This window comes from Hyperoodon ampullatus (genome assembly GCF_949752795.1).
Source record: "Hyperoodon ampullatus genome assembly, chromosome: 11".
Taxonomy (NCBI): domain Eukaryota; kingdom Metazoa; phylum Chordata; class Mammalia; order Artiodactyla; family Ziphiidae; genus Hyperoodon; species Hyperoodon ampullatus.
The window spans coordinates 58,330,184-58,472,437 of NC_136924.1; the positions used below are offsets into that span (position 1 = coordinate 58,330,184).

General features: G+C 44.9%; 5 protein-coding genes and 2 pseudogenes across 30 annotated transcripts; 6 read left to right on the plus strand and 1 right to left on the minus strand.

Annotated features, from left to right (window-relative positions):
* Positions 1–26,672: 26,672 nt before the first annotated feature.
* SP1 (Sp1 transcription factor) lies at positions 26,673–65,913 on the plus strand (the record flags this gene model as incomplete). 2 transcript variants are annotated; one of them, XM_079715389.1, is made up of 5 exons in its annotated part: positions 26,673–26,825; positions 27,135–28,650; positions 60,866–61,034; positions 64,104–64,303; positions 65,600–65,913. In XM_079715389.1, exons 1-5 carry the CDS (start codon positions 26,682–26,684, stop codon positions 65,911–65,913), a joined length of 2,343 nt encoding a protein of 780 aa, XP_079571515.1. In that variant the 5' UTR covers positions 26,673–26,681. The 2 variants fall into 2 exon arrangements, with proteins under 2 accessions (XP_079571515.1, XP_079571516.1); XM_079715390.1 differs by having other exon boundaries at positions 27,279–28,650.
* Positions 64,420–65,479, plus strand: LOC307061009 (actin-related protein 2/3 complex subunit 3-like; annotated as a pseudogene). Its single transcript has one exon. The product of its transcript is annotated as an actin-related protein 2/3 complex subunit 3-like (transcript).
* An 11,527-nt stretch (positions 65,914–77,440) lies between the features above and the next one.
* AMHR2 (anti-Mullerian hormone receptor type 2) lies at positions 77,441–83,174 on the plus strand (the record flags this gene model as incomplete). Of its 3 annotated transcripts, XM_079714574.1 has the most annotated exons (11): positions 77,441–77,504; positions 77,807–77,989; positions 78,260–78,451; positions 78,737–78,811; positions 78,969–79,099; positions 79,215–79,445; positions 80,996–81,110; positions 81,253–81,425; positions 81,616–81,763; positions 81,931–82,067; positions 82,965–83,174. In XM_079714574.1, 11 exons carry the CDS (start codon positions 77,453–77,455, stop codon positions 83,172–83,174), a joined length of 1,647 nt encoding a protein of 548 aa, XP_079570700.1. The 3 variants fall into 3 exon arrangements, with proteins under 3 accessions (XP_079570700.1, XP_079570698.1, XP_079570699.1); XM_079714572.1 differs by lacking the exon at positions 82,965–83,174 and having other exon boundaries at positions 77,456–77,504; positions 81,935–82,071; XM_079714573.1 differs by lacking the exons at positions 81,616–81,763; positions 81,931–82,067 and having other exon boundaries at positions 77,456–77,504.
* A 7,280-nt stretch (positions 83,175–90,454) lies between these two features.
* LOC307060432 (3-hydroxyisobutyrate dehydrogenase, mitochondrial-like) lies at positions 90,455–91,755 on the plus strand (annotated as a pseudogene). The gene is made up of 2 exons: positions 90,455–90,823; positions 91,054–91,755. The product of its transcript is annotated as a 3-hydroxyisobutyrate dehydrogenase, mitochondrial-like (transcript).
* Positions 91,756–97,075: 5,320 nt separating this feature from the next.
* On the plus strand, positions 97,076–100,661 carry PRR13 (proline rich 13). Its single transcript, XM_079714719.1, has 4 exons — positions 97,076–97,148; positions 97,720–97,758; positions 98,119–98,483; positions 99,989–100,661. The coding sequence occupies exons 2-4, from the start codon at positions 97,740–97,742 to the stop codon at positions 100,031–100,033; spliced, it is 429 nt and encodes a 142-aa protein (XP_079570845.1). The 5' UTR covers positions 97,076–97,148; positions 97,720–97,739; the 3' UTR covers positions 100,034–100,661.
* An 8,821-nt stretch (positions 100,662–109,482) lies between these two features.
* Positions 109,483–129,265, plus strand: PCBP2 (poly(rC) binding protein 2; the record flags this gene model as incomplete). Of its 20 annotated transcripts, none has more annotated exons than XM_079714839.1 (14): positions 109,483–109,551; positions 110,113–110,136; positions 110,225–110,257; positions 111,141–111,257; positions 113,408–113,539; positions 114,550–114,678; positions 115,720–115,794; positions 117,635–117,727; positions 118,806–118,847; positions 120,097–120,169; positions 120,687–120,725; positions 121,660–121,715; positions 122,622–122,791; positions 128,805–129,265. In XM_079714839.1, 14 exons carry the CDS (start codon positions 109,483–109,485, stop codon positions 128,839–128,841), a joined length of 1,089 nt encoding a protein of 362 aa, XP_079570965.1. In that variant the 3' UTR covers positions 128,842–129,265. The 20 variants fall into 20 exon arrangements, with proteins under 20 accessions (XP_079570965.1, XP_079570966.1, XP_079570952.1 ...); XM_079714840.1 differs by having other exon boundaries at positions 121,663–121,715; XM_079714826.1 differs by having other exon boundaries at positions 114,550–114,677; positions 115,707–115,794.
* Positions 129,266–130,538: 1,273 nt separating this feature from the next.
* Positions 130,539–136,583, minus strand: MAP3K12 (mitogen-activated protein kinase kinase kinase 12; the record flags this gene model as incomplete). 2 transcript variants are annotated; one of them, XM_079715181.1, is made up of 14 exons in its annotated part: positions 130,539–130,637; positions 131,042–131,315; positions 131,407–131,477; positions 131,675–132,299; positions 132,495–132,632; positions 132,756–132,872; positions 132,996–133,105; positions 133,351–133,459; positions 134,198–134,356; positions 134,525–134,683; positions 134,965–135,156; positions 135,323–135,506; positions 136,108–136,316; positions 136,416–136,552. In XM_079715181.1, the coding sequence occupies 14 exons, from the start codon at positions 136,550–136,552 to the stop codon at positions 130,539–130,541; spliced, it is 2,583 nt and encodes an 860-aa protein (XP_079571307.1). The 2 variants fall into 2 exon arrangements, with proteins under 2 accessions (XP_079571307.1, XP_079571308.1); XM_079715182.1 differs by having other exon boundaries at positions 136,108–136,583.
* Positions 136,584–142,254: the final 5,671 nt, after the last annotated feature.

Sequence of the window (142,254 nt, forward strand, 5' to 3'; positions counted from 1 at the left end):
CCCCCCGCTGGATCCCAAAGCAATCACTGCTTGACTTTGTAGGCGGGGAGGTTTGAGGCCGGGCGAGCGGTAACGTTAAGGCAAGACTGGCGCTCTCAGACCTAGCTCCAGCTGTTGCGCGGATGGGTGCCCCGGGACCAGCGGATCGCGAGGTCTGGGACCTCTCCAGCCGCCTCACGCAGTCTGGGCTGGGCTCGGGGCGCCCGGAGACGTCGCCTCCCAGCCGTGCCTCAGTGTCCCCGCGCGCGGCCGGGAGGCGGAGGGGCGGGCCGGCCGGGGGCAGGGGGCGGGGCGCGGGCGGGGCCGGCCGGGCCGGGCGCCCGGGCAGGAGGCAGCTGCATATCTGCGGTCCCGACCACAATTGCTGGGAGTCGCGTCCCGGAGACTGGCGGCGCTGACTCTGCCCGCTGCGGCCGCCGCGCCGATTAGAGCCCGAGAGAGCGCGCCAACCGGGGGGAGGGGGGAGGAGGCGGCGGCGGGGAGCTGTGTGCCCCTTTCCTCTCCGCCCCAGCCTGTGCCCCCCAGCGGCCCCGCCCAGTCCTTTCTCCACCGCCTGAACCTAGGGTGGGAGTCCTGCCTCCCCAGCCCAGGAGTCCTCCTCTGGCTCCTGCAGGGCCCGAGGTCCCCAAGGCGCTAACATCCCGTTGACCCCAGGCTGCCAGCCTCTCGTGCTCTTTCTCTTCCTCATCCACCCAAAGAGGAGTCTGAATCTCAGGACTACCCCATTCCTCAACCCCCCGCTCCCCACAAGCACTCTCTAGGCAAAAGTAGTTCCAAGCAAAGAAGAGGACAGGCATTCAGGGACCAGAGCACCCCCTGCTGGCTGGCCCGAAGCCCCACGCCCCTCCCCCTCCAGCTGTGACCTCCAGCTGTGGTGGTTGGGAAGAGCTGGCCTCTTTGATCTAGGAGCGTGGCCACCCCCTCCAGGCGCCCCATTAACCTCCATTATCCCAATTAGGCAGCCCTCCTAGTCCTGGATCCAAGCTTCAAAGCCCCCTCAGTGAGGAGAAGGGGCTGAATCCTATGGCCCCTCCTCCCCCACCCCATCAAGCCACACCACTTTCAGACAAGACCCAGGTGTCCTGGTCCCCAGCTTGAGTACGTGCTAGCAGGGCCAGAAAAGGGATCTCCAAGGACCACCCAGATTCCAATCCTTAAACTTCACTAGAAAGAGACAAGAAAGGGAATCCTCTCGCGGGCTCTCAGTTTTCCTGCATTAAAGGATTTAGGTAGCAGCATCCAGGTTCCTGGCTGACCTGAGCTTCCCATCAGTTTATCCTGCTTTATCCAATGGAGAGGGGAGCCAAGAGCCACCCCCTCCTCCCTTAATCCTATCTCAACACTCTCCCCCTCCCTCCTGGAACAATTTCCGCTGGGGGAGCCTGAGCAGGGCCCAGCACAGTGGCCGCTTCCTGGAACATTTTCCTGTATCCGAAACCGCGGCTCCCTCCCCAGGGACCCGTTGATCAAGGCCAGATGGGACCAGGGATGGGGGAGGAGGAGAGGGAGCCAGGCTCTCACCATCACCCCCTCCCAGCACACATGCACACCACAGGGAGCCCCTGCCCTGACACACAAAGGCACACACCACATGCCACAGTCACACACCCATGGATATTCATGGCGACAGTGACAACCACGAGGGCCAGGTCTTAGAAGGAGACATACATTGAAGTCAAATAAGTACATTCAGCACACACGTGGATGATCACACTCTCTCTCTCCTCAGTTCCTTACTCCTTCAAAGTCTCCTTGGGCCTTGGGCTTTCCCTGCCAGCTAAGGAGACCTTAGGAATCCAAGAATACGGGGTAGGAGAGCAGGCAGGCCTTACTTAACAGAGGTGAGGGGACAGACCGAGACATCTAGGGCTGCCTGTGCCCTGCCAGGCAGCACCCACAACCCCATTTCTGGATGGTTCTCGGGCTTAACCCCTCTTTCCAGGGTCTTGAGAACTGGGGTAGAGGAAGACTGCAATGCTCCCTCTCAGTGCTACCCTCAGAGCACTTTCTAGCTACTTCCAAATTCCTGCAGAAGAAACATATGGTGTCCAGTGGACTCAGTCATGACAGTCAGGAGACAAAGGGAGGGCAAGAATGTGCAGCTCCAGGAGCCTGGGGCCCTGGGGATCTGTGGCTCATCGGTGACAGTCCACCCTCCACCCCCCACCTCTGCTCCCCCCTGATCCCTTCTATCTCAGCCAGATTGAGAAGAAGAGCATGGGAATTGTACCCCCAGCTCGGCTCTTTTATTTTTTCTTATTAAAGTATAGTTGATGTACAATATTATGGAAGTTACAGGTGTACAATATAGTGATACACAATTTTTAAAGGTTATATTCCATTTATAGTCATTATAAAATATTGGTTATATTCCCAATATATCCTTGTAGCGTATTTTATACATAATAGTTTGTACCTCTTAATCCCTTATGCCTATATTGCCCCTCCCCCCTTCCCTCTCCCCACCGGTAACCACTAGTGAGCCTGTTTCTTTTTTGTTATATTCAATTCAGCCTATTCCTTAGCCTTATCCTCTTCTGCCCACTGCCTTTCCAGTTCAGGGGCCTAATTCTTACATCCTGAGTGTTTGTCTTTTGCTGGGAAAGGTACAGATTTGGGCATGGATACAAAATAGGACAGAGCATTGAAAAAGCTGAGGATGGAGATACATAGTCTGCTGTTTTCTGGAACATCTCACTGGTTTAAGGGAAATATCTGAAGTTTTAAAGTTCTGAAAACTCTAGGATATAAGGTCACCGTGGAGGGATGAGGAAATGTGATAATCATACGAAGAAGCAAAGCTAATTAGCCTGGCCAAAAGTCATTATGTTCTTTCCACAGTCATGTAGACTAGTTAGAAGGCATATCCTCCTCTTTCTCAAGCTCACCTGAGGAGGGGATGCCTCAAGCCATCTTTATTCACTTGTTTAATGGTTTATGTCTCCACTATCTAGAAGTCCTCTTTTGGTATAAATACCATCTTCCATCTACCTTTTTAGCTTGCAACTTCTTTTTCTAGCTCCAGTATAAAAGCCTACTAATCAATTTAGTAATCAATAGGATTTACTGAGTGGACCCTTAGGTGAAATATTATACAGAAAATGCTACATAGGACCCTCAGTGCTTGCCCTTTAGCATCTTAACAACCTGGGTAGGGAAAAAAAAAAAACACCACAAGGACCATATTTGAAAGCATAGATGACCCACTTTACCTCTCATTGCGTCCGTTTCCTCATCTGAAAATAAACGAATTTGGCTACATCTAATTGAGAACCATTGACTTCAGTGAGTGCTAAGGTTCCTCTCTGATTCATCTCAGGACTGCTAGAATAGGTCTTTAATAATGGAAGTCATGAATAAAGAGCATGTTAATATGTTAAACAAGAAAAGTCACATCATCAATTTAATAGATGCTAAGAAGACATTTGACAAAATTCAAAATGGCAATTCTTGGGACTTCCCTGGTGGCGCAGTGGTTAAGAATCCGCCTGCCAATGCAGGGGACACGGGTTCAAGCCCTGGTCTGGGAAGATCCCACATGCCACGGAGCAGCCAAGCCCGTGTGCCACAACTACTGAGCCTGTGCTCTAGACCCTGCGAGCCACAGCTACTGAGTCCGCTAACCACAACTACTGAAGCCTGCGCACTCTAGGGCCCATGCTCCGCAACAAGAGAAGCCATCGCAGTGAGAAGCCCGAGCACCGCAATGAATAGCCCCCACTCGCTGCAACTAAATAAAGCCCGTGCAGCACAAAGACCCAATGCAGCCATAAATAAATAAATATTAAAAAAACAAAAAAAACCTGGCTACTCTTAATTTTTTATTTTATTTATTTATTTAGCCATGTGGCATGTGGGATCCTAGTTCCCAGATCAGGGGTCCAACCTGCACCCCCTGCAGTGGAAGCATGGAGTCTTAACCACTGGACCGCCAGGGAAGTCCCAAAATGGCTATTCTTGGGGGGTTTTTTATTATTATTTATTTATTTATTTATTGGTTGTGTTGGGTGTTAGTTGTGGCAGGCGGGCTCCTTAGTTGCAGCTCATAGCCTCCTTAGTTGCGGCACATGGGCTCCTTAGTTGTGGCATGTGAACTCTTAGTTGTGGCATGCATGTTGGATCTAATTCCCTGATCAGGGATCAAACTGGGGCCCTTGCATTGGGAGCACGGAGTCTTGTCCACTGTGCCACCAGGGAAGGCCCCAAAATGGCTATTCTTTTTTTTTTTTAATTTATTTATTTAATTTATTTATTTTTGGCTGTGTTGGGTCTTCATTGCTGCATGCGGGATTTCTCTAGCTGCGGCGAGAGGGGGCTACTCTTCATTGTGGCACGTGGGCTCAGTAGTTGTGGCTCACAGGCTTAGTTGCTCCGCGGCATGTGGGATCTTTCCGGACCAGGGATCGAACCCGTGTCCCCTGCATTGGCAGGCGGATTCTTAACCACTGCACCACGGGAAGTCCCCCAAAATGGCTATTCTTAAAAAAAGTTTTTTAAAATGATAAAAATAAAGATTCTCCAATAAAACTTTTTTAAAAAAGAAAAATGGTTATTCTTAATAAAACCCACTTTAAAAAAATAGTATTCAGCAAATGGTGGGGATTATTAGTATCTTGGTTCCTTCTAGCTCTAAAGTTCTAGGGTTTTGAGATCCCTTCTTGGAACTGAAATCAGGTTTCTTGGAGTGGGGAGGGAGGGTTCTGACTTGCAGAGAGAAAAACTAAAGATGCAAAGATAGGCAGGTAGGTATTAGGCACCCAGCAAGGCTGTGACAGGGACTTCCCTGGCAGTCCAGTGGTTAAGACTCCGTTCTTCCACTGCAGGGGGCACGGGTTTGATCCCTGGTCGGGGAATTAAGATCCTGCATGCTGAGCGTTGAGGCACACACACACACACACACAAAGGCTGTGACAAAGTAGAGATGGTCTCCCAAGGGTCCTGACAACAGGCCAGACAGGGATGCATTTCAGGTAAACACAACAAGCCAATCATTGATTGTTATCTCTTATTATCTCCCAGGTTCCACAGGGTCCCAGTGAAGACAAACATGTATAAAATACAATAACCCTCGCCCTCAAGTAGTTCATAGGCTTAAATTAGGAAGATTCTCTTTTCCAAAGGGGAGTCCACGGTGTGCTACCTTGGTACCCAGCAGTACCCAGCATTGCTTAGTACACAGGGCAGCAAAGCAGGGACACTAAAATAAACAGAAAATTTGATACAATTTGTTATTTCATATTAAAAAATAAAAGCATTAAAGTAGTCATCATAAGAGAAGTCAGTTTCGTGTCACATCGTTGCTTGCACTTAACCACTTTCAGTATTGTTTCTATCTTGAAGCCCTTATGCTAGAGATGAGCACCACAATCTTTTCGGAGCTTAGGATCTTTAAGGGTCTTAACTCCATCCAGCTCAGTTCAGTGTGTTCTGCAAATGGGAAGGGATTCCAGAGAACGAAAAACCCTTGGAGGGAAGGGCAGTGTGCAAACAACTTCTATTTTCAGACAAGACCTTCCCTAGATCCTCAGCTCTGAAAGAAGGGTGAGCAAGGCTGCTCGGTACCACCAGGTGGCAGGAGTGAGCTACCCAACGACTCCACCTATCACCCACTCTCCAGGGCTTGTTCCCGGGCCAGAGTGTTGGCACCTTTTGCAGGCGACAATGCAATGGCAGACCTGCCAGTGCTGAGGTAAGGGCTGGGGTGGGAAGAATCCTCAGAGGGTTATGGTACTGATTCTGTGCCTTCCCCCAGCCTTGACTCAGAGAAGGCATGACCCCTGTCAAAGGTGTAAAAGTGTCCAGACTCGTAGGCCAGAATTCAACAAGCAAGGGTCTATTTTCTGTCCCATCCACCAGCCTACCAGCCTTTTACGGACATTTCCTGAGCATCTACTGTGTGCCAGGTATGTATTAGAAGTGTCCATAATAGCATTTAACACGAAGTGTGCAATCTAGTGGAAGAAACCTGGTAAACAGCCATGCTCTTATGACATGGAGGCAGTTTGGAGTAGTAAAGTGCACTGTCTTGGAAGTCAGACAGACTAAGGTGTGAACTCAAGCTCCACCACTTGCCAGTTGTGCAAACTCTGTGAGCCTCAGTCTCCTTGTCTGTAAAATGGGGGTAAATTACTCTCATAGAAGACCAAAAAGATGTTAAGTAAAAATTCACTCCCAGGTGACTTCCCTGGTTACGCAGTGGTTAAGAATCCGCCTACCAATGCAGCAGACATGGGTTTGATCCCTGATCCAGGAAGATCCCACGTGACGTGGAGCAACTAAGCCCATGCGCTGCAACTACTGAGCCCACGTGCTGCAACTACTGAGCCCACGTGCTGCAACTACTGAAGCCCATGCTCCTAGAGCCTCTGCTCCACAACAAGAGAAGCCCCCACTTGCAGCAACTAGAGAAAGCCTGGGCACAGCAATGAAGACCCAACACAGCCAAAAATAAAATAAATAAATAAATTTACAAAAAAAGAAGTGGATTTATTTAGAGAGATACACATTCCATAGACAGAATGTGGTCTGTCTCAAAAGACGAGAATGGTCTTGGGAGGAACATACTCCACAGAGAGAGTGTGGGCCATCTCAGTAGGTGAGAAGCCTGGAAATATGGCCTGGTTAGTTTTTATGGACTGGGTAATTTCATAGGCTAATGAGTGGGAGGATTATTCCAACTATTTGGGTGAAGGGGCGTAGATTTCCAGGAACTGGGCCACGGCCCACTTTTGGCCTTTTATGGTTGGCCTCAGAACTGTCACGGCGTTGGTGGGTGTGCCATTTAGCATGCTAATGCATTACAATGAGCATATAATGAGGCTCGAGGTCTACTGGAAGTTGAATCTTCTGCCATCCTGGACCCAGTTTTTTGTCATGTCCTACGGCTATGTCATTCTTTTAAAGGTTGTGCCCTGCCCCCTTCCCTCCTGCTTCACTATGAACCAAAGACTCTGACTAACTTATTGACTCTTTGCACCTAGATTGAAAAAAAAATTCTATGTTACAGACTCTCATTTCCCCATTCAAAATCCTTCAAAAGTTCTCCATAATCTAGAAGATAAAGTCCAAGGCTCTCTGTCTAGAACTTATGTCCAGCAATACTTAGCTGTTTTACCTTTACTCCCTCTCTGGAATATCCTTATAAATCTGTGGTTTTCAACTCTAGTAAATATTGGAATGACTTTATGAGCTTTAAAAATGTATAGATGCAGAGAAAGACAAATACTGTATGTTTTCACTTATACATGGAATCTAAACAACAAAACAAGCAAATATAACAGAACAGAAACAGACTCACAGATAGAGAACAAACTAGTGGTTACCAGAGGTGAAGGAGACTAAGAGGTACAAACTCTCAGTTATGAAATAAATAAGTCATAGGATTTTAATGCACAGCCCAGAGAATATAGTATGTATATATGTCTGAGCCTCAATCAACCCCAGAAGTACTTGATTTAATTGGACTGGAGTGGGGCCATGTATGAGTGTTTTTTAAAAGATCTGCAGGTAGGGACTTCCCTGGTGGCACAGTGGTTAAGAATCCACCTGCCAATGTAGGGGACACGGGTTCGAGCCCTGGTCCGGGAAGATCCCACTTGCCGCGGAGCAACTAAGCTCATACACCACAACTACTGAGCCTGCGCTCTACAGCCCGCGAGCCACAACTACTGAAGCCCACACGCCTAGAGCCTGTGCTCCTCAACAAGAGAAGCCACCGTAATGAGAAGCCTGTGTACTGCAACAAAGAGTAGCCCCTGCTCGCCACAACGAGAGAAAGCCCGCATGCAACAATGAAAACCCAACGCAGCCACAAATCAAATAAACAAATAAATAAATTTTATAAAAAGAATAGAACTTCATTAAAAAAAAAAAAAGATCCACAGGTAGTTTAGGAATCATGATCTCCTGCTCAGTTCAGGCATTTCCAGGCTGGATTAGGGTCTCCTTATGTGTTTATTCTATCACTGTGCAATTTCTGTTGTCTGATTATCTGAACATTTCATCTCAGCCTAGTGGGACTGATTGAGCCTTTTATATTTTACTCTTCTGCTTCAAATCTTTTAATAGCTTCCATTACCCACAAGATAAAATCCAGACTTCTTAATGAATCCTACAATTCCTCCTACTCCTGGCTTACCTTTAATGCATTCATCCATTCAACCTTTATCAAGTGTCTATTATGAGCCAGGCACTCTAGTAGACAGTGGAGACAAGGAGGCAGATAAGAGCAGCATGGTCTTCTCTCTTGTGGAGCTTATAATCTGGGGGAAAGGCAAAAGTTGAATGAGTAATTACAGGGTTATACAGAACTTATGGCTGTTTCAGGAGTTGGGGAAGGAAGGTGTCCCAGAGGAGTTGAGTTAAACTGAGTCCAGAAAGGTGATTGGCAGTTAGGTGGGGGTGGAGGGAGACAGGAGTGCTCCAGGCAGATGGAACAGCATAAGGACAATGGCTTGGGGAAGATCATGGCATGCTGGAAGAACTGAAAACATATATGGACGAGAAGGAGGAAGTGGTGGCCAAACTTGAAGACCAGATGACTCAGAGCCTTATAAGCCAAGTTAAGGTTGGGGGACTTTATCCCAAGGGTGCCGTAAAGCCTTGAAAAGGTTTAAGCAGGGGAGTGTAATAAAATCAGATGAAAAATTTTTAAAAATATTTATTTATTTATTTTGGCTGCGCCGGGTCTTAGCTGCAGTACTTGGGATCTTCGTTGCAGCATGCGGGATTTTAGTTGCTGGCATGCGGACTTCTTAGTTGTGGCATGCATGTGGGATCTAGTTCCCTGACCAGGGATCAAACCCAGGCCCCCTGCATTGGAAGCGTGGAGTCTTACCCACTGGACCACCAGGGAAGTCCCTGAAATTTTTAAAGAAGGCTCTCAGTGGGTATACAGTGGACCAAAGACTGGAGTCAGGTGTTCCCAAATCTCATCAGCCTCTCCTTTGCAGATAATATTTTGGAGTCTTTTACTGATGGTTAAATTCATCTCCTGTGACTAGTTTGTGTTAACTAAATGATGGAAATGTGACTGTATTTACAAACTCCTGGGAATGGCAGTGGAATTCCCCACTGCTGTTGGATCATTCAGTAAACACTAAGTGACGGGCTATTTTGTGCCCGGCACAGGTCCAAGTGCTGGGGATATAAAGGTACAAAAAGAAAGATTTGATCTGTTAAAAAATAAGCTTTGACAGAGTTTTTCAAATATCAAATATAAGGTCTCCTTATGTGTTTATTCTATCACTGTGCAATTTCTGTTGTCTGATTATTTGAACATTACTCCCGTTGCGGAGCACAGGGTCTGGACGCGCAGGCTCAGCGGCCATGGCTCACGGGCCCAGCCGCTCCGCGGCATGTGGGATCTTCCCGGACCGGGGCATGAACCCATGTCCCCTGCATCGGCAGGTGGACTCTCAACCACTGCGCCACCAGGGAAGCCCACCTAAGAGACTTTTTTTTTTTTGCAGTACGCGGGCCTCTCACTGCTGTGGCCTCTCCCGTTGCGGAGCACAGGCTCCGGACGCGCAGGCTCAGCAGCCATGGCTCACGGGCCCAGCCACTCCGCGGCATGTGAAATCCTCCCAGACCGGGGCACGAACCCGTGTCCCCTGCATCGGCAGGCGGACTCTCAACCACTGCGCCACCAGGGAAGCCCCTAAGAGATTTTTAAAGTAAGGAATAATACAGAAAATATTGTTGTTATTTTTGATGAAGAAAATCAGTTTTGTATAGTTTATTTCAACCTAAATAAAATGTGAATTTTGTTAAAATTAAAAATGTTCTGATGCATAGATAACAATAACAAAGTTAAAAAGGCAACTGACAGAAGAAAATACTTCCAATACTTTTTAAAAAGGGTTAGTATCTAGTATTTATGTACATTTAAAAATAGGGTCTCCCCTCCTGGCACAGTGGTTGAGAATCCGCCTGCCAATGCAGGGGACACGGGTTCGAACTCCGGTCTGGGAAGATCCCACATGCCGTGGAGCAATTAAGCCTGTGTGCCATAACTACTGAGCCTGAGCTCTAGAGCCCACGAGCCATAATTACTGAAGCTCATGTGCCACAGCTACTGAAGGCTGCGTGCCTAGAGCTCTGCAACAAATGAAGCCACTGCAATGAGCAGTCCACGCACCGCAAGGAGGAGTAGCCCCCACTTGCCGCAACTAGACAAAGCCCGCACTCAGCAATGAAGACCCAACGTAGCCAATAAATAAATTAAATCAATCTATAAATAAAAATAAAATAGTACAGCAATTTTAGAAAACATTTTGGCAGTTTCTTATAAAGTTAAACATATATTTGCCATGATACTACTAAGTAATAATAGGGAATAAGCTACTGATATACCCAGCAGTGTGGAAGAATCTCAAAACCATTATGTTGAGGGAAAAAAGCTAGAGCAAAATAAAAAGTACATACCAAATACTGTATGATTATATTTCTGAAAACACAAATCTAATTCTTTTCCAGAATCAAATCTAGAATTCAGAAAACAGGTCAGGGACTTCCCTGTGGCACAGTGGTGAAGAATCCACCTGCCTACAGATGAACCTAGTGGCAGGGCAGGAATAAAGACGTAGACATAGAGAATGGACTTGAGGACACGATGTTGGGGGGGAGGTGAGGGGGAAGCTGGGGCGAAGTGAGAGTAGCATCGACATATATACACTACCAAATGTAGAATAGTCAGCTAGTGGGAAGCAGCAGCGTAGCACAGGGAGATCAGCTCCGTGCTTTGTGATGACCTAGAGGGGCGGGGTAGGGAGGGTGGGGGGGAGGCTCAAGAGGGAGGGGATATGGGGATATATTGTTGCATATGGCTGATTCACTTTGTTGTACAACAGAAACTAATACAGTATTGTGAAGCAATTATAATCCAATAAAGAGGTATTAAAAAAAAAAAAAGAATCCACCTGCCAATGCAGGGGACACGGGTTCGATCCCTGGTCCCGGAAGATCCCACATGCCTTGGAGCAACTAAGCTCGCGAGCCACAACTACTGAGCCCGTATGCCACAACTACTGAAGCTTGCGTGCCTAGATCCTGTGCTCCACAACAAGAGAAGCCACCACAATGAGAAGCACGTGCACCACAGTGAAGAGTAGGCCCCACTCGCCACAAGTAGAGAAAGCCTGGGTGCAGCAACCAAGACCCAAGGCAACCAAAAAAAAAACCCACAAAAAACTGGGTGCTGAGGTGGGGGAGGGGTTGGCATGGATTGTTTGAGGGGATGGGGCACAGGGAACTTTTTAGGGTAATGTTTTATATCTTTTTTTATTTTATTTAATTTATTTATTTATTTATTTTTGGCTGTGTTTGGTCTTCGTTGCTGCGTGCGGGTTTTCCCTAGTTGTGGCGAGCAGGGGCTACTTGTCCTTGCGGTGCGTGGGCTTCTCATTGTGGTGGCTTCTCTCGTTGTGGAGCACAGGATCTACGTGTGCGGGCTTCAGTAGTTGTGGCATGCAGGCTCAGTAGTTGTGGCTCACGGGCTCTAGAGCACAGGCTCAGTAGTTGTGGTGTACGGGCTTAGTTGCTCCACGGCAAATGGGATCTTCCCGGACCAGGGCTCGAATCCGTGTCCCCTGCATTGGCAGGAGGGTTCTTAACCACTGTGCCACCAGGGAAGTCCGTAATGTTTTATATCTTGATTGTTGTGATAGTTACACGTGTATATATATATTTGTCTAAACTCATCAAAATATACATTTAAAATGGGTACATTTTATTGTGCAAAAATTATACCTCACTAAAGTTGACTGCCTTTCATCTCAAAAACAAACAAAAAGACAATGGACAGGGAGAAAATGTTTGACATATTTTTAACAAAGAATTAATATCTAATACACATAAAGAGCTTAAGCCAAACGATTCAATAGAAAAATGGACAAAAGACATGAAAGGACAATTCATAGAGGACAAAATACAAATGGACACACTTGTCCTTGTAAATTTCAACCAACAAATTTCAATAATGGAATTGTTAGACTGAGAACAATTTTTTTTTTTTTAATTTTTTTGGCCTCACCGCATTCGGGATCTTAGTTCCCTGACCAGTGATCAAACCCGTGCCCCCTGCATTGGAAGCGCGGAGTGTTAACCACTGGACCACCAGAGAAGTCCCAAAAACAATTTTAAAAATTGGAGGGACTTCCCTGGTGGCACAGTCGTTAAGAATCCACCTGCCAATGTTGGGGACACGGGTTCAAGCCCTGGTCAGGGAAGATCCCACATGCTGCGGAGCAGCTGAGCCCGTGAGCCACAAATACTGAGCCTGCGTGCCACAACTACTGAAGCCCGCGTGCCCTAGAGCTGGTGCTCCTCAGAGCCGGTGCTCCTCAACAGGAGAGGCCACTGCAACGAGAAGCCCTCGCAAGGCAAGAAAGAGTGGTCCCCGCTCGCCGCAACTGGAGAAAGCCTGTGCACAGCAATGAAGACCCAACACAGCCAAAAATAAATTAATTAATTTTAAAAAAAATTGGAGAGAATTCAGGTAAACTATCACTTTCACAGTGTTGGTATTAGTGTAACTAGAGATATTTTTGGAAGATAATTTGGCAGTGTATCAAAATTTTAAATATGTATAATCTTGACTGCAATTCCACCTAAAAATCTATACTGATAATACTGATAAGTACTTAACCGTGTGTTGGGATTCCTACCATACCTCAACCATTCCATCCAGTAAATACTCTTATTTCCTCATTTTATAGATAAGGTAAGTAAGGAAAGGAGGTTAAGTGACTTGCCCAAGTTCATATAGCTAGTAGGTGACAAAGTCAGGATTTGCACCTGTCTCCAGAATCTGTGCTCTTAACCACCATGCTATACAGCTCTCCACTGTCTCTTAAATGCCATACATGGGCATAAATATATAAATACAAAGATGTTTGCTCCAGAAGAGTTTGAAAAATTAAGAAAGAATGAAATAAACTAATGAAATATCTTCAGCATATTTTGTTAAGTAAAAAAAAAAAAGCAAGTTATAGAATAATACTTACAATACTTAGTTACATAAAAAATACCAGCAAAAAAGAATATATGTGAATGTAGCAAGTAAGCTTAAAAGAGCAAACTTTTTTTCTATTTTGTTCACTGTTGTGTCTTTATTGTCACACCAGAACAGTCAGTGCCTTCCATACTCCAATATAAAATAAAATTTTTTTTTTAAAAAAAGAAAGACCTCTGACCTAAACCAACAACAACAGTGACAACAACAACAAAAGCAGAACAGTCAGTGCCTGGCACATAACAGACATTGAGTAAATATCTGTTGGATGTATATAAATATATGTAAATGCATAGAAAAGGGATTGAAAAACTGCAGACCAAACTATGAACTGGTGAAGGTGGTTCCCTACCTTGGAAGAAGAGAGAATGGTGTGTGTGGGGTAGGTTAATGATGGGAGATGCGCACATACTCACTAAACTTCTGACTGTTTCAAATCTTATACAAACACAGGATGTTCATGTGTTACTTGGGTAGTAAAAACAAAAACCAAGCAGATTAAAAGAAAAATCCCACAACAAAAGCAAAAAAGACTGACCACATTTCCATTTAATTTCTCTACAACTCTTCCAGGTGAGTAATAATATTTTCATTTTATAGATGAGGCAATTAAGGCTCAGAGAGATTAAGTAACTTGCTTCAAGTTGCACAGTTTCTAAGCCTGGATGTGAACTTTGACCTGTGGCTCCATGACCCAGGTTTACTTCTCTCCACTGTATTTATAAATGTGCAGGCAAGTAAGTGCAACAAAGTGTTGAAGGCTGCAAGATGGAAAACAGCAGAGGTTGTATCAGATTGCAACTGGGGGCACCATATGGAGAAGTGTGGCCAATTCTACAGAGAAGGGAATATTTCTGGAAAGGATTCCAGGGATGAAGCTTGATCTAAGACTTGAAAAGTGAGTTCTTTTTTTTTTTTTTTTGGCTGCACCGTGTGGCTTGTGGGATCTTAGTTCCCCGACCAGGGATTGAACCCAGGCCCTGGGCAATGAGAGCACAGAGTCATAACCACTGGACCGCCAGGGAATTCCTGAAAAGTGAGTTCTTGAACTACTACAGGGAAGGGCACCCCAGGCATTCACCTGTATGTGTATCAGTAGGATGTCATGGAGAAAAGCATCTGGTCTATGTCACGAGTGATAAGTAGTTGAGTGGGCATGGCTGGAGCTTTGCTCTCTAGGTGAAAGGTAAGCCTGGAAAGATTTGATTTGATTTGTACCAGATGATAAGCTATGTCTTATCAGTGAGATAAGACTCCCTGGGGCCTATTTTGAAGAGGGTCAACCTAGAGACAAGGAATGCATTGTTTACAGTAACAAGTAAACAATGTTGGGTTCACCTGTCTAAGGGATGAATCTGAAAGATGTTTGCAGAATAAGACTGATGGGACTCAATGACTGATTACTGCTGTGAGTGGGGAGGATAGGCGTCTAAGAGAGACAGTAAAATTTGTTGGGGAGAAAACTGGTCCCAAGGTCCCTTAAAAAGGGATCCCTTTGGGAATTCCCTGGCAGTCCAGTGGTTAGGACTCTGTGCTCTCACTGCCGAGGGCCCAGGTTCAATCCCTGGTAGGGGAAATAAGACCTCACAAGCTGCACAGCGAGGCCAAAAACAAAGGGGGGGGGATCCTTTGTGTATGTATCTCCTTCATTGCATGTAAGACAGGATATTATAATTAGCTGAGTATGAGTCAGCCTCCTCTACTAAGCCATGAGTTCCTTGTGGCAGGAGCGTGTCTCCTTTGTCTCATCTTCCCCAGTGCCTAGAGCCCTATCTTGCATAGAACATGTTCAACAATGAATACAAGTGCACAGCAGAGAGATTGGCTTTGGTCTGGGGTGGGGGATAAAAGTATTTTTTATTTTTTAATTTTTAGCCACATGGCTCACAGGATCCCCGACCAGGGATCAAATGTGGGCCCCCGGCAGTGAAAGTGGGGAGTCTTAACCAGTGGACATACCAGGAATTCCCTAGGGGGGGATAAATAATCACACAAGTTAGGAGGAAGGAAGTTCTCCAGCTTACTGCCTCCCTCCTCAGCCTTGGTCAGAAGCCTGCCCCAGGGGAGATTGCTCCCATTTCCCCTAAATCCTTTAACTTTTCTGAGTTAGCCACATGGTGTGATAGATGCTGACTAGCTCAGACATGGGTGGTGCAGTGTGGGGAAGAGTGTCTCCCCAAAATTCTACTACCACCACGCAGAAACGGATTCTAAAAGGGTGCCATACGAGAAGCCTCGTACTTCTACTCCCCTCCTCTAAATCACCAAACCTTGAGATGTACGGCAAGTGATGGCATGTCTTTGGCACTATGCCATAGGCTGATGTGGCAAGGGGAGAAGAGGAGAGAACAGCCAAGAAGGTGTAAACTCCAGCAGAAAGGAAAGGAGGCCATGGGCCTGAGACTCGAGACGTAAAGGGAGAAAAGAGCCAGTGGGAATTTTAATTATTATTATTTAATTTTTAAACTGTATTATTAAAAAATCATTTAGGGCTTCCCTGGTGGCGCAGTGGTTGAGAGTCCGCCTGCCGATGCAGGGGACACGGGTTCGTGCCCCGGTCTGGGAGGATCCCGCATGCCGCGGAGCGGCTTGGCCCATGAGCCATGGCCATTGAGCCTGCGTGTCCGGAGCCTGTGCTCCGCAACGGGAGAGGCCACAACAGTGAGAGGCCCACATACCGCAAAAAAAAAAAAAAAAAAAAAAAAAAAAAAAAAAAAAAAAAAAAAAAAAAAAAAAAATCATTTAAATCAGAATGGAGGACTTCCCTGGTGGCGCAGTGGTTAAGAATCCACCTGCCAGTGCAAGGGACATGGGTTCGAGCCCTGATCCCGGAAGATCCCACATGCCGTGGAGCAACTAAGCCCATGCGCCACAACTACTGAGCCTGTGCGCTAGAGCTTGCGAGCCACAACTACTGAGCCTGTGTGCCACAACTAGTGAAGCTCACGCACCTAGAGCCCGTGCTCCACAACAAGAGAGTCACCACAATGAGAAGCCCGTGCACTGCAGGGAAGAGTAGCCCCTGCTCGCCGCAACTAGAGAAACCCCATGCGCAGCAACAAAGACCCAACGCAGCCGAAGATAATAAATAAATAAATAAATAAAATTTAAAAAAAAAAAGAGTAGCCCTTGCTCACCGCAGCTAGAGAAAGCCCGTGCACAGCAACAAAGATCCCAAACAGCCAAAAATAAAAATAAATAAATTAATTTAAAAAAATCGGAATGGAGAGGAAAATGAATCTGATATAACTGTCATCTGGACTTAACAATTATTAATATTTGGAGTGTGGGGCCAAAAAACGATTATTGATATTTGCCACATTTAGGTCAGTTATTCATTCATTTATCTACTTATTTATTTACTTTTTGGCTGCACCGTGCAGCTTGTGGGATCCTAGTTCCCCAACCAGGGATCAAACCCAGGCCCCCGGCAGTGCAGGCATACAGTCCTAAGCACTGGAGAGCCAGGGCATTCCCCCAGCTATTCTTTCTTTAAGCATTTTAATATAATTTACAGACATTTTGAGTTAAACCCTTATGTATTTTAATATGCATTGCTAATAAAAACACATTCTAATACAATCCCAGTGCTATTATCATGCCTCCCAAATCAACAATCATTCCTTAATATCATCTAATACCCAGCCCATATTCAAATTTTCCCAGCTGTCCCCAAAAGGTCTTTTTACTGTTGTTGTTTTGTTCAAAATAGGATCTTGCTGCATGTGACTGTTTTGCCTCTTAAGTCTCCTTTAAGCAAGAGCAGCTCTTCCTCCTCCTTTTCCACGACATTGATGTGATCTTTTATTTTATTTTATTTTATTTTATTCATTTTTGGCTGCATTGAGTCTTCGTTGCTGTGCGTGGGCTTTCTCTAGTTGCAGCAAATGGGGGCAACTCTTCGTTTCGGTGTGCAGGCTTCTCATTGCAATGGCTTCTCTTGTTGCGGAGCATGGGCTCTAGGAGCACGGGCTTCAGTAGTTGTGGCACGTGGACTCAGTTGTTGTGGCTCACAGGCTATAGAGCGCAGGCTCAGTAGCTGTGGCACACGGGCTTAGTTGCTCCGCGGCATGTGGGATCTTCCCAGACCAGGGCTTGAACCCATGTCCCATGCATTGGCAGGCGAATTCTTTTTTTTTTAATTTATTTTTTTATACAGCAGGTTCTTATTAGTTATCCATTTTATACATATTAGTGTATATATGTCAATCCCAATCTCGCAATTCATCCCACCACCATCTCCCCCCCGCCACCGCCACTTTCCCCCATTGGTGTCCATATGTTTCTTCTCTACATCTGTGTCCCTATTTCTGGCAGGCAGATTCTTAACCACTGCACCACCAGGGAAGCCCTGACCTGTTCTTTTTTTTTGGCCATGCCTAGCATGTGGGATCTTAGTTCCCTGACCAGGGATCAAACCCTCGCCCCCTGCATTGCAAATGTAGAGTCTTCACCACTGGACTGCCAGGAAAGTCCTCCATTGACTTGTTGAAGAAATAGTCAGTTACCCTGTAGAATGACCTACATTTTGGATTTTTCTGATTAGTTTCTTTGTGCTTTGACTTACCTTGTTCCTCCAGTCCCCATATTTTCTGGAAACTGGAGATTAGATCTAAAGACTTCCTTAGATTCAGGTTCAGTATTCTTGGAAAGAATATCTGTTAGGTGATGCAGTCTTCTTCATATTGTCTTATAGCAGGGCCACATAATGCACATGTGTGCATATGTGCACATGGCTGGTGGTCTGGTGTCCTGTGTTTTTGAAGCTGCTGGAGGAAGCTAAGCCCGAGGGGATCTAGGCAGTTAACCACCTCTGGACCTGGAGGCTGAGCTCTGACTGGGCCCCAGCCTCTGTGGTTGCTGGCCTTAGCAGCACGGCGTGGGTTGAGGTCAGGGAGGAGGCACTCAGAGAAGCATCAGCTTGATGTTGGCAGCTTGGACTGGCTCAGTCCTTTGGCAGGATTGAGCAGAGGGTCCTGGGACAGAGATACCACACCGGCAGCAGTGCCTCCTTTCAGCCCTGCTGTGTGCACCTTGTAGGAATGAGGAGACTAACCAGGCAAAATTCCCCAGGACTGGGGGGAGACAAACCAATTCAAGACCTGTTCACCGTGTCCTGCACTCTCCACTGTGGAGACCAGGAAGCCTTCCTCTTCCAATCTGGGACCTTCGGCAGTTGGCCTGATGGTGGTGAGGCTCAGAGAAAATTCCTGACTCTGCTGGCTCAATTTTTCTTGTCCTCTGGTTTCCAGTTTCTGCCTTAAATACGCTTTGATTGATCTTAAACTTTAGAATGCCAGTGCTAGAAGAAGCCTGTGAGTCATCTGGACTAGCCCCTCACTGAAGAATCCTCATTCTCCCTCATCCGTCTTAGAAATAGCTGCATGTAACATGGTGAGATCAGGATGTTACCATGTATTTCCCCAGCTTCAGTCATTCACACTCCACCTTCTTTTTCTTTTTTTAAAATTTTTATTGAAGTCTAGTTAATTTACAATGTTGTGTTAGTTTCAAGTGTACAGCAAAGTGATTCTGTTATATATATATTCTTTTTCAGATTCTTTTCCATTATAGGTTATTAAAAGATATTGAGTATAGTTCCCTGTGCTATACAGTAGGTCCTTGTTATTTACCTATTTTATATATAGCAGTGTGTATATGTTAATCCCAAACTCCTAATTTATCCTCACCACCTCCACCCACCCACTATCCCCTTTGGTAACTGTAAGTTTGTTTTCTATGTCTGTGAGTCTATTTCTGTTTTGTAAATAAGTTCATTTGTATCATTTTTTTTAGATTCCACATATAAGTGATATTATATGATATTTGTCTTTCTCTGTTTGACTTATTCCACTTAATATAATAATTTCTGGGTCCATCCATCACACTCCACCTTCCTATTTTTACCACAATAAGGCTCCCCTTGTTCCATAATATACCATTACTTTTTTTTTTTTTTTTTAGTATTTATTTATTTGGCTGCACCGGGTCTTAGTTGCGGCATGTGGGATCTTTGTTGCCGAGTGTGGGATCTTCCTTGCGGCACGCAGGATCTATTTCCCTGACCAGGGATCACACCCAGACCACCTGCATTGGAAATGCAGAGTCTTAACCACTGGACCACCAGGGAGTTCCTATACCATTACTTTTTTCTTCACCCAAACAATAACACCTGTGAAATGATAGGTTTGGTATGTAGTTCAATTTCTTTCTAAAAATTTATTAGGGACTTCCCCTGGTGGCGCAATGGTTAAGAATCCACCTGCCAGTGCAGGGGACATGGGTTCGATTCCTGGTGTGGGAAGATCTCACATGCCACAGAACAACTAAGCCCGTGCACCACAACTACTGAGCCTGCATGCCACAACTACTGAAGTCTGGCGCCTGGAGCCCGTGCTCTGCAACAAGAGAAGCCACTGCAGTGAGAAGCCCGCGCACCACAACGAAGAGTAGCCCCAGCTCGCCGCAACTAGAGAAAGCCCGCGCACAGCAATGAAGACCTGCAGCCAAAAATAAATAAATAAATAAAATACAATAAATGTATAAAAAATAATAAAATAAAAATAAAAATTTATTAAAAGAACACATACAGAAATGTTCAATGCCACCACACTTTTGGAAATGCTGGAGTAGAATTGGCATCAGGGAGTCCCACCTACCTCTGCCTTGAGACCTTGGCTGGACACACTTCTCAAGTTCTAAATTTATTTCCCAATCAGTAAGAAAGAGACACTATACTATCTACAAGTATTAGTTACTAGTCTTGTGAGTGGCTGAAGGTAAGTTCTTCCTGGAAGACGCCCAGGGACTTTTGTCCAGGCACCTCTGATCACCTACAGTGGTGGGGGAGGGGAGGGCAGAGAGAAGGCAGGCCGCGGTAAGTGTTACCTCTAGGCTGGGCATCAGCCTCAGGGCAGCGGTGGGAAGACATCTCTTGGAGGCAAAAGCCTGTGAAGCGCCTGCCTTCTCCACCATCTCCCTGGGCACCTCAAGAAGGTATGAACATGGTGTTCCAGGGCCTTTCCCCCCGCAGGAACCACCCACTCTCCTGGGGGAACAGTGAAAACTTCCGGGAGAAGAGAGAAGTCAGGTGTCAGGCCTCTACGAACTTCAGCTGGCTTTTCGGGCTCAAGGGAGGGAGGGCAAAGCAGGAAGGAGGGATATGCGCTTGGGGAGAGCCAGCTGGTCCACCACTAGCCGGAAACTGGGGGTGGAGAGGCCCCGGCCCGGCCCACACCAGTGTCCCAGCTCCAGGCTGGGCCTGAGAGGCCGGCAAACCCCACCCCACTCCTCTGGGCACCTCGTGGCCCAGGCGGGTTTGTTTATGAATCCAGCTCCTTCCACCCCCAGCCCGGCCCTCTGCCCGCCCTCAGGGTGGCCCCAGTACCGTGGGAGGGGGAAACCGGGCCAGCCCCCGCCGGCGCCCCTCCGGTGCCCTCCCCTTTCCCCCTCCAGCCTCTGCTGTGGGTGCCCCGGCAGGGCAGGTCCTTTTTATAGACCTGCTGAACCAGTCGGGGCCATTCTCCTTTCTGGGAGTGGGAAGCTGGGGGTGGTGCCGCTCTCTTCTCAGCTCTGGACTCTGGAGGAGTCTCAGAGCTTCTTCCCCAGGAGAGGAAGGAGAAAAGAAAACTGCTTCAGTTTTGGTTAAAAGAGGAACTTTGGTTTTGTTTTGTTTTTAATGCTGAACTGCCAGGCAGTACCCCAGTCACCCTGGGGGTGCAGAGGTCCGGGTGGCGGTGGCGATGGGGGTGACTGGTGAGGGTAACTTGGCAGTAAGCACAGGCTTCCTTCCAGGTCTGGTGAGCTGAGGAGCCTGAGGGGGTTGGATATTTGAGGGAGGGAGCGAAATGTTTTGATTATGTGTTTGTTTTAAGCTGGAGTCCCTAGGGGTCAGATTTAAATGTTCAGTGAAGCTCTCTGCTTGTTCACTGTGGGGTCCAGGCTCCTCTCTGAGCCTCCCTGGTGACTCCAGCTTGCCTCCTCTAGCTGTCAAGAATGCAGATGGATCGTCTCTCAGCAGTTTCTATTCCTCTTTCCCCCCATGCCTGAAACCACCTCTGCTTTTATTTGCCAAAGGGTCTTCAAGGTGCAGGGACCATCAGCTGGGTTTACAGTCAGGCCTGTCTTCTTGCAGTCTTCTTCAGAAAAGAGAATATTCCAGAAGTTTGGGCCAGAGTTCAGCTCCAACAATAACTAGATTGTGTTCTTGACTATGCCTTCCAACTCTCAGACAAAAAACCCCTCCCCCGTTCCCCCAGCCTTTCTTCCTCGTCCAGGGCCTTCAAGACCACCAGAGCCACCGACTAGTTGCCAGAGTGGACGAAGGCCTTCCTAGTGCCAGGTAGAGTCTAGGCAGGGATGAACCGTGATGCATCTCAGGTAAGGAAACAAAGCCGGCAAAGATGCAGAATGAGTCATTTAAAATAATAATAATAATAATAGTAAAGAATATCTGTAGCCTGTCCTGGATTTTTCATCAACAGATTCTGGGCTTCTCAAACAGAAAGAAACCCCGTCTTGTTAGAGTTCTTTTCTTAGTTACTTGCCTTTGCAGGGTCCTGAAAAGACTGAAGGGCGTGTTGTGATGATCCATTTAGCTTCTCCAAGTCACCATTGCCTTGCAAATGACCTGAGCGTGCATAATATGAAATATCTAGGCTTGTTTTCCTGTTCAGAGAGCTAGAATGTAAAGGTTTATAAGACCGTTGAGACTTTATTTTCTTGTCAGGGACTATTTTTCTTTCCTACACTCCTTTATCCTAGAGAAGGTAGGACAGGTAAATGAAATTTTAGTCAGTGTGTTTTGTTCTTAATAGCTGTAGTTGAAAGCTTACTGAGAGGGAGGTTACAATGATGGTATAAAAGGAGAATTTTGAATCATTTGTGTATTTTAATTTGTAAAATGTTCCCGTTACCAGATTGCTAAGTGGGAAATTGCTAGAATCAAAGAGCAGCTTCAAAATCAGTTTTAACTTGTAAAAGGCAACCAACCGAAGGCTGAGAATCAATCCATGGCATTGTAATATCTGGAGACCTATTCAGGATTTTGGGGACTAGGCTTCCCCTTCCATTTATCAAGTATTTTCTGGGTGTCAACTGTATCCCAGGCCTTGAGGATACAAAGTGAAAAGGCATCATCCCCCCCCTCAGACTGCTTTGTCTGGTTGGAGGAGATGTGATATTTAGATACCTCTAATGGATGTATGTAAAAAGAGCATGGTGGACAGAGTGAGTGTTCAATAGCTGGGGGAGGTAGGACAGACTTCATTAGAATTCGTTCTTATCAAAGATAAGAGTTATGGGGACTTCTCTGGTGGCGCAGTGGTTAAGAATCCGCCTGCCAATGCAAGGGACACGGTTCGAGCCCTGGTCCGGGAAGATCCCACATGCCGCGGAGCAGCTAAGCCCATGCGCCACAGCTACTGAGCGTGCACTCTAGAGCCTGCGAGCCACGACTACTGAAGCCCGTGCGCCTAGACCCTGTGCTCCACAACAAGAGAAGCCACCACAATGAGAAGCCCATGCACTGCAACAAAGAGTAACCCCCGCTCGCTGCAACTAGAGAAAGCCTGCGCACAGCAACGAAGACCCAACGCAGCCAAAAATAAGTTAATTAATTAATTAATTAATTAAAAAGAAAAAAGAAAATTTGTTCAGGTTTTCACAGATGAATTGGACAAGATGGATCATGTCCATATGCTCTCAGGAACTATCAATAAACTTATGTCGAGGACACCCCTCACTAGCCAGGATCTGAATTCTGTCTTGTCCTGGAGAAGCAAGGAGAGAGTATTGTGAAAAGGATGGTGGCTCTTGAATTTCTGAGTCTAAATCTAGGCCTTTTTTCTCACTACGTGGAATAAAATCAAACCCTAGTCCCCATTTCAGGTTTAGACTAGCTTAGAATTGTTGGAAAAAACACAAGCGTTGGAACTAAACAAAACAGTCATAATTTAACTGAATTTGAGCCTCAGGTTTCTCATCTGTAGAAGAGGATGACAATTTCTTGAATTGGTTGATAGGATTAGACAAGCACGTGAAATGTTCAGAGGGCTGCTCCACCGTGTTAGTTCCTCCCCCCCCCCCCCCCCAGCAAGTTTGGGTGTGGTCTTTTGCTAAATACACTAAACAGCTGTTGGAATCTCCAGAGCTTGGTTTACAAAGATGAGTAATACAGCTTCTTCCCTCCAGGAAGTTTCTTTCCTTCTAGAAGTTTCTTCTCTCCAATTTCTTTCCTTAGTGTTACTTAAACTCTGATTTAGGGACTAATCACCTGAAAGAGCTATTTAAGAATGCATATTCTCATGACCCACCCCAGAGAATCTCATTTATTAGGTCTGAGATGGGGTCTAGGAATCCACCTTTTTAAAAAAGCAGTCCAGAGGATACGGATAAAGACTCTGATATTATATTTTGAGAAACTTTGACCTAGGGAGAGATGCTATTAATGGAAATGTGATGTTTTATAAGAGTATGATACCACTTGAGCTGTCCTGGAAGTATGGGCAGGATTTTTTTCAGGAGTTAGAAGGTAACAATAAAAAGCTTTTTTAAAACTAAATAAATTTGGGACTTCCCTGGCCATCCAGTGGTTACACCTTCCAATGCAGGGTGTGCATGTTCAACCTCTGGTCAGGGAACTAAGATCTCACGTGCAGTGGGGTGTGGCCAAAAATAAAAAAAGTATTTGTTTTATTAAGCCCATTTTTATAAATGGTTATATAAGGCATTGCTTTATTCACTTAAGAATTTATAGAAGACTTTGTGGGACTATTCTGGGTTGCAATCTGGCAGTACAACCCATTAGCTTTGTGATCTTGGGCAAGTTACTGCCCAGCCTCAATTTCTTCACTTATAAAATACATAATGCCTCTAATACTAATATCTTCCTTATGAGAATGACATAAGGAATGCAAGATGCCTAGCTGACCTAGGCACCTAACACTATAGGCTTTCACCTTCAGGCCTTGCCCAAAGCAGCAAGAGGTCTCAGTTTTGGGGGAATCCAGACTTCAAAACGTTGACACTATCAAGTGCTGAATTGCAGATAATGAAGTGCCAACATATAACATACAAGTGAGAAAGAGAATGACCTTGTCATGTTATTGACAAACCACCCAGGCTGCCTCCGCCAAAACTAGGATACAGGAGAGGCAGAACGGGAGACCAGAAATTCAGGTGTCTCAGGAAAAATCTCGTTTAACCTTTGTAGTTGCAAAAAGCAGGAACTCTATCTGGCTAGCTTGCTTTTTGCTTAGATTGTATTTTACAATTAAAGGGGGCGGGGGGGAAGTGGCTTATAGAATCTTGACACTGGGAAGTTCTCCAACATGCTTTAGTCTTCAAAGGGAAGCTCTTGAAAAGTTAACCCGCCTTAAGTTAAGTAGCTAGCACCTCTGTCTGGGGGGAATTTAATAAAATGGCGTTTGCTGCAGTCACAAAGACCGTTCAAATTGGTCAGCACATTATTAACTGAATGTGTGAACACCCTCGCCAGATCTCGTTGCGCTTGTATCTACAGGGCTTACACCACATTCAGAGGCATCCGCTTGCCTGTCCGCCCACCCGGGGGAGAGTGAGACTTGAGAAGTACTTTTAAGATTGGTTACATTAAGACTCAAACGAGCCCTGGTGTCAAGGCAGACCTACGTGCCGAGTAGCTCGGCCCTGACACTTGTTGAGCTGCACGGTTCCGCTGAAACGTTGCTACCTAATCACGGCGAAGACGTTCCCTGAGGAGGGCCAAAATGGCGACGGACTCCTCCTGGCACAGCCCTGTTCCCTCCCGGCTCTAGTAACGCCCATTGGTTAAGTTGGAGGCGGTGCCAGGCTTCCCCCGCCGCCTCATTGGACTGAATGACTGAGGGAGACGCCAATTCTCCTCTGCCCACTCCAGGTTCCTGCCCTCAGAGCTCACACGGCGTTCAATTGGCTTTTATTCACGTCAACTTGCGTCCTATCGTGTCTCTTTTCAGTGTTAATCCAATCATAACTTTCCTGGCTGCCCGCCTGATTTCTGACTGGTTTTGATCAGTTTCATCCTATCCCATTCCTGTCTACTTCTTACCTCCTCCCACCAGGACTTTGCCCAGGCACGTCCAGGGTTCTGGTTGGTTGGTGTTCTGTCATTCCAATGAAAGCTCTTCCTATCCCTACCTCTCAGGGAGCCCGCCTGGCAGTTGACTGGCTTCTTCTCAAGCCTATCACCTCTAGTTCCCGCCCACCTTCACTTCCTGCGTCTTTCATTGGCCTTTAAAACTGAGAGGGCGCCCTTTTTGGGCGGACACCTCGCACGCAACTTTGTCTTGCACGCCTTAAGAGTGCAAGCGAGTCTTACCATTGGGCAATCTACCCGTCTTTCTTCTGCAAGTCCCTCCTTTCTCCCTCCCTCATTGGGCGGGGCAGCAGTAAAGGGGCGGGGCCTAGGCCAGGCTTGTGGCGCGCTGCTCCCTCCTCCTTACCCCCCCCCTCCCTGTCCGGTCCGGGTTCGCTTGCCTCGTCAGCGTCCGCGTTTTTCCTGGCCCCCCCCAACCCCCCCGGACAGGACCCCCTTGAGCTCGTCCCTCGGCTGCCACCATGAGCGGTAAGGATGAGTCCACTCCAAGCTTAGGGGTGGGAGGGGAGTGAGGGGGCGCGCGCGAGGGCCGACCGGGCGGTCCCCGCCGTAGGGGGGACGGGCGGGAGGCGGCGGCGGCGGCCTTGGTCCCGCCCGGGGCGGAGGGAAGGGAGGGAGAAGGGGCAGTGGCGGGGCCTCCGCGGAGGAGGGGGATGGGCCACCCGCCCCGGGGGAGGGGGCAGCGTGGCCTCGCCCGCCCCCTGCCCGCCCCGGCCACGGGGGACGGGCCTTACCCCCCATTACTCGGCCGCCCGCCTGAGGCTCCTCCTGCCGGGGGCTGGAGCCGCGGGGGCGGCCCGAGCAGTGCAGGCCCCGCCCGGGCCAACCGCCTCCCTGGTCCGCCCTCTGGTCGCCGCCGGCCCCAAGGCCCTCCCCCACCCCCCGGTCGTAGATTACCCCTCCCCCCCTCAAATTACCCCTCCCCCTACCGTCCCGCCCTTTCCACGCCCCTCACCCCGAAACCGCCCTTTCACTCTAGGGCCCGCCCTGTAGCCGCCCCGAAATGCCTGATTTCTAACCCCTGGACCTCTTTAGCCCCTTACTAGTATTCACAGATGTTTCCCCACTCAAACTTTTTATCTGTTCTTTTCCCCTTTCTCTTCCTTTCCTCTTGTTACTTTTTATACTTGAATTTTTCTTTTTCCTTGTCTCCTTTGACCCTGCTTTTAGCAAGCTTTCCATCCACCCACATGTTGTTTTGTGCCTTACCTATCCTTTTTTCCCCCAGGATACTTTTAAACTTTTTCAACATGCCCACCGACCTTCACATTTCCTATATCAAAAACACCTTTTCAATGTTTTCTGAGTTTAATTTTGTGCAAGGGGGAGTTGAGGCCCAGTTTTGGCACCACCTAGCCTAGTTCACATCCTACTGGTCCTACAACTGTTCCTTCTCCCCCAATCCTTTTTTTTTTTTTCTTAATACTGGCGCCTTTCACCTTCCTGTTAGTCATTTCTGTTTCATCACAGCCTCCTTTACCCTTCCTCACTTTACCCTTTTCCTTTCTCCAACTTTAAGTTATTTTCAAATTCTTTTTAGACCAAGATCACTCCATGGATGAAATGACAGCTGTGGTGAAGATTGAAAAAGGAGTTGGTGGCAATAATGGGGGCAATGGTAATGGTGGTGGTGCCTTTTCTCAGGCTCGAAGCAGCAGCACAGGCAGTAGCAGCAGCAGTGGAGGAGGAGGAGGGCAGGTAAGTGATGATCTGGACAGAGTGGGGAAGGTGTTGAGAGGATGTGAATATTCGTAGATGATTGTCTTACTTTTCATAGGAAAATTTTTAAGAAAGGGCTGAACTTTTATAGATAGGGAAGTAAGCACAGAGAGATAAGTAGCTTGGAGATCCCCCAAAATGAGAATTTCAGCAGTATAGATAGGTCAGCTTTTTTTTTTTTTTTTTTTCTTTGCACTGTTTTGCTGTTTATATTTTGTGTACTACCCCCTGGGCTGGCAGATGGGTGTCACTAAAGTAACTCCTTTCCTCTCCTTTATTCCTGGCCAGGAATCCCAGCCATCCCCTTTGGCCCTGCTGGCAGCAACTTGCAGCAGAATTGAGTCACCCAATGAAAACAGCAACAACTCACAGGGCCCAAGCCAGTCAGGGGGCACAGGTGAGCTTGACCTCACAGCCACACAACTTTCCCAGGGTGCCAATGGCTGGCAGATCATCTCTTCCTCCTCTGGGGCTACCCCTACCTCGAAGGAACAGAGTGGCAGCAGTACCAATGGCAACAATGGCAGTGAGTCTTCCAAGAATCGCACGGTCTCTGGTGGGCAGTATGTTGTGGCTGCCACCTCCAACCTACAGAACCAGCAAGTCCTGACAGGACTGCCTGGGGTGATGCCTAATATTCAGTATCAAGTAATCCCACAGTTCCAGACCGTTGATGGGCAACAGCTGCAGTTTGCTGCCACTGGGGCCCAAGTGCAGCAGGATGGTTCAGGTCAGATACAGATCATACCAGGTGCAAACCAACAGATCATCACAAATCGAGGAAGTGGAGGCAACATCATTGCTGCTATGCCAAATCTACTCCAGCAGGCTGTCCCCCTCCAAGGCCTGGCTAATAATGTACTCTCAGGACAGACTCAGTATGTGACCAATGTACCAGTGGCTCTGAATGGGAATATTACCTTGCTACCTGTCAACAGCGTTTCTGCAGCTACTTTGACTCCTAGCTCTCAGGCAGTCACGATCAGCAGCTCTGGGTCCCAGGAGAGTGGCTCACAGCCTGTCACCTCAGGGACTGCCATCAGTTCTGCCAGTTTGGTATCATCACAAGCCAGTTCCAGCTCCTTTTTCACCAATGCCAATAGCTACTCAACAACTACTACCACCAGCAACATGGGAATTATGAACTTTACCACCAGCGGATCAGCAGGGACCAACTCTCAAAGCCAGACACCGCAGAGGGTCAGTGGGCTGCAGGGATCTGATGCTCTGAACATCCAGCAGAACCAGACATCTGGAGGCTCACTGCAAGCAAGTCAGCAAAAAGAGGGAGAGCAAAACCAGCAGACGCAGCAACAACAACAAATTCTCATCCAGCCTCAACTAGTTCAAGGGGGACAGGCCCTCCAGGCCCTCCAAGCAGCCCCACTGTCAGGGCAGACCTTTACAACTCAAGCTATCTCCCAGGAAACCCTCCAGAACCTTCAGCTTCAGGCTGTTCCAAACTCTGGCCCTATCATCATCCGGACACCAACAGTGGGGCCCAATGGACAGGTCAGTTGGCAGACTCTTCAGCTGCAGAACCTCCAAGTTCAGAACCCACAGGCCCAGACAATCACCTTGGCCCCAATGCAGGGTGTTTCCTTGGGGCAGACCAGCAGCAGCAGTACCACCCTTACACCTATTGCCTCAGCTGCTTCCATCCCTGCCGGCACAGTCACTGTGAATGCTGCTCAACTCTCCTCCATGCCTGGCCTCCAGACCATTAACCTCAGTGCATTGGGTGCTTCAGGAATCCAGGTGCACCAGCTTCCAAGCCTGCCCTTGGCTATAGCAAATGCCTCAGGTAAGGCTTGAAATCTTTTGTATTTATCTCCAGAGCTACCTAGCATCCCAGCTGAAACTATTGAGTCTAAAGAAGGGAGTAGAACCTTTTGAGGGTAACACTTTCTTGAGGGCAAGTCAATTAGAGAAATAGCAGTGATTCTAAGTCATTTGGAACTGACTTAATGGAACCTTTTTTTTTTTCCTCAGTTAATCTGGTGCGAAAGGAGCCCTTCTGAGCAGTGTCCCTGGGGTCTCTGTACTTTCAGTGCCTTTGGTGCTGCGGAACAAGGGTCGGCAAACTTTTTCTGTAAAGGGCCAGACAGTAAATATTTTAGGCCTTGTGGGCCACGTGTGGTTTCAGTTACATGTAATTTTTGTTTGGTTTTTGCAACACTTTAAAAATATAAAACCATTCTTACCTTGAGGGCTTTATTTGGCCTGAGGGCTTTATTTGGCCTGAGGGCTCACCCCTGCGGGATAGGAATTGATTATAAACTTAACCTATTTGTAGGACAGTTATTAAATCATCAGATACTTCTCATGAACTGTAAGCAAGGGAAAAGTGATGGATTCCAAAGGACCTTTCAACAAAATAAGTTCCCTGGTTAATCTTTAGTTAACCAGAAGAGCGTACCCTCTGAGCAAGCAATGTTTAATTTTTTCAACTCCTACTTACCTTGAAAGTACTTATGTGTATTTTTAATAAGCTTCATAGGTGATTCTTTTTTTTTAAAATTAATTTATTTTTTGTTTCTTAGGCTTCCTAGGTGATTCTGATACTTCCTAGATTAGAGAGCCACTTCCTAGTCTGCTTTGAAAGTAGTGTGTGGTTGAGAAGGGAGGGGCGAGAAGGGGAGTGGGGCCCAGAATGGAGTTGGGGAGGTGGAGCTGAGAGGAGTTGGGAATAAGGAGAACTTTGAAGGGGAAAGAGTCGTCAGGGAAGAGGTATATATTGGAATGTATGTTGAATCAGTTGATGCTACTATTCAGTCATTTATTTTGAACTATGTTCACTAGTATTGGTTAATTTGAAATTTAAAACATTTATTTTAAAAAGTGAAAGTTTATTTAGAATTTATCATTTTAAATTCCATGGTGATGGAGCTAATCTTTAATAAAGCACATTAGGATACATACACATTTTTATATTCTGGCATGATATATACAAGTTATGATGGGAAGTAGTTTAATACCACCGAACTTCTACTTCTGTTGGAATATGTGTGGGTTTATTAACTTTACTTTTATTATAGAGTTCTCATTCCGTTTAGACTGGTTCTTATGTAAGAGAGGACAACAAATAGGCAACCATATTTCCTGCCTCTTGCAGTTCAGGAAAATCTGTGCTGGGGAGGTCTGCTCAAGTTCCCTACTTTCTTACAGTCTTGTAGTGTGTTTAAAATTAGTACATTTTGAGCCTTAACAGACAGTAATTTTCTTAGTGAATTGGAGATCTTGGAATAGAAAGTTAGAGCTGGAAGGGACCTGAGAAAATCATCTCATACAACTGCCTTATTTTCTAGATGAGTACTTTGAGATACTGGGAAGCACTTAAGTGATGAGACTGCTTGCTGTTAGTTCTAGTCTGGGGCATTCATTACCTGTTAGTTTTAACTTGGAACATGAGAAATCCTTTAGACTGTTTAAAATGTTTCGGAAAAGATATTTTTGTTTCTTTGAAATTTAAGGCTCTAGAGCTGGCACGTGTTTTATAGGCTAAAAATTATGGGAGTAGAAATGGGAAAAGTTTAATAAAAACTGAACCCAACAGCCTGAAAAATTAGACACTTTCTGGGTAATCTGTGTGGTGTTTGTTTTCTCTTTGCTCTTAGGTTGTTGTATCCAGCAGTTTTGCTCTTCAAAGGAAAGCAAAACTGAGATTGTTCTAGTTAGTAATAATTTGGATCCTTGCAATTTTTAAACGGTTTATAACTTCAGCTCTAAGGAACAGTTCTGAGACACTTTCATTGCTAAATCATGCTCTGGGGAAGTCTGCCATTTACTATGTCATAAGATAGGGCTACTGACTTAGCTGTTATTGATGGTCTCTGAGCTCTAGAAAATGCATGCCTTTTTGTAAGGTAGCAGCAGTTTGACATTCACTAAGGAGAGAATGAGGCTCTTAAAGGCCATTTTGTGAGAGTTGAGATTGCTTTATTAATAGTGGTTTCTGAAGATACATGTTTCTTCCTTTCTGGTTAGTCATACTTGTGCAACATTTTTTTCCCCTTCAATTGATCTGACTTCAGCCTTAATGAAAGATAATAAAGTCATTTCCTGGAAGCTTAGTGCTCTTTAGCTGTTGTGTGGCTGCTACAAAGTGTCTCATATATAGTTATTCCTGATATATGGTTTTTCTGGTATATAGTTATTTTATTAGAAAAACTCAACCTCTTGGCAGTATGATGTAGTGGAAAGAGCTTTGGATATGAAATCATGTTGTAAGCTACAAGGTACAGAGAGGTAGGTAGATAGCACTCTGCAAAGTGAGACATTATTATTACATGGTTGTGGAAGACTGCAGCTTAGTATGTTTACTTTTCTTTTTTTTTTTTTGGCCACACTGCACGGCTTGTGGGATCCCTAGTTACCCAACCAGGGACCTAAGGAACCCCTCCCCCCTCCCACCCCCCACCCCCACCTCCCGCCCCCCAGCAGTGAAGGCAAGGAGTCCCAACCACTGGACTGCCAGGGAATTCCCACATTTATTATTTTTTAAAAGTAACGTTTAAAAATCTTCTAAGCTCTCATTTTGACTTTCACTGTGTTCGTTTGCTTGAATATACAGGCAAAGGCACAAACTTAGAATCAGAACCAAATAAGCCCACCGTCTCTGTATTCCTGTTTTTCACAGCTCTGCCCCTGGTGGGTGGTAGTGAAGAAGAGACCACCCAGTAAACTGAGTTTAGTTTCCAGACAGTGAAATGATCTATGGGCTCTTAGTTTTTGTTGTTTTTTAAGTTAGCAGCTTCTTTTTTTTTAAATCAACACCCCTTCCCCTTTATCAGCACCCTTTTCCCTTTCATTTTGTAGTCATACACTCATAGATCTTAGGGGTTTTTTTGTGTTTTTTTTTAAGCCTAAAGCTTCAGATTTTTTCTCAGCCACTGCTAAATCCAGAAAACTCTTCCTCCAGGTTGAGGAGGGGCCTGGTTTTGAAAGACTTAGTTTGGATGACTTTGTGGGAGTTCTGCCTAATAAAGAGTGCAGGGGTGGGCTTTGGCAAGAGAATAGAGCACATTTCCCTGATGGCTATAATTCACTCAAGAAGCAAATTTCAGGCACTAAAAATAAAAATTTCACATCTGCTCAGTTTTATCGGGGTCAGGAAAATGTCTCCTCTTAGAAGTTAAGTTGAATGCGATACCAGAGTTGGTTTGCCAAGTGTCGCTAAACTTGGGGTCAGATTGCTGAGACCTAATTTGTTAAGAGAGTTGTATTTTAGACTAGTTCATTTGAACATTAGTGATAAGTAGGTTTAGAGGATTTAAATGTGTTCAAAATTAACATTCTAGTGCAAAAGGTCATACAAGAGAATTTTCTATTTAAAAATAATATACTTTTATCAAATATAAAATGTTTCTGCATCATTTGTTGTATCTAATGTTATATTTGATTCTTAGTGTGATTTTTTAAGTGCTTTTTAAATGAGTTCAGTTTAAGTAGAAAAGGTCTCCTTTAAAACCTAGGTGCCTTGATTGATTCAATTGCTCCTATTTATTCATTCCAGTGGCTTTCTGTCAATGACGTCATTGTTAAATCCTGTTGCATTGTGTAATGTGGCCATTTTAGTTCTTAATTAAATAAGGAGCACAGGGGTGCCTAGTGTTTCAGAAAAATTTAGTATCTGTTCTCATATCTCCCTTTCCCTTTAATTGTTCTACTTTGTAAAGTAGCATATAAATGTTGGCACTAAAAATTTAGTTCTGCTCATTCCTTGCTTCTGATTGTTTTGTTTTCCCTCCTTGAAAATGTTTTAAATGTAAGATGAACATCTGTAGAAAAGCTTTATTACATAACGCTTTGTAAGTTATTGATTGGGTGTCTGTAAACATTAATAGATAATAATTAGTTGAAATTTTTCAATTTGCTGTTTAATTGAAAAACAGCCATATTTTTCATATTTCATACAGAAGGGATATCACAATAGTCCTATCCCTTTCTGTAACATTTAGCATTATTATACAGTGTTCTGAAGCATTGTTTAAAAGGTATATGCCACACTATGACTACATTCTTAATAACATTCTAGGTTTTAAGAATTGGGCCCCTTAAAAGACCCTGAAAAAGTTTCTGAAGAAAGTTTTTTTCTTCAGAGTTGGTTGCAAATCTGGGCTGTAATTTGAATTTATACTTTTCCTTCCAGTGTTTTTTAATTTTAATTAATTATTTATTTATTTTAAAAATATTCGTTTATTTATTTGGCTGCTCCCGGTCTTAGTTGCGGCACGGATCTCTGTGGTGGTGTGCAGGATCTTTAGTTGCAGCATGTACGCGGGATCTAGTTCCCTACAGAGTGATAGAGGTCTTCTGACTTCAGATCAGTATCGTTTCCACTACACTACTACTCTCTCTTTTTTTAAAATAAATTTATTTGTTTATTTTTGGCTGCGTTGGGTCTTTGTTGCTGCGTGCGGGCTTTTTCTAGTTACGGTGGGGGGGGGGCTACTCTTCGTTGTGGTGCATGTGCTTCTCATTGCAGTGGCTTCTCTTGTTGCAGAGCATGGGCTTTAGGCGCATGGGCTTCAGTAGTTGTGGCTCGTGGGCTGTAGAGCACAGGCTCAGTAGCTGTGGCACACAGGCTTAGTTGCTCCGCGGCATGTGGGATCTTCCCGGACCCGGGCTCGAACCCGTGTCCCCTGCAATGGCAGGAGGATTCTTAACTACTGCGCCACCAGGGAAGTCCAAATTTTAGCAAAATTTATTGAGCATTTATTATGTGTCAGATGTGTTAGGCTCTTGGAATTCATTGAAACAGATATGTTCCCGGGCCTTCTTGGAGCTCCAGTTGCTGTTGCATTATAGTTACCTACACTTAGTGCATTTCGGGGTTGGGGGGGACCAGTTTTCACACAACTAATCCTGAGAGTTGCAACAAAATATATTAAATAATAGGGTCCCACAGTATTTTGGATTTATATTATAGTCTTGTTGTACTGTGTTATATATTGTCAGGTTATTTATTTTTAATTAAAAATGCTGTCATGGACTTCCCTGGTGGCGCAGTGGTTAAGAATCCGCCTGCCAGTGCAGGGGTCACGGGTTCGAGCCCTGGTCCGGGAAGATCCCACATGCTGCGGAGCAACTAAGCCCATGCGCCACAACTACTGAGCCTGTGCACTAGAGCCCGCGAGACACAACTACTGAGCCTGCATGCCTAGAGCCCTTGCTCCACAACAAGAGAAGCCACCGCAATGAGAAGCCTGTGCACCGCAATGAAGAGTAGCCCCTGCTCACTGCAACTAGAGAAAAGCCCATGCACAGCAACAAAGACCCAACGCAGCCAAAAATAAAATAAATTTATTTTAAAAAATAAATAAATAAAAATGCTGTCATGTCCTTTAATACTTAATTGTTTTTACTTTTACTTATAAATTTGGCTCAAGTTTGTAAAAGATGATGCATGGAAAGAGGAAAGAGATTTGTATATATACTGTGATGTACTTAACGATATTTTTGCTTGGTTGCTGTTAAATCCCTAGCATTTATGTAGTTTTAGGAAAAATTGATTAACACGAAAAAATATGAAAAGTAATATAGATATTTTTAAATAATTATTTTTAATTGTGGTAAAAACCACATAACATAAAATGTACCATCTTAACCATTTTTTTTTTTTTTTTTTTTTTTTTTGCGGTACGCGGGCCTCTCACTGTCGTGGTCTCTCCCGTTGCGGAGCACAGGCTCCGGACGTGCAGGCCCAGCGGCCATGGCTCACGGGCCCAGCCGCTCCACGGCACGTGGGATCTTCCCAGACCGGGGCACGAACCCGTGTCCCCTGCATCGGCAGGCGGACTCCCAACAACTGCGCCACCAGGGAAGCCCTTAACCATTTTTAAGTGTACAGTTCAGTGATATTAAGTATATTCACATTGTTATGCAACAGATCTCCAAAACTTTTTCATCTTACAAAACTGAAACACTATCTATACCTATTAAAATCCTATTTCCCCCTCTTCCCAGCCCCTTGCAGCCATACAAAGTAGGTTCTACTTTGTATTTCTATGAATTTGACTACTTTAGATATCTCATGTAAGTGGCATCATAGCGTATTTGTCTTTTTGCGACAAGCTTATTTCATCTAGCTTAATGTCTTGTAAGCTCATGCATATTGTAGCATGTGACAGGATTTCCTTCCTTTTTAATGCTGAATAATATTCCATTGTATGTATATACTACATTTTCTTTATCCGTTCATCTGTGATGGCCATTTGGCTTTCTTCGACCTCTTGGCAATTGTGAATAGTGTGGCTGTGAACTTGGGTGTGCAAATATCTCTGAGATCCCGCTTTCAGTTCTTTTGGATATATACCCAGAAGTAGGATTGCTGGATCATATGGTAATTCTATTTTTTTTAATTTTTAATTTTTTCATTTATTTATTTATTTCTGGCCGTGCCATGTGGCTTGCGGGGATCTCGGTTCTGCGACCAGTGATTGAACCTGGGCCCTGGCAGTGAAAGCGCCAAGTCCTAACCAGTGGAACATCAGGGAACTCCCAAGTAATTCTGTTTTTAATTTTTTGAGGAAATATATTTTGTAGCTTTGCTTTTAGCTTCTATAAACAAAGATTTTTAAAAACTACATTTCCATACTATGTTTTCAGTTAGAACTACATTTTAAGCTTTTTTGTCTGATTATAAGATTATTTCCAGATAAGATTATTTCCAGATTTCCTATAAGATTATTTCCAGATTTCCTAATCTAATGGAGCAAGATCATTAATACACTATAGCTGATATCCAGCTGCTTTTACATTATTTAAATATGGATATTTGTAATGTAAGATGCTTGAAATGGAGCTCAAGGATTGAGATTTGAGACAGGAATTATTACCATTTAGGATTGCACATGAAAAATTGTCATGATAGGGAATTCCCTGGCGGTCCAGTGGTTAGGACTCCAAGCTTCCACTGCAGGGGGCGCGGGTTTGATTCCTGGTCAGGGAACTAATATTCTACAAGCTGTGCGGCATGGCAAAAAAAAAAGGAAAAAAAATTGTCATGATATACAATGTTTTTTTAAAATTCAATTTTATTATTTTAATTTTATTTTATTTTAATAAATTTATTTTATTTATTTATTTTTGGCTGCATTGGGTCTTTGTTGCTGTGCGCGGGCTTTCTCTAGTTGTGGCGAGAGCGGGCTACTCTTCATTGCAGTGCGCAAGCTTCTCATTGCAGTGGCTTCTCTTGTTGCGGAGCACAGGCTCTAGGTGCGCGGGCTTAGTAGTGGTGGCTCACGGGCCCTAGAGCACAGGCTCAATAGTTGTGGTGCACGGGTTTAGTTGTTCCGTGGCATGTGGGATCTTCCCAGACCAGGGATCGAACCCGTGTCCCCTGCATGGGCAGGTGGATTCTTAAGCACTGTGCCACCAGGGAAGTCCTGATTTTATTATTTTTTTTAATACAGCAGGTACAATGTTGGTTTTTTTTTTTTTAAAGGGAAATTGGGGCCGGATTGTGAAGGGTCTTTTATTATGCATTTCTTTTTGTTTTTTTTTTTTTTTTGCAGTACGCGGGCCTCTCACTGTTGCGGCCTCTCCCGTTGCGGAGCACAGGCTCCGCACGCGCAGGCCCAGCGGCCATGGCTCACGGGCGCAGCCGCTCCGCGGCATATGGGATCTTCCCGGACCGGGGCACGAACCCGTGTCCCCTGCATCGGCAGGTGGACTCTCAACCACTGCGCCACCAGGGAAGCCCCTGCATCGGCAGGTGGACTCTCAACCACTGCGCCACCAGGGAAGCCCCATATGCATTTCTTTTTTATATTTATTTTATTTATTTATTAATTTTGGCTGTGTTGGGTCTTCGCTGCTACACGCGAGCTTTCTCTAGTTGCCCGAGCGGGGGCTACTCTTCGTTGCGATGTGCAGGCTTCTCATTGCGGTGGCTTCTCTTGTTGCGGAGCACGGGCTTTAGGCATGTGAGCTTCAGTAGTTGTGGCACGCAGGCTCTAGAGCGCAGGCTCGGTAGTTGTAGCACATTGGCTTAGTTGCTCCGCGGCATGAGGGATCTTCCTGAACCAGGGCTTGAACCTGTGTCCCCTGCATTGGCAGGTGGATTCTCAACCACTGCGCCACCAGGGAAGTCCCCACATTGTACTATTTTTTTTTTTTTAATTTTTATTTATGGCTGTGTTGGGTCTTCGTTTCTGTGCGAGGGCTTTCTCTAGTTGCAGCGAGCGGGGGCCACTCTTCATCGTGGTGCGCGGGCCTCTCACTGTCGCGGCCTCTCTTGTTGCAGAGCACAAGCTCCAGACGCGCAGGCTCAGTAGTTGTGGCTCACGGGCCCAGTTGCTCCGCGGCATGTGGGATCTTCCCAGACCAGGGCTCGAACCCGTGTCCCCTGCATTGGCAGGCAGATTCTTAACCACTACGCCACCAGGGAGGCCCCACATTGTACTATTTTTAACTGAAATGTGAAATTCAGATGCATCCAGACTTAAATTACTGATGGTTCTTTGATTTATTTCTGAAAACATTCTGATGAATAATTGACTTAAGTCTTAAAATTTTATTGCAATAACCAGAATGGAGACATTATAAAATATTATCATATTATATTATCTAGATGGGTTTTACCATAAAAATTTAAGAAATAGGCATTTAAACTTTAAGAAATAGGCACATGTAATAGGGGTTATGTGAAATAGGCACTTTCATTTTCCGTACTTCTTTCTTAGTATTGAAAATTTTTACTCCATGGACTGTTTGGTTTTAATCATAGCTTTGCTTGCAAAGGAGTTTGATGCTGTTTAAAAGTGGTACCACCCAAGAAACTGGTCCCTTTCCAAAAAGCTAAGCATCAAACTTACAACAAACTTTTCATTTTGTTTAGCTCCATAAAGCCTCAGTATTATAGATAGTATTCTCCAGAATGATTCTCTTAATGAGAATGTTACTGAAGGACTACTAATGTTGCATCATCTGAAGACCCCCTCATAAAAGCAAGGTATCCCAGGACCACAGTAGAGTGGATGGTTTGGAGATACCTGGCATTGTGCTCAGCATGCTCTACAATATTGCACCTAGAGGAAACAAAAATATAAAGGTTATGTTTGGAAAACATGAACTGTTCAGAAGTCAAGTTCTGAGGCTTTTCTAGTTCTGGTTCAAAACGACCATCAGGCCCGTGCAGCTGCCTTCTGAAACCTGAAATGGAGGCTGAAAATGAAAGCTACTGCTGCACATGAATGGTTCTGTTTATAAATGAGTCATATTGTGTCATGTCTCCTGTTTTCTTATACCACCTCCACACCACCCGCATTTCTATTCCCAGCCTCCCGTGAGATGTTGGTACTATGAACAAACACAGGCACTCGCTAAAGAGTACTTTTTTTTTTTTTTTCCTGTTTGCTATGCTGCTGTTAGGAGGGAAAATGAAATGACTCTTTGAAAGTACAATATAAAAATCCACAAAATTGTTGGGAGATTGGGAACAGTTGTTGGGAAAAGTTTTTCTACTTGGTTAGTACTCTTCTGGATGGGAAGTTATAGATGACTGATTGTAAGTGGGATCTTAAAGCCAAAATACTGCGGTTTGTTTTTGTTTTAAAAACTGTTTTTGCAGATGAACAAGTCTCACATCCTGTGTAGTATAAGATTGAACAGTTTAGCTGGATGAAATAACTCCAGCTCTGAAACTAGCAGTAATTGAAAATCCTTTGTGAAAGAAAGAGAAAGTTTGTCCTGAATGAGATATTCAGTATGGACAGGGGAGTGATACACTAGGATCCAAATCATAACTTTGCTTCCTACTGGCTATGTGACTTAGGGGAAGTTCTTCATCCGCTATGAGCTGAGGTTTCTTTATCTGTAAAAGAGAGTTAGTTGGTATTAATATTTACCCCCGTGGGATTATTAGGATTAAATGAGGTAGAGAACATGTGAGAGCACATAATAGGTGCTCAACACATGTTAGTGCCCACCTCTCAATAAAAGTTCTGTCTTCCATCCATTTAAAAGTAGGATCTTAATTACTTAGTTGAAGGCAGCTCTTTCAAGTTGTTGTGTCTAGACCTTCACGTTCTTTCTCACCCATTATGTTTCTTGTCCATTGGTGTAGTCATTGAACTACCACAACTGCCAAAGGAAGTAAATTCCAACCAGTATGCTTTGTTCTTTCATAAACCATTCTAGTAAAAACAGTAGTTGACAGTAGGGGTTTTTAGGATTACCCGTGGATTTTCTGTTTCTTCATCTCTCGTTGGCCTGGTGATGAACTTGGTGTAGACTGTTTGCTAGAAAAACATTCTCCTTGATGAACACTTTGTTGACACTTCATATAATGATAATTAGGTTTCTCAATTTCTGTTTCAATGAATCATTTTTTCTATCCCTGTTTTCTTAAGAGTTGTTTGGCTTTCTGTACATTAAAACAATTTTATTTTTTCCTTTTACCTTTCTACAACTTGGTTTTACTCAATCACTGTTTTACTTCCTTTTGTAATCTCAGCTAATTCCTGTCTCACCTATCTCACCCCCACCCCCTGAGAAAAAACTCAACACTTCAAAAATGATTGTGAAATAATTTAAGACATCTAGGCAGGTGTAAAGGATAATACAATGGATATTCTTTTACCATATCCCAGGTCACAAAATGGTACATTATACATATTATTAAAGCTCACAAGATTTGTCTGCCCTCCTAAAATTTTTTTAAATTGCTGCTGAACTGTGTGTTTTATCAAGTAATGGTTGTGTGTGTAAAATCACTTGTTTTAATCTTCTATCGCAAAAGGAAAGTAAAAAATTGAGAAACTGGTTAGGCCTGAACCGACTTAATTTAGTGATTTTGGAATTTCTTGACTTTTGTTCATCTAAGAACAAGATGATTATAGCTGCTCAGTTCTTTCTGGTGATGTAAATTCATAGATGTACAAATACCTACAAACAAATATCTAAGACATTTGTTAGCTGCTCTTTGTACAATTTTAGGTATGTCAGTGTTTTAGGTCTTAAATGCCTGAAGGGCAGGAACCACCTCTGTTTTTCTTTATACAGAGTATATTTGGTACCATAAACATATGGGTGCAGAATAAATGATCTAAAGGGAGAACACTGGTTACTCACACTGCTATGTAAATTGCAGTTTCAGTGTGGGAAATGGGAAAATTCAAAGCATTCACTTTATAAAGATCTATAGAGCTAAAATTAGAAAACTTACCTTTGAGGATAGGAAAAAAAATTTTAATTTTTTTGACCATGCTGCGTGGCTTATGAGGTCTCAGTTCCCGAGGAATTGAACCCAGGCCAAGGCAGTGAAAGCCCAGAATCCTAACCACTAGGCCACCAGGTAACTCCCTAAATATATTTTTAAGTAACCTGTTTAAATGATATTGGTAAAAACATTAAACAATGCAAATAATACTGAAAGTAAAGTAAAAATTTATTGAACTTTAACTCTCCAAAGAAAATCACTGTTGAAATTTTGGTGATCATCCTTCCAGACATCTTTTTCTACCTTTGTGTACAATTTACAAAGAAGTCTGCATATTGTTTTATGACGTAGAATCATACTATTCACAATTCTCCATAATCTCATATTTACTGAATAGAATATCATAAACATTTTCCATAAGTAATAATAAATATACATCTACATCATCATTTTAAATGATTGTATGGGAATTCCATAGTATGTTTGTACTAGGCTATGCTTAACCCTACTGATATACTTTTTTTTCTAAAATTTCACTGTTATAAGTAATGCTCTGATGAATATTGTTGTTTATACTTTTTAGATTAAAATTTTGTAAGTGAGCAATTCTACTTCTAGGTATATTTCTAGGAGAAATGAAAACGTACATCCACACAGAAACTTGTACACAGATGTTTATAGCAGCACTATTCATAATAGCCAAAAGGTGGAAACAACCTAAATGTCCAATGGATAAACAAAAGTGGTATATCCATTTGATGAAATATTATTCAGCCATAAAAAGAAATGAAGTAGTGATACATGCTACAATGTGAGTGAACCTGGAAAACATTCTGCTAAGTGAAAGAAGCCAGACAAAAAAAGGTCACATATTGTATGATTCCATTTGTATGGAATATCTAGAATAGGAAAACCCATAGAGACAGTGGTTGCCAGAAGATGGGGTGAGGGGAGAATGGAGAGTGATTCCTTAATGGACAGAGGGGCTTTTCTAGGGTGATGAAAGTTTTGAAAATAGAGGGAGGTGGTAGTTGCACAACATCGTGAATGCACTAAATGCCACTGAATTGTACACTTTTATTTATTTATTTTTTTTTAAATTATTTATTTATTTATTTATGGCTGCATTGGGTCTCCGTTGCTGCACACAGGCTTTCTCTAGTTGCGGCATGCTGGGGCTTCTCATTGCGGTGGCTTCTCTTGTTGAGCACAGGCTCTAGGCATGTGGGCTTCACTAGTTGTGGCATGTGGGCTTCACTAGTTGTGGCATGTGGGCTTTAGAGTGCAGGCTCAGTAGTTGTGGCACGTGGGCTTAGTTGCTCCACAGTATGTGGAATCTTCCCGGACCAGGGCTCGAACCCGTGTCCCCTGCATTGGCAGGCGGATTCTTAACCACTGCGCCACCAGGGAAGTCCCTGAATTGTACACTTTTAAATAGGTAATTGTATGTGATGTTAATTTGACCTCAAAAAAATTTTTTTAAGCATTAGTGGGTCAAAGGTTTTATACATTTAATGTTTTGATGTTTACAGCTAAACTGAATTTCAGAAAACTAACAATTTATACTCCCATTGATGTCAATTTTTGCCAGTATGATGTGGGAAAAAAAGATTCTTGCTTTAATTAGTGTTGTCTGATTATTAGGGAGTTCAATATATTTTCATTTATTATTTACATTTGTTTTCTCTTGTGAGTTACCTGTTTTAATTTTATTATTTTTCTGACACTTTGTTTTAATAACTCTTCCTTTATGAAAGTTTTAATATTTTCCCTTATTACTACTTAAAATTTTTTTTCCTAATTAGTCTCTTATTCTTTCAGATGAATTGGACATATTTTGTCAGGTTCCCCTAATAAATTCTTTTGGAATTTTTATTTTGATTGACTCATACTATACTTCCATTATTTTCTTATTGATCCTACACATTTTTTGCTAAGTTTAAGCTTCGTATTGTATAGTTTTCGTTGCTATTGCAAATAGGATCTTTTCTTCCATTTTATTTCTAACTGGCTCTTATTTGTATATAGGAAACCTATTGACTTATTGTGTGTTAATTTTAAAATGGCTGTATTACAATCTTATTGCTTTCAATAATTTTTAGTGACTTTCTTTAGTGATTTTTAGTTATTTTCCAGGTATACTGTCATGTCATCTACAAATAATTTTACCTACTCCTTTTTAATATTTGTACCTCATTTCATTCTTGTCTTTTTAAATAAGAGTCACAATAGTAGGGATCCTTGTTTTATATTTCACTTTCAGAGAGGTGATTTTAAATTACTGTGTAATATTATATCAAGTTGTTTGCCACAGTTTCTCTTTTGTCAAATACTCAGGCAGTTTCAAGATTTCCTGTATTTTAAATATAGAATATAATAGAACATATCATTTTCTCATTTTATTTATTTATTTATTTATTTATGGCTGCATTGCATCTTCATTGCTGCGCGTGGGCTTTTCTCTAGTTGCAGCTAGCGGGGGCTACTCTTCACTGTGGTGCACAGGCTTCTCATTGCACTTCTCTTGTTGCGGAGCACGGGCTCTAGGCACACGGGCTTCAGTAGTTGTGGCACGCGGGCTCACCTGCTCTGCCGCATGTGGGATCTTCCAGGACCAGGGCTCAAAGCCGTGTCCCCTGCATTGGCAGGCGGATTCTTAACCACTGCCCCACCAGGGAAGTCCAGTTTTCTCATTTTAAATCATTTTCTTAGAATAAGTCCTCAAGAGTATGTTAGCTGATTCATTTATTACATAATTAGTATTAAAAGAACAGAACAGAAAACTCAGAATACGTTAAATAAAATGCATACATCTGAATTATTCATTGCCATACTAAGCAAAAGTCGAAGGAAACCAGTTTAGGAAAAGGGATTCACAAATGCATAGATGAACATCTGTATATTTTCATGGAGTAGCATTTCCATCTTTTATTCTTTTGTCATACTGTCATTGACAGTTTAAAGCTGTGATGTGTTTCTGTAACACTAGATATAAATAGAGTATCTGCTTAGTATTTATCTAGTAAACTGGACAAATTAAGACAAGGGGAAGTCTAGTTCTCATATTAAAAAGTTACCTTGGAGTTTATGCTTGGGAGGTTTAAAGTGTCAGCTGGGGGCTTCCCTGGTGGCGCAGTGGTTGGGAGTCTGCCTGCCAGTGCGGGGGACGCAGGTTCGAGCCCTGGTTTGGGAAGATCTCACATGCCGCGGAGCAAATAAGCCCGTGCACCACAACTACTGAGCCTGCACTCTAGAGCCCGTGAGCCACAACTACTGAGCCTGTGTGCCGCAACTACTGAAGCCCGTGCGCCTAGAGCCTGTACTCTGCAAGAAGAGAAGCCACCACAATGAGAAGCTGATGCACCGCAACGAGGAGTAGCCCACGCTCGCCGCAACTAGAGAAAGCCTGCATGCAGCAATGAAGACCCAACGCAGCCAAAAATAAATATACGTTAAGTAAGTAAATTTCAATAAATAAATAAAGGGTACCTTCCTGAAAAAAAATGTCAGCTGTACTGTATCAGATTATATGATTGCACTGTGGGCATAAATTTAGAGAGCCCTGTCATTAAAAGGTACCCAATATGTAAGTGCCTATTTACATTGTCACTTCAGGGATCTCAGGATGGTATGGATCTGAAGAGTTACTTTTTTTTTTTTTTCTTTTTGGCCCCGCTGAGTGGCATGTGGAATTTTAGTTCCCCAACCAGGGATCGAACCTGCACCCCTGCATTGGAAGCGCAGAGTCTTAACCCCTGGACCTCCAGGGAAGTCCCCTGAAGAGTTACTTCTTAATATTAATTCAGATTTTTATGCTTAATGTTACTGTATTATGATTATAAATATGTAAAGTTTATTTGTGCAAATAAATAATAATTGAGGGGAAGATGAAAAGGATAATAATAGTTAATTTGTTGTGATGGTAGAATTTGGGATATTTTCACCCCCTTTTTGGTTTCCATTACTGTTAATAGTACTATAAATATTTTTTAGTTCTGTTATTCAGAGAACATGATAGATGGCTACTATTATTCATTTTTCTTCAGGCCGTACTAGAGAAATTAATTTGGTCTTGTTAGCGAAAGCCTCTAGTATACTTGAGTTTGAGGTACTTATCTTTACTATGTACATCTCTACTTTGCTTCAGCATTCTTTCATGCTTTATCATCAAACAGCATCTCCTTGCTATATTTTATCTAGGAAATTTTCTGAAAACGTGAAATTTTATCCACAGTTTCTTTCTCCTTTCAGAAGTACACTGTGTATTCAGAACAGTTATTTCTGCATTACTAATCAACCCCAAGCTATTTTTTTTTTTTTTTTTGCTGTATGTGGGCCTCTCACTGTTGTGGCCTCTCCCGTTGTGGAGCACAGGCTCCGGACGCGCAGGCTCAGCGGCCATGGCTCACAGGCCCAGCCGCTCCGCGGCATGTGGGATCTTCCCGGACCGGGGCACGAACCCGTGTCCCCTGCATCGGCAGGCGGACTCTCAACCACTGCGCCACCAGGGAAGCCCCCCAAGCTATTTTTAATGGGAATTATGTATAATTTGAAGACTTCAATATGATTATCCTTTTTCAGTGGTAAATCCAGTGGTTAGAAACAAAATGTTAGATTACTGTGCATTTTATTCTTTGTGCATACACTGCACACCTTTCCCCTCTTTTTTTCTTCCTCCTAAACACTCTTCCCTGGGAGGGTGGGCTTTTAAAACACCTATCACTTAGTTACAGCGACACCTACTGGTGAGAGCCTTTGCAATCATAGTGCTAATTGCCCTGTACTTACGGAAAACTGCAGTTTCTGCAATGTGAAGAACCAATTTTTAAAAAACGCTGTAATGGAGATTGACATATGTACACTATTGATACTATGTATAAAATAGATAACTAATGAGAACTTACTGTATAGCACAAGGCACTCTATTTAGTGCTCTGCAGTGACCTAAATGGGAAGGAAATCCAAAAAAGAGGGGATATATGTATACGTATAGCTGATTCACTTTGCAGTACAGTAGAAACTAACACAATATTGTAAAGCAACTAAACTCCAATTTAAAAAAAAAAAGCAGTTCTACATTGATAGTTTCAGGTCCACTTGGAAAAAAAAAAAATAGGGACTTCCCTGGTGGTCCAGTGGCTAAGACTCCATGCTCCCAAAGCAGGGGCCCTGGGTTCAGTTCCTGGTCAGGGAACTAGGTCCCACATGCTGAAACTAAGAGTTCACATGCCGCAACTAAAAGATCCCGAATGTGGCAATGAAGATCCTGAATGCCGCAACTAAAGACCTGGCGCAGCCAAATATATTGGGGGAAAAAAAAAAAAAAAAAACACTGTAAAACACTGTTAATATACCAAAAAGTGGGGAGATGCATAGGTTGATTTTTGTTTTCACTGTGTAGGTGTTTTTAATGATAAAAGTTGTATAATTACACTATAGAAAATATGAGAAGGAGAAAGGGGAAAAACAAAACTAATAGCACTTCCCATTACAGTCACCAATTTGATGTTTGCTCTACTTTATATAAATTTTAATGTATGTATTGGGTTGGCCACAAAGTTCGTTCTGGTTTTTCTGTAACATCCTATGGAAAAACCCAAACGAACTTTGTGGCCAACCCAGTGTTTCTTTAGCATAGCTTTTTTTCTTAGTATGCATATAATGTGTTTCTTGGTTTGTTCGGTAATATAGCATAAGCATATTGTCTAAATTGTTATACTTTAATTAATCATAAATTTTACTGACTGCCTAGTAGTCCATCAGGTTACTTGAACAGTTTATTTACATTTTAATTCATTTCTTCTATTGCTGTTGTAAATAATTTGATGAGTGTCTGTTCAAATGACTTTTTCCATAGTTGGATTTTTTTTCAGTGATGAGCATTTTTATGGACTCTGACCTTTCCCCAAATAAGTTATGTTTTTGCTTATTAGTGAGGTTGAATATTTTTCCTTCTGCTTGTTTATTTATTATTTTTTATTTTTGGTTGCATTGGATCTTTGTTGCTGCGTGCAGGCTTTCTCTAGTTGCAGCGAGCAGGCGCAACTGTTTGTTGCAGTGCGCAGGCTTCTCATTGCGGTGGCTTATCTTGTTGTGGAGCACGGGCTCTAGGTGCGCGGGCTTCAGTAGTTGTGACACGGGTTCAGTAGTTGTGGCTTGCAGGCTCTAGAGCGCAGGCTCAGTAGTTGTGGCACACAGGCTTAGTTGCTCCACGGCATGTGGGATCTTCCTGGACCAGGGCTTGAACCCATGTCCCCTGCATTGGCAGGCGGGTTCTTTTTTTAAAATTAATTAATTAATTTAATTTATTTATTTTTGGCTGCATTGGGTCTCGTTGCTGTGCGCTGGCTTTCTCTAGTTGTGGTGAGCGGGGGCTACTCTTCGCTGCGGTGCGTGAGCCTCTCATTGCGGTGGCTTGTCTTATTGCAGAGCAGTGGCTCTAGGCGCATGGGCTTCAATAGTTGTGGCTCACAGGCTTCAGTAGTTGTGGCTTACGGGCTCTAGAGCACAGGCTCAGTAGATCTCACATACCGCGGGCTTATTTGCTCCGGGACATGTGGGATCTTCCTGGACCAGGGCTCGAACCCATGTGCCCTGCATTGGCAGATGGATTCTTAATCACTCTGCCACCAGGGAAGCCCTCCTTCTGCTTGTTTACAGATTATACCAGTTGATTTGTCTACTGGCATGATAATATTTTTAGGAACTTGCCTGAGCTCTTTTTTTAAATAAAGAAATTCATTTGCTGAAAATAACTTCCTCAAGTTCTTACTGGCTTTTTCTAATACAGAAGCTTTTCATTTTTGTATGTCAAATGAATTGATCTTTTCTTTTGTGATTTCTTTAATGAATTCAAAAAATCATAACATAGATCTCTATGGTCTATGCCTTATAGAAGTTTTTTTTTTTTAATAATTTATTTTTGGCTGCATTGGGTCTTCATTGCTGTGCGTGGGCTTTTCTCTAGTTGCAGCGAGTGGGGGCTACTCTTTGTTGTGGAGCATGGGCTCTAGAGTGTGGGCTCCGTAGTTGTGGCGCATGGGCTTAGTTGCTCCACGGCATGTGGAATCTTCCCGGACTAGGGCTCGAACCCAAGTCTCCTGCATTGGCTGGCGGATTCTTAACCACTGTGCCACCAGGGAAGTCCCTAAAAGTTTGATAATTGTTTTCTTTTCATATTTAAATATATATGTGTGTGTATTTAACTCCCCTCCCTCCCTTTATTTTTCATTCTGTTTATTATGAAAAATACAAAGAAGTCAACCCATCATTTAAAGAAACCAATATTAGTGTTTTAAAATTTTTTTCCAGTCTTTCTTTCCAGACATTTTTGTAAACATTGAACTTTATCTGCCCAGAATTATTTTTGAAGTGTGACAAGGGTGTGATATTGTAACTTCAATATCTAAAGCTACTTTGAACATATGGTTTGTCTCTCAGCTTCCTGACATCCAGAGCAAAAAAGGCAGCTAGAGATACCTTTTTCTGTCTTGTGTTTTATCTCACTAGAGTTTGGGTCCTTGACCGTAGAACCTAAATTTAGTGTGTGGCACACAACAGAGGTGAAATAAAGATTTATTGTATTAAAATAAATAAAAAATAGGGCTTCCCTGGTGGCGCAGTGGTTGAGAGTCCGCCTGCCGATGCAGGGGACACGGGTTCGTGCTCCGGTCCGGGAAGATCCCACATGCCGCGGAGCGGCTGGGCCCGTGAGCCATGGCCGTTGAGCCTGCGCGTCCGGAGCCTGTGCTCCGCAATGGGAGAGGCCACAACAGTGAGAGGCCCACATACCTCAAAAAATAAATAAATAAATAAATAAATAAATATTTTCTGTCTCCCTATTCTTGTTGTACCCCCCCTCATCCCTGACAGTGTAGGTTTTTTCTTTTCACTTTTCCCCTTTGAACCTTTTTTCCTTCCTTCCTTTTTTAAAAAAGAACTTTTTGAACTATAGTTTGCTTTTTAAAACAGCTTTATTGAGCCATAATTCATATACTCTATAATTCACCCATTTAAAACGTACAGTTCAGTGTATTTTAGTATATTCACAGAATTGTGCAACTACCACCACAATTCGAATTTAAGAACATTTTCATCACCCCAAAAAGAAACACCACTTGACCCATTAGCTATCATGCCCCATTCTCGTTCCTCATCCCCAGTCCAAGACAGTCACTAATCTACTTGCCATCTCTATGTACTTGCCAGTTCTGAATGTTTCTTATAAATGAAATCATACAATATATGGTCTTTTGGGATTGGCTTCTTTCACTTAGTGTAATGTTTTCAGGGTTCATTCACGTTGTAGCATGTATCAGTACTTCATTCTTTTTTATTGCCAAATAATATTTCATTGTGTGGGTATACCAAATTTTGTTTATCCATTCATCAGTTGATACACATTTGGGTTGTCTCTGCTTTTTGGCTATTATGACTAATGCTGCTTTGAGCATTTGTGTACAAGTTTTTGTGTGGACATGTTTTTATATCTCTTGATTATATACCTAGGAGTGAATTTACTGGGTTATTCAGTTTTTGTTTTTGTTTTTGTTTTTTTGGCTGCACCACACAGCTTGTGGGATCTTAGTTCCCTGACCAGGGATCAAACCTCAGTTCCCTGCAGTGGAAGCACGGAGTCGTAACCACTGGACTGCCAGGGAATTCCCTGGGTTATTTAGTTTTAATGAGTCCCTTAGTCTGTATCTTCAAAAAATCTTTAAAAATGCTTGTTGCCTGTCTTTTGTTCATATCCCTGGCAGTCTTGCTGTTTTCAGTTATATCCCAGAAACTTTGAAGTTCCCTGTATTCAGCCACTTAAATCCTGCTTTCTTTTAAATCCTAACTTTTTTGCAATACGCGGGCCTCTCACTGTTGTGGCCTCTCCCATTGCGGAGCACAGGCTCCGGACGTGCAGGCTCAGCGGCCATGGCTCACGGGCCCAGCCGCTCCGCGGCATGTGGGATCTTCCCGGACTGGGACACGAACCTGTGTCCCCTGCATCGGCAGGCGGACTCTCAACCACTGTGCCACCAGGGAAGCCCCTAAATACTTTTTTTTTTTTGCAGTACGCGGGCCTCTCACTGTTGTGGCCTCTCCCGTTGTGGAGCACAGGCTCCAGACGCGCAGGCTCAGCGGCCATGGCTCACGGGCCCAGCCGCTCCGCGGCATGTGGGATCCTCCCGGACTGGGACACGAACCCGCGTCCCCTGCATTAGCAGGCGGACTCTCAACCACTGCACCACCAGGGAAGCCCCCTAAATACTTTTTTATCCATGCCTTTCTCTTTACTGGAACCACTGCCCTACTTTAGACCTTTATTATCTCTCACCATTATCTAATGAAATAGCCCAGAATATTCCACTTTTTTCCTTCTAATAGTCCCCCTCCCAACTCTAATACTTCTCTTATTAGAGTGTTTTATTAGTACTTTAATATACAAATTATAGGACAGATATTATACTTGTTGATTTAATTTTGCATCTTCCCAGTGAGATAATGAAGCTGGGAAGCTCTATAATGGCTAGAATTATATCTATCTACAGAGCTTGATACAATATCTGGCACGTGTCCTTATTCCTAGAGGTATACTTGCTGGGTTAAATATTAGTCACATCTTAAAGACTTGGTCTGTATTGCCAACATGCCCTACACACACCGTGCTGTTTCCCCGACATATGCTTTTGTGCAGTCATGCTACTAGCAGTTGTATGAAAGTGCTTATCTCTCCATACTCTATCTACCATCACCTTTTTAAAAAATCAGTCATTTAAATATCTGTCTTGCATCTAATAATATCATCTGTTTTGAAGTTCATCTCTCCACCTACACCTTCTCCCTCTACTCCACCATCATCCCACACTCCACTACATTCCTTTATGCTGCCCATAGTCTTCCCTCTGCCTGGGATGCCCTTCCCTTGCCAACATTTTTCACTTGGCTAACTCCTATGCATTCTTTGAAGTTTGGCCCTAATCTCAGTTCCTTTAGGAAGCAAGCCTTCTCTGAAATTCCAGACTGGAGAAATTACCCTTTTCAATTCTGGAACATCTTTTGAATGGCTTTTACTGTAACATTTATATCAGTATTTAGAAATTATCTGTTTCTCTCTTTAGTGAACTACAAGCTTTTCAACAGTGAGAACTATTTCTTTGAATCTTCAGAGCTTTGTATAGTACCTGGAGCAATAGACAGTAAATAATTGATAAACATTTCTACAGATTGCCTTTAGGGAGTCCACATGGTGGTGTAAGGCATTATAGGGATAAGCTCTTAAGTAAGTTTATATGTAGTAAAGCCTATAACTTATACATGCGTGTGTGTGTGTGTGTATAAAATATGTTGTGGTAATTTTAAAACAGGAAAGATTCAATGTGTAATAAATAAGTTTAGAAGCAAGGTATATATATGGATTTTTTTTTTTTTTGTGGTACGCGGGCCTCTCACTGCTGTGGCCTCTCCCGTTGCGGAGCGCAGGCTCCGGACGCGCAGGCTCAATGGCCATGGCTCACGGGCCCAGCCGCTCCGCAGCACGCGGGATCCTCCCGGACTGGGGCACGAACCCGCGTCCCCTGCATCAGCAGGCGGACTCCCAACCACTGCGCCACCAGGGAAGCCCTATATATGGATTTTTATAGAGCACAAGTTACTGATGAATTAGCAAGGGCTTGCATTCTGGAGCAGAAGGAAATAAATTTCTGTTGCCCATTCTCTATTCTTATGTGGTCTAGTTTAATACAAAATTATCATCAGAATTTTTTGTTACATGCTTACCCACTTACGGCATAGTTCTGGGAGTTGGACAAAGAAAATTAAAGACTCATCAATTTGAGTCACACAAAATAGTGACACAAAATACTGGTAGAACATACTGAGATACAGACTGCAGTCAAGAAAAATTTGTATGCCTAATGTAGTCATGACTCACATTAAGAAAACATAATTCCCTTTTTTTTTTTTTTTTGTAGTTAGGGAATGCATTTAGCTGTATGTACTAGAAAACCTATTTCAGTGGCTTGACCAGATAGGAGTTTATTGTTCTCATATAATATGAAATCTGGAGGTAGTGAGTCCAAAGTTGGTGTGGCATCTCCAGGTAACAGTAGGAACCCCTGCCACGTTTACTTTTGCTTTAGTGTGGGACAATTGCCATGCTTGCAACTACTCCACTGTTGGTTATTGTGACCTTTCCAGACAGAATAAAGGAGGAAGCAAGCCTAGTTGTTCCCAATTAAAGAGCTTTCCTGAAAGTCTTATCCAGCAATTTTGTTTTATACCTGATTGACCAAGACCTTGTTACTTGGCTACTCCTGATCTGCAGGGGAATCTGGGAAGAAGAATATTTTTAACCTGGCACACTGTTACCCTGAACAAAAATCAGGTGGCTTTTAGGCAGAAAGAAAGAGAGATTGAAAACTGGGAACAAGAATTAGTATCTGCTGGGACTTCCCTGGTGGTCCAGTGGTTAACACTCCGCACTTCCAATGCAGGGAGCGTGGGTTTGATCCCTGCTCGGGGAACTAAGATCCCACGTGCTGCGCAGAGCAGCCAAAAAAAAAAGAATTAGTATCTGCTATTGAGTGCCATAGCTTAGTGCACTTACATATACATACCACTGACCACACATAGGGCATGAGGAGTCCACCTAAATAATTATTTTAGATGAATGACTCTTTGTTTCTTTTATTTTTTTTAATTTATTTCTTTTATTTATTTTTTATTTTTGGCTGCGTTGGGTCTTTGTTGCTGCGCGTGGGCTTTCTCTAGTTGTGGAGTGGGGACTACTCTTTGTTGCAGGGCATGGGCTTCTCATTGCGGTGGCTTCTCTTGTTGCAGAGCACAGGCTCTAGGCATGCAGGCTTCAGTAGTTGTGGCACGTGGGCTCTAGAGCGCAGGCTCAGTAGTTGTGGTGCACGGGCTTAGTTGCTCTGAGGCATGTGGGATCTTCCTGGACCAGGGCTCGAACCCGTGTTCCCTGCATTGGCAGGTGGATTCTTAACCAGTGGGCCACCAGGGAAGCCCTCTTTTTTTTTTTTGCGGTACGCGGGCCTCTCACTGTTGTGGTCTCTCCCATTGCGGAGCACAGGCTCCGGACGCGCAGGCTCAGCGGCCATGGCTCACGGGCCCAGCCGCTCCGCGGCATGTGGGATCTTCCCGGACCAGGGCACGAACCTGTGTCCCCTGCATCGGCAGACGGACTCTCAACCACTGCACCACCAGGGAAGCCCTCTTTTTTTATTTTAAAACTTTAAAAAGATTATTTACTGAAAATTGTGGGAACATAATGGCCAGTTTTTTAAATCTTCCTGGATCTTCCTCCTAAAAACAGAGTATGTTGATATCATGTACCTCTTAATATGATATGATAAGAAGGGCATTTCACTTATGTGGTATTCTTCTCCAAGACTCATAACTGCAGTCTAATGAGAAAACATCAGACAAATCCAAATTGAGGGACATTCTACAAAATACCAACCAGTATTCTTCAAAACTGTCAAGGCCATGAAAGACTGAGACACTGTCACAGATGGGAGGAGCCTAAGGACACGTGACAATTAAATGCAATGTGGTATTGTGATGGGATCCTAGTCGAGAGTAAGGACATTAGTGAAAAACTGGTGAAATCCAAATAAAGTCTACAGTTTAGTTACTAGTATTGTACCAATATTAATTTATTGGTTTTGACTAATGTACCTTGGTTATGTAAGATGTTAACATTAAAGGAAAAAGAATATACAAGAACTTTCTGAAGTATCTTTGTAATGTTTCTATCAATCTAAAATTGTTCCAAAAAAAATTACAATAGCTAGAGAAACTAGGACAGCAAAACCAAAAACTTTACAATCAAACCTTATATCTACGATGAACTGTAGATCTTTGATTATTGGCATTTGTGAAGGGAAGGAAGCAGAGGGAAGGCAACAAGGCTTCTGATGGCCCTGAGAACAGGAGAACCTCTAAATCACCAACAGGTATTCACTGGAGAAACATCTAGAACAGTAACTGAAACTGGGAAGGCGTTCTGCCCTTAGAGGGTCAGGTCAGTAGGAGGGAATGGAGATAAACTGTGGCAACTTTTGAAATTAACAAACTGAAGTTCTAATGTAAAACTGCACTGAGAGAAACTTCTAGGGGTAGAATCCACTTTGAGCAAGACAGGAACAAAGAAAAGGACAAGATAAAAGAGAAAAAGCAGAGGGTAGAAAGAAGGAAGAGTTGTATGTTTTTTGTGTTTTGTTTGTTATTAGTTTTCAAAAATAAGAGAAAATCTCTAAAGCCATGAAGCTTAGAAAACCCATCCTGGCTCGTACCCCTTCCTCATAAAATTTCAGGAAAACTCGCTAAGTTTAAAAATGAATTTGAATCCATGTAAAATTACTGTTAGCAAAAGATAGCAATAGCAACAACAGAAAAAAGCAGAAAAACTCCCTAAGGCAGTGGAAGGCTCCTGGAAAGACATGCTCACCATACAGATGAAAATTGAAAATGAGCTAATTTAGGAAATGATGGACGTTATGAGAGAAAGTTTACATTCTAATTAGAAAAATCTCAGAACTGAGGTGATTGGAGAAAAGGAGAATTTGAAAAGAGAACTGATGGACCACACAAAAAAATTAGAAATAAGAGAAAAAAATCATTTCAGAAATAAAGATGAAAATAAAAGGAACATAAAATAATGACAACAAATATGACTCAAAAAACACAAAGTAAAGCAATTAATTTTTTATATGTAATAGAAAGAGGGAAGCTTTTAAAATAAAAGAAACCAAAAAAAAGAAGGACTTCCCTGGTGGCGCAGTGGTTAAGAATCCACTTGCCAGTGCAGGGGACATGGGTTTGATCCCTGGTCCAGGAAGATCCCACATGCTGCAGAGCAAATAAGCCCATGTGCCACAACTACTGAGCCTGCGCCCTAGAGCCTGTGAGCCACAACTACTGAAGACTGCGTGCCTAGAGCCTGTGCTCTGCAACAAGAGAAGCCACCGCAGTGAGCACACACGCCGCAACGAAGGATATCCCCCGCTCACCACAACTAGAGAAAAGAGCCTGCGCGCAGCAACGAAGATCCAACTCAGCCATAAATAAATAAATAAATAAAAATAAATTACAAAAAAAAGAAGAAGTAAAGGAGTTTGAGAAGAAATGATACAAAATATAGGCAAAGAGGAACCAACATTCATGTGAACAAAGTTCCCAAGGAAGAAAACAGCCAAATGCATGGGACAGAAGGAAAACTTTCCCAAAATGTGCCTGGGAGGGACTTCCCTGGTGGCACAGTGGTTAAGAATCCACCTGCCAATGCAGGGGACACGGGTTCGAGCCCTGGTCCAGGAATATCCCACATGCTGCGGAGCAACTAAGCCCGCAAGCCACAGCTACTGAGCCTGTGCTCTCGGGCCCACGTGCCACAACTATTGAAGCCTGTGCACCTAGAGCCCATGCTCTGCAACAAAAGAAGCCACCGCAAAGAGAAGCCCACACACTGCAACGAAGAGTAGCCCCTGCTTGCCGCAACTAGAGAAAGCCGGCACACAGCAACAAGGACCCAATGCAAGCAAAAATAAATAAATAAATAGATAGATAGATAGATAAATAAATTTTAAAAATTTAAAAATATGCCTAGGGAAATGGACCCAGAATGGCCAACACTGAGACATAGTCTATTAAAACTGGTGGACTTTAAAGAAAAACGACATTTGGGCGTACTAGCAAAAAAAGACCTAATCACTTACAAATGAAGGAAAATGGGTTTTCACTAGACTTTTTGACAGCATGTTTAGTGTTAGAATGCGATGGATTAACATATAAGAGAATCAAGGAAATAAAACAACAACCAAGAATTTTCTGTTCAGACAAATAGACCTCCAAGTATAAAGATCACTAACATGTAAGAATAAAGGAAATAGTGTTCACATGATCCCTCCCTGTGAAATCTACTAGAGCTTCAAATAACTAAAATGACTAGAGGACCAGATTATGGTACCTGAATACTAATTTCCCATGAAAAGAAACTAGGAATACTTGAAGAAATAGCTGATTCTAGATCTAGAGCAGAAAATTAATATCAAACGTGAGACATCTTGTCAAAGAACAAAGGAGCCAACTTGATGTTTCTGTGGCCAAGTGCAGGATAGCTTGAGCATCAGTAAGGATAATAACTGCAGTGGATTGAAGCATCAAATACGTTTAAATCCATGAGTTCATATCAATGCAAAAAAGACTGACTATGGGGGAGTGCTTAAGGGAACTACTTGAGGTGGTGGAAATATTCTGTATTGTGCTTTATTAGTGGTTACATTACTTACTGTATACATTTGTCTAAAGCATAGTTTCTCGACCTCAGCACTATTGACATTTTGATCCAGGTAATTATTTGGAGGGGGAGGAGCAAAGCTGTCCTATGCATTGTAGAATATTTAGCAGCACTAAGATGCCAAACATGAAAATCAAAAATGCCTATATTGTCAGATGTCTCCTGGGGAGTATAATGGTGCCAGTTTGAGAACCCTGGTCTAAACTTACTAAAAGGGTGAATTTTTATTGTATGTGAATTGTATCTCAGGAAACTTGATTTTTAAGAAAAGGAGAACTCATTAGTCACTTTTCTTTCTTTTTTTTTTTTTTGTCGTATGCGGGCCTCTCACTGTTGTGGCCTCTCCCGTCGCGGAACACAGGCTCAGCGGCCATGGCCCATGGGCCCAGCCGCTCCGCGGCATGTGGGATCTTCCCAGACCAGGGCACGAACCCGTGTCCGTTGCATCGGCAGGCGGACTCTCAACCACTGCGCCACCAGGGAAGCCCCGTTAGTCACTTTCTAAGGAGTCTAGGAAACCAACTCATTATTTTAAAAACTACTAATTGACAGAATCAAGCATTTATCCTATCTCTTCTACATTAGACTGTACTTCAAGAGTAACCAAATAGTCAATATAGGGATGGATTTGTGGGTCATTTATATATATCACTCCCAGTTGTCAGTTTTTGTGCCATTAAAGGTATGATTCTTCTATTCCTTTTTCTCTAATTTTCTACCTCTAATATACTTTGTTTGGACTGGGAAACTAGATCAATAAAATTATTATTATTTAGAAATATAAAGGGGAATTCCATGACAGTCCAGGGGTTAGGAATTTCACTGCTGAGAGCTTGGGTTCAATCCCTGGATCCTTATGTATTGTGAATCATCTATTTCCGTTACTAGAGATTTTTTTTTTTTTTTTAATGCAGCACCGGGTCTTAGTTGCAACACATGGGGTCTTAGTTGCAGCATGTGGGCTCTTAGTTGTGGAATGCGGGATCTAGTTCCCCGACCAGGGATCTAACCCGGGCCCCCAACATTGGGAGCACAGAGTCTTACCCACTGGACCACCAGGGAAGTCCTTAGAGATGTTTTTATTTCTTGATTTGGGGCCATATTCTGGATACCTGTTCCTCACGCATAAGTGGTGTTACCAGTATTCTGTTTCAACATGGCTGAAAAGACACAAACACTTTGTGGTCTGAGATATGCTTCTTTGAATTAACTCTGTTGTGTAAATTGAAACATATTCAGAAAACCCAGTGTGTGTTTAATATAGGTATAGTTTTAAAGTTTTAGTCTTACTGTATTAATACTTACTGAATTAAAGTTAAAGAACACAGTGTTCCCAAAATCATTTCAGAAAGCAGATAAATAGGGAAGTGTATGGGAACCACCCTTCTGAAAATTACTGAGGAGGTTCTTATTTCATCTTATTTTAGTATTACCCAAGTTTTTTCTCAGAGAAGAATAGGGTGTTTGACTTACCATGTGGTGGTCTTGAAAGTTCATGACTTCAGCACACTTCTTCACTTCGAGGAAACTAAAAAAGTGAGTAACTGCCATAGCTATTTCAGAAACTGATGCTAGAGGCAACCACTGGGTTGGGCAAGACTGTCATTAAACTGTGCCTTTGGTTTACTAGTTATTTTAATCATGGAAAGGAAAATCTTTAATTTATTTCATTGCTTAACCAGTGCCACATTTTAAGATAAACTGTTCTTTTTCTAAAACTGTTATTAAAAGAGACAGGAAACAGATTTTGGTCTGATGTTGATGCTTTGTTGACATTTTATCCGTTCTTTTTGTTAAATGAAATTCAAAATTGTTCATTTTATCTAAGCCCATTCTCAGTTTTCTTATTTTAAAAAAATTTGAAATCATTGTGGGGGTCCAGGAGGATGTTAATTTTTGACTGTCCATTTCGTAAGAATTTGAAAAGAGGGTTAGAGATTTAGTTTTAGTAGTCCTGATATCTAAGTATTTCTTTGTGTCCCTATTTAGTGTATTATGCCTATCTTGAATATTCTTCTTCTTTTTTTTTTTTTTTCTTTTCGGTACGCGGGCCTCTCCCGTTACGGAGCACAGGCTCCGGACGCACAAGCTCAGCGGCCACGGCTCACGGGCCCAGCCGCTCCGCGGCATGTGGGATCTTCCCAGACCAGGGCACGAACCCGCATCCCCTGCATCGGCAGGCGGACTCCCAACCACTGCGCCACCAGGGAAGCCCTGGAATATTACTCTTATGTTTCAATAAAATGGAGAAAGATTTGCCTCTTTCCAGTTGATTGGGACAAGGGAGAACTTTGGGGATTAATGGATTGCTTCTCAAATTTTAATGGAGTTAGGTTAGCTTGGAAAATAGATCAAAGAAGATGATCTGCTGATATACACCATAGTTTTGTCTTATTTCTAAAGACCTATTATAGATAGCTGGATCTACAGTTTTATAAATTTCTCTTCTGAAGGTAATTTTTGGTAGGTAACCACTGGCATTACTAACTAGCATCCTGTCTTGTCTGCTGAGCTATTTGGCTTATTTTAAAGGATAAATTCTCCATCCCCACTAGGGGGAGTTTCCACTCAGTAACACATACAATTTTAAGGTGGAATGATTACATGAAATACTGGTGTATCTTATTCCATGCTTTCTCACTATCTTTTTTCCACAAGATATTTTCCTAATAGTAATAGCTACAATGTATTGAATGTTTGCTATGTGACAGATACTATGCTAAGCGCCTTACGTGTATTATTTCATTTGTTTTTCACAATAACTTTGAGATTAATATTTCATCCCAATTTTACTGATGGAGAAATTGATAACTAGAGAGGTTACTTGATCACTGCCAGAAAAGCTAATCAAATCATAGTGTAGGGGCTCTTATCTAGGGTCTGTCTTACTTCAAAACTTGTTCTTAACCTGTACTCCAGTACTTCCCAGTTTTAGTTCTGCCAGCATCATGAAAATCTCAAAATATTCAAATTAAATTTATTTTAATGCAATAAGCTGGTGCTTAGAAGTGGTAGAGTGAGAAAGAAAGTACAAAGAGAGCTGCTTATTGGGCTTCCCTGGTGGCGCAGTGGTTGAGAGTCAGCCTGCCGATTCAGGGGGCGCGGGTTCGTGCCCCGGTCCGGGAGGATCCCGCGTGCCGCGGGGCGGCTGGGCCCGTGAGCCGTGGCCACTGGGCATGCGCGTCCGGAGCCTGTGCTCCGCAACGGGAGAGGCCACAACAGTGAGAGGCCCGCATAACGAGAAAAAAAAAAGAGAGCTGCTTATTTGGTATTGTGACTCGAAATTACGTTGATGAGCTGAAAAGAGTTGAAATTAGGTACAGAAGTAAAGTCAAGAGCCTAGGTTTCTAGATGTTAAGTCTGACCTACCCCATTTATTTAGTTTCCTTCTTTATAAAATAGATAAAACAAAGTTGGCCATTTCAACACTCTCCATTTATTGGAATCTTAAATATGGATAGAGTCATTAACTTATTTACAAGGTGCTTTCATAGGTGAATGCTTATGATAGATTTGAAAGCTTGAAAAGAATGTTATGTATTCCTTTAAAACATTGCTTCTGTCTATTGGCCTAGAGAGGCAGTGTTTGAAAATGTCAAGTGTGACCCATTAGTAACTCATAAAATCGATATACTGGGTCATGACCAGCATTAAGGAAAAAAAATTTAAATAGAGTCTAGAAAATTTCAGAATACCCTGCTTATCATAAGGGTAAGCATTTTTTTGTGAAACTTGTTTCAGTTACATGTTTATGTACTAGGTCACAGTGTCGTATATATATTTTTTAACTGTGGGTTGCAAGTTTAAAAAGTTTGAGAAACACTGGCCTGGAGCTTTGTAGCATTTCTCTATTTTAATTTAACCAGGACAGAAATTATAGTGATTCAGACAGATTTATCTTTATTTTTAATTTATTTTTAAAAAAATAATTTTAGTTATTTTTGGCTGCTTTGGGACTGTTGCTACACGTGGGCTTTCTCTAGTTGCGGCATGCGGGGGCTGCTCTTCATTGTGGTGCATGGGTTTCTCATTGTGTGGCTTCTCTTGTTGCAGAGCACAGGATCTAGGTACACGGGCTTCAGTAGTTGGGGCACATGGGCTCAGTAGTTGGGGCTCGCAGACTCTAGAGTGCAGGCTCAGTAACTGTGGCGCACGGCCTTAGTTGCTCCACGGCATGTGGGATCTTTCCAGACCAGGGATTGAACCCGTGTCCCCTGCATTGCCAGGTGGATTCTTAACCACTCTGCTACCAGGGAAGTCCACAAGTTTATCTTTAAAAGGAAATGACATCAAGTAACATAATAGATTGTGTGCACGATATTTTCTTCCTTTTTGTAGCATTCTGAAAAGCATCCAATCCCAAACCGAAACTTTCCTGGATGTATATCTAGCTACACAGAATTAACTTAGAGGACCTTCCGTGGCAGTTCAGTGGTTAAGACTGTGCTTCCACTGCAAGGGGTGTGGGTTCAATCCCTGGTTGGGGAACTAAGATTCTATCATGCTGTGCAGCATGGCCGAAAGAAAAAAAAGAAAAAGAATTAACTTTGACCTCAGCTCTTTCCTTTTCTCTTTGTGTTAAAATTTATAATGTACATGTACTGTTTCCCGCTGAATATTCTGCACAATTTTTTGCTCATTTTAGGAAGTTTCCTCTTTCCGGTTTTGTATGTTTTCTAGTTTGGAATCCCTTAAAGTCTTATTTTTAGTCACTTCCATTTGGTTGGTTCCATAGCACTTTAGTTCTGGGAATGAATAAGAGGTTTGTTCTACATCTTTCTATAACAGTACAGAACTTTATCTCATTCTTTTTAATGCATGTATAGTAGTCCATTGCATAAGTTTATCGTAATTTACTTAACTAGTTCCTCAGTGGTGTACATTTTGATTTTTTCCAGTTTTTTGTTGTTATAAAGCTACAGAAAACATTACTGTCAGATATCTTTGTGTACTCATGAATATATCCATAGGACATTGCTGATTCAAAGTGAAATTTCTTTGAAGATGTGCACTTAAATTTTTAATAATATTGCCAAATTGGCCTTCAAAAAAGTTGTACTGGGAATTCCCTGGTGGTCCAGTGGTTAGGACTCTGCACACTTTCACTGCTGAGGGTGCAGGTTCAGTCCCTGGTTGGGGAACTAATATCCTGCAAGCTGCACGGCACAGCCAAAAAAAAAAAAAAAAAAGAGTTTGTACTAATTTATCACCACCTGTATATAAAAATGCCTGTTTCCCTGTATCCTTGCCAATTCTGTGCATTATTAGAGTTTTAACTTTTTGTAACCTGGTAGGTGAAAAATTACAAGTCTATTATAAATAGAGTTGCATTTTAAAAATTGAGTGAGAATGAGCATGTTTTCATAGACTTATTGGCTCTTTCTCTCTTCAACTCTGATTCTTGAGATTTCAAGTATGGGCAGTGAATGTGACTTCAAAGTTTTGAAGAAATGGTGCTGTAAAAGTGAAGTGTCACTGAGATGCCTGCGGCTGTGATGACCTCCCTTACTTCCCACCTTGACCCTTTTACTCTCTTAATTTCAGGTGATCATGGAGCTCAGCTTGGCCTCCATGGGGCTGGTGGTGATGGAATACATGATGACCCAACAGGTGGAGAGGAAGGAGAGAACAGCCCAGATCCCCAACCCCAAGCTGGTCGGAGGACCCGGCGGGAAGCATGCACCTGCCCCTACTGTAAAGATAGTGAAGGAAGGTAAGTTGACTCAGCCAATTTCTTAAGAGTATAAAGAAGAAAAATTAATAGACTTGGAGGTAAAAAGAAAGGGTTGTTTTAAAAAATTTTTAAGTGTTGGCAGTGTTGCAAAGGGATCAGAGACAGTACAGTGCTTTTGATTAGATTATATATGGGGTCTTGGTTCCAGCTCTGATCCTTTTCAACTCTTTTTTTTTTTTTTAAATAAATTTATTTATTTTATTTATTTATTTTTGGCTGTGTTGGGTCTTCTTTGCTGCATGCGGGCTTTCTCTAGTTGTGGCGAGTGGGGTTTACTCTTGTTGTGGTGCACAGGCTTCTCATTGCGGTGGCTTCTCTTGTTGAGCATGGGCTCTAGGTGCACGGGCTTCAGTAGTTGTGGCTCACGGGCTCTAGAGCACAGGTTCAGTAGTTGTGGCGCACGGGCTTAGTTGCTCCGCGGCATGTGGGATCTTCCTGGACCAGGGCTCGAACCCGAGTCCCCTGCATTGGCAGGCGGATGCTTAACCACTGCTCCACCAGGGAAGTCCCCTAACAAGATAGCTTATAAAACAGCCTGGCAAAGAAAAAGAAACATACCTACTGTAATGATTTTTTACAGTGGCTGTGTGAAAATCGTGAGTTTTCCATAATCTTTTTTTCTCCCAAAATAGATAAAAATACTTATTCTGAGTAGAAAATTCTTCCATCAAGGAATCTAATATGTCCTACAGAACAGAATTCTGAAAAATTTTCTTATTAGTGTACTGGCTATTCAGTATTATCTCTGGAGAGCTCCAAGTTACTTTCTTTTTTTCAAGTCACTGATTTTGAAAGAGAATAGAAAGTCACATCGTTTTTTATAAATTTATTTATTTATTGGCTGCATTGGGTCTTTTTTTTTTTTTAATAAATTTATTTTTGTCTGCATTGGGTCTTCGTTGCTGTGCATGGGCTTTTCTCTAGTTGCGGCAAGCGGGGGCTACTCTTCGTTGTGGTGCACAGGCTTCTCATCGCGGTGGCTTCTCTTGTGGCAGAGCACGGGCTCTAGGCACGCGGTCTTCAGTAGTTGTGGCGTATGGGCTTAGTTGCTCCGCGGCATGTGTGATCTTCCCGGACCAGGGTTTGAACCCATGTCCCCTGCAATGGCAGGCGGATTCTTAACCACTGTGCCACCAGGGAAGCCCCTGCCTTGGGTCTTCGTTGCTGCACGGGGTATTTCTCTAGTTACAGCGAGCGGGGGCTACTCTTCATTGCGGTGTGCGGGCTTCTCATTGCAGTGGCTTTTCTTGTTGTGGAGCACAGGCTCCAGGCATGCAGGCTTCAGTAGTTGTGGCTCGCGGGCTCTATAGCACTGGCTCAGTAGTTGTGGCACACGGGCTTAGTTGCTCCGCAGCATGTGGGGTCTTCCTGGACCAGGACTCGAACCCATGTCCCCTGCAGTGGCAGGCGGATTCTTAACCACTGCACCATCATGGAAGCCCAAAAGTCACATAGTTTTTTAAATGCCTTTGAAAAAAATCTGTTAAAGTTTTGTTCCATTAAAAATAAGCACAGGGCTTCCCTGGTGGCAGAGTGGTTGAGAGTCCGCCTGCCGAAGCAGGGAACACGGGTTCGTGCCCCGGTCTGGGAGGATCCCACATGCCACGGAGCGGCTAGGCCCGTGAGCCATGGCCACTGAGCCTTTACGTCCGGAGCATGTGCTCCGCAACGGGAGAGGCCACAACAGTGAGAGGCCCGCGTACCGCAAAAATAAATAAGTAAGTAAGTAAGTAAGTAAGTAAGTAAAGTGAGTAAATAAATAAATAGCTAGCTAGCTAGCTAGCAAGCACAAAAATAAGAAATGTACCAAAACAAGAAATAATTTGAATTCTTTGTGGGTTACCCTATATTACAGGAAAAACCTGAATCAAAAGCACTTGAGTACAATAGAGTTTCCCTCTCACAAAACTTAAAGTGGATTTAAGTTTTTGAGGGAAATTCTGTGATTTCTACCTAAGTATGATTTCATTTCTGTTATGGTTGGTTCCCCCCTCCCCATGCCCCACTAGTATGTGCTGTTAAAACCCAAGAAAAATCCCTCTTGGAAATCTCCCCAGTGCCCACTAATGGTTCACATATGGTACAAATTGGTTTGGCAAAAACATTTCAAAGCTGATTTCCTGAGAGGAGCTTAGGATTTGCTCCATATAGGGAATATTTTTTTTACATACCTTGAATTAGTTAGGGTCCTTATTTCCCCTTTCAACTTTTATCCATCCCATCGTCCTTTTCCACTGAAGTCTCTGATATTGCTCTGTCTTTTCAGTTTTTTTTTTTAATTATTTTTGACTGCCTTGGGTCTTGGTTGCTGCACAGGCTTTCTCTAGTTGTGGTGAGCAGGGGCTACTCTTCATTGCGGTGCGTGGGCTTCTCATAACAGTGGATTCTCTTGTTGCGGAGCACGGGCTCTCAGCACATGGGCTTCAGTAGCTGTGGCTTGTGGGCTGTAGAGCACAGGCTCAGTAGTTGTGGCGCACGGGTTTAGTTCCTCCGCGGCACATGGGATCTTCCTGGACCAGGGCTCGAACCCGTGTCCCCTGCATTGGCAGGTGGATTCTTAACTAGTGTGCCACCAGGGAAGCCCTCTTTTCAGCTTTTAATCTTTACTGTTTGGCTCTTGACCTTTATTCTAGGAGAAAAGTTCTATAGTTGTAAAATATTATGTTTTCTTTAAAGTTCTCCACCAAGTGTGTAAATGGAGAGATGCATTGTTCATTAAGTAAGTTCCCAGCCAAAAATATCACCATGTCACCATATTCACAGTAGTTCTCATGGAAAATGCTTGTATTGAGACTTAACTTTCAGAAAAATATAAGAAAATTCCTCTCACATTTCACAAGTCACCTTGAAAATGATTATCTCTTCAAACATCAAACATCCGAGTCAACTAAAGATTTATCTTTTGATACTAAAGAGAGGGCTTTTTTTTAAAAAAAAATAAAAGTTTGGATTAGTTTTGAGTGGATCCAGTAATTATGATGGATACTTTGTGATTTTTTAATTTTTGTCTCTAGAATGAATGATGAATAGTTGTGTTCTCACTTCCAGGGGCTCTGGGGATCCTGGCAAGAAGAAACAGCACATTTGCCATATGCAAGGCTGTGGCAAAGTATATGGCAAGACCTCACACCTACGGGCGCACTTGCGCTGGCATACAGGCGAGAGGCCATTCATGTGTACCTGGTCATACTGTGGGAAGCGCTTCACACGTTCGGACGAGTTACAGAGGCACAAACGCACACACACAGGTGAGCAGGAACTTGGGGAACAAGAGGTAGTAATAGACCAGAATAAAAAGACACAAAATAGCGCCGTGCTGTAACCTGATCCTCCTCATTGGGGTTGAAACCTGGGTGCCTCCAATATGCCGGCTTACCACTCTTCCCTCATGGACCCTGACACCACACTCATTGGAAACATGGCACTGTTGCCTGTCAGAAGTCAGTTCAAAGGACCCACTCCTAGAGAGACAAAAGATACAGATATTGTGGATGAAGCTATCTATTACTTCAAGGCCAATGTCTTCTTCAAAAACTATGAAATTAAGAATGAAGCTGATAGGATCTTGATATATATAACTCTCTACATTTCTGAGTGTCTAAAGAAACTCAGAAAATTGCAATTCTAAAAGCCAAGGGGAGAAAGAAATGTATACACTGGGAATCATTAATTTTCCCCTTCCTGGAGAGCCTGGTTTTCCACTTAATGCAATTTACGCCAAACCTGCAAACAAACAGGAAGATGAAGTGATGAGGGCCTACTTAAAACAGCTGAGGCAAGAGACTGGACTGAGACTTTGTGAGAAAGTTTTTGACCCTCAGGATGATAAACCCAGCAAGTGGCGGACTCGCTTTGCGAAGAAACAGTTCATGAACAAGAGTCTTTCAGGACCTGGACAGTAAAGGGAGCCTTGGGCAGACACTGTCTCCACAGCTATGGGCAGCATTTACAGCAAGATGTACACAGTTCTTTGCCTTTATTTTGTAAAGTTTTATACAGAGGAGAGAAGAGAGTATGTCTTTACTAAAAGAGCTCTTTATCAAGAATTTGGGGTTGGGGGCTGATTTGAAATTTCCGCAGTATTAAGCTGATGCTTAATGAGTAATAATAAAGAAATTTCTCACATTTCAAGTCAAAAAAAGAAAAAGAAAAAATATATCTATGAAATAACTAAAATTTCTGAGCAACTTATGTTTGAAACTGAATGTATGGATCATGAATGGAATTGGAGTTAATCTGGAAAACCCTTAAGAAGGAAGGAGCTAGCTTTTGAGTGGGATTTTGAAGGTCCTGCCTTACTTTTCTGCTATACTCCTTCCTTTCTGAGTACTCCCCAGCCTTTACTTATTTTTTGTTCCCCCAAAAGGCAAAAGATAGTCACCAGGTTTTTCTTGTTTGTAGTCACCTTCTAGGACTAGCTTTTTTTTTTTCCTTCTAGGACTAGCTTTATTCTGCCTTATATAGTTTGAAAGCAGTGAATTGGACAAGGTACCACTACATCCTGAGATGTGAGTTTCTCATCTTCTTTCTCTTCCTTTACCTAGGTGAGAAGAAATTTGCCTGCCCTGAGTGTCCCAAGCGCTTCATGAGGAGTGACCACCTGTCAAAGCATATTAAGACCCACCAGAATAAGAAGGGAGGCCCAGGTGTAGCCCTAAGTGTGGGCACTTTGCCCCTGGACAGTGGGGCAGGTTCAGAAGGCAGCGGCACTGCCACCCCTTCGGCCCTCATCACCACCAACATGGTAGCCATGGAGGCCATCTGTCCAGAGGGTATTGCCCGTCTTGCCAACAGTGGCATCAATGTCATGCAGGTGGCAGATCTGCAGTCCATTAATATCAGTGGCAATGGCTTCTGAGATCAGGCACCCGGGGCCAGAGACATATGGGCCATACCCATCAACCCTGGGATGCAAGGTAGCATGGGTCCAAGAGACATGTGGGAGAGAGAGCCATGAGGCATTAAAAATGCATGGTGGTGGGAAGAATTGGGGGAGGGATACAAGAGAAGAGATGGGGTCCTGGCATCCACCTGTATCATCAGTACCTCCTTGAAGTGGGAAACATTAGTGAAAATTCTGTTGGTGCCACCCTTTGATGCGCATTTATGACCCCAAACAGTTTCTTAACACTTCTTACCCCAGCCTCCACTTCCTGCATTTCCCTTCTCAGCTCCCCCATGATGGATCCCCCCCCTTCCTAAAGCCATCATGCCTTGATAAATATATATGATCATTGAAATACTTTTTAACAAAAAACAGATTCTATATTATATATATATATATATATATATAAAAGATATATAGAGATGCATTTGCAGGGGTTGGCTGGGAGGAGGAAGGAGACCATTCTGTGACCAAAATAACTTGGTCATTTTTTTTTTATATTGCCTTATTTCCTTATGGCTGAGCCTTGTTGTGACACATCAAGATTTTCTATAGATGTTGTCTTGGCTTCCCACCAGATTAAGCATTTATATGCTCTGCTTTTAGTTTATATATACATACATAATATTTTCCTTTCTTAATTTTGTCTTTTAATTTGGGATCAGCTTCTTGCACTCCTTCCTTGACTCAACCATTTCTGTCTCCCCTTCTCTCACCTGATCGCTTCATGCTTTGTTTTTGGTAGTGGTCCCTGGATGAGGCACTTCTGTCATTCTTTTAAAGTCCTTAGTCCCAGCAGCAGAATAGAGAAGCCTTGAAGCTCAGGCAAATGCTTGAGGTAGCTGTGAAGAGAGTGTTCAAAATACTACTGACGCAGGCACCCTCTTGGCGCTGGAGAGTCAAAGGCACCTCTCTCTTCATTAGCGGCTCTAAACATCAAGAATCAGAAGTCCTTCTATGGAATTGTACAAGAGACCCTTTGAAGGTTATAATCTGGGATCAGTTTACATAAACTGTGAAAAGATGGTCAAATAATAGGTAGGGGCTTTCAATAGGAAAATGATGTGCTCAGAAGCGGAAGTGACTCAAGTAGTCCAGTTCAGGAGTTAGTAGATTATTTGGACCTTTATACAACTGTCTTCCAAGGTAGCTCTCAGCTTTGATGTGTGGGCTTCTGAGTTCACATTCTGAAAGGAAATACACTTCCTCTTTTGAACGTCCCCGGTAGTTTCTTTCCCATTATGTTATTAAGGTGCATCAGCCAGTGAACCTGTTCTGGGTTTCCATTCTGCAAAACTCCAGAGCACGGACCAGTGGCAAGGCAGTGGTTCTTTGATCTTTTCCCTTAACTCTTCCTTGGGTGGTTCCTAAGGGGAAAGGAAGCACACACCATCATGGGAATGATAGCCCAGAACAAAAAAGAAATCTTGTCTTACCACTGTGGTTTATAGGAGAGATCAGGAAAAACCATCCTGCTTTCTCCGTGGCCTGATTGCTGAAGAGACTGATCCAAAAATTATAGCGGCAGGGAACTCTTAGTGCATTTGGCACTGAGATTTAAATGCAACCAGAGTTGTCCTCAAGGCCCAGCCATTAAAACATTGTCTCTCTCGACCTTCTGGTATCTTGTCAGAGAGCTTTTCACTGTGAGGAAGTGTGGAAATGGCTGTGTGTATGTGTGTAATCTGTTAGGTTGGGGATAGGTTTTCTGTTAGCCAATACTATAAGAGACCTGCAATAAAAAATTACCCTAATCTGATAGAAAGTGAAGTGTTTGTGTATGACTGTGTGTGAATGTGTGTTTGTGCCTGTATATATCTACACGCAGATGAGAAATTAATATTTGAAATTGTTGGAAAATAAATTCAGATCAAATGCCTTTCATGCCCATTACCTAGAAATCTATCTTAAAACCTGGGTATGTTCCTGAGGTCATTTCTTTGCTTTTGCTAAATTAGTTACAATTATGAATGGGAGATATTCTACTGCACTTTTAAAAGAAGAAACTATTTTTGTGTTTGAAAGTGAAACCAACATCCAGATCTATAGCAGAGTCCTAGTTCCTTTCATGAATCTATTTACCTTGACTACAAATAGATGATCCTATAATTCTACTATATATTTTATATAAAATCTATCCAAATTAGGGTTTGGGTAAGTTTGTGTTGTTGTTTAACCTGAAATACAATAACTTAACATTCTAAACAAAAGTTTACTCCATTTGGTCCTTTCTCTGCAGACTTAATACTGTTTTTAACACAGGAAGTATTGCAAGGAACTTTTCCCCAGATCAAATTCTATTAATAACTGAAGTAGAAGTTATCCATGCCCAGCCACTTATCGCACCCTTTGTTCCCTCTGAAAGGCAGAACTCAGAACCTGTTACTTTATGTGTGTAATCATGTTCATAGGCATCTTCTGGAGGAAAGGGGCAGGATAACTCACTGAAGTGTGTAGTATTTCGCTAGAGCATTTCAAGGAATGGAATCTTCCCCAGTATGAAGTTATTAGATATAAACTAGCTTAATGATGCTGAAGCCTACAAGCTTTTAGAAGGTTATTTGATGATGTTTTTCTTTGGAATGGAATGCTGGTTTACCCTCAACTCCATTCATTAGCACGAGTGAATTTATATCCAGTTCTTTTCCACTTGCCCTATTTCCTCACCACGGAAGCTCCAGATCCAGTATCTTGTTTGGCCCTAAAACTGAAGCAGCTTCTGCTTTTGTCTCCCAGCAGCAGTTAAGTCACTCAGTCTTTTCCACAGGAAGTTAGGAGCCCACATTCCTTGAGTCAGGAGTTTATTGATGAAAGTCCCTTTCCCTGAAATTTTTGCCAGAAGAAATTAATGTAGCTGACAGGCTATTGATTCTAAATTTTTTTCAAGAGTTGCTTTTTTATTTAACTTTTTAATGACCAAACCTTGTGGGGTGGGGGGGTGCCCAGAGGAGTGGTAATATTATTCCCTTGTCCGTTCAGGTTGCCCAGTCACATTTATCTGCTTATCATTTGACTGTCTGACTTTTTACCGAGAGCAGTAACAACCCACACCATCTTCCTTCAGGGACTTCCCAGCTGGCACCCTGTTTGTGGGTGCAATGCAGAATGCAATTTAACAGACATTTCTCAGAGTTCAGAATAGATAGAAGAACTCTTGATCCCAGAAAGTATAGACTGAAGTGTGGGGTAAAGATTATGATTGGGGGAGGGTTAGAGACAAAGGCTGTAAATTACTATGGCTGATTGATTTTATTTCTACTATATACATATATATATATTTTTTGCTTTTGTATATCCTATATAGGAAACTAAGCATTGTATTTTTTTAACAAATCTGAGAAAGCACTATGAACTGCAGATGTTTGACTTCAGAATATATTTTGTATTGTTAATAGCTTCACATTGTGTGAATACTGGAAGCTGCAGATCTTTGCTAGGACGCAATAAATTTATATACCTTTTGAGGGGTTCTTCTGAGGGTATTAATCAGGCCCCTCTTGTGCTTTGGGGGAGCCCTGGTGCTAGTTCCTTAAAGTTTTCATTCAATTGTAAGTACCCTGATGCCTTTTGGACCTTGGGATCAGATCAAAGGAGTTCTGATCCAGGTACCAAGGAAATGAGGATAGTCTAGCTGCCTCAAGTGAGGGGCCCTTTGCATAACTCTCCTTTCCCCTTTTCAAAGCTGAGTAGCCTGTTGGAGTTGGGAGGAGAAATGTGAAATCTCAGAGTTTCATCTCCCTTAGAAGAGAGCCAGTAACTTATGTGCAAGGATGAAAGGTGGCAGCAGTAGCTTTGGGGAAAGGGAGGAGGATATGGCACTTCTCCAATCCCGGAAAACATTGCTTTTGAAAACTGCTGATAAAGTATGGGTAGGTTATTACTTTTGTTTAGGAGCCTGTGTGCTCTCTGGTGCCTCTCTTGGCTCTACTCCTGGGGTACAGACCTCATCTAGGAGGATGAGCAGACCAGCTTTGAGGTTGACCTGTTTCTTTTCTTTGTCTGCCTTCCCTAAACACCAGCCCCCAGGAGGACATTAAGCAGCCTTAAGCTTAAATTCCTACTCCCTCTTCCAGATTTAGCTCACTTGCCTTAGATTGGAGTCTGGGAAAGGGAAAAAAAAATGGGAGTCCCTGGCTTTATTCCCCTCCTAGGTCTAATCTAATTTGACTTCCCCGAACCCAAAAAGATTTCCTCCCCAATGTTCATTTGAGGGAAATGAGTATTTTGTCCCGTTTTCTCCTTTCCTCATTATCAAACAGCCCCAGCCTTCCATGTCCCTGCTGAGCAAGAAAAGGCATGGTGATTGTCCCTCAGCTCCCTTCCGTATCCGAAAAAAATGCATAACATAAGGGGCTGAGGCTGCCTGTGGTGAGGACCTTGTTGATACCTCTCCTGGGGTGTGTGTTTTCCCTTTCTCACCTTCAGGAATTACACTGTGCCTTCTCCACAGAGGAATGGGATTCTACCCAGACCCCCACTTTCCCAGCAGCTGCTCTTGAACAGTGTGCGCAAGGGCAAGTCTTCATATTTCTGATCACGCCTTTCTCCCAGTGGCATCCCATAGCTTTCACCTAGAGTCTAGGGCACAAAGATTTTGGGAAAACATGCTGAGGTTGACCTGAGGAGACCACGTCTACACACACCAATGGCAGCTGCTCCAGGGCCTGCTTCTTCTTCCCGAGTCTCTCCTCCTCTGGGAGGGAGGGGCAGTGCTCCAGTCTCTGGTGCCTAAAACAAGTTTATTTCTCTCTCTTAACACTGTCAATAACCAGTCTCCATACCACTGTTGCCTTTTTTAAATCTCTTAATAATCTCATGCTGTGTTTGTTGTTGGTTCCAATCCAATTATCACCGGGGCTGTGTGGGGAAATAACTTTTAAATGCTCTCTCATCTTTCTTGCTCTTTTTTCCCCTTGATCTTGTGTATGTATGATGCTAATCTCTTGTCTTAGTTTCTTCCTGCTCTTTTGTATCTTCCTTTCTTGTCTCCCCCCTTACCTTTTGTCTCTGGGTGTTTTGGGGCTTTTTTTTTTTTTTCCTTTTTGTACAAAGATTAGTTCAATGTAGTCTGTAGCTCCTTTGTAAACCAATTAAAAAAAAGTTTTTTTAATAAAAAGCCATGTCTCTGGTGTGTTGAGAGGGTTGGGAATGGGGAGAATATGGTTATAACTTCATATACTAAACCCAGCAAAGGTTTCCAGCTATACTGTTGTTACATACATGTTAATCAGTGCAGTTGTCCTACACTTAACTCCCGGGTAAAGAGTTTCATGACCAAATCAGTGTGCCACGACTACATATAAATGTGGAGGACCCAGAGGAACAGGGGCAGGCCCAACTTTTTTTTTATTTAGCTTTTTATTCGAAATACTTTTAAGTTCAAAGGAAAGTTGCAAAGATGGTACAGAGGGTTTCTATATGCCCCTTCCCTAGTTTTCTCCATTGTTAACACTGTCATGGTACATTGTCAAAATTAAGAAACTGACACTGGTACATTACTTTAGCTAAATCCCAGGCTTTATGGGCTTCATCCATTGTTGGCCTTTTTCCGTTCCAGGGTCTATTGCAGGATACCACGTTGCATTTAGTTGATACGTCTCCCTAGTCTTCTCTGTGACAGTTTCTTAGTCTTTTCTTGTTCCTCATGACCTTGACAGTCTTTGGGAGTACTGGCCATGTCCTGTAGAATATCCCCCAGTCTGAGTTTGATTTTTTTCTCATTATTAGACTGAGCTTACAGGTTTAAAAAAAAAAAAAATGTGCACAGGTGAAATGCCCTTCTCATCACATCCTATCAAGGAGTATGTGATTACCACGTGACATTACGCTAAAACCTTCAGCACCTGGTTAAGGTAGTGTTTGCTTGGTTTCTCCACTGTTTCTCTTTCCCTATTCTTTGGAAGTAAGTCTAGGCTACCCTTAATGGGGTTGGTGGGAATTAAGCTTCTGTGAGGAACCTGTCTCTTCTGCATTAATTTAAACTAGCATGTACTCACGTATATTTATTTTATAGGCGGGTTGTTATAATCCAATTATACACTATTTTGATGGAATTGTCCCAGCTTTGGACATTGGGAGTGCTTTCAAGTTGACTTCTGTGTCCCCTTGATATGTCTACATCCGTTTTTTTTTTTGAGCACTTTCTTTCTTTCTGATACACAAGATGCTTCAGGCTCATATTGTATTTTCCCTGCCCCAGCCCTAGATCAGCCATTTCTCCAAGGAGCCTTTGTTCTTTTTATTGGAGAATGGTATTTAGAAACCAAGATCTAGCTCCAACATATTTTACGTTCAGTTAATACCAACCTGTGTCTAAAATGATCGAATCTGGATTATGGCCCCTTGAAACTGAAATTGAAGTTATTTTGACAGCCTTTCCTATTTCCCATCAGCCTATACCTTTACTTCCCTTCCTACCTATCTAAGAATCCTTGGTTGCTTGTTTATATATAGTTGCCAGCATTCTTGATTATTTTTGGTCATTTGATTCCCTATGTCAGTTTTGTCAATCACTCAGCCAGCCAGTTGATTTCCTTATGTAGCCATTAGCAATATAACATTTTAATATTTGACTTTATTGGAGGTTTTTTTTTGGGGGGGAGTGTTTATTTTTTGGCTTTGGAGCCGTAAGTGGGCCTTTAATAGTTGTGCCAGCTATTCAGTCAGTAAACATTTATTGAGCCCTTACTGTGTGCTAGGTTGAGGATAAAAAATGAAATAAGACAAGCCCTGCTATCAAGTACTTCATAGTCTGGTGAGTGAGACATACCATTAATTGCAAATTTCCCAATCCTGACCCCAGTTTGCAGCAGGTGATTTGCTTCCTGTTTCATGAAACAGAAGCATCAATTTCCTCAGACTTCCCTCTCTTCTGTCTAACAAACATCTAGGTACTCACCAGTGCCAGTTTACCCCCTTCTCTCTTCTGAGAGAAATATTTTTCCTTTGCAAGCCAACCCTGCCACTTGTGCTCTCAACCTTGTTTTCTTTAACTTCTTTTTGTTCTTTGTTTCGATAGTATTTTCTCCTTTTATCTTCAGTCTCTCCTGGGTCCCCTTTTGTCAGCCTATAAACATGTTAAAATCTGCCTCCCTGCTCCCCACCCCCCATTTTTAAAAACCTGTGCTTCCTCTTCAAGCTGCTGATCTGATTCTTAACATTTCCAAAGTTAGTGAAAGTAGTTTACATTTAATTTTTCTTTTTTATTCACCTCTCAGTCTACTTTGTTAAGCACCTATCGTTTACCAAATTTTTTTTTTTTTTTTTGGCGGTATGCGGGCCTCTCACTGCTGTGGCCTCTCCCGTTGTGAAGCACAGGCTCCGGACACGCAGGCTCAGCGGCCATGGCTCACGGGCCCAGCCGCTCCGCGGCATGTGGGATCTTTTCCGGACCGGGGCACGAACCCACGTCCCCTGCATCGGCAGGCGGACTCTCAACCACTGAGCCACCAGGGAAGCCCCCAAACTTTTTCTTATCAATAGCAGCGCCCTGGTTGCCTGCTCAGGTGGTCTTTCAGTCCTTAGCCTCTTAGACCTCTTTGCAACAGTCTGTGTCTTAGTGCTTTCTTCCCACTGAGTGTGAAACTGAGGCACTTCTGGTTTTCCTTCAACCTTTCTATTTGTTTTAGTCTCCTTCATAGCCACTTCTTCCTCTGTCCCTGAAATACTGCTGTTCCCCATCCTGGGTCCTTTCCTTACTCTTCACCCCTAAACAAGTTGCATCCATTCTTTATCTATTACATACATTTTAATGACTCCCAAATCAAAATGCCTCACTTTTTTCTCATCCTGGCAGCCTGCTTAGTGGACATTTTCATCTGGATGTCCCACAGATAAACTCAACATGTAAGAAAGAAAAATAATCCTTTGTGTTCCTCACCTCACTTAACAGGATTACTACTCCTTGATCACTTATGCTTGAAACCTCAGAATCATCTCTTTTTTAAAATATTTATTTGGCTGCATCGGGTCTTAGTTGCGGCATGTGGGATCTTTCGTTGCAGCACTCGTGGGCTTCTTTCTAGTTGTGGCGCAAGGGTTCCAGAGCTTGCGCACTCAGTAGTTACAGCGTCCAGTCTTAGTTGCCCCGCAGCATGTGGGATCTTAGTTCCCCACCAGGGATCAAACCCGTGTCCCTTGCATTGGAAGGTGGATTCTTAATCACTGAACCACGAGGGAATTCCCCTCAGAATCATCTTTTAATTCTGCCTCTCATCTACCAACATTCATTTGATTACCAATCCTGTCAATTACCAATACTGTGTATCTCGGTACTTCCCTGGTGGCGCAGTGGTTAAGAATCCGCCTGCCAATGCAGGGGACACAGGTTCGAGCCCTGGTCTGGGAAGGTCCCACATGCTGTGGGGCAACTAAGCCCGAGCACCACAACTGCTGAGCCTGCGCTCTAGAGCCCGCGAGCCACAACCACTGAAGCCCGCGTGCCACAACTACTGAAGCCCACGCGCCTAGAGCCGGCGCTCCGCAACAAGAGAAGCCACCGCAATGAGAAGCCCGTGCACTGCAAAAAGTAGTGAAAAGTAATGAAAAGTAGCCCTTACTCGCCGCAACTAGAGAAAAGCCCACACACAGCAACGAAGACCCCACACAGCCAAAAATAAATAATAAATAAACAAATAGTGTATCTCAATTTTTCCCCGCTTCTATTTATTTTTTGGGGGTGGGGATTGTGGATTTTTTTTTTTTTTTTTTGGTCTCACCGAGCGGCTTGCAGGATCTTAGTTTCTTGACCAGGGATCACACCTGGGGCCCCCTGCAGTGGAAGCGTGGAGTCCTAACCACTGGACCTCCAGGGAATTCCCTCCCTCTTTTTTTTTTATTTCCATTGTCCTAGTACTCACCCTGGCTACTGCTTAGGTCTTGTAACTGATCTCCCTTCTTCTGGTCTCCCTGAGCCTCAGTCATCCATCTTCCATTTTGCCACCAGACCCCTGTGTAAAATCCTTTGCTTTCAGGAAAAGTCTACACTTTCCAGTCTGGTCCCAGTCTATCTCTAGTCACGATTCTCTGCTTCATATCTCATACCCCTTTTTCCTGCTCAATCTCCCCAGCCCCCAACACACCACCATACACACTTTATGTTCTTACCTTTATTCTTGCTGCCTTTATTTTTGCTGTTCCCTTGGCCTGTAATAATCAGCCTCCTTTTGTTTTCAGTGTGTTTACCTTGAGACAATTTAAATATCGCTTTTGCTATGAAACCTCTGGGCACCTTTCTTCCCTTGTCTTCTATGCCCTGAACAGAATTAGCTTGTTTGATCTTTCTGCTTGTATAGCTCCTTGTTCATACCCCTAGCTTGACACAGTTTTCTGGTTGCTTATTGATATATTTTCCTGCCTTTCTAGACTATGAGTTCCTGGAGGGCGGTAATCACATGTACCTTTGTAGGTCCAACACTTAATGGAACACCTTTTTAAGACTAGGACCTAACATTTTATAAATTGAATAAACAACTCACTTTAGCCTTGTCATCAGTGGGGTCAAAGGTAAATTATTGGGCCACTGCAGACTTTAATCAGAGGATCCTGATGAAGAGCTTTGTGTATGTGGAATCCAGGAAGCCTTTCTTCTATGCTGAAGTTCCCTCTCGGGACCTTCCTAATCCCCCAGCTCTCAAATCCTTACCCCTTCTTTCACCACCTCAACCCTAAACTCTGACTGCCAGTTCCTGTAAACCTGACTGGAACGTTTCTGTCTTGAGAGTATTTATCCAAGGCTTTGGGTGAGGAGACTTTGCCTTCCTGCCTGATCCTTACCTTGCTCTCCTCTGGAGGAGAGTCTCCTGAGACACTCCTGACACAAGAAACTATCTTACCTTCAACTCCTCCCCTCAGTCCGAGACTTACTGATCTGGGAGCTGGTGAAGGAAGATAGTTGTAACTAAGTACAACATTCCACCTCACTGGACTCCCAAAAGGACCCAGGAGGGGATGGGCAGCTATCCACCAGCCTCTAAGCCCTGGTCATTCCTCCAGCTGCTGCTTCACACTACTGGAGCTTTTACCCTCTCATGCAGCCTCCCCGGGAGAAAGGCTCCAGAATCAAAGAGTACTCAGGCCCTCAGCCCTGATCTAAGCCAGACCATCCCCAGAAAGGGTTTCCAGGCAGCCACCAGGGGAACAGAAGGTTAGGAAAGCAGGGAACCAGTCTCCTCTGGCTCTAATTCTCATGGGAGGCAGCTGCTCTGGTTTCCCTTATTCTGAGCAGTAATCTGGTGGAGTTGGACACCTCTTGTCTCTCGACAGCAGCACAAGCTATAGACCTCTCTCCTTCCATCTCCATGCTGACATTCCCTCTACACACCCTGTGCCCGCTCTTCACATTTTACAGTTCTTGCAGCTTAATAGATATTGGAGATGTACTACGGATATTAGTCATCAGAGGACGCCCTTTCTGCCACCTCACTATGTCCCCGAGTTTCTCCTATGTCTGCTGACCTCTGGTGGTGATAGTTTGAACTGTATCTTTTTCTAGTTAGTGGCCTGCTCACAGGTATTGATGCACATTTTCTCAACCCATATTCAAATATTCAAATACTGTGTTAAATGGAAATATTTTTTTATTGCCGAATTTTGTATTTTCTTTCCGGCATCATGGCATAAGTGAAAAGGACAGGGCCTGGGCTTTAGAGTCAAACTTAACAAGGTCCAAATCCTAGCTGTGCTATTTCCTAGCAGAGTGACCTTGGGCAAGTTACCTAAATTCAGCTTTCTTACCTCTAAAGTGAAAATAATAATAAATAGCTCAATGGGGGAATTAGATGAGATGACTGTAAAATTCATAGCCCTAGCTGTGCCCTAGCACGTAGGTGGTCAATAAAAGTTTGTTACCTTTTCAATAATGGTGATGTATTTAGTGTGTGACTCAATGTGATTTTTAAAAAAATTTTGATGACATAAAATTTACCATCATACCTATTTTCAATGTGATTTTAAGAAAAAACTCTGAGTGATTTTATACAACCACTTTTGTGACTCTTGAGTTTGGAAAATTAGGTCTACTCTAGTATAGGCTGTGAAGCCTCTCTGTGCCCAGGGGACTGCAGATCTGAGCCCGGAAAATAAGGGCTAGAAAGGCTCTTGGGCACAGCTGAATGGCTCTGAGCACTTGACCTCTCTTTGGTTTCCAGCCTGGGAAGGGCTGACAGGATCCAGCATTTTGTCCTAGGGTCAGCAAAGGGCAGAGGTTTGAAATTAGGCATTGCTGGGTTCTCAGCGGGACCACTAAGGCGCCCTCCTCCCACTTTACAGAGAAAAGAGGAGGTGGCTGAAGAGAGGAAGACACGAGATTGGTTCTCTGCTCCTCCCTCTCTCTCCCTGCTTCTCCCCACACCCATCCTCTCCCCCTCAGCAGCCGTCTCCCCCACAGAGACTGGGAAGAGGGAGGGGGTGGAGTTGGGGACTGAAGGATCAGCAGCCCCACGGTGCCCTGCATCTGAAGGAAGCTCTGGCCAGGGGCAGCCGTGTTGGTTCATGCTCCCCCCACTCCCACTGCATGATGCTGGGGATTCTGGGGCTTTGGGCACTGCTTCCCACAGCTGTGCAAGGTAAGTGTCTACAGGGAGGAGCAGGGTCCTTCCACCTACCCATTAAAGGAGGGGGCACTTGAAGCAGCAGCCACCCCTTTGGAAGAGTGGTGATGGGGTGGGCAAGTGAAGGTGATGGGTACAGCTATGGGTCCCCTTGGTGGGGGGTCAGGTTCCAGGCCTCTGCTGACCCTGTTTCCTCCTGTGGCTTTACCAGGCTGGCCCTGGGATATAAAACAGGTTTTGTCTCTCTTTGGCTGCTGTTTTTGCCCCTGCATTCACTCTCATCGTGAACCCTCCCCTCTCCTTACCCTGGGCCGCAGCACCCCCGGGCAGGCGGACCTGTGTGTTCTTTGAGGCCCCTGGAGTGCGGGGAAGCACCAAGAATCTGGGGAAGCTGCTAGACGCAGGACCAGGGCCCCCCAGGGTTATCCGCTGCCTCTACAGCCGCTGCTGCTTTGGGATCTGGAACCTGACCCAAGACCAGGCACAGGTGGAGATGCAAGGTGAATATGGCACAGCACATGGCAGGCGATAGCCAGTGGGGGAGAGAGGCACATCCTGGATGGGTGGGGGGGGCGGTGGGTGGCAGCTGAGGAGAGGAGTAGAAAGGGAATGTGTGGAGGGAAAGAAAAGCCCGTAAGAAATGGAAGGGATGCCTCTGATAGAGAAGGGACTCCCTCCGTGTTCCCAGACCCCGTTATGCTCACTCGTACACTCTTTCTCTCTCTCTCTCGCCCCCTTTCTCTCCTCTTCTCCCAATCCCATGCCATTAGGATGCCGAGACAGTGATGAGCCAGGCTGTGAGTCCCCCCACTGTGACCCGAGCCCCCGAGCCCATCCTAGTCCCAGCTTTACTCTCTTCACCTGCTCCTGTGGCACTGACTTCTGCAATGCCAATTACAGCCATCTGCCTCGTCTGGGGAGCCCTGGGACACCTGGTTCCCAGGGTCCCAAGGCCATCCCAGGTAGCCACCCAGGATGCTGGAGCCAGGTGGGGGCTGGAACCCAGGTTAGAATGAGAGGTAGAACCAGGGCCAATTCTCACTCTACCCCCCACCCCCGCAACCCCGTCCCAAGCTTCCCTCCTCCTGGCCTTGAGAAGTTGGTTGCCCTGGTGACTGGGAGATAAGGGGGCTTGTGACCAGGGTGGGGGCGGGTGGAGAAGCAACTTCTCTGAGGAGCGGGAGAGGAGCAGAGAACACGATTTGGGACAGGGCTCATCCAGCCCACGTTCTTGCCTTAACGTCCAGGCGAGTCCATCTGGACAGCACTGGTGCTGCTGGGGCTGCTTCTTCTCCTGCTGCTGCTGAGCAACATCGTCCTGGGTATTCATCTGCCCCACCCCTCCCTTGTGACCCCAACACACTGTCCCAGTGCTCTGACCCCTCTCCAGGCTCCCCTGACCCCCATCACTTCCCACAAAGCCCCCTTCCCAGTCTCTATACCCGGGCACCCCGGCCCTAAGGCTCTTCTCTGCCTCAGCCCTGCTACAACGGAAGGCCTGCCCAGTGCACAGTGGGCCAGAGCCAGGGCCAGAGCCGGAGCCGGAACCACACTCAGGCAAGGACTGGAGTGCCGAGCTGCCCGAGCTGCCCGAGCTGTGCTTCTCCCAGGTGCCCGGGGAGGGTGGGCGGCAGGCTCCTCTGGGCGCTCTCGGAGGGTGTGCTGGGGAGGAAGCCTGGCTCTGCTCCTAGCTGGGGCCCACACCCAGCACCATGTCCTCACCAGGTAATCCGGGAAGGAGGTCACGCAGTGGTGTGGGCCGGCCGGCTGCAAGGCAAGCTGGTAGCCATCAAGGCCTTCCCCCTGAGGGCTGTGGCCCAGTTCCAAGCTGAGAGAGCATTGTACGGGCTGCCGGGCCTACGGCATGACCACATTGTCCGCTTGATCACCGCCAGCAGGGGCAGTCCTGGTCCCCTGCCCTGTGGGCCCCTGCTGGTACTGGAACTACACCCCAAGGTGAGTGCTGAGGAACGCATATGTGTGTGTTTGCCTGTGTGTGGGAAGGCGTCGGGGCGGGGTGCTGGATGGCAGCGAGGCCCTGTCCACGCTTATTCTTTTGCTTTATTCTTACTCTTTAGATTTCCTTTTCTGTAGAACATTAGAAGTGACTTGTATTGTTTTTACCTTTTATTATTATAAGCAGTACTTGCTAACATTTTTGACTTACATTGACAAGAAAAGGGAGAAATCAAAACAATTCATATTCCCAACCTCAAGGAAAACCATTGTTAAAGAATTACCTCCAGGCATTCAACTAATGTTTATGAACTATATGTCACACTTCCTGTGCTAGGAAAAACACACCCAGTCCCTGCCTTTCCAGATTTTATAGAGTAGTAGGGAAGCAGAAATGGATCAAGCAAACACAAAAAGAAGTGTAAAATGTCAAGCGTGTTAAGTGCTGAAAGAAAAGGTACTACAAGAGGGACTTCCCTGGTGGCGCAGTGGGTAAGACTCTGTGCTCCCAATGCAGGGGGCCTGGGTTCGATCCCTGGCCAGGGAACTAGATCCTGCATGCGTGCTGCAAATAAGAGTTTTCATGCCACAAGTAAGAAGTCCCGTGCTGCAGCTAAGGAGCCCGCGAGATGCAACTAAAGGAGCCCACCTGCCGCAACTAAGACCCGGTGCAACCAAATAAATAAATAATTTTTAAAAAAAGAAAAGAAAAGGTGCTATAAAAAAAGAATAAGGAGGATCATGAGCAAAAAGGATGAAGAGGAATCGGTAGGCAGGGGCCAGACCACACTGGCCTTGTGGGCCTGCTAAGGACGTGGGACTTTATCAGCACCTGTAGTTCCTTCACCTCTGAAATCTTGAATTCTGCAAAGTCCCTTCTTTGACCAACGTACCTCACTGCCTAGCTCAAAAATCACTGCTTTTTTAGTTTTGTTTGTTTGTTTACCTTTCCTGGCACACTGAAAGTGCTCAATAATGTTTGCAGAATGAGGGACTCTATTGCTCCTTTCCCTCCAATTCCCAGTTGCTCCTTGCCAGCTGCTCTCCTACCCAATGGCTCTCCCCATCCGCGCTCTGCTACAAGGTGACACCTCAGGCCAGGTGGTTCGTGAAGGTGCCCCACCTAACCCGCTCTGCCTCTTCTGTTTCTGTCTATACCCCAAGTCCTGTGAGGCAGTATGAGTTAGCTAAAGGTGAGTGATGCTGGAGTCAGACTGCTGAGGGTCAAGCTCTGCTACTCTCTTGCCCAGGGATTTCCAGCAAGCTCCTCATCTGTAAAACAGGAGTTCCTACCTCCCAGGGTTGTAGTGAGGGCTACAGGAGGCCTGGCACGCAGTAAGTGCTTGGGACAGTTGAACTAGAGCTACTGTTTTTCCTGTCAATCCAACTGATGCATGTGCTCACTCCTCCACTGCCTGCTGCCTTGCCCTGGGTGTGTCGGTGTGTAAGTCTGCTGGGAGATGCAGGGGGATCAAGTGATCTCTGCTCCCTGGGGTGGATCAGCCACCTCCAGCTTTGTGTGTCCCTCTCTTCTCTCTGCTTCTCCCCAGGGCTCCCTGTGCCACTACTTGGCCCAGCACACCAGTGACTGGGGAAGTTCCCTGCGGATGGCACTGTCCCTGGCGCAGGGCCTGGCGTTTCTCCATGAGGAACGCTGGCAGGATGGTGGGTGAGCTGGGGGCAGGAAGCCATGGGAGTCAGGAGCCACACCGCTGTTTCTGATTTTCCCTTAGCTTGAAGGGGAAGGATTGGGTCAAAAAGAGAAAGCAAGAAGATCCATGTCCCTTCAACCTGGCTTCTCCCACAGGCCAATATAAACCAGGTATCGCCCACCGGGATCTGAGCAGCCAGAATGTGCTCATTCGGGACGATGGGTCATGCGCCATTGGAGACCTGGGCCTCGCCTTGGTGCTCCCTGGCCTCGCCCAGCCCCCAACCTGGGCTCCTACTCAACCCCGAGGCCCAGCTGCCATCATGGAGGTCAGTACTCTGGATAAGGGTGAGGCCCAGGATGCTGGTGGTGGTGCTGATGAAGATGTGACAACAGTGCGGCAGCACCTATAGCACATGGGACGTTGCTGAGTCTAGTTGGGGGGTTGTTTGCACGGACCATTGTGTGGTGAGGATTGCCGTGGTGATGACTGTTGGCCCTCCATGCCTTGTTGTCTAGGCTGGCACCCAGAGGTACATGGCACCGGAGCTCTTGGACAAGACTCTGGACCTACAGGACTGGGGCACGGCCCTCCGGCGCGCTGATGTGTACTCTCTGGCTCTGCTCCTGTGGGAGATCATGAGCCGCTGCCCAGATTTGAGACCCGGTAAGGACGGGTGTGACAGTGGCCTCACTCCCCCCATGCCCCACCCACCCATTCCAGACCCACCTACCTCCTGACCCAGGAGGCTCTTCCCTTCTCCCTCTTGGCCATTCCGCAAGAAGTCACCCCCTCGGGCTAGCTGACACCTAGCCCCATGTGCCTTTTCCCAGACAGCAGAACACCACCCTTCCAACTGGCCTATGAGGCAGAACTGGGTAGCACCCCTACCACCTGTGAGCTGTGGACCTTGGCAGTGGAGGAGAGAAGGCGCCCTCACATCCCATCCACCTGGTGCTGCTTTGCCACAGTAAGAGGCCACAGGCTGGTGGGCTGGGGACCTGGAGAGGCCTGGCATGGGCTTCAAGGACTTGTCCACCAGGACCAGCCCACCTACTCCTATCCCCTCTCATCTCCCACCCTCCTGGCTCATGGTCAGCTGGAGCTGGGCAAACTTGCTCTGAACCTCAGTTCATCCCCTTCCACCGTAAGTCTCACACAGCCCATTTCTGAGACACACACCTGCCTCTTGCTCAGTCTTGCCTTGTCCATCCCTCTTCTCTCCATCATCATTTGGTCCTGTCCCTCAGTTCCTTCCTCCAGGAAGCCCTCCTTGGCTTTGCTTCTGCCCTGAGCTCTGCCCCCAAGATGGCTCCTCTCCTAGTACACTGGAGCCCAACATTTAATCCAATAATTCCTCATGCTGTCCTACACATCTGTGTTTCTGCCATGACCCAATAAAAGCCAGAACTAAGTATGAAGGGTTAAAACAGTGGCCTAATAGTGAAATTTCAGGGTTTCGGAGGAAAATAGTTTCCTAACAGGAAGCCCATTCCTCTGCTACCTGATCTGAAGTTTCCACTGCACAAGTGTCTGTTGGGTTAGATAACAAAGGCCCAGGCATTGTTTGCAGAAGACCCTGATTGCCTGAGAGGAAGGAGAGTAATTTCCCATCAGCAGGGTAGGCCATTAATTAACCTGAATTAGCTCCTCAGAGGAAAAGGTGGACTCTTTGGAGAGAACCTGTCTCATGGGGAACAAGATGCAAAGGGCTGGATTTCAGTGAAGGGGAGGAAGAAGGCTCCAGGAAGGACCAGAACAAGAGTGTTGAGAACAGGGCCATGATAGATACCTTTTAACCCTGGGAACACTCATGGGGCCACTCAGGGTCCTGGGGCAAAGCCTGCCTCCTGGTCATTCTTCCCAGGACCCTGGCGGCCTGAGAGAGCTCCTGGAGGACTGCTGGGATGCAGACCCAGAAGCACGGCTGACAGCTGAGTGTGTACAGCAGCGCCTGGCTTCCCTGGCCCGTCCTCAGGAGGCCCACCCCTTCCCACAGGGCTGTCCACGTGGCTGCCCACCTCTCTGCCCAGAAGACCGTCTCTCCACTCCTCCGCCCTGCCATTCTCCCTCGTAAGCCTCAGCTGAGTGTCTGCCACTTCAGTGTTCAGCAAGGCCCTTGTTCCAGAAATCCTCAACCTGCCTGTACCAGTTCTCATGTGTAAATATGCAGTTTATGTAGAGTCGGTGTACACAGAAACATAAATACGGTGATCAGATGCCTGTCTGCTCTGCCGCGCCATGGCCTTTCCTACTTGCCAAATGCTTGGATGGATCCTTCCGTGGGTATCCAATCCACTGCTTCTGACCAGTGACTGGTGTGTGGGGGGGTATGCACAGGAAAGAGATAAAGTCAGCTTCCCTGACTCTATGTCCTGGTCCTGAGGCCTTCCTCCCTTCCAGTGATCCTGCACTCCTCCTGTCTCTCTCCTTTTCCTTCTCTTTCATAAGCCTTTATTTGGTGGAATCTCATACTGGCACTGGGAAAAGGGTGAGAGAGATGAAATTGCTGCTCTGAAACTACTCCGAGACCCACAGCTCATTTTGTTGGCCACCCATACAGTGTCCTGGGGCAGTATCCTCTCCTGAGGCTTGAGTGGGGAGGTCTCACAGAGCACAGGATGCTTGAGATGTGTCTTGAAGACCAGGAGTTTTCCAGGAGTGTTGGAGCAGTAGGGCATTCCTGGCCCAGTGAGCTGTACTGTCATGTGGTGCAGTAAGAAACTGCAAGGAGGACTTCCCTGGTGGCACAGGGGTTAAGAATCCACCTGCCAATGCGGGGGATAAGGGTTCAATCCCTGGTCCGGGAAGATCCCACATGCAGCAGAGCAACAAAGCCCGTGCGCCACAACTACTGAACCTGCACTCTGGAGCCTGCGAGCCACAACTATTTAGCCTGTGCACCACAACTACCGAAGCCCATGCGCCTAGAGCCCGTGCTCTGCAACAAAGATAAACCACCGCACCGCAACGAAGAGTAGTCCCTGCTCGCCGCAACCAGAGAAAGCCCACGCGCAGCAACAAAGACCCAACGCAGCCAAAAAAAAAAAAAAAAGATCTTAAGGGAATTGAGGGAATGCAGGAACAAAGCAAAAGCTGTCAAGAAACAATAGTTCAGGGATAAAACAGAGTCCTAATTCCTCCCTAAGGGGTATACATAACAATCTGACAAGTTCTGCAGGCTCCCACCAAGGTGGAGAATGGAATGATGATGTTCACCTTTTCTGACATTCATGACTTCAGTCAACTAAAGCTTGGACTCTGTCACCCTTTGCCCCACTTCTATGCTGAATTTTCCTCTGCTCAAGCCCCTTCATGAATATGCATGTTACCCTTAGCTTAAAAATTCCCCAATTTTGCTGTTCAGGGAAACACTGCTTTGGGACAGATTCCCAGTGTTCTCCTTACTTGCTGCAAGCAATAAATCCTTCCTTCTTCTTCCTTCTTCTTTGGCTTGGTTGTGTCTTTTAGCTTGACACCTACCAAGAGGTGAACCCAGTTTTCAGGTAACAAGAGGTCATTCTCTCAACCACTACACTGTACTAAGTGAACTGTCCTACCTAGGGTCAATGTCTCCTCATGTAAACTTGAACCCCTCTTTTCCTGGTCACAGGAATTTGCTCCTTCAGTTATCCCTTCTTTCTCCAGCAAGAGCATTTTTTCTCTCTACTGGATTATTCATATCAGTTTACAAACATGATTTAAACTCTCCCATCTTAAAAAGCCCTTCCCAGACTGCCCATCTTCCCTTTTTTTTCGCCCATTCTCTTATGATTACTGCTCCATTCCTCTGCTTCTTGTTTACCAACACTCCTTGGAAGAATTGCTTTTATTTACTGCCTCCACCTCTCACGTTTCGTTCTCTTCTCAATTCGTTGCAGGCAAAATTTCAGCCCTAGAATATAATTAAAGCCATTCTTAAAAAGTTCACTATTCTTGGGACTTCCCTGGTGGTGCAGTGGTTAAGAATCCACCTGCCAATGCAGGGGACACGGGTTTGATCCCTGGTCCAGGAAGACCCCACATGCCGCAGAGCAACTAAGCCCGCGAGCCACAACTACTGAGCCCACATGCCGCAGCTACTGAAACCCACACACCTAGAGCCCGTGCTCCACAACAGGAGAAGCCACCGCAGTGAGAAGCCCGTGCACTGCAACGAAGAGTAGGCCCTGATTGTGGCAACTAGAGAAAGCCCACGCACAGCAATGAAGACCCAACACAGCCAAAATAAATAAATAAATTTATAAAAAAAAGTTCACTATTCATGCAAAATCCAATGGCCAGTTCTCTGTCTGCATCCTACATAATGTATCAGCAGCATTTGAACATTTGATAGCTCCCTCCTTGAATCTTTCCTTCACACTTTCCTCTGATTTTCCACTTCCTCACTGAAGAAGGGGAAAATCTGTATCCTTTCTTATCCTTTGCTCATTCCTCTTCTCTTGCCAGTTTCTAAATATTGGCAGGCCTGAGGCCACGGGCTTGGCCCTCTTTTCTACTCTGGCTACCCCTGCTCCCTGGCTGAGCTTATCTGGCTCCTTGAATTTTTAAAAATTTTTGTTTGTTAAAAATATTTATTTATTTATTTTTGGCTGTGTCAGGTCTTAGTTGTGGCACACGGGCTCTTTGTTGCGGTGCGAGGGCTTCCCTCTAGTTGTGGCATGTGGGCTCCAGAGCGCTTGGGCTCAGTAGTTGTGGCACATGGGCTCTCTAGTTGTGGTGCACAGGTTCTGTAGTTGTGGTGCATGGGCTCCAGAGTGCATGGGCTCCAGAGCATGCAGGCTGTCTAGTTGTGGCGCATGGGCTCAGTAGTTGTGGCACGCGGGCTTAGTTGCCCCACAGCATGTGGGTTCTTAGTTCCCCGACCAGGGATTGAACCTATGTCCCCTGCATTGGAAGGTGGATTCTTAACCACCGGACCACCAGGGAAGTCCCCATCTGGATCCTTTATTTGTTTATTTATTTATTTTATTGGAGTTTATTTATTTTTATTGGAGTATAATTGCTTTACAATGTTGTGTTGGTTTCTGCTGTACAATGAAGTGAATCAGCTTTATGTATACCTATATCCCCTCCCTCTTGGACCTCCCTCCCACACCCCCCATCCCACCCATCTAGGTCATCACAGAGCACTGAGCTGAGCTTCCTGTGCTTTATAGCATGTTCCCGCTAGCTATTTTACGCATGGTAGTGTATATATGTCAATCCTAATCTCCTAATTTGTCCCACCCTCTCCTTTCCCCACCCCCGCCGCCGTGTCCACATGTCCGTTCTCTATGTCTGCGTCTCTATTCCTGCCCTGCAAATAGGTTCATCTGTACCATTTTTCTAGATTCCATATATATGCATTAATATACGATATTTGTTTTTCTCTTTCTGGCTTACTGGTTCCTTTAGATACCTTGATAACTCTCGATTTTTTTCTCTTCAGACAAGACCTCTCCCTGAGCGCCAGACTGCCAAATCCAACTGCCTTCTTAACACTTCCACTTGGATATCTGATAACCATCCTAAACTTAACTTTGTCCAAAAGTACTCACATCTGCTCCTCCCCCATCTTATTTCAGTAAATGACGCAATTATTTCCTAGTTGCTCAATATTCTTGGGTTCATCCTTGATTTCTCTGTTTCTTTCACCTCTACCTCCAGTCCAAATCTGCTAAGCTCTACCTTAAAAAAAAAAAAAAAAAAAAAAAAAAAAACCTGGTAGGGGCTTCCCTGGTGGCGCAGTGGTTGAGAGTCCGCCTGCTGATGCAGGGGACACGGGTTCGTGCCCCGGTCTGGGAAGATCCCACATGCCGCGGAGTGGCTGGGCCGTGAGCCATGGCCACTGAGCCTGCGCGTCTGGAGCCTGTACTCCACAATGGGAGAGGCCACGGCAGTGAGAGGCCCGTGTACTGCAAAAAAAAAAAAAAAAAAAAAAAACCTGGTAAATCAACTATACTTCGATTAAAAAAAAAAATACACAGAGTTTGACCCCTCCTGATCATCTCTACAACTTCCATCCAAGCCACCACCATTCCTTCTCTGGAGTACAGTAGTAGCCTCCTAACTGGGTTCTCTGCTTCCACTTGAACCGTTTCTCCCTATTTTGTTCTTTCACCACACAGTAGCCAGAATAATAACAATAATTACTATTATTATTATTTTACCATTTTAACCATTTTTTAAAAATTAATTAATTTATTGATTTATTTTTGGCTGTGTTGGGTCTTCGTTTCTCTGCAAGGGCTTTCTCTAGTTGCAGCAAGCGGGGGCCACTCTTCATCGCGGTGCGCGGGCCTCTCACTATCGCGGCCTCTCTTGTTGCGGAGCACAGGCTCCAGACGCGCAGGCTCAGTAGTTGTGGCTCATGGGCCTAGTTGCTCCGCGGCATGTGGGACCTTCCCAGACCAGGGCTCGAACCCGTGTCCCCTGCATTAGCAGGCAGATTCTCAACCACTGCGCCACCAGGGAAGCCCCATTTTAACCATTTTTAAGCATACAGTACAGTGACATTAAGTACATTCACACTGTTGTGCAACTGTGATCATTGTCCTCCAGAACTTTTTCATCTTTCTAAACTTAAATTCTGTGCCTATTAAACAATAAATCTCCATTCCCCACTGCCTCCAGTCCCTGCTAATTACTTTCTGTCTCTATGAATTTGACTACTCTAGGTACTTCATATAAGTGGAATCATACAGCATTTGTCTTTCTGTGCCTGGCTTAATTCACTCAGCATAATATCTTCAAGGTTCATCCATAGTGTAGCATGTGTCAGACTCTCCTTCCTTTTTAGGGCTGAATACTATTCCATTGTATGCATATACCACATTTTGTTTATCCATTCATCTGTTGATAGACATTTGGCTTGTTTCCATCTTTGGGCTGTTATGAATAATGCTTCTGTGAACATTGGTTTACAGAATGACTTTTTAAAAATGAAAATCAGATCATGTCATTCCTCTGCTCATAACCCTCCAGAGGCTTCCATTCACACTTAGAATAATATCTAAACTCTTTCCCATGACTTACAAGGATCTGTAAATACTGGCACCACAGCTCCTCCCCTTATTTCAATTAATTTTTCTACATAGTACACATCACTATCTGACATTTTATTATATATTTATTTATATTCTGCCTCTCCCACCAAGTTATTACCTTGATGAAGGCAAGGATTTTTTTCTCTGTGTTTTCACTCTATCCCTAGTGCTTAGAACAGTACCTGGATAGCTTGAGAAATATTTGTTGAATGAATGAATGACAGAAGCTTGGTAAATCATTAATGATTTAATGAATCAGAGAAATGAGCTTTACAAGCATTATTTAAATGCTTTTTAAATAATCTGCGTTTAGGGAATTCCCTGGCGGTCAAGTGGTTAGGACTCTGTGCTTCCACAGCAGGGGTCACGGGTTCGATCCCTGGTCAGGGAACTAAGATCCCACAAGCTGCTTGGCGTGGGAAAAAAAAAAAAAAATCTGAGTTTAAATCTGAGGAAGAATTTCCCAACTAGCAGGTAGGTGAAGAGAGGTATGGAGGATATTGGCAGCCTCCGAGGGTCCTGAAGGGAGGTTAAAATCATCCTAGTCTAACAGTAAAAGTTCTTAATATTAAGAATCATGATAGTAATACATGGTAGCATATAGTAAGTACTTATTATGTGACAGACACACGATTATCTCATCACAACCCTATGAGGTAGGTACCATTGCCACTGTTTTACAAATGAGGGAATTGAGGTTAAATAACTTATTCAAGGTCACACAATAAGTGTCAAAGTCAGGATTTGAATCCAGGTCTCTCTAACTCCAGAACCACCTTGCTCTATTCCTCTTTGTCCATTCATTCATTCATGTAGTTATTTATTTAACAGTGTATTCATTTATACCATCCTATGTACCAGGCACTGTGTAAACTGTTAAGTGTTCTTACTTTCAAGAAGCTTACAGTCTAATGTAGGAAGCTAACATAAGTAATTACTGATTCATGTATAATTATAAACTGAGATAGGTGTGCTAAAGGAAAGACAAGATTCTACTAGAGGCTACAACAACGGAGTTTTACCTGACTAGGGTGTCAAGGAGGCTTCCCTGAAGAAGTGATCCTGGAGCTGAGAGCTGATGAATGAGCAGGATTTAATTAGGCAAAGTGGAGAGAGATGGGGAGAGCATTCCAGGCTGCAGGAGCAGCAAGTGCAAAAGCCCTCCTGCAAATGGAACCAAGATCTTCTGGAGGGATGAAAGAAGCCTAGGGGCTGAAGAGCAGAAAGCCAGGGGTGAGTAGTATGAGAGGAGACCAGCAAGGTAACAGGGCCAGACCACTGCAGACATTGCAGTAATAAGATTTTGAGTATTTTTTTGTTGGACAAGTTGGAGGAAACAGACACTCATATATTTCTGGTGAGAATGTAAATAAATATAACCTCTATGGAGGGTAATTCACCAATACCTATAAAAAAGTAAAAATATGTAAAATGACGTATTTGTCAGGTTATATGTTGCAGCATTGTTTTTAGTAGCAGAAGATTGAAAATAACACAAATATCTATTGACTGGTTAAATTGATCATGGTACATCATACAAAAGAATCAAATAGGGTTGTGAAAAAGACTGAAGACACACTGTGCTGACTGGTATGGAAACATCTCCAAGATATATTAAGTGGGGGGAAAAGTTGCAAATTAAACTCTGCATAGTTTGCTGTTTGTATACTTAAAAGAGGGGATATAAATTTATATCAGTATTTGCTTGATTGTAATGAAGAAACTGTGGAAGTATATATAAGAACCAAGTTATGTGGTTGTGTGGGCTATGTGGGTTGGGGGAGGCTGGGTAAAGAGAACAAGAGTGGGAGGGAGACTTTTCACTTTCTACCTCTTGGTCCTTTTTGGTTTTCAAAGCATGTGAACATATTACCTATTCAACAAAAGTGAATATGTACATGAAAAAATAATTTCCACCTTTGTCTTAAGGATAATGCAAAGCCATTGAAGAATCTTAAGCAGTAGGGTGATGTCACAGTTGGCTTTAGAAAACAATTTCTGAGGTGGGAGAATGAATTAGAAGAGGGCCAGAGTGGATGCTGACCGGACATTTAATGAGACACCACTTCATACCCACTAGCATGGCTATACTAATAAAGACAGACAGCAACAAGTGCTGGTGCAGATGTGGGGTAATTGGAACACTTATACATTGCTGGTGGGGATGTAAAATGGTGTGGCTATTTTGGAAAGTAGTCTGGCAGTTCCTCAAAAAAGTTAAACATACAGTTACCGTATTACCTAGCAATTCGTCTCTTAAGTAAATACCCAACAGAATTGAAAACATATGGTGGTTGCACGCGTCCCCACGCACCCTCACAGTCAGTGGATGAGCCGGGGCAGCAAGGCAGCCTCCTTACAGCTCTGTGGAGGGCCTCGGGCCTCCCTACTGGAGCCGCTGGCAGGGGCCAGCCTTGCAGTGGTGTGTTCTAGGTCAATGGCTTCTAAGATTCCAGCTGGATTCACTGGACTAGGCAAATGGGGCATCCAATGGCAAAAAAATCTCATGAAGCATGGCTATCGGCTTGATATTTATGATGTGTTCCCTGATGCATGCAAAGAATTTCTCGATGCAGGTATACAGGTAGTGTCTTCCCCAGCAGATGTAGCCAAAAAAGCTGACGGAATTATTACAATGTTGCCCACCAGTATCAGTGCAATAGAAGCTTATTCCGGAGCAAATGGAATTCCAAAAAAAGTGAAGAAAGGCTCACTATTTTTTTTTTTTTTTTTTTTTTTTTGCGGTATGTGGGCTTCTCACTGTTGTGGCCTCTCCCGTTGCGGAGCACAGGCTCCGGACACACAGGCCCAGCGGCCATGGCTCACGGGCCCAGCCGCTCCGCGGCATGTGGGATCTTCCCAGACCGGGGCACGAACCCATCTCCCCTGCATCGGCAGGCGGACTCTCAACCACTGCGCCACCAGGGAAGCCCGAAAGGCTCACTATTAATAGACTCCAGTACTATTGATCCTACAGTTTCGAAAGAATTGGCCAAAGATGTTGAGAAAATGGAAGCAATTTTCATGGATGCCCCTGTTTCTGGTGGTGTGGGAGCTGCTCAGTCTGGGAACCTAATGTTTATGGTGGGAGGAGTCACACATGAATTTGCTGCTGCCCAAGAGTTGCTGGGGTACAAGGGCTCCAATGTGGTGCATTGTGGAGCCCTTGGGACTGGGCAGGCTGGGAGGATCGGCTACAACACACTGTTGGTATGGTATGATTGGAACTGCTGATGCTATGAATCTGGGAATCAGGTTGGGGCTTGGCCCAAAACCATTGGCTAAAATCCTATATGTGAGCTCAGGACAGCTTTGGTCAAGTGATACGTATAATCCCCTACCTGGCATGATTGATGGAGTTCCCTTGCCTAATAACTATCAGGGTGAATTCAGAACAACACTCATGACTAAGGATCTGGGATTAGCACAAGACTCTGAGGTTAGCACGAAGAGCCCAATCCTTCTGGGCAATCAAGCCCATCAGATCTACAGGATGAGGTATGTGAAGGGCTACTCAGAGAAAGCTGCTCATCTGTGTTCCAGTTTCTACGGAGGAGGAGACATTCTGAGTTTGCCCTTTGGCGGTGGACACTGTTGGAAACCAGAGTCTATTTTGGAACCTCCTTATAGCTTGCTCCACAAGTAAATGGGTCTGTCTGCTTTTGATTGTCTTGGTCACAGTAAACCCTGGGCTTTTTCACCCATTTTTAACTGCTTATTCTTTTTTTTTTAATCTATTTAGCAAACATATAATACCTGAAAAAAATTTTTTTTCTGTTAGCTACTGATGGTCCCTGCTAACTAGCTGACTGAACTTTTTCAAAAATTTGATCCCTGAGCATCTTTAACTAAATAGTTGCATATTTCAATCAGGATATTATTTACTCCAATTTACAAATAAAACCACATTTTTTTTAACAGGATAAAACATATTTTAGGGGAATGAAAAGAAACTGGTGTGAAGAAAGGACTTATAGAAAGGGGAAGTATAGTGAATTACTACCTGTGTCCCTCCAAAAGTTTGTCCTTTTAACCAAGTGGTGGTATTCTTGCATTACTGAGGTTACTAATTTATTTTCTAGGAGTTGATAAAGCAAGAGAACGCCTTGCTGCATGTTATATAATTTGGACTCTGTTACATTTATCTTGGTGTGTCCCTCTTGTAACAACTCCCAATACTCAGCAAACTTGTTTTTTATATTTTTGTTTCCTTGTACATTCTTTTTTTAAAAAATAATTTTATTTACTTATTTATTTTTGGCTGTGTTGGTTTTTCGTTGCTGCGCGGGCTTTCTCTAGTTGTGGTGAGTGGGAGCTACTCTTCATTGCGGCGCCTGGGCTTCTCATTGAGGTGGCTTCTCTTGTTGCGGAGCATGGGCTCTAGGTGCACAGGCTTCAGTAGTTGTGGCTTGTGGGCTCAGTAGTTGTGGCTCGCGGGCTCTAGAGCGCAGGCTCAGTAGTTGTGGTGCACGGCCTTAGTTGCTCTGCCGCATGTGGGATCTTCCCGGACCAGGGCTTGACGCTGTGTCCCCTAGCATTGGCCGGTGGATTCTTAACCACTGCACCACCAGGGCAGTCCTCCTTGTACATTCTTACTACATGTTTTTTGACTTCAAAAGAATGACATCTTTAGAACTGTTTCAGAGCCAAGGATGATATGTGTTTTAGATAATTATTACATTATTCTAAATATAACCATATAATTTTGAATTCAACCACATTTCTATGCTGATAATAAAAAAAACATATGGTCATGCACAAATTTGTACATGAATGTTCATAGCAGTGATATATATAATAGGCAAAACATAAAAACAATTCAAATGTCCATCAGCTGATGAATGGATAAACTAAATGTGGTATACCCAAACAGTGGCATATTATTCAGTATTTCCTTCATAAAAAAAGAATGAACTACTGATTCATACTGCAACATGGATGAACCTTGAAATATTATGCAAAGTGAAAGAAGCCAGTCATGATAGGCCACATGTTGTACAAGTTTCCGTTTGTATAAAATGTTTAAAATAGGAGAATTTATAAATTGATTAGTGGTTGCTAAGGGCTTGGGCGGAATGGGGGAGAGGTAGGGAGAGGAATGAGGTATTCACTACTAATGGGGTGTGGAATTATTTTTTTTTTTTTTTTTTTTTTTTTGCGGTACGCGGGCCTCTCACTGCTGTGGCCTCTCCCGCTGCGGAGCACAGGCTCCGGACGCGCAGGCTCAGCGGCCATGGCTCACGGGCCCAGCCGCTCCGCGGCATGTGGGATCTTCCCGGACCGGGGCACGAACCCGTGTCCCCTGCATCGGCAGGCGGACTCTCAACCACTGCGCCACCAGGGAAGCCCTGGAATTATTTTAAGGGGGACAAAAAAATGTTCTAAAATTAAATAATGGCAATGGTTGCACAAGCTCAGAATATGCTAAAAACTATTGAACTGTACCCTTTAAATGGGTGAATTGTATGGTATATGAACTATATTTCAATAAAGCTGCTTTAAAAAAGAAATAGTTTTAAATATTTAAATTCTAAGAGGCATCATGCTCATATAGACACATCAATAATTTCTTTCACTCAATGACCTTACAAGGAAGAAATAACTCAGATATAAATTGCATTAAAAACAAAAACAAAAAAAGTGCCAGTCCCAATTCATCTCAAATATTTAGCACAAACCTGATATAAAAATATATCAATATGTACTATGGTTATGTAAAACATAATATTGTATGTCAACTGTATTTCAATAAAATATATATAACAAAAAAATTTTAATTAAAAAATTAAAAATTGGGACTTCCGGGCTTCCCTGGTGGCGCAGTGGTTGAGAATCCGCCTGCCGATGCAGGGGACACGGGTTCGTGCCCCGGTCTGGGAAGATCCCACATGCCGCGGAGCAGCTGGGCCCGTGAGCCATGGCCGCTGAGCCTGCGCGTCTGGAGCCTGTGCTCTGCAACGGGAGAGGCCACAGCAGTGAGAGGCCCGCACACCGCAAAAAAAAAAAAAAAAGAAAGAAAGAAAATTGGGACTTCCCTGGTTGTCCAGTGGTTGACTCTGCGCTCTCAACGCAGAGGGCCTGGGTTCGTTCCTTGGTAAGGAAACTAGATCCCACATATCTCAACTACGAGTCTACATGCTGCAACTAAGAGTTCACATGCCGCAACTAAAGATCCCACATGCTTCAACGAAGATCCCACGTGTTGCAACTAAGACCCAGCGCAGCCAAATAAATAAATAAATATCTAAAAAATTAAAAATCTATCAAGGGCCTCCCTGGTGGCGCAGTGGTTGAGAGTCCGCCTGCCGATGCAGGGGATACGGGTTCGTGCCCCGGTCTGGGAGGATCCCATATGCCGCGGAGCGGCTGGGCCCGTGAGCCATGGCTGCTGAGCCTGCGCGTCCGGAGCCTGTGCTCCGCAGCGGGAAAGGCCACAGCAGTGAGAGGCCCGCATACCACAAAAAAAAAAAAAAAAAAAAAAAAAATCTATCAAAAATTTTAGTTCAAGATGACAAACTCAGTATAAAATTTATCTTCAAATTTTTTTGTAACTCACAAATTTGGGATGTAATGTTTTCATTATGGTTGAGTTCAAAGTATTTAATTTCCATCATGTGTTATACTTTGACCCAGAGTTATTTGCAAGACTGTTTTTTTTAAATTTCCAAATGTATGTTTGTGTTGCCAAATGCACACAAGCTCATGTGCCCGACGCACAGTGAAGCCAAACCAGAACATTGGAGTTTGGAGCAGAGAAAGGTTTATTGCAGGACCGAGCAAGGAGAACCAGTGGTTTGTGCTCAAAAAACCCAAATTTTTTTTTTTTTTTTTTCAGTACACGGGCCTCTCACTGCTGTGGCCTCTCCCGTTGTGGAGCACAGGCTCCAGACGCGCAGGCTCAGCGGCCATGGCTCACGGGCCCAGCCGCTCCGCGGCATGTGGGATCTTCCCGGACCGGGGCACGAACCCGTGTCCCCTGCATCGGCAGGCGGACTCTCAACCACTGTGCCACCAGGGAAGCCCAAAAAACCCAAATTTTTTGATGGTTTTCGGGGAAGAGTTTTTATAGGCAAAATTTGGGGTGAGGCCTGCAGGACATGTGACTTTCTTCTAATGGGTTGGTGGTGAGGTAACTGAGATGGTATTCCAGGAATCTTGTGCTCAGCTGGAATTTACCATCCTCCAACTGGGTGGAGGTCTTAGTTTTCACAGAATAACTCAGAAATATATTGTTATGTATATCCCTTTGTTACAGATGAGGGTTCTTGGCCTCCCTAATCAATAGAAATTGATCAGAGGTCAGACAAGAAATTCAGGCAAGCCTTTACTGGGGCCCCTGCTACAGCAGGGGGGAGCAAGAACGCACAACAGGTTCCCTTGCTGGCTCGCTCCCTGAGGGTTGGGTGGTGAGCTCGTTCCTTATAAGAGGTGAGGGTAGGGATGTGTCCAGGGGTCGGGCTGGAGGGGTGGCTTAGGTGTTTTGCCCACCCCTTAGGTGGTGGTGTGTGCAGGGAGCATGTGCAGTACCCTGCTTTTGCTGCGGGCTCTTCAAAAGCGGCAGTTGGGTTTTTGGTCTCTTTGTATCTTTTGTCCAGAATTTGCCCCAACTGTGCATGCACATTATGTTTAGTCCCGTACAGTCTCTTTGTATTTTGTTGCTCGAGGAGAGGTGTGTCCAGATGCAAAAACTGCAGCACTGCAGCAAAAGGTCCCAGGTCCCAGCCTGTCTCACCTTCAGGAGAAACCAGGGCCCTGCTTTATTGATGCACTATTGTTTTTTGACTGTTCATCCTTTGTTTCTGCATTCCCTCCCTTCCCTAATTAGTAACTGTTTGAATCTGCCCTTTGGAATTCAGGGAAGGTCTAGGAGGCTAAACCCTTTTTCCTACAAACTAGAAAAGGGGACACGGAAAGGCTTTTGTACCCCCGAGGGCCCCACAGGGTCCTGCTCAGTTTCATTTGTATTTATATTTTATGTTGCGGTCAAAGAATACAGTATGTAATACACAATTCTCTGAAATTTGAATTATATTAGTTGAGACCAAGTTTTTAAAATGTTTTATGTATGCTTAAGAAGGATAAGTATTTTTAAATTTTGGGTGTATAGTTCTATATATATTCATTAAATCAAGCTTGTTAATTGTGTTATTAAAAAAATAGAGGCCATTGCTGTAATCCAGTTGAGAGATGATGGTAGGCTGGGAGCAGAGAAGATAGAGAGAAGTGTAGAGATTCTAGATTTATTTGGGAAACAAAACGGACCCTTCCTGAAGTTGGAAGGAGATGCGGGGGAAAGGTGAAGGAAAGAGAGAGCCGTCAGGATGAACTTCTTGGTTTCTGGTTTATGCAATTTGACAGATGGCGGACCTATGCAATTGAGATAGAGAATCCTAGGAGAGATTAGAAATCTCTGTATTTTCCCCAAGAATGTGTTCTTATTTCCTGTGGGGACTAAGAGGGAGGCGGCAATATTGAGGCTTGGGGTGAGATTTAGCAGCTCTCCGCCTTTCCTTAAGTGCTCCATATATATATACATATATATATATTTATATATTTATTTATTTATTTATTTATTTATATATGTCTGTATACCGCTTATCACAGTATATTCACATTACAAGGTGTGGCACCCTCTGGACTAAGGGCTCAGAGGTCAAGGGGTGAGTTTCCCCTAGGCACTCAAGGACTTCGCCCAGAAACTGGCCCCGCCCTATCCTAGCCCCGCCCCCAGGAATTTCCGGCCGGCCCGCTCCTCTGTACCGCCGCGTCCCGAAGCGCCTGGCTCCGCCCCTACCGCCACCGCTGCCTTCTAGCCTAGAGTGATTGACGACTATGTTCTCCAATCGTAACGCCGAATGACCAATAGTACCAATCAGGCAGTAGCAGAGGCGGATGCTGAAGCTTAAGATGGGAGGGTGACCAGGAAGTGAGAGTGGAGGCTGAAAAGAGGAGTGCGCCCAAGCAGTGGTGAAGAGGTGACGGGACGCCTGGATTCCTCAGTTTCCTTCTTTTTTCATTCCTGGGTGAGGGGGTCCCTTCGCAGCTGGGAGCCAGGATCTCTATTTGCCTTTTTCAATGTGGGAGGGGGTATGTCTAGCTATGTAAGCGTTTGAGAATCTTTCCTGAGCCGCCTACCTCCTTTCGCCTCAAGGCAGGTCCTTCTCTTAGCCTGGGGTGGGGGTCCTGTCCCCCGTCACTCTTCTCCGGGAGCGGTTAAGTTGTTTAAGAGCCCTTCGCAGCTTATGGGTGGCTAAAGCCTTCCGGACTCGGTCTCGGAAAGGCGGATGAGTGATGGGGATAGCGAGATTCGCGGAGTTTGCCCCTCTCCGGAGGACTTAGAAACTTCCAACCACGGCCAGAGTTAGTGAAAGGTGGAGGGGCCCTGGGAGCTAGGTTCCTGTGGTTAGGGAACTAGGAATAGAATAGGTGTTGGGGGCGACGGAACGGGTGGAAAGAAACATTTCTTCTGTGGAGGTCATGGTAGTTCTCTGAGAGGCTGTTGCGGAGCGGGAGGCGTTGGAGTTGAGCTTGGTCTCTAAAACCCCTGCCCATTTCTGGGCCGTCAGCTTCTTGCCTTCATTTGTTTCTTCTCAGGCTGGAGGAAATAGCTGATCATGTGGAATCCCAATGCTGGTAGGTGTTTGGGGGGGGGTCTCTTTTCTTGCTCCAACCCCTTTTCAGAAGGGCCACAACAGAAGGTTTCTGTGTCAGTTTCTCCTCCACCTCTCCCCTAACCCGCAAAAGCAAAGTCCTTAGTCCATAGCTGACCGATGCTGTCATCTTTCCCTAGAATTCACTGTCTCCCTTTCTCCCCCGCCCTGCCAGGGACGTTACCTTTTCTCTCTCTTATGTAAGTTTGTCTCCCCTACCCTCCATTTTCTTTCCTCACCTTTCCGTTGAGTGAGAAACGAAATCCTCTTCTTTTCGTTGTTGTTTGTTATCAGAGGTTCTGGACAGTTCTAATCTTAATTGATTCTTTGCTTCTTCCACCAGGGCAGCCAGGGCCATATCCACACCCCCCTAACGTCGGGTACCCTGGAGGCTGCAATCCTGCCTATCCACCACCTGCCACCCCTACCTTTCCTCCAGGCCCCTTTCCCACTCCCCCAGGAGCACCTCAGGGGAATCCAGCCTTTCCCCCTGGTGGGCCCTGTCACCCTGTGCCACAACCAGGGTATCCAGGATGCCAACCCTCAGGACCCTACCCCCCTCCATACCCACCACCTGCCCCTGGCATGTGTCCTGTGAATCCATTGGCTCCTGGCATGGTAGGACCAGGAATGGTGATTGACAAGAAGATGCAAAAGAAAATGAGAAAAGCTCACAAAAAGAAGCAGAAACACCACAAACATGGCAAGGTCAGTGCCCTCTGGATCCTGGCTAGTAAGGGGTGCCCCCTCAGAGGGACTAGAGAGGCAGTGGGCGGGCAAGGAAGGAGGATTCGAAGTCTGAGGACATGGGGCAGCGATTGTGTAAAGGATTCCCACTGGGAAGAATCTGATAATCTTGATAATCTTGAGAAGAATTATTAGGCTAATTAGGCCTTCTATCTGGGAGGGGCTAGGCTGAGCCTTAAAATGGATATCGGAATCAAAAGCCTTTCTAATTTGCCTTTCTCTTCCCTGAACTCCACCCCTCCACACCCCATGTTTGTTTTAGCAGGTTGGACACACCCACTGAGGTGGTCAAATGTCAAGTAGTAGAGTCAGTCCTTTGACAAAGCAAAATCTTATATAATAATTAACAGATAATAATCTGGCCCTAGTTCCTGGAGTTTCTTTCTCTCCTTCAGTATTCTCAGGGTGTTGTGTTAATTACATGGGCCTTATTGTCCTACTGTCTGGCAGGAAAACAGGACAAGAGCAGTCAGTGACTCTCAGCCTCAAATAAAACCCTGAGTTTCATGCTCAGCCCCAACGCTAAGTATCCTGTATGCTCACTGCTGAAGGAAATCCTTGCTTTTGCTGTTTAAGGGACAGTCTGGTTCAAGACTCCTGACCTTCTTAGAAAGCAAAGGGCACTTGGGTGGAGATGTAGGGCACCAAAGAATGTCCCATGGAGTGATCAAAGTTCATCTGGGTCTGATGATATCTCCTTTCCCCTTTCCCCCTGCAGCATTCCAGAGGAGTGTTAATTAGCAAGGGTAGAAGGAGCTCTCAGGACAACTCTGGAAGTGTTGAACCAACCTCGATCTTGAGGAGGCCTTAATTTACATTTTTCTGCCTAGTATTTATTTGCCTTATGGCTTTGGGTGTTAATCCTAGTTCTGGATCTTTGGTAGAAGTCTGAGGAGAAGGAAAGGTGAGATTGAATGGAGACTCAAAAATGTTTTTTATGACAGTTGTTGATGGGAGTATGCATGTAAAGAACCTTGACTAGGACTCTCCCAGCTTTCTCTCCCGCCTTCCTCACTTTCTCCCAGTTGGGACTTAGGAAGAAGTAGAGACAGATGCACACACAGCTGCTGATTCTACTCACTTTTCTTAGACTCATAGCCGCTAGGAATGTCCATGCAGCTAATCATTATTATAAGGTAGCAGCTGTTTCCCTGTACTATACTATGCTTGTGCCTATAATTTATTCCTTGCCTAGGCATTGGCTTAGGTAAAGAAAATTGGAAATTTGCTCCAAATGCAGTAAATTCTGTACAGTGATTTAGGATGGTTTCATCCATTCCTGTATGCTCACTGCTGAAGGAAATCCTTGCTTTTGCTGTTTAAGGGACAGTCTGGTTCAAGACTCCTGACCTTCTTAGAAAGTAAAGGGCACTTGGGTGGAGGTGTAGGGCACCAAAGAATGTCCCATGGAGTGATCAAAGTTCATTTGGATCTGATGGTATCTCCTTTCCCCTTTCCCCTTGCAGCATTCCTCCTCCTCCTCCTCCTCTTCCAGCAGTGACTCTGACTGAATACAGGGCCTGGACCCTTCCCTCAAGTCTCTCCAGTTCTGCTCTCCCATCAAGCTTCAGATGCCATCTTGTACTGGGGGAAATTAGCCCTTGTGTCCCTCCCCCCGCCACCCCTGCAATCTAAGCCTCACTCTGCTGTTCAACCCTAACTGGCTAGGGAAAATGGGAAAAGAATTGCCATGGGCTAGCAAAGGCCATCTTCCCACTGCTTGGATAGAACTTTTAGCTGGTGAATTTTGCAGGAGAACTATTTTTTGAAGATGGTGAGATTTGAGCTAAATGCTGCAGACAAGTCTAAGAGCTGTAAAATGTGATTTTTTTTTACTTTCTTCTGTAATACTCATGATTGGGGAGATGCTGTGGAAATTTAATTATGGAAAGGAAAAAATGACCTGTACCTTTCTTGTAATTGTGGCATGCTTGGATGATTTAGTGGCAAATAAACATTTCCCAGCAGGCCTTTTATTGATTGCACTCACTGCAAGGCTGCTGGGAAGTGGAGTCCATTTGGCTGATAAGCTCTGACTGCCATTTTGGATACTGATCTCTACTCCTTAGCTCAGTATGCTATCTCAGGTCCTCCTCTCACTCTCCAGCTCTCAGTCCAAATAAAGCTGTTTCTCCTGGTCTCTGTTCACCTGTGCCATTACCGTGGTTGCGTCTAGCACATTCTACTACTTTCGCCTTCCACAGACCCTTTAAAGTGCATCAGTTTTGTGGTAAGGAACCAGCGTCATCAGGAAGACAGCATACTGTCCTTGTATGTCTCTAGTGGGAGGATCCTTCAGAATTGGTTCAGGCTTAGTGGAATGAATCTTTACTGTCTTCCATTTGATGAATGGATATAGGTCTTTAGCATAAGTTTTCATATCTGCTACCAAGGTGCTCAACCCTGGCTGCCCATCAGCTATCAGAGTGATTTAGGGCTTTGCCTGAAAGACTCTTGATAAGGATGGGGCCCAGCAAATCAGGATTTTTAAAACACTGTGGGTGATTCTGATGTACAGCTAGAACTGAGGGCCACTGATTTACCAAATGCCATACATGGTATTACACATCGGGTTCTCAAAGATCTGTTGAGTAGAGGAAAAAGACATCTAAGAGAACTAATTAATATAGATGCTATAAAATACCAGAGAGATATAAACCTAGAAATAACTGGGAAGTGAAGGAGGAGTCAAAGATGACTTCACAGGAAAAGTGACATTTTACCTCTAGGGCCGTGAGTGGAGAAACATGAGTACACAAAAAAGTGAAAGAATAGAGCTACCAAGTGGATGGCCGAGAAGGGCTGGGAAAGGCACGTGCTTAAGTACAGGGTCTAAAGCTCCATAGCATGTTTGAGAATCACAGGTATTCCAATGGAACTAGATTAATTCCCTGGAAAAGTATTATTGAGGAAATACTGTGTTGCGGGTGTTGAGGTACAAAGATGAATAAGACAGTCCCTGCTCTTCATGGCCTGCAAGAGCTAAGGGAGCAGATAGATATGTGAATAGGTTATTATAATACAGTAAAAGGGACCACAACAGAGACAGGGATCAAGCAGTGGGAGAGCAAAGGAAGGAGTGACAGTGCCAGTGGGAAATGAGTGAGGTCCTGGCTGGGCCTCAGGATGTGTAGGAGGTTCCTAGTTGGTAAATAACATAAGCTAACACCAAGCATTTATCATGTGCCAGGCACTAAGTGCTGTACATTTATAACTTGTGTTAATCTTCCCAGCAACTTTGTGAGGTAGGTACTCTGCTTCCATTTTGTGGAAGAAGAAAACTTCAGTCAGGATTCGAACTCAGGCAGTGTGGCTCCTGTGTCTATGCTTTTAACCCAGTAGATTTCAGGCAGAAGAAGCAGTTTCTCGCAGAGGCACAGAGTTGTAAAAAGGCGTGGGATGAAATTTCAGGAATTCCTGAGCCTGAGATACCATACAGGAGCCTGAAAGCAGGAAATGAGGCTCTAGATGGGTCTAGAGGAAGGAGTGGACTTGAGAGATTTTACTGAGTTGGAAACCACAGGGCTTAGGGATTGAGTGTGGGGCTTGAACAGGGAAGGAGTGTTTTTAGTTGGCTGGATTGCATCTACCACTTGTCCCTGGGGTGAGTTATATGAAATAAATGCTTAAAATAAATATATTAGAGCTAGCTTGTAATTTTATTAGGAAATCCAAGACCAAGGCCTGTTTTCCAGTGTCCTGGATTTGGGGGCCATTCTAATGTTTTTTTCCCAATCATACTCCGTTTTCATTTACTCATCAGCTCTTCCTTTTCGAGGAGGAGAGGGAGATGTGGGCACAGGGGGATTGTGAGGTGAAAGAGAAATAGATGTTGACAAGCAAACCACAAATTAAGGAGAGAGAATGAAGAGGGCCTCAAGGGGGAAAACACAAAGAGAAACAAAGAAATTAGGGAGAAAATTCACTGACCTCCTTCCCCAGTTTTAACCATGGACAGCCCATTTTCCCTTCCTGGCTTTTCTAAGTCACATGCACAGCACCTTGCTGTGTTGCTATTGTTGTTTCTCAAAAGTCTATTAACTTTTTGAAAGCTAAAAGTAATACATGTACTTGGGGGAAAATTGTAACATTTTTAATAGGATGTTCGGTGAAAAGTAATGTTCTCTTCTCATCGCAGATTTCCAGCTTCCTCCCCAAAGGCAACCATGACTACCAAATTCTTTTGTAAACTTCCAGAGCTATTCTGAACATAGTTAAATATCCCCTCCCTTTCTATTTCTACCTTACATTGTTCCTATTGTCCCTACCCCAACTTTATGTCAAATGGGAGCGTAGTACAGGCCCTCTTTTGGACCTAACATTTTCCCGTTTAATTATCTGTTTTGGAGTTGATTCCATATCAGTATGTGTATGTGTGTGTGTGTGTATGTGTATAACATTGTTTTCACAGCATTTCATTCAACCAATCTTTTATTGCTGGAATTTTAGAATGTTTTCAACTTTGCTATACACTTAACTGCTGTGGGGAGTGTTTTGGTACATACATCTTTGCCAGAGGTTGAAAAATTGGATGCTTACAGCTATATCTGGCCATGGACTTGTTTTTTTTTTTTTTTTTTTTTTGAGGGACCACTCTCTGTGTTAATTATCAGACATTTTCAATAAAGTTTCAGATTTCAAGCTGGAAACTCTAGCAATAGTGGGCCCACATTTCTGAAGACAAATTCTGGCCCCTGAGCAGTGGTCATTCCTTATAGGTGGACCCTGTACTCTCCAGTCTTCTTAACCATCCTTTCAGCTTCCCGTTGCCTTTCTTTTTTTTTTTTTTTTTGCGGTACGCGAGCCTCTCACTGTTGTGGCCTCTCCGGTTACTACGGAGCACAGGCTCCGAACGCGCAGGCCCAGCGGCCATGGCTCATGGGCCCAGCCGCTCTGCGGCATGTGGGATCTTCCCGGACCGGGGCACGAACCCATGTCCCCTGCATCAGCAGGAGGACTCTCAACCACTGCACCACCAAGGAAGCCCCCTTGTTGCCTTTCTTTAGGCCAGTTACATTACTTACCTGGCTCCCGAGAGCACTAGGTTGGTGCGCCCTGTTTTTTGCATCAGTATAAGACTCTAAAGATGGTGGTTCTCACATGTTTTTATCTTATGCCCAATGTCCATGAGAGGATCTGGGATTCTGCCATTCTTTTCTTACTAGGAACTAAGTATAGTAAGATTTCCACACAATTAATTGAAAATGGGAAAGGATAGGAAACCCATTAGGTCTATTAATAAAATCCAAATTGACACTGTAGCTTTGGGGACTGTTAAGTCATGGGATGAGTCTTCAGTTTGCTGTCTTTTCGGAATCATTTCCCTGTATCAGATTGTTTTGTAGCTGTAGGCAAGTTCACTCACTTGACTAATTTGGTTCCACTTCTGAGAAGAATTTATTGATTCATAAAATTATCAAGTGTTGCTGTTGGATGCATCTTTTTCAAAGCTGGCTGCAACTGTTGGCCAGTCCCAACAGAAGCCATGTTATTGTTGGTAGAGTTATGTTGTGTTATTTTATCAACTTTTAATTTGATCTTTGTTTTGCCCCCATTATTAGAGATGATTTCACAGATAGCCACTCACTTTCACCCCAGCTCTTAGAGCCCCTGGGGTGTAAATGACCCAACTGCAAAATCTTGAGGTTAATCTGACCTTCAGCCCAGGCCTCACAGTAAGCCTGCTGCTTGGTTTGCTTTTTTCTGGGTGTCCTAACATTTTCCTACCTCCTTTCCTCTCTGTCAGTATTTGCTCTGCCCCTTGCCTTTGCCAAATAACAGACTTCTTTTTATTTCTACCTCACATTGTTCCTAATGCCCACCCATCATTTGGAGGGTTGGAGTAAAGGCATTGGAGACCCCAAGCCTTATTTTCCACTTCAGAAAGCTATCTCTTTTCAGATAACTCCACTGAATTGGAGTTGCCCAATAATACTTGACTAATATTAAAGCCAGAACTGACACCTGAAGAACTCAAACAAGGGTAAATAATAACCCTGTAGTAGCTGTCTCTTTCAATATCCTTCTTTCTATTTTGTTTTATTCCCTTCCAGGGCTCTTCTCTTTTTTTTTTTTTTTTTTTTTTTTTTTTTTTTTGCGGTACGTGGGCCTCTCACTGTTGTGGCCTCTCCCGTTGTGGAGCACAGGCTCCGGACGCGCAGGCCCAGCGGCCATGGCTCATGGGCCCAGCCACTCCGCGGCATGTGGGATCTTCCCTGACCGGGGCACGAACCCGCGTCCCCTGCATCGGCAGGCGGACTCTCAACCACTGCACCACCAGGGAAGCCCTCTTCTCTATTTTTTAAACAAAAGTTTTAATGCGGAAATTTACAGATACATACAGGAGTAGAGAAAGCAGTTTTTTTTTTTTTGTTTTGTTTTGTTTTTAGTTTCTGCTTTATAACAAAGTGAATCAGTCATACATATACATCTGTTCCCACATCCCTACCCTCTTGCGTCTCCCTCCCTCCCACCCTCCCTATCCCACCCCCCCAGGCGGTCACAAAGCACCGAGCTAATCTCCCTGTGCTATGCGGCTGCTTCCCACTATCTATCTACCTTACGTGAGAAAGCAGTTTCATGAACTCCTATTTCCCATAATCTAGCTTCAATAATTATCAACACTTTGCCAATCTTGTTCCATTCCACATCATATTTTTTCCAATTTTTATTATGAAAATTATTATTATTTGGGGGGGCACACCACGGGGCTTAGAGGATCTTAGTTCCCCTACCAGGGATTGAACCCAGGCCACGGCAGTGAAAGTGCACAGACCTAACCACTGGACTGCCAGGGAATTCCCTGAAAATTATTTTTTTAAAGTTTGAAGAACAGTACAATGATCACCCATAAACCTACCACCTACACTCAACAACTGTTAACATTTTACCAAGTTTGCTTCATTTATATACCTATGTGAACCATTTGAAAGTCTGTTTCATGAATCATGACCCTTTACCCTTAAATATTTCATCATGTACCCCTTAAAACAGCATTTCTCCTGCATAACCACAATTCCATTATCACACTTAAGAAAACTAACAACACCTCCTAATATTTGCTAATATTCAGTTCATGTTTGAATTTCCTCAGTTGTCTCCAAAATGTCTTATATAGCTGTTTTTCTTCTTAAAAAAAAAAACGGGATCCAAACAATATCCACACATTACATTTGATTATCATTCCTTTAAATTTCTCCTCTTTTCCCTCCCCTTCCTTTTCCTCCTCTCTTTCTTTTCGAAGAGAACAGCCTAGTTGTCTTGTAGAATGTCCTAGATTCTGGATTTGCTGATTATCTCCTTGATGTGTTTAACTTTTTCCTTTATCCCTTGTAAATTTCCTGTAAATTGCAAATCGGGTCTGAAGGCTTGATTATATTAAGATTAAACACTTGACAAGAATACTTAATAGATGATGCTATGTACTTATTGCATCTCACCAAGGTCTATGTCAAAGTTGTACTATTAGTGATGCAAAGTTTGATCACTTGGGTAAGGTGGTGACTATATGAGCTTTCGATTTAAAATTTTCGGGTTTCTTTCTCTTTTTTTTTTCAAATAGTCCATGTGATATCTGGCACCAGGATAACATCCTGTTCCCTAACAAACTTTCCCTTAGAGTTTTGATGATTGATGGCACTTGCTTGAATCAATTATTTCATTTTGGGTTGGAGAATGAATGGTGATTTTCTAACTTTTCTATTTCTCTACATTGATTATATGGAACTCTTGAAAAAAGTTTTCCCTTATTGACTAGGGATGAACTACTGTTCTTACTAAAAGAAAGGGTAAATGCTTAAATATTTCCTTTTAATTACCAATTTTCAGAGTAAGTTGGTGTAAAAGTGACCTCCAATGTGGCAAATTAGCTTTTTTTCTCTTTCTGAGTATCACTATAGACTACTGGGTTTTCCCTGCTCTTGTCAGTCTCTCCTCACACATCTCATTTTCCCCTGTCTCCTTTATCCATGGCGACTGCCAGCTCTCTCCGCACTTACGCCTGGGCTTTCAAACCCGCCCGCTAGGGGACACTAGTTTCCTCCCTGCCCCCCCCCACGCTGCCGCTCTATCATGAACTTCGCCGTCTGCTACCAGTTGTCTCGCTGGTGCCAGCGCTGTCCACGGAGCCGCTCTAGGCTGTTGGGAGGCCGTCCGTATTGCGTGGGGAGAGTTTGGACGACGCAGTCGCCTCGCCGGCCCCCGGGGCGGTTAGCGCTTCCGGGGTCGGAGGGTGCGCGGGGTTGAAAGCGGGCCGCTCCGCCCCGTCCCCCTCCCAGACCAGCAGAGGCAGCAGCCGGAGCAGCCGCAGCCTGCGCCCTCTCCCGCCCGCCCGCCCTCCGCCCGCCCGCCCGCCCTCCGCCGCCCTCCACCCGCCCCGGGGTCTCTTTCCCCCTTCCTCCTCCTCCTCCTCCACCCCCCCCTTCCTCCTCCGCCCGCCCGCGGGGCCCCCCTCGCCTTCCCGCCCGCCCCTATTGTTCCGCCCCCGGCCTCCCGCCCTTCCCCTTCCCGCCCGCTCCCCTTTTCCCCTCAGTCGCCTCGCGTCTGCAGGTAAGCTTCAAGATTCTTCCTCCGCCCGCGGCTATAGCTCTATTTCTATTCTTGCCATCTTTCTTAGCGGGCTCCGGTCCTCGTCACGAGCCCCGACCTCGCGTAGTCCCGCGTGAGCGCCTACCTGCTCACTCTGCTTGGCCGGCCATTCACGCGAGGCCCTGGCTCCGGCGAGGCCTAGTAGGCCTCGCGAAAGGCCTTCCCCCTCCCCCCCTCCCCCCCCCCCGCTTTTTCCCGGTGGCGGCTGCGCAGGAGTCAAGGAGGGCGCGCGCGCGGTAGGGGGGGCGGCGGTGGATTTGTTCGTTGAGGCGGGTGAGGGGAGGCGATGGCCGGCTTGCTGGCCGGGCGGGTGAGCGCGGCTCCCCGCGGGGGTCAGGCGCTGGCGCAGCCACACGAGGAGGCGCTACTAGTCCGGCTCCTCCCCCTGGATCGCAGCGCCCCCCCCCGACCGAACCGTTTATTTTTTTTTCCCGTCTTTTCTAGTGGAGGGATAGGGGGGTGCATTTTTTGAGTGGAAAATGCTTGGATGACCAAGGGGAGGGGGGCTGTGGAGTTAAAGAAAGGGTAGACGGGCTCCCAGTTACCGAGTTATGCAGGACGTTCTCTCGGGTAACGAATTTTGAAATTACAAAATGTTTGCCGCTGTAGACCCAGACCGAGCTATTTATAGAAGGGGTAATGGACTGCAGGATTAACAGCTGGATTCCTGGGATTGGGTACACTGACGTTGACCTAGTCAGGAGAGAAATATGACAGGGATTTCTTGGATGATTTGGAGTTGGAAATGCACCTTTGTTCCTTACCTCAAGAAATGGCTTCAAATAGGTTTTCAATTTTCTTGTCCTTTCGAACTTGCATTTATTGTGGTATTTGTAACGTGCTTCCTATTATGTGAGTGGGGATAAGGAATTAAACTGCCAAATTTTTACCATGTCTTACTGAAAAAAGAAAGTTTTCCGCACAGATTTAACTCTGTCTCCCCGTTCCCCCTCCCCCCACCCCCAGCACTATTGTTTTTCCTTGAGTGAAAAGTGATGAATTCTGGGATTTTGCCAGCAATTAATTATATTCTGGAAATGGGGGAATGAAGTGCTTTGGGGATGCCTCAGTCACCTCAGTCACTCACTTGAGGTAGCCATAGGGCAGCTTGCCATATACAGAATGGTTTGGCAGCCACTTAAACACTTTAAATACTTAGGATATGGGCTTTGTGTTAGAGCAAAGTTACAACGGTGGTTGGTTTTGTGAAGGAGGAAGACTGGCTGTAGGAGAGAGATCACTGATGTTGTTTTGAAGGGATGGATACTAAAAATGTCACTGGAGAAATTTCACAACTTTGGGGAGAACCACTCTTAGGGCCTAAAGAGGTGTTGTAGGCTAAGGTATATCCAAAAACATTCTTTCTACACGTAATCAATTATTCTAAAGCAGAAATGTTAGGAACATTGCTTTAGAGGATACGTGGGGAAAGGGCCTCAGTAGGAAAGGCTCGTTACTGCTGTTTAAAACAACTACACAATAAATTTTTAGCAGTACCAGTTTTAATTTCGATTGTTTCCTTTGGAAGAATATTTAAGATTTATTAGATTTGAATGAAGACTTGAGTGGTAACAGAGGTTAACACAGAAGCAAGGAAAATTTTCAGATCTTGAGTGACTATCAAGTTAGGTTGGGAAAAGAGGACTCAGGCTGCACTTAATGTATTGAGTCATTTCCCAAAGGGGAATATGGAACCCAGCTTGCAATAGAAGGCATTTCAGATGCCTTTTTCAATGAGGTTTTTGATTTAAATCTTTTAAAAATTATTTGTTGGCATGTGTTGACATTCAAAATTTTAATGTGAGATGCCTCTCAATTTCTTTACCTAGAAATTGCTGCCAGTAAGAACGTTTACATGTGTCCTCTCAAGCTTTCAACCCAAGCTGCTTCCTAACAGGGAAGCAAAAGGTCGTTGCCCTCAGTGTAGTTGGTTAGTTTGAGGTTTGCCCTCATGATTTCCAGGTGTTTCTGTATTCTCTTGAAGCTTATTCTGCTGAAGGACAACTGGTGCACGTTCAGCAGTTCCCTTAGAACCATTGCCAATTGAAGGAATCTTTCACATCCTGAGAGTCAGCGGAAACCATACCGTTATTGAGAGCAGACTGGAAAGTTGCCTTCCATACTTTGTAACAGAACCTGAGCTGTTAATGCAGTTGTGCTGGATGTATATAAGCCTGCCAACTGATAGACTGTCATTTAAGGAAAAGAGTTCATTAGAAAACATTGATAATGGTTAAAGTAACATTGGGAAATGCTTCTCTTGTTTTCCTACTGTGATTTTCGTCATGTTTTCATTTCAGTTTTTGGCTTTCACCCCCACCAGTGACCAAAGACTTGACCACTCAACGGCCAGCTCCTCAGAACACTGCTCGACATGGACACCGGTGTGATTGAAGGTGGATTAAATGTCACTCTCACCATCCGGCTACTTATGCATGGAAAGGTATGCACCAGCTTGGGAAATTGGGTCATAGTAACTGCTAGGGGAGGGCCCAGGAAGAGAAGGCATGGATCTCGGAGCTCATCAGATTAGCACTGTGGGGTGTCTGGCTTTAGCACTCTTCTCTAGCGGAGTAGATGAGAGTGTAGTGGGAAAATGGACAGACTTTACTAGGAAGCGCCACTGAGCAGGAAAGGCTTAACCAGAGGCTAGAGCCAAAGACTGTCTCATACCTGGATGATAAGATTTTTGTCATGGATGTTGCCATAGCTTGTGATAGGTAGATTTCCCCTGCCCAAACAATTTTGGGGTAACTTTAAGGTGGGGTGATATATTTGGTATTTTAAAAAAGGATATTAAACAAAGATAGCATTTAATTACTCCATTATTTCTTCACAGTTCTTTGATAGCTTTGCTTATATTTTGAGCAAAGAAAATAAGCTTGTCCATTCCCTTTCCCAATAAATTTTAGTTTTTCCATTGCTTTGGACTGTTAAAAATTACTTTTTGTGATAAGAACGCTTCAGATTTCCTCATATTTGACACTAGTTTTCTCCATTGCAGGAAGTTGGCAGTATCATCGGGAAGGTAAGACATCACTTCAACTCTAATTACTATTTAGTCAGTCTGCATTTAAATAGCAGTTGGAAGTCACTCTTGACTTTTCTTCTTACAGAAAGGAGAATCAGTTAAGAAGATGCGTGAGGAGGTGAGTTATTGCGGTTGGGGGGTTAAAGCACTGTTAACTTGGGAAGTAAAAAACCTTTAAAACAAAAGCAAAAAAAATTTTAATGAGAGATTAGAAGGGGGAATTTTTTTTTTTGGCCGTGCGGCATGTGGGATCTTAGTTCCCGAACCGGAGATCGAACCTGCGCCCGCTGCAGTGACAATGCAGAGTCTTAACCACTGGACCGCCAGGGAAGTCCCAGAAGGGAGGAGATCTTTTTCTCTCTCTCTCTTTTTTTTTTAGATTTATTTATTTTTGGCTGCGTTGGGTCTTCGTTGCAACGAGCGGGGGCCACTCTTTGTTGCGGTGCACGGGCCGCTTATTGCGGTGGCTTCTCTTGTTGCGGAGCACAGGCTCCAGGCAGGTGGGCCCCAGCAGCTGTGACACGCGGGCTCAGCAGTTCTGGCTCACGGGCTCCAGAGCCGCAGGCCCAGTAGTTGTGGCATACGGGCTCAGCTGCTCCACGGCATGTGGGATCCACCTGGACCAGGGCTCGAACCTGTGTCCCGTGCATTGGCAGGAGGATTCTTAACTACTGCGCCACCAGGGATGCCCGAGGGGGAGATCTTAATAGGAGAAGCTGGTATTTTTCTGGCGCAGTTATTTGTAATGACAAATAGTATGCTGGGAAATGTAATTTTAGGAAGTCTCAGTTCATTCAAGACTTGAAGCAGCTTCTGTAGTTCATGTTTGAGGACAAATATGGAGCGATATTTGAAGTGATGTCGATACTGCCTTGTGTCAGGATCGTGTATACAGGCAGCTTCTTGCCCATCTTATTTAGGAGGGATTATATATTTGTGTGTGTGTGTGTATGCTCAGATCTTTTTGTCTCTTTAACCTTTTGGCTCTGTTTCCTATCCAGAGTGGTGCACGTATCAACATCTCAGAAGGGAATTGTCCTGAGAGGATTATCACTTTGGCTGGACCCACTAATGCCATCTTCAAAGCCTTTGCTATGATCATTGACAAACTGGAAGAGGTTTGTTGTTCCCTGCCCCTCATTCTTTATTTTTAAGTGCTTCTAGATAGTTTAATGATTTCTAAGGGCTTTTAAAATTCAAGGACAGACTAGATCATAAAACTCTGTAAATGGGTTCTTTGCTCCCATTCATCATCCCCTAAATTGGACCATTTGTAATTAAAAAGAGATGTCACTTTAATCGGTGGAAAAATACAGTTGACCCTTGAACAACATGAGTTTGAAGTGTGCAGGTCTACTTGTTCTTGATTTTTTTTTTCAATAAATATGTACTACAGTACTACACAATATGTAATGTAGAGTACACAATCAGAGGTTGGTTGAATCTGTGGATGCAGAACTGTGGATAAGTTAAGTTATACATGGACTTATGACTGGGGTGGGATGTCGGCACCCCCAACCCCCAACTGTAGTTTGAGTGCTCACTTTGGCAGCACATAAACTACAATTGGAATGATACAGAGAAGATTGGCGTGGCCTCTGTGTAAGGATGACACGCAAATTTGTGAAGCATTCCCTATTTTCCAGTTATAAGTAATGGGAGGTTAACTTTGTATGGTGGCAAACAGTTACTACACTTACTGTGGTGATCGTCTTGTAATGTATTTAAATGTCAAATCACTATGTTGTACATCTGAAACCTAAATAGTGTATATTGACTATACTTGAATTAAAAACCCCCAGAAAAACCCCCAAATAGTTTGACTATTATCAGGGACTCTGTAAAAAATGTGTGAAAACCCAGCATCTTTTATTTCTTAACCAGCAGTTTTGAAGGTATGCCACCACTGTGTTGGTAATTATGTCTCCTAATTCATAGTTGAGTGGACTAAATTAACATGCTTTCGTTAGGAGCCCTTCTGAACACTAATATACTCCATAAGTACAGGTATCTCCCAACCCTGGATGCAGTTATATATTTTTTTTAAAATCAATCTGGTAACTGTGTCAGAGCTATACTTGGAGGGAGGGAATGCGTTTTATAAGTGATCAGAAGCAAAATATCAATACCAGAGATTTTTTTAACTGAAGGAAGTGTTTTATTTTTTTTAATTAACTGGTTTCAACCTTATAATGCTGAACAACCATTGCCCTAGGTTCAGCTTCCTCCCACTTCTGCAGTAACAGTGCTAATCATGCAATTGACATTGCAGGCAGAGGAGAGCTTCGGGGCTGCTGCTTGATGCCTTAATGGTGCCTGAAATCTTATCCTTGCCAAGATCAGAAATGTTATCCTTTGATCTGCAAGACCCTGCAAATCCAGAGCTTGTAGCTTTAAAAAAATTCAGAAACTCTAAGGACTTCCCTGGTGGTCCAGTGGCTAAGACTCTGAGCTCCCAGCGCCTGGGGCCCGGGTTCAATCCCTGATCAGGGAACTAGATCCCACATGCTGCACCAAAGAGCCTGTGTGCCACAACATATATTTTTAATTCAGAGAATCTATTCATACTTTTAACAAATAAGAAACATGTTCTTGACTTTAGGGGCTTATGTTTGAGGAGTTGCCAGGTCTAGCTACTACATAGAGATTAGGCTAAAACCATTTAATCCTCAGAAGGCTAAACTTAACTAGTTTAAAGCCATGACTTTCAGATGCAGCATATTGTAACCAGGAAGACTATGGACTTTGGAACCAATACAGTCCTTTAGTTTAAAACCTACAGCTTTTTAGATGTGATTGGGGTAGGTACTCAGCCTCAATTTCATTATCTGTACAATGGTAATATTACCAAGAAATTAAGACAAGGATAAATGGAAGTCCAGTATTTAATCTTTATGTAGTTTTCTAAGAGAACAGAATTGGTTACTTGAATGTGGATTGCATTGTTTTATCTCTTAATATTTAATTTTGTCTTCAATATTGTTTTACTTTACTGAGAAAACTTTAATTTTCAAAGTAAGTTTTCTCTCTACCAAGAACACTTCCCCCGGTGTGAAGGAAAATATATTTAGGGCTAAACCTGAGGACGTTTGTAGGCCTTTTTATCTTTTCAGAAATAGGGTTTTGGGGGGAGGCAATATTTGAACCTTTGTTGATGCAGATTGTGACATAATATGTCCCTTGTAAGGTTCTTTCATAGCAGTTATGGATTCCCAGGGATCTGTTTAAACTTTTATATTCTTATGATGTTTTGACTAATTTCTTGTAGGACATCAGCAGCTCTATGACCAATAGCACAGCTGCCAGTAGACCCCCAGTCACCCTGAGGCTGGTGGTCCCTGCTAGTCAGTGTGGCTCTCTCATTGGGAAAGGTGGTTGCAAGATCAAGGAAATACGTGAGGTTGGTAACTTGTGCTCATTTTCTTTTTGAAATGTAAATTATTCTAAATCTGCATCTTCTGTTAGCCTTTACTATGTCTAGGAAAAGTTTGTGTTTATTGAGATGAAGATTTTTATTAAAGTAATAGTCCTAGAAGACTGTAATTTGATATATGTGTGTGTATATATATATATATATATATATATATATATTTTATTTCATATATTTTAACAACAATAAATCAGAAAAGTTAACCAGAATTTCCACCTATTGCATATGACCCATTGGCAACTTTTCCGTGAGACTATGTTATCTTTTTTTATGTTTAAAGAGCTTACAATTTGATCGATAATAATATCAAATATTTTTCTTGGCCAGATCCCTGAAGAGCAAGGGGAAAACGAAGGTGTATTGGGATGTAGTTGTAATTCTCCCTTTTAAATTATGGAAGTTACATGAAATTATGGAAGCTTTTAATTATATCTGGGAGTTATTATTATTTTATGTGGAAGTTATTGAACTGGATGTTGGAATGAAATTTGAATGGCTCCTAAAGGAAAACTAATTGTAGTTTTTGGGAACCTTTTGTACATGCCATGTGAGCAGGGATTTTGATTTTGTTCATTGATGTATTCCAAGTACCTGGGGTGGTACCTGGCACATATAGCATGGGCTTGATATAAACATTTGTTAAATAAGAGAATGAAAGGTGGGTGATATTTGGGGGTATTTTGTTTGATGGCCTACAGAGCTATCATTAGCTGAGAGGAAACTGTCTAGAGGGACCTTTTTCTTGAGAGCAGGTTAAATTTAGGCTGTTATTCAGCCTTATTTTCAGCTTTCAGAGGCTAATTTATAACTCTGATTAAACAGTCTTTTCTGGAATAAGGGAAGAGTGAGAAGGGAGGATAAAAAGGGTAAGATAGATGGGATAAGTGTCTACTGAGTTTTAGACTCTTAAGATTTCTGCTGGGAGATACTGAAGAGTATGAGCTGTTTTCTCTGATTTTTAAATTTTTTTCCCCCCAAAGAGTACAGGGGCTCAGGTCCAGGTGGCAGGGGATATGCTCCCCAACTCAACTGAGCGGGCCATCACTATTGCTGGCATTCCGCAGTCCATCATTGAGTGTGTGAAACAGATCTGCGTGGTCATGTTGGAGGTAAGCCCTCAGGCTCATGCTGAGAATGGGGGGAGGGTGATTTAGGGAGACAGACTGATCTATATTTAGTAAGACTAGAATTAGGTGAGGCTGTTAGAAGCCTCCAGTGGGGGTGGGGAAGAGGTTCCCTGAGTTCATATTTTCCTTCCCCCAGCTTTGACTTTTCTTATAGTCCAAGCAAAAATAGAAACTAAGCAGTGGTGATCATTTGGTTTACAGCGATTTTAGCAGAGTTGATAGGGGAAGATTCACTACTAGGAATGAGTGGACAAAAGATGTATCTGGTTTCCTGAGAAGCTAAGTTAAATTGCCTTTCAGATTACAATACTTTCGCTACATGCAGCTTTGATATATTCTTTAAATTAATTTCTGTGTTATGAGGCAGGATTATATTCAGAATGGTGTATATATATATATTAAAAAAAGTATCCAATAATGGTGTTTCTGAATGACTTATGAGGTTCTAGTGGATGCTGTTCAATTAACAAGAATAGCAAAATTAAGGGGAATTAAACCTTTTTAGAATTGTCATAGGGAGTTGGTCCCATATTGGTGAGAAAGGAAAGTAGAATTTTCAAGTAGAGTTTAGGAAAATATTGATTGAGCCTTTGAACTATTTATGGACAGTTCTGTATTATCCTAGGTGCAACATTTGGGAGCTTTATTTCCTATTTTGGCTTTATTTCCTATTCAGGCCAAAATGTAGGATCTTAATTACCAACTCAAACGTACATATACAGGTTTTTCATGTTAATTAGACTTATTTGAACACATGGAAATAATGCCTAAATTATTATAGGGGAATCTGCCTTGATGAGAATTAGTATGAGCTGTGTAGTCCACGGACCATCTTACTGCTTTAAAGGCAAATAACTGCAGATGATTTGAGATTAGATCTAGCCAGAGACAACGTTGGTAGGTGAGGGAATGGAAATAATACAGTTTTTAATTTAACTGACCTGTGTGAGCTTAAGCCACACAGCTGAAGCAGCTTTGAAACCTTATCTCTTTTTGTTTTTTTCCCCTCTGACTCTCTCCCAGTCCCCCCCGAAGGGCGTGACCATCCCGTACCGGCCCAAGCCGTCCAGTTCTCCAGTCATCTTTGCAGGTGGTCAGGTAAGAAATTTTTTATTGGTGGGTTAAGGTGAACAAGGATTATGTTTGAAATGTCAACTTTGCCAGCAGCACACCAGGCCACTCTGCATGCTTGCTGAAACCTGTACTCTGGCCATAATTTGACCTGCTTTCAGTTTTGTTTATTTTTTGTACTGGAGAAAGCTATGAATGCTATCTTATTTAATTTTTAGCAGGCAATGGGAGTTTTGTAGGCACTCGGAAGAGGTAATTTACTTAGTAATTTAAGGTGGGTTGGGTTAGAAGAAAGGATTAAATTGCCTTGGTGTCACTACTTCTTTCCCTACCCCACCCCATCCCATGTTTTTTCATGTGTGGGGTGTTCTTTAGAGGTCTGAATAAAGGTAGCAAAGAGTTGGACCTCTGAAAGAGATTCTTGGATGGTGGTCTCAAATTGGGGGTCCTGAAATTGAGTGTCCTACAAACTTCCCCTTCTCCCCACCTCACCTCCCCTACTCCTACCCCTTCACTCCCAAACTCCAGTGTGTTGTCCCCGGGCTCTTAACCTCATAAACACTGGTTTGAACCCACATGGCATAACAAATCAGCTGGGGTAAGGGTTCAGTGTCTAAGAATAGAAGGGGGAGAGCATGTTGGGCTTGTGGGGCTGTGACCTTTGGTGTTAGAGTAAGAACACCAAAGCACCCCTTTGGCCTCTCCTCCTTCACCCACCTAAACTCTGGATCCTTGGCACGTGGTTTATACTGAATTTAGATTTCTAAGACAGAGGGCACTGATTAGCACCATGGTTTTATGCTTTTTGGTTAGTATTTGAGGAGTAGGTAGGTTAGTTTTTAAAATCTTGAGGTTCAGGCTGAAATAGTGACTTTCATTTTGGTAGCTGCCTAAACAAGTATAGTGCTCAAAGTGCCTTTTCCTACATGGGGCTGACCTGTTACACGCACAGATATTCAACTAGTTCCATCTTATATTTGAACTGGAGAAGCACTTAAAGTCCATCTCATTCATATTCTATTGAGTTGTCATAAAACTGAACAAGTTTGGGGGGACTTAGTTTGTCTTGTAGTTCTGGAAGCTTTCACAAGAGATTAATAATATCACAGTTTAGTACCTTGCTTTTAACACTAGCCTTGTACAAACTGGTTTGGTCAAAGGGCTCTCCATGAGTCTGGATAGTTAGGCAGGATAAACAGGCCCAGAGTCGGTGTAGCAGGGAGGTTTAGTTCTAGGAGTTTTCCCTTCTACCCTGGAACTACAAGTTCCTACTCTTCTGGATTCTTCCACTCCCACTTGGGATTATCTAGAGTCCATGCTGCACAGCAGCAGTCCTCTCCATTTACAAGTCTTCCTTCATTTCCCTTTCGTTCCCTCCCCTTCCTACCCACCCCTTCTTACCTCTTTGCTTTCCTTCCCTCCCTCCCCTTTATTCAATTGACCACCCTCTAAAAACTTGCAGCTTCTTCTTCCATGAGTGGCCCTGTCTTGGATTATTCCCATGGGCCTTTTTAAATGGACCAGTTCATGCAGTGTCCACAGATGGACCTGTGTCTTTTGTTCCTCTGTGACAAAGTGGGCTCTGTAGGGGTTCAGTTTAATCGCACACTGACCAGGAGCTGGCATCAGCTCTGTTGCCCCACCCCTTCATTCTGACTGAAAATAGCCCAATTGTGCAGTGTGAAATCTGCCACCATAGGTAACTTTTTTTTTTAATTCACTGATTGCAGCTCGTTTCAAATTGTGTTGTGAGCTCCTTTTTAAAGGAAAGGAAAAAATTAAACAACTTTTTTTGTGTGAATTTCATGCTGGTGACAAGGTGCCGGATTGACAGCCCTGGAGACTGAAATCCTCTATTTATCCACAGGACAGGTACAGCACAGGCAGCGACAGTGCGAGCTTTCCCCACACCACCCCGTCCATGTGCCTCAACCCTGACCTGGAGGGACCACCTCTAGAGGTGAGAGGGGATGTTCAGTCTCCAAGGCTCACTCAATCCTTCCGCCTCAGCCGAGACTGCCAACACGCGGGGGGCCAGTGGCGCTGGTGATTTTTGTGCTGTGGACACCACCTGTCCACGGGGACCTGGACTGACCCCCCCCACCTCATTTCACACAGGCTGCGTAGCCCACCAGATGGTAACACCAACTCTTTTTTTTTTCCTTTCTTTTTCTTTTTTTGTTCAACCCCTTTTCCCTGTCTCCTACTTCTCCTACCCCATTTTCACCTTCCCACCCCAACCTGGGTGCACTTTTGGGGGTACTGGCCACTGTGATGTGAGAAGCCTCACATCCTGTGAACCAGCTGCTCCTTCCTTCCCCTCCCTTCCTGATTCTCCTTGTCCCCCACCCCATTGCCCTGAAGACCCAGCTCCCTTTTTGGGAGGTTATGGTGTGGGGGGAGGAGGGTGTAGTGGGAGCTGCAAGTGCCTTTTATGGAGGGGAGGTGGGAGAAGGCAGGACTTAGAACACAGTGGTTTTTTTGTGTGTGTGTGTTCCTATGGTCAGCTCCCTAGTGCTAGGGACCCAACTAGCTTCCAGTGCACTTAAGGTCTTTAGGCGGATGTAGAGAAAAATAAGATAGGAAAAGGGAAATGTTTTGAAACATGCCATGTAGGTTTGTGCAGATAAAAATCATGTCACCATGATGGGTAGAAGGGTTGGGGTGGCTGAGGAAAGACCATTTTCCTTCTAGGCTATCTTGTACACAGGGAGAAGGAAGGGGGCTCGGGCAGTCGAGGCATTGTTTAATCCCACTTCCCACGTTTTCATTAAGAAACAGATGTGTTATTTTGTCTTTGATTGCAGGGAACATGGCTCCCTTTATAGGCATCCTGGAATAAGCCATCATATTAGGGTTTAAAGAAGGCCAACAGGTCTGACTGTATTTGTGAGATACCATCTACTGCCTCAACCCCTGGCCTCCCTATTCTCTAGTTCAACTCTGGCTTCCTGGCTAGTTGAAATCTGTCTTTTTCCCCCCACTGGGTGGCTGTCCGTGATTGGTTTTTAATAGGAACTGTTTTCCTCCTTTTGTAGGCCTATACCATTCAAGGACAGTATGCCATTCCACAGCCAGATGTAAGTTTTGTTTTCACTTCTTGTTTTGAAAAGTTCCTTCTCCCATCCAAAATTGTCTCTTTTCTCCACGTAGGCAGAAGTGAGTTGGGTCTTAAACATTTGCAGTATTGTTTTCCTCACAAGGTGAACTCCATATTTTGGCCCTTAAATAATTAATCAGGACATAGTAGCACCTTGTTTTTGCCATTTAATCCCTGGAAATTATAATCTGGCAGATTATTAGATTCTACTTTCTCCCATGTTCCAGATTACTCTAAAAGAGAAATGTTCCACAGTATACTGTCATTTGTTATCCCAGGGCACAGTTTAAATTGACAGTGGGCTGTGCATCTCTGCATGGAGTCCTTTCCATGGCAGGGGATGGGGATTGGGAGGTTGGCTTTGCCCTTGTGTACGCCTCAGTCTGAGGTGACAATTTAAAAAGCATCTGGAGGGGTGGGGAAAAGGGGCTTATTTACATATCTGGAGGGATAGGAAGCTGAATATTTGGAAATTCAACTCAATAAAACCTTCTTTGTCACTAAAAACTGCAACTTAAAAAGTGCTGGTATTTAGACTTTAAGGGCATTTCTTTCTGCACTTATTCTCTATCCTTACTAACTCTTTCAGGTGCTGAGCTTTAGATTTGGGAAGTTAAGATTGGCTCTTGGTTAGTGATAGCCCCCAGGAGGGGAAGTAGACTTGAGGAGGGATGGTTTTACAACAGCCAGGACAGTTTATATAGATGAAGGAAAGTAGCTGTAGAAATCATGGGGTGGGGGTGTGCTAAACCCAGTTTGGTTTCACCTTAATCTCTCTCCTCCTCGTAGTTTCCCTGCCCCCTCATCTCCTTCCCTCCTCCCAGTACTGACAGAACCCTGCATGGTGTGTTTTCCCTAGCACCACTGAACAGTTTGTTTTCCTAGCCTGTCTGTGCTTGTCCCTGGGGCAACTGTTGCAATGGCTGCCAACACCTTCATTAAATAGCCCACAGGGGGATGGTTGTCAGGCGGGTGCTGCTGCTTGTCTTTTCACACACCCCAAATGCGCTCATTCTCTTTGTACTGATACCCTTTCTATTTCTAACCCATACCTTCTTGTTGTGCCCATCCCCAGGATGGTGATACCAGCCCCATATCTTACCCTCTGTCATAGTTTGAGTAGTAGCCAACTTTGGGGATCAGGAGCTCTGCATTTTCAAATTTGAATGTGCTTGAACCCTGACTGTTTTGCTCTTCTAATGCCAGCCTCTTCTGTTTCCTTCCTGCAGTTGACCAAGCTGCACCAGTTGGCAATGCAACAGTCTCATTTTCCCATGACGCATGGCAACACCGGATTCAGTGGTATGGATACCTCAGTGTTTATTTCTGTAAGGTGTAGTACAAGACAGAGGCCAGCCCCAAGGTCTCAGTTTGACATCTGTTTAAAACAAACTTCATTACCCAGCATCCTGCTGGTTTAAACTTGCCTGTTTTCTATGGCTAAAGCGAAGGAGGTAATGTGTTTGTTAACTTGGTTTTCATTTGGGGTGAGTTATTCTAAAAGAGAAAAAAGGCCCTGGAAGGTTTGGGGTGAGGTCTGGGGATGCTTGTCAGGCAAAGGGTAGGCTGATATTTCTTCTAACCCATCCTCACTGCTGCCCCTTTGATCTGATTGGCACCCCCTTTCTCTCCACCAGCTATTCATAGACCTGGGTAGAAACAATCCATTTGTGCCAAATTGTGTAGTGGTTTTTGTTTTTGTTTTTGTTTTGTTTTGTTTTTTTGGGCTTTTTTATATATATATATATATATAAGGAATAACTTGTCCGATAGGGTTAGGATGAGACCACCAAACTCATTTTCACTTGTATCTTAACAGGCATTGAATCCAGCTCTCCAGAGGTGAAAGGCTATTGGGGTAATGATTAAAAAAAAAATCTGTAGTATTCTACTGTTATATTAATAAACTGGTGGGAGTCTTGTTTCACTGCCCATGACATACCAGCAGAACATGCACATGGCAGAAAGGAGCTGAGAGAGCAAAGCGGGGGTGGGCCTGGTACCCCTGAGGGTCCCTTGATGGATCTGGCCTACCCCCTTCTAAAAATGCTGAGTTTTAGCAGCCACAGCTGAGAGCAAGACTAGACTTGTGAGTTAGCCAGCTGGTCTGGTCTAGTCCAGGTGTCAGATGGGTATGGGTTGTTTGCTGATAGGAGTTTTTTTTCTTTTTCTTTGGAAAACAAAACCCAGAACAAATTGAGCAAAAGACAGGGAATAAATCTGGAGAAATGAACTTCCCACACCTTACTGCCATCTCATTCTCACTGACGTTCAAGTGTAGGTTAGGGGTAAGGGTGTGTTAGGAGGGTGTTAATCTGATATAGGTATATTTAAAGCAACTCTGCATGTGTGCCAAAAGTCCATGGTACCCAATAACAGGCATGATATTGGTGCTGGTGATAGCATCAGGTGAGATAAAATTGGAACACAACAGCAGGAAATCCAACCAGAAAAGGGGAGAAGTGCAGAAGTACTTGTTTAGATTTTGGTCCTGAGAATTGAGGATACCACATTCCCTTGCCCCTTGCTTCCATCCCCTTACACCCTAATAGGCTGGGCTTTGCAGGAAATGGCATGAAATCAGCCTCTTCTGTGTGTACAGAGGAACCTTTCCAGCATTATTTCTACACCCCTCTCCCCCTCTTTCCTCCTTGGAGGCTTCCAAGTTAGTGATGAATCCCAACAGCCAATGCTGGGTTTCCAGTTCGTTTTCCTTCTGTTAGGTTAATGTACAGATCAGAGGGAGTTTGTATGCTGTGCATTGAACTTCTTTGCTCTCTTCTGTCTTTTAGCAGGTTTGGATGCATCTGCTCAGACTACTTCTCATGAACTCACCATTCCAAATGATGTAGGTATATGGTTGGGTTGCATGGGATGAAAATAAGAGAATTGGCTTTAAAAAATAGAGGTCTTTTCAGCGGCATTGTGCCACTCTTAAGAAAATGGGGTTGTAGACACCAAATTAAATTCTTAAAACTATATAAAATCTGAAGTAAAAATTGATGGAGGAAATTGATGAGCCAGAAAGAACCTTTTTGTCTCAAATAGAAATTCCCATTTGCCTTTGTTTCTTGTAGAACCTGAAGCCTTATCCCTAACGCAGTGGTCCTTAGATGTTCTGTCTGTACTATCCAACATGGTAGTCACTAACCACGTGTAGCTGTTGAGAATAATAAAATAATAAATTCAGTTTCTCAGTCTTACTGGCCACACTTCATGTGTTTAGTTATCACGTTATTAGTGTCTACAGTATTGGACAGTGCAAATGTTGACCAATTTTTTACTTTTTCCCAAGGCAAAAGCATTAGAAATTAGCCAGAATTCTTGTCACTATAGTGAAGTAGGAATCATGGCAGAATGAGTTAAGGCATCTTTTTTGCCAAAAGCAGAATATACTTTTATCTTTATCCCTATCTCTGGTAAACTAGGTTTATCATCATGTTTGCTCTGCTTTATTTTGTCTTTGGAGTTAGTACTCTGAGGAAATGAGCTAATGCTCCTAGGAGTCATTCAGCTTAGAGTTGGCTCTGACCTGTAGTGATCAGACAGAAGAATAGGGCAAGAGTTGAGATATAATCTATAACTCAATTTTTTAAATCAGGAGTATATGAGTAGAATGTGTAGGATGCAGATAGTAGTTTCCGTTGTCATGTTTGTGGACCCAAGCTATAGAAGCCTGAGGAGTGGGGTGGAATTCTTGGACCTAACCATGCAACTCTTAATTTGGTATGCCTTGTTGTTTTTCTCCCTTAAGTTGATTGGCTGCATAATCGGGCGTCAAGGCGCCAAAATCAATGAGATCCGTCAGATGTCTGGGGCGCAGATCAAAATTGCGAACCCAGTGGAAGGATCTACTGATAGGCAGGTTACCATCACTGGATCTGCTGCCAGCATTAGCCTGGCTCAATATCTAATCAATGTCAGGTAAGGGTTCCCTATCTTTTGTGTTATTCATGCCAGCACAAGTAATGTGTGTGTTGGGGGAAGTTACACTGTAAAGTGTGGGATTCTTTGGGGGATGGAAATGGGAAGGGTAGAGATGGCAAAAGAAAACGTTAAAAGTCTAGCTCTACTTTTCACCCATCCTTAGTGTAGCAGAAAAAGAAACCAGTTTGTAATCAGTTTACATGGGGTTGGGAGACAGGGAATAGATTGTTTGCATTTGACTTTTTGATGGTTTTGGGAGTGGAAGGTATGGAGCATGTCTTCACCAGTAGGACTGCTCTGGCTGGAGCACCAACTTAAAACCAGATGTGGGTCTTGCTGTAGATGTCATATAGACTAATACTTCACTGATGGGGTTTAGGCTCCAAAGCACCCTTAACTGAAATAAGGATAATGAAGTTATGTGACAGCAAGACAGTTTCTTGGAGGCAGTCATTACCATTTATTCTGAAAACATCCATTTTTCTCAAGTTGCCAGTGTGTTCCGTTGTTCAGAGCTTGTGGAAAAGGAGAGGTACAGGTATTGGATGTTTCAGAAATGCTTAGTATTTTCCTTTCCCCCACAATCTCATCTCATCTCTTAATGACTTTCTGAGATTTTACTTTTTTTATCCAAACGTAGCTAATGTTAATATACACAGTTGTAGCAGGACTATTCACAGTCCAGTGGGCATCCTACAAGGCATTTATATTACTTGCTTTCTCAGCACATGTGCTTAAGTCATGTTCTTAATTGCTTACTAACATCTTAAACCAGTGTTAGCAGCTCATTCCCCAAGGGACTTAGCTACCCCTTTTATATAGACTTTTACCTAGTTGTTATTTACCTCTGTCACAGTTCTTGGGTCTCTGTTGTGCATAAAAATTTTATGGGTTCCTGAATCTAGTGCAAGGGAAAGGAATTCGTAAGTATGGGATCTATTTTTTGCCATGCTTATGCAGATCATGTATTTATTCCATGGTCTTTTATTCCCTGGTTAAGAATTTATCAGTTCCCCAGTAGTGGTTCTGACTTTTGCCTATGTCTTTTCATGCCTTGAGGTATTTTCTAGTCTTTATGTAGAAAAGACTTTTCTGTGTCTAGATCTGCTTTCTTCTTCAGCTACCAAGATGTCAAATTCTTACTGTTCAGACTGAAATGGTAGTTACTAGTTTTGCATGGAGGCTGTTTGCAAAGGTTTGTTTCCTTGTTTCTAATGGGGGTGGTGGGTTGTTAAGAGGCAAGAATCATGTTCTTGGAAGCTGGAAACTAAGCGATTTTTCTTCTGCTTGGGTAGACCTGCCCTGAATGTTGTCAGACAGTGCTTCCACGTAACCTGCTTGCCTGACCCCTGTACTAGGTCAGTGGCTAAGTTGTAAGGAAGCAGAACTTGGTCCACCTTTGTTTCCTGATTTTAGTCACTCTTTTCAAGATCATCCTTTTTATTGAAACTGTCCAAGCTATGGATTTGGGTCAAAACTTTTTAAAGCTTCATTTAACACCAAGCAAGGACTATGTATGCACAAGATAACTCTTCACTTTCTCATATTGGCCCAGTTTGAACGCAGAAAGCAAACTGGTTTATTATGAATACTAGGCAAGAAAGAGTTCTCTGTTTTCAGTAATGGACCCTGAGCATTTCTACTGATTTTGGTACCTTTTTTATGGATTGCAACTGTCCTTGGATTTAGGAAAACAAAATGGAGTCTTGAGAGGAGCCTCCCTGCCTTTGAAGAGTTAATCTTGAGCCGTAGGATGTCCAACAGACTTCAGCAAATGCCTGCAGTTCTGCCATAGACACATGCAGGCATTTGGGAGCTACAGGTCATCACTGTGATTTAGAGCTTATTTTAGGAGTAGCAGTGGTAGCTTTACTTTATTATACTGAACTTTTCAGCAGTGCTTGAAGTTTCTCTCTTCCAGTTTTCTGAGGTCTATATGAGAAGTACGGTCAGTTTAAAAACAAAGAGTCTTTTTTCCTCTCCCACCCCATCACCAGAAATGAGGCTTTATTTTATTTTATATATGCTTCTGTTCTCAGCATTTTTCATTGAAAATGCTACAATCTTTGAAGTTTGAAATGAGTGACCTACTTAGGCTCTTGTCCCTTTCCATCCTGATATATTTGGTTAGTTTGCTGTGGCGGTAGAAGCAAACTTTAGTATCAGTTACAGAAAAAACAATTAAAAATTCTGTGCATTAGTATCCCAAAGCTGCTCAAGTGATTGGTGGGTGAAACATTTGTTCTTGTTTGGAGGTGGATGGGTACTCTTTCATTTTCTGCTTGAAATCATTCTTCTCTGCGTTCTGGGTTGGATCAGTGTGTCAGGTAATATGGAAGTGTGTGATTTTTCTCAGTCTGTCAGCTTTTTCTTCACCATAGCAGTTTTAAATAGCATTGTGGAATGGAATTTGGCAAAGTATACATTTTTAGAGGGTGGGACACAGAATAAAAGACAGCTTGTCACAAGTTGATATTAAGTCTTCCTAATTGGCAACCAGAGGCACTTACTGATAACTGAAGCGGATTTTGTCCTGTACTTTTCCCTTTTGTGGTCTTCCCTTCCACCCACCCTTTTTTTTTTTGTTCCTTTTTTTCCTCTGTTACAGTTTAGAAAACGCTAAACCCTCCTCCCAGGCAGCCTCCGTCACGATCCCTGATCACCTCAGCATCAACCTCTCTCAACCCTCCACCCCTTCTTCTTCTTCTTCCTCCTCCACCACCACCCCCTCGCTCGCCACAGCGGGGACCTCCGACGCACCCTCCAGCCTCCCCAACCCTCTTCCGACCGCCCCTTGTGTCTCCAGTCTGCTTGGCATGAAACCCATCCCTCTCCTGGCTCTAAATGTTGTGTCTGCTGCTAAGGGTGCCGGGGCTTCAGCTACCACCACCACCACCTCTGCCGTGCCATGTGTAACTAACAAACTGAAAAGCGAGAAACAGAGATTCTCTCCCTACTGATTGCATATATCTTGGGGCACCCCCTCAAGTATTTGTTTTTGTTTTTGTTTTTGTTTTCCCTTTGTTAACATTGGTGAGAACCAAACTATTGTGAGCTTGTGACCGTTTCCTTTTTACTGTTCTGGGGGATAACAGGGTGGGGGCAGGGGCAATGGTAAACTGTTTAGGTTTAGGCCGTTTCTGCTTGAGTGCCTGTTTCAGAGTCTGACTTGTTGAATTCTTTATCTAGAGCCACAGTTCTTGCTCTTCTTTCTCATTCTGTTACTTTTTTGTAGCTTTATTCTGCCTTGCAATATAACAATGTTTTAGGCTCTGTGTTAATGAATAAAAGCTTCTCCATTAACCTTTTTTTTTTTTCATGGTTATCAGCCAGCCTTCTTGGCCAGATTTGTGTTTCTAGCTGTAATAAAGTTGCCACAGTAAGAACCTTAGTTGACTGTGCTGTGAAGGAAAGAAGTTATTTCTTTACCCAGAATGGGGAGGCAAGTTGGGAAAGTCTAATAAAGTTTGCCGGCTTCTGTCTGCATTCCTCTGAACTAGTATATTACCCCTCTCCCTCTGACGTTGGATAAATCTTGAACAACCAATGGGGTGACATTGCCTCAAATTTGGCAGGATTCTGTCCAGTTATCCTAAGTCAACCCTGATTAACTCAACCAGGTCCCTTTACCCTTCTATTCCCCGCCTACCTTTGTCTCCCCACCAACCCCATCATAATTAGAGGATTAAAGACCTAGATTTGGAAGGGACCTTTAAGATCAACTGTAACTCATTGATTCACTTTATCTGATTAAAGAAATAGATGCTCTGGGAGAATTTAAATTTGCAGATCACATGAGTGAGTAGTCAGGACTAGCAATTTATGCTTTACATTTACTCAGTCTTCTAAGATTGTGCTTGATCTCCCTGAAGCCTCATTCTTTTTCGTATCCCAAGATCTCTCTCCATAAAAGAGTAGAAATGCCGTAGGTAAAATGGTGGAAGGGCTCTGATAGTTTCCACTCAGCCTGAATGCGTATTGCCAGGGTAATGAAAGTATGATGTTCTTCCCAGGACTTAGAAAACCAGTGTGGAGATTTCTTTCCTGGTGACGTTTTCCCATGTCCCCTTTGGCTTACATTGTTTAAAAAACAAAACAACAACAAAAAACCTAATTATATTGCAGTATATTAACTTCTGGTCTCGTGGTCCCTCAGTCTCATATTGGGGCTGTGAATTAGTGTTACATGGCCCGAGTCTGCATGAAGGACTAGGGGGGCAAATTTCATTGTCCAGATAGGGTTTTTCTTGTTGGTTGCTAGATGCTCCTTTATCATGTGGTCCAGCTTTCCTTAGTAAGCTCTTTTTATATCTTGCTGATACCATCTCCCCCAGAAACCTGGTTTTTATTTTATCTAGTTCTTGATTTTAGAAGGCCTCTTTACCTAATGAATACTCCCTAAAGGATTGCTTGGAAGGAAGTCAGATGTTTTAAGGGCTGACCAAAATCACCACATCCAAAGGTACTTCTTGGTGCTCGATTTTTTAGTAGCTTACAGCTCCCCCATGTGGTCCTCCTTTTCTGGAGTCCTTAACACAGTATTTTTGGTTGGGTTTTCCCTTCTCCTTGCCCCCTCTCCCTGCCACCCCCAATTCCTGCCCAGGCTGTGTATAAATTCTGGACTATTCTTTTTGAGTTCTTTTTGGTGCCAGAGTGCCACCACCTTCTTACGTGAACTTAGTTTTTTTAGGTCCTAGATCTAAACTGTTGGCAGCAGCTCCTTTCCTCAACCTGCAGTTCCCACTAAACTCTTTGATTCAGGGTCTGTTGTTTACGTTGCTCTAAATCATCCCATTTTGAGGTTGGCAAGAATCTACCCCTTTTAAGAACTATTTTCCTTTAGGCTGAGGTCACAATAGCATTTCTGACTTGAAACTAAATGCAGTTTGTAGTTGAAGGACCTATTTCCTGCCCTTCCCCCACCCCCTCTGCCCCTGCCTTCCTGGCCAGTTTTTGGATTTGTGTTATTCTGGAAGAGATGCACATGCTGTCTTGACATGAATGCCAGTAAATTTAAAATCTTTATGAAATAAAGTTATAAACTCAGGGGCTTCCCTGCTGGTCCAATGGTTAAAACTCCATGCTCCCACTGCAGGGGTGTGGGTTCGATCCCTGGTCAGGGAAGTTCTGCATGCCAACGAGGTAACGGCCAAAAAAAAAAACGTTATAAACTGAGACTGGGTCTTACACACTTAGTTCTGTTCAAAATGGGAGCTAAGTGCTGCTGGCTACCTAATATCAGTGAAGCAGGCTGATCGCCGAAAAACTAAAGGCCTTTCCTTCAAAGCCCAAAATTGGATTCCAGGACCCCAAATAGTCTATTTGAAACAGGCATTGTAGCCAGGTATATTTGGATGGAGAATTTGGCTTAACAGGACCACAAATTGGGGAGCTTCTGGAGTGAGCTAGGGAGTTGCTGAAAACAAATTGTTTTGACTTCCACTTAAAATCTTGAAAACTAGGCCTAAAAACTATAGGTTGGGTATAATTCTTGACCCATACTTAACACTTGCTGCTCCCTCTTTAACATGCCTTAGTGTTTAAAACTCAAGCATCTCTTAATAGTAATAGTCTTCACATTGATGGAGAAACCTGGGACTGTTCTATCAGTAGCTTGGGAGAAGCTAAAATAAGCTGGGCAGTAAAGAAACAGTTTCTGTATATTGTGACCCTCTAAGGCTTTAGTGTGTGTGTGGTGTATTTTCAGAGAATGCTTAACATCTCCCACAAAGATTCTATAGAGCACAGTTTGAGGGATACCCACAATTAATAACCAAGGTCCTCAGTTTCCTTTGGTTGTGAGGTAATTTGCCTCAGGAAGCTTGGATTGCAGGGGTTATAGGACCATGGTACTGATTAATCCAAAAAGTCTTTAAAATGTCTCCCTTGATAACTGAAGCAGATTATGTACTACTTCACATCTCATCAGCCAGGCTAAAAGTTTTGGAGGTGAGGTACTGCTGGGCACTCAGAAAACTAACTTCGAGTTTTTTTTGTGTGTGTGTTACAGGCTTTCCTCGGAGACGGGTGGCATGGGGAGCAGCTAGAACAATGCAGATTCATCCATAATCCCTTTCTGCTGTTCACCACCACCCATGATCCATCTGTGTAGTTTCTGAACAGTCAGCGATTCCAGGTTTTAAATAGTTTGTAAATTTTCAGTTTCTACACACTTTATCATCCACTCGTGATTTTTTAATTAAAGCGTTTTAATTCCTTTCTCTGTTCAGCTGTTAATGCTGAGATCCATATTTAGTTTTATAAGCTTCTCCCTGTTTTTTTTTGGTTTTTTTTTTTTGGTTTTTTTTTTTGGCTCATGAAATTTTTTTGTTTGTCATGGAAATGTAAGAGTGGAATATTAATACATTTCAGTTTAGTTCTGTAATGTCAGGAATTTTTCAAAAAAATTAAAAGATGGACTGGAGCTTTTTCTTTGTGAATAGAAACTGGATGCCACAGTGATTTCATGTGGGTTTTGTTCCTGGTGTCTTGCTGTTATTTTTGCACCTTTTATCCGTCAAAGGACAAGGACCCTGCTTGGGTTTTGAATGTAAGCCTTTATTCCAGTGAAGATATTTTCTTCTGTTTTACCGCTCCCATCTTTTTCTGTAGCCCTTGAGCCTGCACTGCAGAGTGACCTTAATAGCTAAGCAAGCTGGCTGTGCCCTTGGTCCAAAAGATGGGGGGGTTATATTTTAAGATTTGTCTGCAAAGTGTAAGCAAGCACTTCAACTGGGTGGGTGGGGAAGGATGCACATGCATACACATGGAAGCAGCTGAATGTGTGTCTCACTGGGATTCAGGTTGCTGGGAATGCCTATACTCTTGTCCAGACTTAAAACTGTAGTCTCCTGTTTTTAAAAAGAATGGGTGTTTTATAGGTCCTACTAGAATCCTTCATACAGACAGACCAGACCTGTTCCCATTTTTTGATGTAGATTTTACAAGGTTGGGGCTGTAAGTGATGTTCAGTTTGTTAGTGAGAAAAGCATAAAAGGAGGAAGTCACTCAGAGTCCTCAGATAACATCTGGAGCCCAAGCTCCTACTTAGCCATGCAGGCTACCCCATTCAGTCACCAAGAAAACCCTCAACAGCTTGCCTGCATGGAGTGGTTATATTTCAAGGTTTTTTCACAGGGGTTACAATATGACAGTCCCCACCCCAATCAGGCACCAAGATAAAAGCAGGGACTTAAAACAACACCCCAGTTCTTCAGCCTGAGCCATCACATGCTTTCACAATCTCCTGGCCTCCCCCTAGTCCCTAAGCCAGCGCTTGGGCAGAGAGATGGAGGGACAAAGAAATTACATTGCCACCTGAGAAACCTCAGAGGGGAGGACCCAGCCTTAGCCTCCCTCCTCCCAAGTGCAAAATGTGTAAACAGAGTAAACGGAGAACAAAAAAGTGCAGTCTAAATGGCTCCCTTTCCTGCTCCTCAGGGTTTGGGCAGAAAGAATAGAGAGGAAACTAGGCAAGTTTGGCTTTTCTGTTGCCTCACCACTTGTTGAACGTATTGGAGTGAAGCAGGAAGGGGCCAGTTTGCCCTTACCCATATCTCTAGGGCAGTACTTGTCTTTCATTTCCACAGCTGCCAGTGTCCCTAGAGTTTATCAGGTGACTTGGTCAGGGGTCAGTCTCCCTTGAGCCAGACTTAGGCTGGGATAGCCCTGTCTTTGTTGATTATGTGGCGCATATATATTACTTATATAAATATTTCTCTATGTACAAGGATAAGAGTGGCTTTCATGGAGGGAGGGAGGCTGGGGGCCGCAAGGCTTCACCACTGTTGGCATTTTCCAGTTGAGTGCTGTCACAGTCTGAGTCCTCAGAGTTGGAAGGGCCCTGTGAAGAAGAGCAGAAAGGCAGTGATGTGCGGCTCAGCATCTCTTGGCAAATAGATTCCTTCAGGATCCTTCACTGCGGTCTTTGTAGTTGCAGGTTTAGTGGTTTTACTGTCTCCAGATTTCAGTTGCTCAGGCCATTCTCCAAGGCACCAGACTCCTAGTTTCAGGATTCCTCCCTGGCTGCAATTTATAGGTATCGTGTACGTAACCTCGCTAGGTACTCTAGACCTCCCAAATTCTACCATGTGGATATTTGCTCTTTAGTACGGGAGGAAACAGCTTCAGATACAGAGTAACACAGGGGCGAAGTATACCTATCTTTCTGGCCTCTGCATCTGTCTCCCCAGCAGCTCTCAAATGACTGGACATCGGCTCCCTGTGCAGTACCTGGTTGCGACTCACCTGCTCCCCTCTGAGTAGGCTGTGGTGTGGGATGGGCAAGGAGCTGGGTTCCCGGCCAGTAACCACCTCTGAGGAAGGTGGGTCCAGTGGGATTTCTGAGCCCTGGGAGCACATGTCATCAGACCGCTCATCTGGCCGCTCATCAGTGTTCGTACTGCCCACTTCAGGTGTGCCACTGGGGGAAGGCTCACTAGCTGTGCCTTCCTCCCCATCTGATGGATTCTCTGAGCTGAAGGTAGATAGCGACTGGCGCATGTTCAGGCCCTGAGACCACCTGTATGTTGGGCAGACCAGGATTGTAGCTTGACTACACCTTGCAGTTCAGAAAGCAAAGAATGCCATTATCTCCTGATTCCATCACTCACCTCTGGCTTGAGGTCAGCTCTACTTCACTGTCCACCTCTCCTTCCTCTTCCTCTGATGAGATGCCACGTTTCTGCAGGAGAGATGAGCCGACTGTGGTCAAAGGGGGAAGAGGTCATCAAGGACCCAGGATAAGGAAACATGGTTATAAAGGGTTAAGTCGGGAATGGCTTAAGATCAAGAATGTAACATGGGAGGTAAATTAAGGACCTGCACCGCACCCCATGGAGAAGGAAAGAGGAAGAGCTCAGGAACCATTCCATACTTTACCTGACTTCGGGTGACAGCAGCCCTGTACAGCAGTGCAGCTGGGGTCAAGTGCTGGGACCCAGCCCGGCTTCCTCCCCGTCCCGCCGTCCCTTCCCTTCCAGTTCCCAGCAGCCCTACACCGTCACCAGGCCCTACTGGTGGAGGTGGCTCCCCTTTGGCTCCCCCTGGTGAATCCGGGCTGGTGGAGCCGGGTGCTGAGCCCTCACTTGGCGGGGTGTCGCCCCGGGCTGGAGGTGGTGAGCCAGGGTCCCCAGCTCCCCCTGTAGCCCCCCGGCCCCGGGCTCCCAATGCTGCTGACAGCAGGTCGGGGGACGATGAAGACATCTTTCGGAGCAGGAGGTCATGGTGGAGCCCACGGAGGGCTGGAGGGCAGGCTTCCCAGGCTGAGGGTCCCCCTCCTAGCCCCACTGGGCTTCCTGGTCCCCCAGGTTCATGGGGTGGCACAACTGCACGAAGCCCGGGCAGGTCCCCGCAGCTGCCCTTGGCGCTGGCCTTGCGGTGACGGGTCTTGCCACGGCGACTCCGTCCTGGTGAGGGGGGGCCCTTAGCACACCCAGGAAGCCCCACCCCACTCAGGGCTGCATCTAGCTTGGGTAGCAAAGACTCAGTCTTGAGGATATCTGGCCTGGTGGGAGAGGGAAAGTGCAAGTTGGAGATTAACAAATTTACCACATGAAAGCACTCCCTAACCTCAGGCAGTGCAAGGCACCTCTCTCCCATCTCAGTATCCGTCTTCCTGGCATCCTTGAGCCCTACTCCTGCCTCTCCAGCATCCCCCTTGCCATTCACAAGCGATGGCACTTGTAAACTCTGGTGCTACCTTTTGCTGTGGGGTGACAGCTTCTGTGGGACATTCCTCTTCTTGATGAGCTTCTCCATTGTGTTCCCGTGCAGGAGGCCTCGGGAAGGGTGTGACTTCAGCAGACCTGGGCACCTCCGCTCTAAAGCTTGCTCCCTCCTAAAGACAAAACACGTTAGCTGGGCGTGGGACCAGGAATGGGGGCAGAGGCTCAGTAGGATCTCCAAGTCAGGCACAGCTCCAGGAAGACGGGATTTGGTGTACGAGGGTGTGTGTGATTACCTGAGTAGCTCCCGTTCCTTCAGCTCCAGCTGCAACATGAGGGCATTAAGTTCCATGTACAGGTTGTTGGCTCTCTCCAGCTTCCTCTCATAGTGTTCCCTGATGTCCAAGGCGTGTCTGAAACGGGCAGAAGGGTCCCCGAGGTGAGCTGGCTTCACCTGGTGCCATAATTTATCCCAGTCTCTGGGAACTGGTCTGCAGGCCCTGCTATTGGTGAAATCACCTTCCCAAAACACACACCTGAGCTCCTCCCTCCTCCGCATCACCAGCTCTTCTTCTAGGCGGTGCAGGCAGGTCCCTTCTGACTTAATTTTTTCAAAATGCAGCTTTACCTCTTCACGCCACTCTGCCTGGGGGTGGAGAGAAAATTAGGGGTGAGACCTGTAGAAAGCCTTCGCAGGTGCCTGCACTGCTGCAGACTGTGTGTTGGAGCAGACAGGAGTGGGACACAGGATCAACCAAGACCAGGTCTCAGTCCTTCAAGAGCTAATCTATCCATACCCAGCCACCCTTCTTCCCAGCCTCCCCTCAAAGGACACCATTATCCCTGCAAAGAGAGGGAGCTAAGGTATTCGTTTTCCTCCCCACAGCACACCTGGGACTTAAAGTAAGTCTCCTGGGGTGTGGAGAGTACGTCGGCTGAGGCGATGTCCAGATGCAGCAGGATCTGTCGGAATGATGGACGATTTCGTGGTTTGCTGTTCCTGGAGGGAATGGAGTCGTGGGAGAGAGAGGAATTTCAGGGAGGTCCAGAAAGGAACTAGAGCATCCTTTCCCAAAGGGTGTCCTGGAGAATCCAACTCTAGAATGTATTCTGTGACAAAATTCCCTGGTCAACTATCTAGGAAATGTTACAGGCCATCTGTTAGCATATCAAAGTCCTGCAGTAAGGAAACCTGTTTAATCCTATTTTCCAACTTGCTTGCCAAAACAAACCTTTTTGAGTAACTGCATTAAAAGAAACACATTTGGGGAAATGCTTAGCCAAAGATTAGAAATCTCCCACCTTCCTCCATGGTCTAGGATCCAAACAAGGGTCCAGGGCCTCCCGCGTTCTACGACAGTCTACTTGAGGCTCAGCCAATCATGCTCAGCGGCTGTGCTGGTCCTTCACAGGCGCTTCATAGCCACCCTCTATAGCAGATATTGTTGTCCCCATTTTGCAGATAAGGAAACAGGTTCAGAGGGAACACTGCTTGCCCAAGGTCACACACGGTTTGTGCACCCCTGCAGACTATATTGGTCAGCCCGGTTTCTCTCAGTTCTTTATCCCAGTCCCCTTGGCACACACTCTGAATCCTGGGGTCTTCCCTGGAGAGCCGCATTTGGGAGCTCTGTCCCCCTTCCCCTGTTCAGGATTCTGGGCCTGGATGCCCGGGTCCTGGGTGCTGGCTAACCGTCAGCCACCTCCCTTGCTTCCAGCTTGGCCAGGTGGTCCTTACCAGCACTGGCGAAGCAGGATTTTGAAGCCGTCTGGGCAGCTGGAGGGCACAGGCAGATGGAGACTATTGCTTCCCACACCCCAGATGATGGCTGAGGAATCTACGTCTTTGTAGGGGATCTCACCAGTCAGCAGTTCCCACAGCACCACACCAAAGGACCTAGGGATAAGAGGGGACGTCACTTGGGGGGGTCTTCCTCCAGAGGCCCTGCAGGTTACCACAGGCTTGTCTCACTTCTCACTTGTACTCAGGCCCTGGAAGAACCCCCCACCCCGCCAGCTCTCATGCTGGCTGCCTGCTATTCTCAGTCCTCAGCCTGGCCCTCACCAGATGTCGACCTTCTCAGACACAGGCTCGTTGCGGATCACTTCAGGGGCCATCCAGGCTACTGTCCCTGCAAAGGACATCTTGGTGCTCTTGTCACTCAGCTCCTTGGAAGTGCCAAAATCGGAGATCTTCACCACATCGTCGTACGTGATTAGCATGCTGGTAAAGAGTGTAGTCAGCTGGGGTCCGGGCCCCTCCACGCACCTCATCTAGCTGCAGCCAACTCTACCTTTCTGTTTTAAGTCAGTTAGGACACCCAGAAACGGGGGGCTTACCACAGCCCTCTTGAGATAGGACTGTCACTTGGGAGGGGTTTCTGAGATGGCCACATGGACTTTAGGACAGGGTCTGAAAGCAGGGAGATGGTCACACTGACCTGGGTGGGGACACCTACAGGAGTCCGTGCACAGTAGCTTCTCCCTGCTTGCTTGCTTACTCACTTGGGGGACTTGAGGTCTCGGTGGATAATCTTGTGCAGGTGCAGGTAGTTCATGCCGCCGGCAATGCCCATGGACCAGTCAACCAGCAAGGAGGGGGTGACAGGGCGGCCAGCCCGCAGCACCTCATACAGCTGACCCTGAGCGCAGAACTCCATAAGGATGCAGTAGCAGGGAGCCTGGGTACACACGCCCCTGGGAGCCAAACACAGTGGCATGAAGGGCTCAGCCAGCCCAGCATCCACTTGGTTCACACCTGGCACCCTCATTCCCACCCACGCCATTCTGGCACCCACTTCAGGAAGGGTGCGGTAGATCCCTGCCCTCAAAAGAGTACCCCGGCCCCTGCCCCAGACCTTACTTGAAGGTGATGATGTTAGGGTGCTTCAGCTTTCGCAGGTGCTTGATGTCAGTCTCCTTCAGGTCCCGTACCTTCTTCACAGCCACCTCCTCCCCATGGAAGCGCCCCAGGAAGACGGCGCCCTGGGCCCCTGAGCCCACCCACTGCAGGTCCAGGATTTCCTCAAAGGGGACCTCCCAAAGGTCTGTGGACAGGAGGCACAGTGCCACAGGCTCAGAGAGCCACACCTGGGGCCTTGGGGTGGTCAGGCTCAGGGAAAAGCATTGGGTTGGCTGAAATGACTCAAGGAGGGTGAGGCAGAAAAGTAGCTAAAATGGGCTGAGAAGATGAGGGGACAGGAAGGAAATGAAGGGGTGGTCTAAAAAGAAACTGGGGGGACTTCCCTGGTGTCACGGTGGTTAAGAATCTGCCTGCCAATGCAGGGGACACAGTTCGAGCCCTGGTCCGGGAAGATCCCACATGCCGCGGAGCAACTAAGCCCGTGTGCCACAACTACTGAAGCCCGCGTGCCTAGAGCCCGTGCTCCGCAATGAGAAGCCACCGCAGTGAGAAGCCCGCTCGCCGCAACTAGAGAAAGCCCGCGCACAGCAACGAAGACCCAACGCAACCCAAAATAAATAAATTAATTAAAAAAAAAAAAAACTGGGGAGTCAGTGGCTGATGGACAAATAAGGGGCTGGGCTCTGGGGAGAGAAAAGGATCATCAGGCGACTTAGGAGGGGCTGTCCAAACGGATCTCAGGCTCAGGGAGATGGGGAGAGGGTCTCCTCGCGGACACAGCCTACCTTCCTGCTGCTGCTTGTGCTCCGTGGAATAGGCCTTCCCAATCATGGTCCAGACAGGGCGCAGGCAGCCGAAGAGGCCTTCCAGGAAGCCGCTGCCACTCTGGCACTGTAGCCGCACCTCATCTGCTCGAACTCTGGACGCCCGACTCTCAGGGGACCCAGTGGCTCCCCCTGGGCCCCCAGCATCCTGCTCGTGCAGCTGCAGGACACTGTTGGCAAAAGGCTCAGGGGGCGGCTCTCCACCTGGGGAGGGGCTGGGCCCGCCCCCGCCCTGCCCCCCGAGCGGCACTACATCTCGGAGTACACACTGGGTAGGCGTCAGGTCCTTCTCGGGGCTGCAGTCGGACGTGTCTGGGTCCAGCTTGCGCATGGACGCCTCGCTTAGGGTGGACACGAAACCCCCAAAGGAAGGGGAGGGTGTGCGGGTCTCATGGAGGCAGGCCATGGCCTCTGGGCCCTGGCGTAGTGGTGAGCGGTGGGCCCTGTGGGAAAAAGGAGGACGGGCCGTCAGAGCCGCAGGTGCCCCAGCTCAGGAGGCTCGCCCTAGAGGCAGAGGCATGGGGTGGGGAGCTGGGCTCACAAGAGCCTCCTGGAAGTAACACTTGAACCTCACCCTCAGGTACCTATCCCCCTCCAAGCTCCTCCTGGGATCCATCTTGGGAAACATAAACTTCCTCTCAAGCATCTATTAGTGACACAAGTCTTCCTTAGGTATACAGGCAACATACCTAAGTACCATTCTCAGGTAAATACAGGTAACTGCCCTGCTCAGGTACATACTGGTAAGGTACGTCCCAAACTCAAGTACAGTAATAGACTAGTTCCCTTCTCCCTGTAAGATTACTGTAATTCACCTCTGGAGCACATATTTCTTTCACTTGAGGCTCACATGCACACATGTGTCATATAAGGGTCCTTCGGATATACACATTTTGAGTGTCAACCTTAGGCACACAACAGTAACACTCCTAAGCCTCCCTCACGTGGAAGCACACACAGGTGACACTGCTAGGACTCAGTGCTGCTCAGGCACTCTCACATGACATTCCTGGGCCTCACACTCATGTACTTGATACATGACTCTGCTGAGAGTCTTATCCTAAGGCATATTCAGGGCTCACATCTGCATCTCCCTCTCGGGTGCTCACACGTACACACCTGGGCCTCTCCGAGGTAAGTGACAGCTGTAACCAATGAGCTCCATTATCTGCCCAGCACAGATGAGGGAAAAAGGCAGAACCGTCCAAGGAGGATGCAGAAACTGTCAGGACAAGCTGTAGCCTACTGCTTCATCCCCCTTAGCCCTCCCATCAGTCCCACTGCTCCCCCAGGGTTCAGTTAGAGAAGGCCCTGTCTCCTTTCCTCTTTCTCCATTGCCCTCTCCCCCACTCCCCAAACCAAGATCCAGCTTTCCAAACAAGAGAGATTTGTCCCAGTTCATAGCTGGGTGCTATCTATAAAGCAACCATTAAAAAAATCTGAATCCTAGCTTTGCCTCTGTCACTTACTGGCTGCGTGATCTCAGGCAAGCTGTAGTTGAGCCTCCATTTCTCCAACTGTACTAAGAGATAAACTAGCTATCACTCAGGCACAGCGAATTCTTCAACCTATACCAATCTTGTCCGAAGCCTGACACCAGAAGTCATCTGGTCTCCCATTTCCCTCCACATCTAGTCAGTTACCAGATCATCCTGAGGTGTAGGGGTTCTTGAGATCAGCAGTCCTCTCTAACTATTCACCATAGTAGGGTCCCTCCTTAACCACCTGCATCGGAGCCTCTGAATCATGACTGGAGAGGGGTGGCAGGAATCTACAATAAAAAGGGCTCACTGGGTGGGGATGCACCTCTGATTGTCTCAGCTCTTGTAACTGTTGATTTCCAGGCCTCTCAAAGACCTTTTCAGTGGGTGGGTGTGGGGTTTGCCTGGGTGAGTGTTTAACAAGCACCCCAGTTGATTCTTTTTTTTTTTTTTTTTTTTTTTTTTTTTTTTTTTTTTTTTTTTTTTTGCGGTACGCGGGCCTCTCACTGTTGTGGCTTCTCCCGTTGCGGAGCACAGGCTCCGGACGCGCAGGCTCAGTGGCCATGGCTCACGGGCCCAGCCACTCTGCGGCACGTGGGATCTTCCCGGACTGGGGCATGAACCCATGTCCCCTGCACCGGCAGGCGGACTCTCAACCACTGCGCCACCAGGGAAGCCCCCAGTTGATTCTTATTATGCCTGGCACATTCGAAAAGCCCTGACCCAGTGCCTTTCTGGTCTCTCTTCTCTAGTTCCATGTTACTGCCTTAATTCAGGCCTCATTAGCTGTGTCACCTGGCCCAGGACAACTGCCCCTTAAATGGTCTCCAAGTTCTTCTAAGGCTCCCCCCACCCCATTCTCCACCTAGCCTTTAGAAGGATCTTTCTAAAGCACAAATTGGCCAGCACCCCTCTTCTGCAAACCCTCTAGTAGCCTCCACTTGGTCCTGCAGCCTCACCTCCATGCTCTTGGCCCCTCCCCAGCCTAGCCTCCCACTGCTGTTGGTACCCAGGCCATAATGGACAGAGCCTGTCACCAAGCTACATCAGGCGTTTGGGCCAGGGCACCTAATGAGAATGGCTAACACTTATGGAAAGCTTACCATGCATGTTAGCCTCTGTTATAGGTGCATTAGCTTATTAAATCCTAAAAACTCTAAGTTAGGCATCCTTACGCCCATTTGACAGAAGTAGCAGAGGTCTTAAATAACCTGCCCAAGGTGCTGTTAGCTAGGAAGAGGCTCAAGCTCCGTGCTCAGCCTGGAAGGCGCTTCTCAAGCCCCATCTGTTGTTTTCCAAGTCTCACTTCATCCTGGAAGTCTTCTTCCCTGTCCCTGCTGCTCTGAGTTACTGTCCCTTCTGGGCTGGCACAGCCCCCTGTGCTTCCTCCATCATGGCTCCCATTATCCTGGAGACACAGTGCGGTCGAGCGGGCGTCCGGCTCCTCGGAGAGCCTGCACTCCTGAGAGTGACGATGTCGCACGGGATTCCAGGGCTTCGAACAGCACCCAGCGAGCAGGAAGGTGTCCAGTAAGGTGCAACCACTGCCCTACACACCCCAGAGGATCGTCCTATGGACCAGACGTACACTACGCGTGCATTAGCTCCCTCACTCCTCAGAACCACCCAGGGAAGGAGGTATTATCATTGGTCCCTTTATATTCTTGAGAAAACTGAGGCTCAGAAAGCTGAAATCCCAGCCTCCGAATCCCCAACATATCCCGCGAGATAACGGCGGCTTCAAGAGGTGAGATGCACGTAGTAAGGCAAATGACAGGCCAAGCAACGTGCCAATCCGCCGGAGAACGTCCGCGGGAGGACCCGAGGGCCTTCGCCTGCGCCCCTCACGCTGGGCGTCCCTTCCGGACCACTGAGAACGAAGGCCGGGGCTCCCGGCGCTCCGCCGGGTGGGCCTGCAGGGAGGGCTGGCGGGACTGGGGCGCTCACGGCTGCTAGAAGCCAGAGTGAGGGCCGTTAGAAGCGGAGAGGAAGGGGTTACGGCCCCAGCGCCCCCTCCCGCTTCCCGACCTCCTTCCCGGTCGTCACGTGGCTGGGGGCTGGGGGCGGGGGCCCGGCGGCAGGAGGAGGGGGTCCGGGCGGGGAAGGGGAGGGGACGCAGCGGGTTGGGGGAAGCGCTGGGCGCTGCGGCGTAACCATGACGACTGGGCCCGAGGCGGCGCGTGAAGTCACCGGGACAAGATTAGCCCGGAGTCACGTGAGCGGCGATCGCGGGGGTGGGGCCCCGCCCCTGACCCGGGCTGGCCCACGTGCTGGTTGCGGGCTGGCAGGCGGGGACCTCGGACCCCACCGGCGGACCGCCTCTGCGTCCCCTCTTCCCCATGCCGACCCCCGTCCCCGCGTGCATTGGACGGAGAGCCGGTGGTGGTGAAGAGAGGGGACTTGGGTTGACTTTGGGGGTGCGGTGCCACAGAGAAAGCAGGAAATGGTGAGACAGGGAGACTGGACACGCGAAAGGGCGACAGGCACAGCCAGAGAAGGAGGGCCTACCTAGTTGAGAGAAAGACCGAACAGCGTGAAGCACAGGGAGAGACACTGCTAAGAAGGATGGACTGAAAAACTGATTTTGAAAAGCAGAGGACACTGAGTAAAAGGAGCTGAAAGGGGATTGAAAAACAGATCATCTGTGCCCTCCCCGATTCTTTTCCTATTTAGAAGCTGAGCTCTGAGTAGGCACAACACCTGGATTTTTAAAGGAATTTTTCAGCCTTCACCTGGTGTTTGGCAACCTGGAGCCTTAGGCATAGAGAGGGTGACACGCTCCGAGACACTTGCAGCCAAGCCTCCCTCCAGTTCCCCTGGCCTCCCCAGGGACCCCTCCAGTATCCAGGGCCAGCAGCTGGGGAGAGGGAGAGAAGCCATTTCACCTGTCTTTTCGGGCAGTGGAAGTAGCTGAAGAAATAGGAGATGGGACCGAAGGAAAGGGAGGGAACCCAGCCATGCTCAGTCCACCCCTCCCTGTTCTCAGGCTAATGACAGCTCTTCCAGATTGACCTGAAGGAGTGTGTGTGTATTGGGTGTGTGTGTGTGTGGGGGGGGGGGGTGGAGCTGAGGCCCCAGGGGATTATGGTAAACTGGAGATTCCTCTTTCCCAACACACGCTCTCTCTCTGTGTCCTTTATCTCTGACCTGCCAGCTGTGTCCCACCGCCCCCCCACCTGGGCCTTGGCGCCAGGGCTTTGTGGGGGGGGGGCATCATGGCTAGGAACCCCTGCCCCAGACATTTGGTCACCCTGGGGGAGGGATGTCTCCCTGGCCATCAATTATGCAGAGCATGGGGGAAGGGCAGGGATGTGACAGGAGGGGCTGGATATCTCTCTGTCAGTCATTCTGTCAACCATATTTACCAAAAGGTCACTGTGCAGAACTCGGCTCCAGGTTGGGTGAGGGGAGAGAGTGGTCCCTAAACTATGCATCTTCCAGGGGAAGCCGCTCTTTGGACACCCCAGAAAGCCCCAATTCAGTTTCAGCTGCCAGGTTCTCTGTTTGCTGGTGGTTCCCTCCAGGCGGCTGTAGGGGTGGAGTGTGGGCAGGGAGTACCCCACACCCCTTTCATTCCTCCTCCCAGGTTCTCCTGCCTGAGATGCTGGAGGCCTGTGGCAAAGCAACCCATTAAATCGTTTCTCACTCCCTCCTGTTCTAACAGCAGAATCTCAATGCCAAGCTGCTTGTCTGGCTGTCTTGGGGGCTCAGTTGAGAGGCCAGGCCATCTGTCTAAGTCTTGGGCTCTCACACTGAGCACTCGCCACTGTCTTGGACCCTATTTTGCACTCAGGAAAGGAAGGTTCCTTTCCCTTCTCTCTTGACTGGGGGTGGAGGGGATGTCTTCACACAGAAAGGAGACCCAAGACTTGGGAATGGTAGTTCCACCAATCCAGGCTTTGAGATCCTGAGAGAGTAAAGGACTCTAACCCCTCCTGGCCAAGGCTCCTGGCCACTCAGCTGCAGCTTGTTTTTGTTTTGCTTTTTACAGGATCTGTGGTCCTGGCCCCAGGGTTGTTCTCAGATGGAAAGAACTACAGCTTTTCTGTTGCGCCCTCATAGGGGGGAATGCCTTCCCCCGAGAGCCTGGGCAAAACTGGAGATCACCTCTAACTCCAGGCCCCCAGCCTCACACAGGTCCAGCCCTGAGACCCCTAGCCGCCACCGCCTCTTCCTGCAGTAGTGTGGGCAGTGAAGGGGCTGGGAGGGAGGGGGCAGTACTGTTTAGGAAAAAAGAACCAGCTTTGGATTTGGAGAGATCAGAACTAAAACCTCACATTACCGTGAATTAGTTCAAGGAACGTAATCCCTTCGAGACACCCAACCCTACCTTATGGGACGGTGAGGGTTAAGTAAGACGATGTGGGGAATGCCATGAGCACAGTGCCGGGGCTCCGGCTTTGTCTTTCTGGTTGGCTGGACACCAGGTCTTTCTCTGAGGATTCTGGAGAGGCCATCTCTTCTGTCTGACCAGAAGGGAGACCAGAACCTTCTACTTCCCCAGGAAAAATCTTGATTTCATGTCCCAGGGGAACCAGGTCACAATGGCAGTGCTGTGCTAGAGGCACCCATCCTTCCTTTGCAAATCCTTATGTCCCACCTCCTCTGGACTGAGGGGGAAGGCCTA

What these genes read in the sequence shown, in the direction of transcription:
- PRR13 (XM_079714719.1), top strand. An exon ending in AACACCACAAACATGGCAAG is followed by an intron (nt 98,484 to 99,988) that starts GTCAGTGCCCTC and finishes TTCCCCTTGCAG; the next exon opens with CATTCCTCCTCCTCCTCCTC.